General features: G+C 32.9%; 2 protein-coding genes across 4 annotated transcripts; both read right to left on the bottom strand.

Annotated features, from left to right (window-relative positions):
* Positions 1–31,155: 31,155 nt before the first annotated feature.
* Positions 31,156–133,639, bottom strand: LOC146536822 (neural cell adhesion molecule 1-like). Of its 3 annotated transcripts, none has more exons than XM_085189293.1 (18): positions 133,433–133,639; positions 121,538–121,720; positions 110,335–110,476; positions 98,890–99,098; positions 85,317–85,427; positions 77,878–78,084; positions 77,370–77,515; positions 75,747–75,897; positions 60,041–60,171; positions 56,032–56,191; positions 49,461–49,622; positions 47,999–48,133; positions 38,488–38,670; positions 36,106–36,264; positions 35,491–35,739; positions 34,612–34,683; positions 33,846–33,922; positions 31,156–33,662 (listed from the first exon to the last, which is right to left on the bottom strand). In XM_085189293.1, exons 2-18 carry the CDS (start codon positions 121,626–121,628, stop codon positions 33,354–33,356), a joined length of 2,694 nt encoding a protein of 897 aa, XP_085045419.1. In that variant the 5' UTR covers positions 121,629–121,720; positions 133,433–133,639; the 3' UTR covers positions 31,156–33,353. The 3 variants fall into 3 exon arrangements, with proteins under 3 accessions (XP_085045419.1, XP_085045421.1, XP_085045422.1); XM_085189295.1 differs by having other exon boundaries at positions 133,504–133,639; XM_085189296.1 differs by lacking the exons at positions 110,335–110,476; positions 121,538–121,720; positions 133,433–133,639 and adding an exon at positions 102,331–102,518.
* Positions 120,130–121,179, bottom strand: LOC146536823 (uncharacterized). Its single transcript, XM_085189423.1, has one exon. It carries the CDS (start codon positions 120,940–120,942, stop codon positions 120,130–120,132), a length of 813 nt encoding a protein of 270 aa, XP_085045549.1. The 5' UTR covers positions 120,943–121,179.
* Positions 133,640–144,179: the final 10,540 nt, after the last annotated feature.

The following is a 144,179-nucleotide window of genomic DNA, read 5'->3' as shown; positions in this document are numbered from 1 at the left end:
TCCATTTTACAAACAACAACAGTGGGTCTCAGTTATTTGGAGAATAAGGAAATCTTGGTGAAGGGCCATTGTACATGCACCGGACTTCGGTTTCGCAACCTTGTGGAATGTTCCCTCATCTGAATTTCTAGGGATGTCTATTTTTAAACTACTTTTAAAATATATAATACTAGTGGACCCGAACGCGGCTACGCTCGCTTGGACTATACGAATATTTATTAAATATATTTATGAAATTATTTTCAGTTTTCAATAGAGAGATGCGTTAAACAACCTCATTTTGGGTGACGTTCGCATAGCGACGGTTGTTATTAACATGGCGGAATAAAGTGCATGTCAAATTAATAAGCATTTTAATATATTGGTATATATCGAAAATATTACAAATATGAGAAAAAAAGTATCCTATGTTCATCCCGAGATCCTCAAGTATCTCTATATGAGTATTTTATCACAATTAAATTAGCGGTTTGGCCCTGATTGCGTAAAAGACAGACAGACAGACAGACAGAGTTACTTTCGAATTTATAATATAGGTATGGATAGACTGAGTGACGCCAGTCGTGGCCCAGGGGTATAAAGTGTGGCTGTAAACGCAATAGGTTCTGGGTTCCATTCCCACTCGAGGAAATGAAAAATTTAATATTTTTTTACATCTTTGCTCTGGTTTTGAGGCAAAATGTGGCGTTTATCTCTGCCACCTCTACACGCAATATCTCGAAAAATTCGACAGAAAGTGGGGAACGGAGTGTCTTAACAGCGGCGTTAAAAAAACGTTTTTACGTTTATTTTAGTATTAACCTAAAAATTCAATCTGTATTCAAATTTTAAGTTATATCTCAGTCGGATTACTTTGTATGCCAGGTAATTACTATGTAACTGGCACACTGTGATTACTTTGACGTGGGAATATACATACGAGTATTTTTTTTTATTAAAATAACAAGCAAAAAAACTAGACATAAAGAAATGTTAATTGCGATTTCTATAAATTATGGTGGAAATATTTTAAAGAAAATGTGAAATAAATAGAAATCATACAATAATATTAAAAATGTTGAAACAATGTCTCTTAGAGAGTGTGTTTTGAGAGTGGAACAAATAATATTTAAGGCTGTCGTAAACGCGATGGTTGTGGATTCGATTCCCACTAGGGGCAATGAAATATTTAATATTTTCATTTCTATACATCATCATTCAACACGTAATGCATGAATTTGGCGAGAAGTGGGGAACGGAAGTATCTTAATAATAGGTCCCTACGTTCCCTCTGCCTAAGTGCGGAGTGTGGGATACAGCCAATGAAAAAATATTTTGCTTCTAAAACCGTACCGAATTTGATGAAAAGTCAAGTATTCTACGTGCTCGTATAATCTGGCACTAATGAAAATAAAAAAACACTATGTTTATTTATTAAATTCTAGATAACAATATTGTTTGTAATCCACAAAAAGACTAAACATCAACCAGTCCCGACCTCATATTTTTCGTAAACGCAACGTAAGTCTCCCATATGCATATTTTTATCGAGAGTCACCTACTTCGAATATATTTTCGCAAATGAAATTCTGTTCCATTTTAACCAGTGTACGTCGTAATAAGGACACCTTGTACTATTTTTATTTGGGTACCGTATATTTGAATTCCTTTCTATAGAATATTCGTAATTACATATATAATTATAATAAAATCTTTGGTTTTGTACTATAGTTATATGATTTTAGTATTTCATTAGGACAAAAGATTTTTTACTCGTGCTATCTGTGTTTAAATAAAAAAAAAACTATTTGTTAAAGAATTAAACCTAATAACTAGAGTATTAGATCTAATTAAAATAAATATTACGTTAAAAAATCTATAAAATATAGTTTTTGCTGATCTACAGAATATACGGATGTTTTTATAACTTGCCGTGTTAGTACCTTAGTTAGTTACCTACATATAATAATAATTGTTATTAATTCAAAATGGCCGTCGTAACAAAATGGCGGATAACAATTTTTGCACAAACCACCCAATATGGGTGTCAAATGAAAGGGTTTGATTTGTAAAATAGAATACACAATGAAAAAAATGTAGAAGGCTAGTTTTAAAAAGGTCTTTTAATTAGTATTTTACTTACGTTATTAGAAACCATTTAGTATTTTTTAAATATAATATTATATTCTTTTATCTATACTTTAACTGTTTCCACCCTCAGACAGGACAACCCTCAACCCTCAACAGATAAGTGGACAGCGGTGGAGCTCACTTATATTAGCAAGTTCAAGACTTGCCAGAACTTGGTCCTGTCCAGGAAGCTTGTTAGCGCGACTTCTGCGGTGCGCCGGATAACATAGCAATAAATATTTAAACTATTTGCAACAAAAGGTTCTACGTCGCAATAAAGCGATACGACTTCTGAGTTTTACACTTTAGTTTGTAGTTGTGATAATAATGGGGTGTGACTTTATTTAGTGGAGTGGAGTCTTTTCATGAGGTGGTTTCCCAGGTGCAGAAGAGTGTGATTATAACGCGACGCTTGTGGTTTCGATTTCTACTCGGAGGAATTAATTAATATTTTTATTTCTTCGCCCTAGCATCTGGCACTAAAGCAAAGATCCTGCATCGAGTTTCGCTATTCACCATGGAATGCCTGGAAAAATCGGTGAAAAGTGGGAAATGAACTTTCTTAACACTCATGGTTCCCTCTGCCTATACTGTTATATGCAGGATACACTGTGAAGCTGATTTTTCTTTTCATTTTTATATTACGTAACGTAATACTAACAAAATACACGGTAAATTATAATTAATTTTAAGTTGGCAATAAATAAAATTTCATTTTAATTAACTTTTTAATTAATAATTTCTTGAAAACAATTGAGTCCTCCAGTAAGATCGGCGAGCGCAATCGCGGTGCCATTGTTCGTAATACTTCAATTACATCTTGATTTTAGCGATTGAGAAATAGCCCAGATTGTTACGTTCGTAAAATTATTTAGTTACAGAAATTGTATAAATGTTTACGAAATTATTTTACTTTAAGAATTTGCATACGATAAAAGGAAAATGATATTCGTCTATCCGTCTATTAAGAACATTTATCTCGAGATGACATGGAAATATCAAGCTGAAATTAATATAAAATATTTCTAAATACTGAGTCTATAGTCCTGGGAAGCAAAGAAAAATCAAGCTCCTAAGTCAAAGTAGTCCAAAAAAAAAATTACAAAAAAAACACCGAAAAATTGAAATTTATATCTTTATTAAACTAAAAAAAAAACGTATATTTGTAGTTCATTTCATACAAAACAAGTGCATGCACCCTTAAATTTATCAACTTTTATAAGTTGAACTACCAGTCGACCTATATTTCTAAAATCAGTACAGAATCCTCGGTGAACGAGTCCGACTCGCACTTCACAGATTTTTAAAATGATATTCCACAGTAAGAAAGAGAACATAGAAAAAAATATTTCTTAACATAAATATTGCGGGTTCGATTCTTTATTCGCTATCCAAGTCTAATTTTAATATGTTATTATTGTATTACAACCAATAATTCGTAACAGTTTTCCAAAGTGATAGTAAAAAGTAATGACCTAGTATTATTTTAATGCGTAACTATGAAAGTTTTCCCATGAACGTTTTTTCAATAACGACGTTTTTCGTCGTCAATTTTTATTTTCATCCTATTTAGTTAAAATTTAATTCGTTTTAACAACAAAAATATGTTATTCCATGCTATTGCTAAGAGAAATAATTATTGAATCAAAAAATATATATCTTTTAGTTTATATATCAAAAAAAGCCCGGCGTCGGCGGAAAGTGGGGTACGGAGTGTCTTATCACTATGTTCCCTCTGCCTCACCTGCTGTGTGCGGGATACAGATGGTTTAATATTGATTTTTAATTAATGAATTAGTTTAAAATTATAAAATCATATATTATTGGAAAACCAAAGAAAGTTCAAGAGATATCGATAATTGCCAAAATCTAAATTAAAAGTTGGTCGGACTAGTTTAATAGCCTTAGCGGTTGGACTTTGTGGGGGAGTCGAGTGCTATAGAGTATTATAGAGTACCACTGAAACCTTACTACTCGTGCTAGTTGCTGTTCAATTATTATTTATTGTACAAATGCAATTTAAATTGAAATTTATAATTTTTGAATGCAATTAATCTAGAAAGTTTATTTATATATAACTAACTACGAGGCTTAAATATTTTCATACAATAATCAATGGCGCATTGGAACTGCTTTTCTGATTGTGAAAGCTATGATTCTTGGTTCATTTTCCAATCAAGACAACGATTTTCTTTAATTTTCCGGTTTTTCGGGTAATGATATCAAAATCATTTGATTTCGGGGGAGAAGCGAAGAATAAATTGTTTCAAGACGAAACGAATAAGCTTATGTATACATCTCAATAACACATAGACTCCAATTTATGTAAAGATTTTCTATAATTGGCCTTTAATGTAATAATAAGTTTATGGGCAAAGCCGCGTGTGGGTCTCTTGTATATATTCTAGATTAAAAGTTCATTTATAACAAAAAATAATCTTAAAATAAGTTAATTAGTCAAAAATAGTGTGGCTTTATGGTCTAGTGGTTAGTATTTTAGTAATTAAGGTTATCCACCATAACCAATGCTGCGTGGATTATTCATTAACCTTAACTAGTCAAATAAAGGCAGTAAATATGGTGGATTTATAATAATATTCATTGAGTAATAATTTAATATTATCCTTTTATATTTTTTTCTCAAGACAAGATTTTGTATTTCCATTTGTTCGCTCTGGTGTCGAGGCAAAGCGCAGCGTTGAGTTCTGCCCCTCAACACGCAATGCCTCCAAAATTCGACAGAAAGTGGTAGCGGAGTGTCTTAACAATAGGTTCCCTCTGCTTACCCTGCTGTGTGCGGGATACAGCGTGAAGCTGAAAAAAAAAAACGATTTTGTTATTATTCACTGAAGAAACGTGACTTGAATTTAACAATATTTATTTCGATAGTATTTTACTATTTCGATACTGATAACAATACGGAGAGAAATAATATATATCACAATTGCATATTAATTTCATCAAAATTAATTATTACCATTATATAGTACCATTAACTAATTGAGACTTTATTACCCCAATTAATAATAAAAAAAATACAAAAAATAAAAAAAATAAGTGTAAATACGACCTTATCAACACAGGTGATCTCTTCCAACATTTCAAATGAAATTTTCATATCGATTTGCGATACAAAACCACAAGCCCATAGAGCGATCCGGTAGAACTGTTACCTAACTGGACTGGACTTCAAGTGTTGGACAAAGTCAATTAGTTTGCGATTAATCGTTAGGAAACGCTGGTGACATCAGGTCAGCGGGCAATTTGCAACCGGTCGGTCGTAGGTCCGTGAGGACCCGGAAGTCGGGTTGCGGTTTACGGTACCATCTCGTTAGGTTATATTAATATATCATTTTATATTGTATACGCTAAAACTGTATTTTATTATAGTGTTTTAAAATTATAAATTCTATATTTTTCATCCTGCATAGAAGGATAGTCAGAAGGAAGTAAGAGATAAATCGTTTCTTACTTTCTGCCTAATTGTCAAAACATTACACGATGAGAGTCGGAACTCTTCAGTCGGTCTACCAGAACGGAGATTTGAAAACTATTTTATTACCATCACTCGTTTTGTGTGCATCGAATCCATAACTTTCGTGCTTATAATAACCCAAACCCACTGCGCCAAGATGTTCATACTCTTTACAATTTGTAGAATACAGTATATATTATACTTATAGACAAGATTATATTTTTATTTAATTTTCCGGTGTAATTACGTTTATTTTCGTTGTTCTTTTTATTACAAAAACAAATTCAAAATCAGTTTCATGTATTCTGTATCCCGCATACAGCAGGGATCTAGTGGTCTTCAACCACTTCGCTCTCCACTTTCCACTGAATTCTGGAGGCATTGCGTCATGAGTGGCGGAACTTAACGTCGCGCTTTGCCTTGACAACAGAGCAAACAAAAAAATAAATAAAATATCTACAAAATCTTCTATAATAGATTAAGAGAAATTATAATCCCCTACACAATGAAAGTTTTCTAATGTAGGTCAACATAAGACGTCGCATACATTATTATATCTCCTCATATACCCGTCTACAGAACTGCCTGGCAACTTCCAGGTAAAATTGTGAAGATTTTGCTAGTTATATACTATACTGATATTGCCACAATTTTGTTCTATAATAACTAGAAGTTTGACAACCTGTGCCTTATTATTTTCATTGTAGTTGAGTACTAAAATTAAATTTCAAAAGAAATAGTGCTATCTAAATTTTATACATCTTCATATATAATGAGGCCTTCGTGCCGTAGGGGACAATGGTGTGACTATATAGCGACGGTTGTGAGTTCGATCCCCACTTGAGGTAATGAATTATTATTTCTTAATATTTTCCTTTCTTCGCTCTGCTAAGAATATAAAAAGGCAAAGAAAGTGGGCAAAGGATACTAACACTAGGTTCCCTTTGCCTACCCTGCTGTACTTGTGGTTTCACGCCGTGAATTATTATTATTATTTTATATAATCGATTATAATCTGATTATTATTTCATATAATATAATCGATTCCCACTGGGAAATCGATTTTATTCATTTCCTCGATCTTGGAACAAGACAAAGCATGGGGTTGAATTTCGCCAAACAAAACGCAGTTTCTCCAAAATTGGACAAAAGTCGAAACACGAGCAACTACTTGACACTTGGTTCTCATTGTCTACCCTACAATATGCGGGATACAGCGGGAAACAAAAAATATTAAATTTAATTTAAACCTAATTAATGTTTCTGAATAAAAAAGTGTATATCGATATGTCATTAAACGCTTAACTCATTTCCTTGAAAATGTTGTCCATTTTAATACTAAAAAAACAAAACATTATAATTGAAAATTGTTACGCGGAAAGAGATTTTTCATATTGAAATAAAACAATTACTTTATTGTAGAAATAAAATCCAATTACTTGTTACTGACATCAATTATATTTTTTTATTTAAATATGCTATTTTTTTAAGCGACACATATACATAAAATAAATAAAGATTTGAAAAGCTGCGACGGTTGTGCTATGCAATGCCTCAAGAACTCTGCTTACAAATGAATATCTTGACAGAGAACGGAATATTTTGACACTAGGTTCCCATTTTCCCACTTGTTACCCTGGCTATGTGCGGGATCCAACGAGAAACTAAAAAAAATAAGATGTATGTGAATTATGAACCAAACGAAAATTTTTATTACATATTATAAACGATTTTTATTATATATATTTACGAGAGTTTAACGGTTCCTTCAACGTCGTAATATAGTCAATTTTATTAACCAATAAAGCTTAACTTTCATTTTGACGAAATATATTGCGTTCTTTGCAATAATAATTGTTCCTATTTTCATATATAAAATCGACTATTATTATTTAGCGTCGTAAAGAGCCGAGAGAGAGAGAGAGAGAGAGAAAAAGAGGGTTAGATTCCCATATGAGAAAATGATTCTTTTGATGTTTTTTAACAGGTTGCACAGTAGTACTGGACTGTTCGAAGTAATTGTTAGTCTTTCAATAGGACATGAAATAAAAAAAAACAATATATATACAAAAAAACCTAAATTTATGAGTTGCTCCATTAACACATAATCATTAATTAACAGAATAGATTAATTGCGTAAGTTATCTATTTACATGCTAAAATAAAAAATTGTATATCTCTAAGGTTACAGCACTTTATGGAAATTGTGTTATAGTATTTAAATATGCATATCTGTAGTATCTAAATAGCGTTGTATGGAAATCCTGATGAAAATTGATCTCTAAATGCGCCTGACGACAGCTCTAGTGAAAATTGCAGGAGAAGCAAATTTTTTTGTAGTAAATGACAAGGCATACGAACGTAGAGGTCCCCTGATGGTAAGTTATTACCGCCACCCACGACCACAGGGTCGTGGTCGCACAGGGTCGTGGTCGCTCAGTAGCTTCCCTGGTGTTATACAGGGTCGTGGGTGGTCAGTACTTAGGGTCAGTACCTTTGCTGACCTATGAAGTATTTGTTTAAAAACACTATATACCTAATATACCTGTATTACGAGTATGTATACAGTGTGTTTTAAGCATTGCTTCTAAGTTATATAAGACCATCCTGGCGCAGTGGGATAGCGTCTAGCTGAAAACGACGGATGTAAGTCCAATTCCCGCTCGGAGGAACTATTTTCATTGTTTTGGTATTAAAGCGTGATATTAAGTTTCATAATTTAATACGCAATGTACTCCAAAATTGGACAGAAAGTGGAGAACTAAGTGTTTAACACTAGTTTCTCCCAGACCACTCTGTCAGGTTTGATACAGCATGAAGCAATTTAATTATTTATTTGAGTTTATAATATTAAATTTTAATTGAAAATTGACTCATTATATGTTTTTTGTATGTATTTTCAGATGAATAAGCCCAGTAGAGATATAACTTTACACCGTTCTGACGTTGGATAAAAATGTGGTGCCATAAATAACTCTTCCACAAAAATGACACTTACACGAAATGATGGTTAACTGCAAGTTATTGATGTTGTTTTATTTCGCATTTTATATATATTTAATTACTAGCGGCTCGCCCACGGCTTCGCCTGCGTGAACAATTTTATTATTAATTTCTCCATGAGTACCTACGTCCAATAAGTGACGTCCATGCTAAATTTGAGACTCCTTGCATTTGTAGTAACGAAGTTTCATATAAACTTTCAACCCCAAAAACAACCCCTTAGAAGTCGAATATTACAAATTCCCGTGTTAGCGAGCACCTACGTCCTATAAGTAACTCCTATGCAAAATTTCTGATATCCTATGCAAAAGATATTTAAATAAGAAACGTATTATATAAATTTGATGAAACAAACTTCAACAAATACTTCAAAATGGAAAAAAAACATTCCAGAAATATTCCAATAATTGACACAAATAATGTTTAATAATGAACGATAATATAATAGAGAAGCTCATTACTCTCGTCAGCCTGTGTCGTTGGGCTTATAACAATAATTAATTTATAACCCAATCCAATTCTGTTGCCTGGTTTCTGGATATATTTGAGCTTCATTGGTTTATTTACTTTGAATTTTTTAAATGATGAATGCATGATTGAATGCTGAGGCAAAGTGACTTTAATTGGGGATAATATGTTTAAAATATATTTTTGATATGGCCAGTACATTATTTTTAATCATCAGCCTGTTCTCGTCTACTGCTGGAGATATTCCTCTCCAATGGCACGCCACGGAACTCGATCTTCAGCTCTACGCATCCAGCCGTTGCCGTTTTAGTTAATATAAAGGATTAAATATAATAAACATACAGGCTATTAAGGCCATAGTTGCGCAGGTTACAAGGTTGTGACTGCTTCTTCGCTCTGGCAGTGAGGCAAAAGGCCGACGTCGAGTTTCGCCTCTCAATACGCAATGTCTCGATAGGTTACGATAGGTTCCTGCTTAGGTTCCATATGCAGGATACAGCAAAGTTAAAGCCTTGGAAGCCTAATACTATAATATTTTTTTATTTCAAATAAGCTAAAACTAATTTTAACACTATCATTTTAGCGAGTGTGGGTCGAACCCGTATCATTGTTTATGCATAGTTACGCCTGGTCAGTATCGTTCATTTACAGTTAAGCCTTTTTAAGTACTTTACAATTTGTAAAATATCAATTTAAATGTTAGATAAATTGTTTTCCGCTGTATTCATTAAAATTTATTTAAAATATATGAAAGTAATTTATTATTACATTTATGGTAAGCTCGTGGATAGGAATTAGATTAGGCATAATAGAAATACTAGAAAAATATGTTGTTATTATGTTTATAATTCAGAAGAAGAATGAGTAACATGAAATTAACATTCTTAGAAATTGATTTGAATATAAATTACGAAATTTCTGGGGTACCAAAATAAAAAAAAATGATTAATTAAGAAAAATACCCGTAAAGCGCGAGTCGGATTCGCTCACAGCATCCGTGCTAATTTCAAATATGTAGGTTAACTGAAAATATAAGTCAACTGAAAATATAAGGTGACAAACACAAACTTGAACTAATTTTATATAAAATGAGGTCGTCGTGGCGCAGCGGCACAAGGGTGTGACTGTAACGCGACGGTTGTGGGTTCGTTCCCCACTCGAGGAAGTGAAATATTTATTTACGTTTATATTTCTATTTCTTCGTTCTGCCATTCAACACGCAAAGCCTCCAGAATTCGGCAGAAAGTGGGGAATATATATATTGTGAACTTTCAATTTATGCCTAATTACAAAACTGCACAGCCAAACAACCGATGATCCTAAGCGGGTTCCGTTTTTAATCATTCAAAGTACGGAACGCTATTACACAATTACTAGAAATAAAAACTTTTTTACACCACTCTGCCAGAGGACGCGTTTTATCCTTCAAAAGCTCTACAAAAGTTGTACCTAGTCTTTGCAGATACGTAATGACTGTGGGAAAGTTTAAATGCGGGCCGAAGATATCTCCATCGCTCGAAGCCGCGTAGAGTTACACGAGGTGCTCACATTGCAGATATGGAAGACTACGCCAAAACTTCAAATACGAAAAATAGACAATTTTTCTGCGTTTTCTTTCATTTTCTAGTAAATTTTTAAGTAATATTATTTTATTTTACTTACGCCTTTTATTATTTTATTTTTCGATTTCGTTTCTCAAAGTAGTAAGTTATTCTGCCACTGGACGGAATGTTAACACTCATTTACACAAATTAACTCATTTAATGAGTCGATATCGAACTCATTATCACCGCAATTACAGTTAAAAGCTACGGTGCTACGACGACCTTATACGACCTCGACTTCGATTTTCTTAGAATAGTTAATAGGAATAAAGAATAATTATGAATTTGAATTTGAAATTAACTTTAATCTAAATTTATTTATAAACAATATATTAGATATAGAAATTGTTACTTTACAAATAAAGTGGTATACAATTATAATATCTTGTAAAAAGTTACATTTCCCCCAATTCTATCACAACCGTGAAATAAACAGATAACGATTAAGAATTCAAATGCTCCAAGTAGGGGAGCACTGAATGAAATGAAATTTCTTATTTCCAGACCCCAAATCACAATTCAGCGACCGAATGTAGGCCTGTATTTACCAACCCGCAGGTAAACTCGCTTGCAGTTAAAAAGGAATTTTGTGGAATTTTATTGCTCGTTAGAGACCTTAAACGGTGTTCGAACCCTGGTGAACGGAAGGTTACCCCTTCTGGAAAATCAATCGTTAATCATACGTCTGTATTTGTTATTATATATCTACATATTATATTTCTGGCTTTACTCTGTAATACAGCAGCGTAGGCAGAGGGAACCTAGTGTTAAGATACTCTGTTCCCCAATTCTTATATGACTGCTAACAATGACAAACTTGTTTTTATGTTTTGTATTATGCAGAGAAAACAAATGTAATGATTCTATAGATAATTATTGTGTAATTAAACATATTGCTTGTATATTGGAATGTTTTTTTTCAGCTTCAAGCTCCCTCTATCTCTCTCTGCTCAGAAACTTAATAAAGTACTAAGAACTGTATATAAAAAAAAAGCTTTAGTAAAACTGCAGGTGTCACTTGAGCTGATATCGAATAGATAATTACATCCTTGCTTCAGCTTCCAAAGCGTCACGGTAGTAACCACGTTATTCCGTTCTATAATTCTTGATGCAACCTACAATAACTAGATGCAATTTGTACATGAATAATGAAGACTCACAATATATATATACCTAAGTGAGCTAGGGTAATGCAATTTAGTATTAGATGCTGGTTCGCCTTGTTGCTTGTTAGCGACTTCTGTGGCGCTTCAGTTAACATTGTGTTAAAGATTTAAACTATTTGGAGCTGAACCCCCCTGGAACCCCCTACTGGAACGATGCAAGTTGACATTGAGTTATGTGCGCTAAGCTTACTTAGTGTTTTCTACTGTAAACGGTAATTAGTACTGTTTACTGACAGACAGTTCATAAATGGCCGCCGTTTGCTGTTTGCTGTTGAAATTAGTAACGTGCACCAGTCAATATCTGGAGCCAGTCAGATTCTAATGGTACGAGTAATTCCATTTCAAATGCTGCAAATCGATATGGTGGACGTCTTTTTGTGATATCCTGTGATATAGAGAAATAAGAAGATGAGAAAGTTGCTAAAATAACTAAAAATGAGTTCACAATCCCAATTTGATCGTAAAACATAATAATCGACAAGAATATTCTATAACTTTGTAATTGCTTTTTACCTCGATGGGCTCATGCTTTTAGTAAGATTGCTTATTTTGTTAATGAACCTCTGGTGAACCAAAGTTTTCGCATATTATAGGGATTTTATGATATTTTTTTTACACCTGTTCTTAGAAAAAATGTAAAAGAATTAGCGCATATAATTTTTCTCTACTCAATTACTTTTTGTTTTGCACTATTACTTTATTTACTATGTGAAAATATATAGAGGCCGTCGTGCAGCATTGGAGAATGGAGAGTTTTTAGAAATGGAGTTTTACTAGGTTCCCTCTGCCTACCCTGCTATTTATATATTATTGCAGTAAATTGTTTCTTTTTAAACTTCTCAAAGAAGGTGAACGTAAAATTTTAATTATATTGTACTCATTGGTCAAATATGACTATCATATTATAATAGACGAAGCGTACGAAGTAGATCTATTCTACTAGTTTATAAATACAAAAAATATATTTAAACAGCTTCTCGCTGTATCCTGCATATAGCAGGGTAAGCAGAAAGATCTAGTGATCAGACACTCCATTCTCCACTTTTCGCCAAATTTTGGACACATAAATATTTTATATATAGGATCATACCGCAGTTCCGTTTTCGTCGAAAAAAAATATCTAACTATACCAGACTCGTACGTGTTTTGTCTAGAATACACCCAAAATAGTAGTTTTATTATTTTTTTAAATATGAGGTACACGAGTGCAAAAATCCTTTTAAAAATGTTTTAAGGGATTATGAAAACAGCGAAGAGCGTAGGCTTTAAGTAAAAAGATATTTCATTACCTACTATAAACCTATTTTCTATAATAAATGGCTATATATAGTATATAGTTATAATATACAAAAAAGAATATGAAATCATTTTACTATTGTTTGGGTAAAGGACACGTATATGTTATCCATACAGGTTTAGATACATATTTTTATATACTATCCCGCACATAAGTAGAGGGAACCTGGGAACCTAGTGCTAAGGTTCCGTTTTCCGCTTACCGCCGAATTCTGGAGGCATTGCGTGTTGAGTGGCGGAACCAACCTTACGCTTTGCCTCGTTACCAGAGCAAAGAAATGTATATATCAATAAATAATAGTTATTCCCCCGAGTAGGAAATGAAACGACAACCGATGCATTTACAGACGATTGCGCCAATGCACCACAAAGACCTCAATATTTACATATATTATTTGAACAAGTGAATAAAATTTTAGCAACTTACCCAGTGCTGTACGTGTAGAAATACTCAAATGTTATAAATAAAGTATGATATAGTTTCTACCTGTTAGTTGTTCGACGCGAGCTTATTCTAAAGTTTCCCTGTAAAATGGTACTAGTACGCTACGATTCAGATGCAGGTACACTTCGGACATGTAAAGGCAACGTGGACCCCCCACAAAAGAATTTCAATTTGGTACTGTATCGCGCAACCCTTTACAACTTTACAAAGTAATTTCCCAACGGAAAATTGATTTGCTGGCTTCGCGGTATTTGTTTGTCGCGGTAACAGCGGTTTAATTAAAGTTAGGAAAAAATTCTACCTCGTTGTAGGTAGGTACTTTGGTCGGTTGACGACAACCACTTTTCACCAAGCAACGGTTTGTTAGCGCCCGTGGAACGCCAGACAGATGGACGATAAAACGAGATTAATAGACCAAACGCTACGGAGGCCCTAAAAACATCTATAAATTACTTTGTAATAGTGGAGCTTGAGGGTTTGAGGGCTGCGTCAAGATATTGGATGGAATTATCTATTGAATATATCTTCTAAGATGGCTATTCTTTTCGAGATAACTCAATTTTATGTGGAATACTTTTAAGTGGACGTCCAATATTTTTTTTTCAGTGAAACTTGATGGAAACGGTTTTTTTATAATGGAGATGGTGGATTTTGTTTGATTTATAATAAAATTTAAATCTCTAGTTAGTAGGGGTCGTCGTGGCGCAGCGGCACAAGGGTGTGACTGTAACGCGACGGTTGTGGGTTCGATCCCCACTCGAGCAAGTGAAATATTTTTTACGTTTATATTACCATTTCTTCGCTCTTTATAGTGTCGAAACGACGAACGAACGGCCATATCTTTTTTAAGTAATGTAGATATATATTTTTTTGTCAGAAAATCATCGAGCCGTATATCTGAGTACCTATATGGTTCAAATTTCAACCAAGCGTTCTTGAGATAAAGGCTTTTGTCAAACAGACGGATAACAAAGTGATACGGGTTCCTCTTTTCCTTAAAAGGTACGGAACCCTAAAAACAAAATATCAAAATTTCAATAGCAATTATATTTTAATTGTAACTACAAAACTTCAAACAATCACGAAAATATTGTATACAATAATTAATTTGACACACAGAACTGCAACCCCTTATTAATAACCCCCTCACAATAACCCCTTCCTTCTAATTTTCACAGCACAGCGGAAATACATAAAATATCCGTATCAAATTATTTTAGAACACGCCGGCAAGATTTAATATATTAACATTACAGCTCGAAAACTCGGCTCGAGTGACGTTAATATGACAAATAATTCCTCAGAAGCCTACATCCGCCTTCGGTGGCGTTGAAATACGTAGAATATGGTAATCGGTTCCCTGGTGCGTTGCTCGTTCAGCTCCATCACTTAAAGTTAGAAATACTTGGGAATTTCAATAATTTGCGTCTCGACATAATATGATCGAATCATTTTGTCGGTATGTCTGTGAACATTATGTAACGGCGTACTTGTATACTATTATCGATTATCTTGCTTGGCTTGGGTTTAAATTGATAATGTTGGTAATTATTGTATGGTGTTATTATTAAGGCTAGTCGTAGTGCAGTCGTAAGTGGACGTAAACGTGACAGATTCGATTCTCATTCGAGGAAATGTAATATTTAATATTTTCATTTCCTCGCTTGGTAATTACGCAAAGCACGGTGTTGAATTCCGCCACTCAACACGCAATGCCTCCAGAATTCAGTGGAAAGTGGGGAAATTTTCAGGCTACATCTGCCTATGTGCGTGAGGGTAAGAAAATATTATTATTACTCATATATGAATATTGATATCTTTTAGAGTATATCTATAGGTATTTACTCATTTTAAGATATTCTATTTTTTTTGTAGGATTCATAAAAAAATAAAATTTTTCGTCATGTTTTATGATATTACTGTAAATAATGTGAGGGAATTTAATTTATTAATATTTAAAACGTCTAATTTAATCTAGTTTTATCTCTAGCGAAGAAGAGAGAACGGAGCGCCAAACGCTACGGTCTCTGCATACCTCTTTCGCCTCGTCCACTGTCATCAACTTCTTCATACATGCCCTCCGGGGGGGTTCTTCATGTTTTTTTAGGTGATCTTCCTCCAGTATTTTTTATACTGTGTTTTCGAATCGTTCGTTCGTTTTCGTGCGCTACCTCTCTTACCGTTCACTTTTATTTTTCCTTTATAGTTATACTATTATTGAGATACAGAAATATACTGCAATAATAAGAAATAAGAATAAATCTAATGATGCAGGCATTACAAACACTATAGCACTATAAGATAACAAAAAATAATAAAATTTATATCGAGTCCAGTAAATAGCTTCGTGTTTGAAGTGTTACGAGCGGATTCCGTGTCGGTCTCAATAATACAACTTATTACGATGTTGATTTATGGAATCTAAGGAACCTCAGTACAAAATTACTTACACCTTTGCTGGTGGTTTCCTGGATTTAGAATTATTGTTAAATATTTTTTAAATATTATTAAATATTTATTACAGGCAAGTCGTGAGTTCGATTTCCACTCGAGAAAATTAAATATTAAATATTTCAATTCCTTTGCTGTGGTCGAGGCAAACCGCTGTGTTAAGTTTCAGAACTCAACATGAGCGTCTTAACACTAGGTTCCCTCTGTCTATCAAGGTGTACGGATATAGCGTAAAACTGATTTTAAGTTCGTTAGAAAATTAATTTAATTGAACATTAAATATGTTATGTCGAGGTGAATATTCCAGGACCAAAAGAAAAAGAGAAAACCTATTTCTTAATAAAAACTAAAAACATATTCATAGTTTAAATATTATTTTTAACAAAGCAGCTTAGAATTCTGTTCACAATACTCCCACTATTTTGAACTAAGGCCGTAGTGGAAATGACCGCAGCGATGCAATTTTCAGTTTCCAATGATTTTCCACCTCAATAACGTACTGTATTGTGGCTTAGTGTGAAAGGATATTGGAATATAAACTATATTGATAAAGGAATAAAGTTCAATTTAGATTTATAGTTTGTAACTTAAGACATAAGGGTAATGTCTGTTAAAACGGGACCATCTGCTAGCCGCTACAGACATTACGAGGCGTTCTTGGGGGTAAGTTGACGGTGCATAGAACTGCTTTTTTTTTTATAGATTATATAAATATAATCCAAGCAGCTAAGCATATATAATTTATTATATTATCTATTTTATTATATATTTTTAATAATTTATTATATATTTATTATTTATAATAATTTATTATATTTTTTTTTATTTATCTGCCTTTTTATTATTAAATGCTGTATAAGATTAGTAGATCTATGGTAATTATTAACGGTTCCTGGATTAAAAAAAAAATATTTTTTATTTATTTTTCTATACTTCAGGCAATTCTGCGACTGTACACGTGACAGGTTGTGGGTTTGATTCTCATTCGAGGAAATTAAGTTAAATTTTCTTTTTTTATTGCGCCGTTGAGTTTCGCCAGTCAACATGCAATACCTTAAGAATTCGGAGCAAAAGAAATTTCTTAAAGCTATATTCCCAGGTTCTCTCTGCCTTGCTATGTGCGGAATACAGTGTGATTCTAAAAAAATGTTTGTTTAATGTTTGTTTTAAAAAAAATAGTTCATGTAGAAGACCGCGAAAGTACATAAGTAAAAAAAAATATATGTATTGTACTACATAAAATTATAATAAATAATTTAAAAATGTAAGTTTATGAATTTCTTTGATATCTCCTAATGTTACATCAAAATGAGGTCAAAATGTAAAAAGAAATATTCAAGTTATTTACAAATATATTTATATGGCGCACGCGAAATTGGCTGTAACCTGGATAATAACGTTTTGGCTGTCTTAATAAAACAAGGAAGCGTTTTTATGACCGCACCTACCCGGGATAGAGCATTCCATCTACATTATGAGCCATATAATGACTACGGTCCCATTTCAATATGCTTTTATTCGCTTTCTAAGAGAAGTTTTTAACAACCTTCTACTATGTTTTACGGTTTTTTTTAGTTTTATATACTTTTTAATTTGTATTGTTAACATTATTATCAGTCGTGGCGCTGGCACAAGCATGCGACTGTGAAAGCGACAGGTTTTGGGGTCCATTCCCACTTGAAGAAATGAAATATTTATTATTTTCATTTCAGACAGCGGCGTTGAGTTTCGCCACTCTATACGTCATGCCTCCAGAATTGGAAAGTGGGAAATGGAGAGTATTAACATTAGGTTCCCAGATTCCCTCTGCCTAACCTGCTACGTGCGAAATACAGGGTGTGGCTAAAAGAATATCCAACTTTCACGATTTTCAGATATGTACGATTTAAATTATAAAGGAAGTAATATATATGTTACTGTGAGAAAAATCGTAGCATTCTATATATATACTGTGTGGGTGCAGGGCTCATTATGTTTCAGGTATCTCAGAAATGTGGTCATGTGACCCCTCCTTTCCTAAGCTCCTTTTATTCTCATTAATGCTCATTAATGCTCGCTTCCACTTTCCTCTTCTCCCTTAACTAAATTAGAAATAATATAACTATTCTATTCTCTGTGTTTCAGAAGGAAAACTAAGTTATTATTATATAATATTAATATTACATATTAATAGCATCTCATTTGAACCTGATTGGGTACTTGTATAAGTGATTAATTTTGATTAATATTGAAATTTCCTGTGAGATTGATAGTTGATTGATATTTGATACGAAACGAAAACTTGTTGTCTATTTGATATTAAATCAAATTAAATTAGGTTCACGCTTTATCTCATACACAGGAGGGTAGGCAGAGGGAACCTAATGTTAAGTCACTCCGTTTCCCATTTTCCTCCAAATTCTGAAGGCATTGCGTGTTGAGTGACAGAACTCGCCAGCAGAGTGAAGAAATGAAAATATACATATAAATAAATATTTTATTTCCACGAGTGGGGATCGAACCCACAACTCGCCTAAATAACCTTGACATGATGACAGCAATGATTGAGGTGCTTCATCACTAGGCGTGGTATTTTTATTCTACGTAATTCTTATTTCCACATATATGTATACTTCTTCTCATTATTAACTGTCATTTTGTTCAATTATTAATATGATATCGACATTTTTTAATACCGAACTAAGAAATAATTATAATTAGACTGAATAAACGTGAATTTCATTTCATAGCCCCACTTTTTAACAGAAAAGACTAACATATTTAACTAACATTACTTACTTTTATATTTATGAACGTTAATGAAATTAACCTTCTCTTATATTTATTAAGAATATTCTATTCTGTCTGAAATATTAATAAAATAGTAAAACCTTTATTCTGCATTCGATGCAACTATATCTTTCCTTTTACTTTGAATGATTGAATAATGTATTTGGTGGAGCATCCTTTGTGTGTTCATATTTTTCTCGCTATTACGTAAACATATATTTTCTATGTAAGTAGAGCATGTTTCTTTATATTCTCACTTTTCACGTATGAATCTAAATCTATATTTCAGTTATTCATATATGTGTCTGTATTTCACAGAGGAAGGAGGGTATGCACATGGAACCTAGTGCTGTAGTCAACACTGAGTGAGTGTCGTAACTCAACGCCGTCTACCAGAGCTGGGAAATGAAAATAAATATAATCTTTTCCTTGAATGGTAATCGAACACAACTTACTTACACAGTTAAGAACTGCGGATAAATATATTTTTTGTAATAATATTGTAATCGACTATCGTTTTCAATAAATCTGCTTTACTCATATATCTAGGATACATCTTACAACAACGACGGCTTTATAAGATTTTGGGTTCGATTCCAACCTGAGAAAATGAAATCTTCTATATATATAAAATCGAAAGGTCACTCACTCATCACGAAATCTCAGAAACTACATGTGCTACAAATCTCAAATTTTGCATAGGAGTTATTTATAGGACGTAGGTGCTCGCTAAGACGGGAATTTGCAATATTCGACTTCTAAGGGGTTGTTTTTGGGGTCGAAAGTTTGTATGAAACTTCGTTACTACAAATGCTAGGAGTCTCAAATTTTGCATAGACGTCACTAGGACGTAGCCATGGAGACAGAAATTAATAATAACATAGTTCACGCGGGTGAAACCGCGAGCGGGCCGCTTGTATCTAATATTTTCATTTTTTCGTTCTGTTTTCATAGCAAAAGCGCGGCTCCATCACTAAATACGCAACGCCTCCAGAATTTGGCGGAGAGTGGAGAATTGTGTGTGGAAATTAGATTTTTTTTACAGAACAATAAAGTACTCATACCATGTTGAAGCCGTTTTCCCGCGGAAACTGTATCAAGGCTCTACGTTCAGGATGTCATTTACCACTCCCTCCAAATGGGCCATCTGAACTGATATGACCCAAAATTGGTTTAATCTTTACTTATGGCCTCTTAAGGGTACTTGTCGACATGTAAGACGGAAGTGCACGATTTTTCCGTATTGTTTCTTTGGTTATATTCTGTTTTATTAATTCAAGTGCGACTTTAATATATTATTTGAGAGAGTGTCTAGTGATAAAACACTTTATAATGTTCATCGATGTTAGTTATAGTTAAATAATAATGATTTTTTTCAGTTTCACATTGTATTCCATACATAGACAGAGGGAACCTGGGAATCTTGTGTTAAGACATTCCGTTCCCATTACAACACTTCCGTTCCCCACTTTCCGCCGAATTCTAGAAGCATTGTTTGTATAGTGGCGGAAGTTAACGTCGCGTAACAACACCAGAAAAAATTAAAATATTAAATATTTCATTTTTTCGGGTGGGAATCGAACTCACAACCTGCTGCGCTTACAGTCATATTAAGCACCCCTGCGTCACTACGGCCTCAAACAAAAATGTAACTGTCGATTAATAATTTGCGTCTCGACATAATATGATCGAATCATTTTGTCGGTATGTCTGTGAACATTATGTAACGGCGTACTTGTATACTATTATCGATTATCTTGCTTGGCTTGGGTTTAAATTGATAATGTTGGTAATTATTGTATGGTGTTATTATTAAGGCTAGTCGTAGTGCAGTCGTAAGTGGACGTAAACGTGACAGATTCGATTCTCATTCGAGGAAATGTAATATTTAATATTTTCATTTCCTCGCTTGGTAATTACGCAAAGCACGGTGTTGAATTCCGCCACTCAACACGCAATGCCTCCAGAATTCAGTGGAAAGTGGGGAAATTTTCAGGCTACATCTGCCTATGTGCGTGAGGGTAAGAAAATATTATTATTACTCATATATGAATATTGATATCTTTTAGAGTATATCTATAGGTATTTACTAATTTTAAGATATTCTATTTTTTTTGTAGGATTCATAAAAAAATAAAATTTTTCGTCATGTTTTATGATATTACTGTAAATAATGTGAGGGAATTTAATTTATTAATATTTAAAACGTCTAATTTAATCTAGTTTTATCTCTAGCGAAGAAGAGAGAACGGAGCGCCAAACGCTACGGTCTCTGCATACCTCTTTCGCCTCGTCCACTGTCATCAACTTCTTCATACATGCCCTCCGGGGGGGTTCTTCATGTTTTTTTAGGTGATATTCCTCCAGTATTTTTTATACTGTGTTTTCGAATCGTTCGTTCGTTTTCGTGCGCTACCTCTCTTACCGTTCACTTTTATTTTTCCTTTATAGTTATACTATTATTGAGATAGAGAAATATACTGCAATAATAAGAAATAAGAATAAATCTAATGATGCAGGCATTACAAACACTATAGCACTATAAGATAACAAAAAATAATAAATTTTATATCGAGTCCAGTAAATAGCTTCGTGTTTGAAGTGTTACGAGCGGATTCCGTGTCGGTCTCAATAATACAACTTATTACGATGTTGATTTATGGAATCTAAGGAACCTCAGTACAAAATTACTTACACCTTTGCTGGTGGTTTCCTGGATTTAGAAACATTAGTACGTTCGTTATTTGTTAAATATTTATTACAGGCAAGTCGTGAGTTCGATTTCCATTCGAGAAAATTAAATATTAAATATTTCTACTCCTTTGCTGTGGTCGAGGCAAACCGCTGTGTTAAGTTTCAGAACTCAACATGTAATGCCTATATAATTCGGCGGAAAGTGGCGAACGGAGTGTCTTAACACTAGGTTCCCTCTGCCTATCTAGGTGTACGGATATAGCGTAAAACTGATTTTAAGTTAGTTAGAAAATTAATTTAATTTAACATTAAATATGTTATGTCGAGGTGAATATTCCAGGACAAAACAAAAGAAAAAGAGAAAAACCCATTTCTTAATCAAAAACTAACAAAATATTTATAGTTTAAATATTATTTTTAACAAAGCAGCTTAGAATTCTGTTCACAATACTCTCACTATTTTGAAACTATTTTTGAAGGCCTTAGTGGAAATGACCGCAGCGATGCAGTTTTCAGTTTCCAATGATTTTCCACCTCAATAACGTACTGTATTGTAGCTTAGTGTAAAAGGATATTGGAATATAAACTATATTAAAGGAATTAAAGGAATAAAGTTCATTTTAGATTTATAGTTTGTAACTTAAGACATAAGGGTAATGTCTGTTGGACGGGAGCATCTGCTAGCCGCTATAGATATTACGAGGCGTTCTTGTAGGGTAAGTTGACAGTGCATAGAATTGCTTTTTTTATAGATTATATAAATTATATTATCTATTTTATTATATATTTGTCGGAGTTGGGTGGATTTCCCTCGCACATAGTATTACAGTACCCGGTTTACTGTGGGCTTCAGTGGATAATGTTGGCACGAGTAAACATAATTTGTGATATTACGAATTAATTACAACACCGTAACTAATTCACAAGAAAGCAGCTATCGCTATCCCAGTAGGTAGATACACAGCACGGAACGCGGGACAGTTTCAGTGTCGTCTGCACCGGCCGACCGCCAAACACAAAGTGAGTCAATGTCCGTCGGCCACGCTTCGACTCGCCCCTTCCATAACGATGCAAAACACTAACTCTGTCGAGCGCCAACAGATGGCGCTGGCGTTCCGGAACCACCTCAGTACTACAAATTCCGACATATTTTTAATAATTTATTATATATTTTTTTATTTAATTGCCTTTTTATTATTAAATGCTGTATAAGATTAGTAGATTAATTATTAACGGTTCCTAGATTAAAAAAAATATATTTTTTATTTATTTTTCTATACTTCAGGCATAAATGTGCGATTGTATACGTGACAGGTTGTGGGTTTGATTCTCTTTCTCGAGGAAATTTAAAATGTAATATTTTCCTTTGTTGCACGCTGCTTAGTTTCGTCAGTCAACATGCAATACCTTAACAGTTCGGCGCAAAAGAAATTTCTTAAAGCTATTTTCCCAGGTTCTTTCTGCCTACCTTGCTATGAGGGGAGTACAGCGTAATTCTAAAAAAAATGTAATTAGTTTATGTAAAATACTCCCCGAAACTACCTACCACCACCACTACTACCAGTGTAAAATATATATGTATTGTACTATATAAAATTATAATAAAAAATTTAAAAATGTAACTATGAATTTCTTTGATATCTCCTAATGTTATATCAAAATGAGGTCAAAATGTAAAAAGAAATAGACCTTTGTAACAACCTATACATATTCAAGTTATTTACAAATATATTTATATGGCGCACGCGAAATTGGCTGTAACCTGGATAATAACGTTTTGGCTGTCTTAATAAAACAAGGAAGCGTTTTTATGACCGCACCTCCCCGGGATAGAGCATTCCATCTACATTATGAGCCATATAATGACTACGGTCCCATTTCAATATGCTTTTATTCGCTTTCTAAGAGAACTTTTTAACAACCTCCTACTATGTTTTACGGTTTTTTTTAGTTTTATGTACTTTTTAATTTGTATTGTAAACGTTATTGTCCACCAGTCGTGGCGCTGGCACAAGCATGCGACTGTGAAAGCGACAGGTTTTGGGGTCGATTCCCACTTGAAGAAATGAAATATTTATTATTTTTATTTCTTCGTTCTGACGGCGGCGTTGAGTTTCGCCACTCTATACGTCATGCCTCCAGAATTCGGTGGAAAGTGGGAAACGGAGTGTCTTAACATTAGGTTCCCAGATTCCCTCTGCCTAACCTGCTACGTGCGCAATACAGGCTGTGGCTAAAAGAATATCCAACTTTCACGATTTTCAGATATGTACGATTTACGTTATAAAGGAAGTAATATATATGTAACTATGAGAAAAATCGTTGCTTTCTGTATACGTACTGTGTGGGTGCAGGGCTCATTACGTTTCAGGTATCTCAGAAATGTGGTCATGTGACCCCTCCTTTCCTAAGCTCCTTTTATTCTCATTAATGCTCATTAATGCTCGCTTCCACTTTCCTCTTCTCCCTTAACTAAATTAGAAATAATATACCTATTCTATTCTCTGTGTTTCAGAAGAAAAACTAAGTTATTATTATATAATATTAATATTACATATTAATAGCATCTCATTTGAACCTGATTGGATACTTGTATAAGTGATTAATTTTGATTAATATTGAAATTTCCTGTGAGATTGATAGTTGATTGATATTTGATACGAAACGAAAATTTGTTGTCTATTTGATATTAAATGAAATTAAGTCAGGTTCACGCTTTATCCCGTACTCGGCAGGGTAGGCAGAGGGAACCTAATGTTAAGTCACTCCGTTCCCTATTTTCCGTCAAATTCTGGAGGCATTGCGTATTGTGTGACAGAACTTAAAGTGCTTTGCCTAGTCACCAGAGCGAAGAAATGAAAATATACATGTAAATAAATATTTCATTTCCACGAGTGGGTATCGAACCCACAACTCGCTTAAATAGCCTTGACATGATGACAGCCATGATTGAGGTGCCTCATCACGGCGTGGTATTTTTATTCTACATAATTCTTATTTCCACATATATACTTCTTCTTATTATTAATTTTCATTTTGTTCAATTATTAATATGATATTGACATTTTTTAATACCAAACTAAGAAATAATTAGTCTGAATAAACATGAATTTCATTTCATGGCCCCACTTTTTAACAGAAAAGACTAACATATTTAACTAACATTACTTACTTTTATATTTATGAACGTTAATTAAATTAACCTTCTCTTATATTTATTAAGAATATTCTATTCTATCTGAAATATTAATAAAATAGTAAAACCTTTATTCTGCATTCGATGCAACTATATCTTTCCTTTTACTTTGAATGATTGAATAATGTATTTGGTAGAGCATCCTTTGTGTGTTCATATTTTTCTCGCTATTACGTAAACATATATTTTCTATGTAAGTAGAGCATGTTTCTTTATCTTTTCACCTTTCGCGTATGAATCTTAATCTATATATCAGTTATTCATATATGTGTCTGTATTTCTCACTTTTCACAGAGGAAGGAGGGTATGCACATGGAACCTAGTGCTGTAGTCAACACTGAGTGAGTGGCGTAACTCAACGCCGTGCTTTGTCTACCAGAGCTCAGAAATGAAAATAAATATAATATTTTCCTTGAATGGTAATCGAGCTCACAATCATCGGGTTAGTTAATGTTAGTCTACGCCGCCATAGTCTCTCAGAATTGCGGCTAAATATATTTTTTGTAATGATATTGCAATCGACTATCGTTTTGGAAAAATCTGCTTTACTTATATATCTAGGATACATCTTACAACAACGACAGTTTTGTAAGATTTTGGGTTCGATTCCAACCTGAGAAAATGAAATATCTAATATTTTTATTTTTTCGCTCTGGTTTCGAAGCAAAAGCGCGGCTCCAGAATTTGGCGGAGAGTGGAGAATTGTGTGTGGAAATTTGAATTTTTTTTACAGAACAACAAAGTACTCGTACCATGTTAAAGCCGTTTTCCCGCGGAAACTGTATCAAGGCTCTACGTTCAGGATGTCATTTACCACTCCCTCCAAATGGGCCATCTGAACTGATATGACCCAAAATTGGTTTAATCTTTAGTTATGGCCACTTAAGGGTCGACATGTAAGACGGAAGTGCACGATTTTTCCGTATTGTTTCTTTGGTTATATTCTGTTTTATTATTTCAAGTGTGACGTAATAATATTTGAGAGAAAGTCTAGTGATAAAACACTTAATAATGTTCATTCATGTTAGTTATAGTTAAATAATATATTTTTTTCAATTTCACATTGTATTCCATACATAGACAGAGGGAACCTGGGGATCTAATTTGTTAAGTATGTTAAGACACCCCGTTCCCATTACGACACTTCCGTTCCCCACTTTCCACCGAATTCTAGAAGCATTGCTTGTCGAGTGGCTTGTCGAATTTAAAGTCGCGCTTTGTCACGACCCCAGGAAGAAGAACTGAAAATATTAAATATTTAATTTTCTGGGGTGGGAATCGAACTCAGAACCTGCTGCGCTTACAGTCATATTTAGCACCCCTGCGTCACGACGGCCTCAAACAAAAGTGTAATTGTCGATTACTTCACATTTAAAAGCTAACACGTAAAAGTTTTAATAGATTTTCAATTTGAAAATCAGTTATGTCATTATTAAAGTAATAAATTCAGCTAATCCTGGAGGAAAAGATAAGGAAAGGCCATTATGGAAGGTCCCTTGGAAGTAATTCTCATGCGTCCAGCGTACGCTATTAAACAACCCCAAAACGCTTCTTAAATATTCAGGGGGTTGTAAACAATTATAGTTTGGAAAGCTTGATAATGTTGATTTTATTTTGTTTCAATATAACGTGGTTTGTTTAGGTAATATTTTTTATTAAATTATTTTAAATTAATTTAGGAGGGTTAGAGTTTTATGTTATTTTAAATTCAAAATATGGTTAGGTTAAAATTGATATAGAAAAGTGCGATAAATATAAACTGAAATTGTTTATTTTGAATTTCTATTTTTTTGATCGTACAGCCCATATTTTGCTTAAAAATATATATTTAAAAGACTATTGCAACGACAGCTACATTAATAATGAAATTACCAAAGAGTGTATAAATTATAGAAAGAATTTTAGTTATTTTAAAATTTCGAAAGTGTTAAAAATACTTTCTTAGAAAGTAACATAAATAAGTTATAACAAGCGTATAAGAATGTCGACGTAGCTTGATGACAACTTATGGCTTAGCGATCTGACCATTTGCTCGGACAGTTTCCAAGAAGCGTAGTTTCAAATCCATTTATTTTACGTTTCCTAAAAAAAATATATTATTTTGTGAACCTCTTAACCTCTCAAACGGCCCATCTACATGCTAAATGTATATAGTACCTATAACGTTAGTATGACTTAATTCACCAGATGCTCACGGAACCTAAGTTCCCCCACACTCGAGCACTAATGCAGAGTGCGTCTACGAACAACGCCTTTGTGCCAAGCTCGGCTTGAGCAGCTTAGCAAACTTAAGCTTTCAAAGCTTGCCTTCTGAAAACAATCTTGACCTACGAGTGCTGGGACAAACCGACGTCGTGTAGTTAACGGGACTTCATAGTTTAAAGTAAACGTATAGGTAAAGCGATTGGACGTTCCATATGTTTTTCTATGAAAATTATTAGATTTATAATATATTGGGAAAGCGCCACAGGCCACAACTAGAGGCCAGTCGTGGCACAAATGTGTGCATGATTGGTCGTGAGCTCGATCCCCACTCGAGGAAATTAAATATTTATTTAGATTTATATTTTCCCTTTTTTCCAGATAAAGCAAGCCAATGAATGCCTCCTGCCGTCAGTCGGATCCTTCATTCAGAAAGAAACGAATAAAAAAATATGTTTTTTTTATAGAAAAGAAACCCTGAAGATAAACTATTGGTATTTTACAAATGATACACAGAAATTGATTTTAATTATTCATTTACTATGGCGGCGGTCACTAGTTCAATCTTATCACGCGATGTCTATACAAATTGTTTACTGTTTTAAAATAGGCGTTACAATGACGATCGACATATCACGCATTCTTGATAAGAGGCAGAGGTCAGTCATTGCGGAGGAGCACAAGCGTGCTAAACGCGACAGGTTATTGGTTCGATATCCACTTGAGGAAGTAAAATATTGATTTTTTATTTCCTCGTTTTCCTAACGAGAAACTCTAAACGAGTCTCCAGAATTTGGCAGAAAGTGATTCCCCACTCTCAGTGTCTTAATGAGAATGAAGTGTCTTATCACTAGGTTTCCAGGTTCCCTCTGCCTACCCTGCTATATGCATGATATAGCTTACAGCTAAAAAAATAATATAAAAGAAGGTTAAAATTTTGCAAATAAATTGGAAAATACTCGAGGAGTGGTAGAGCGTTCGATGTGAAGTTGTCAACAGGTGAGTAAAGTTTTGATTGAGTTGTTTAAAACCAACTTACTTAAAAGTGGAATTTGTATTCAGAATTTACTTTTACTTCATTGAGGTGTAAATTGTAGGTCGTCTTGAGAACTAATTCCTCTGAGAAAGTTGTAATGTTGAAAAAGAAGACTTGTTATTCAGAACTGATCGACATCATATTTGCATACTTTTGTAAGAAAAAATATTCTTATTTTTATTGATTATTTCAGCTTCACGCTGTGTTTTGAGGGTATGCAGAGAGAACCTAGTGTTAAGATACTCCGCTCTTCACTTTCCACTGAATTAAGAAGGTATTGCGTTTTGAGTAGCGGAACTTAACGCCGCACTTTACCTCGACACCAGAACGGAGGAATGAAAATATTAAATATTTCATTTCCTAGAGTGGGAATCGAACCGGAAACTGTATCGTTGACAGTCACACGACTGGCCTCAATATTCCACTAAGTACTTGATAAAGTGTTCTGTATGTTATATAGGCTCTTGTATCAAAACTTGGCAACGTAAACTTTTTGACATGACATGAAGTTAACCTTTGTGGAAACATTGCAAATACATGTACTTTTCATATATACGTAAATACTCATTAACCAAGAACCAAAACGCAATGGAGTGTTCTTAATTCCGTTTTTCTCTGTCTTTCTCGCTATACGCGGGATAGAGCGATAATTTGAAAATAATATATTTGGTTGTAATGTCATTGCCTATTGAATTACAGTTATGAAATTTGGCACAGAATGAGAAGTTACAATACAAATAAAGGAAAAAAAATCTAAGTATTAGAAAAAACATTACTTATTTATATTTGTAGTTCATTTAATACGAAATGAGTGCATGTAGATAGGTGCTTTCCGTTGACGTACAATCTGGAAATTGGTACATAAGTTTCAGTGGGCGAGTCCGACTCGCACTTTGCCGGTTTTTTATTTCTAGAACCATGAAGTCTACGCCAATATAAATCTACGTAAAAGAATCAGTAACATTCAAATTACATTAAATCCGTACATCTTCACTTTTTGCGAGATTTCGTTATTTAAAGGGAAGTATTTAATTTTATCCAATTCTCACACAAAACCACAACGCCTGTTTGTTAATTAAAATCAGATTTAATAAGCTTTGTTTATTTTATATTAATCAATTTCATACTGTCTTGTTTTCTCTCAGTTACTAATGTAATAATAAAATTCGAAATAATTAAAATTGAATAATATATAAATCTGTATAATTATTAAATAATGTGAAAGATAGTTTACGTGTAACTGTTACCACAATAATTATATGGTGGTAATTGTAGTGTAAATTAAAATACTGTATTTAGTTTGTTTTTAACATATATAAAAAGCGGAAAATAGAGTGAAGAAACTAGGAGAGAAAAACTATAAGCATTTGCAAGCTTGAAGCAGTGCCTAGCAAGGGTAAGTTTAAGAGATCCCTGTGAAATGGAGATTAATAATTTGCCTAAGCTTAAAAAAATATATAATGCTGCTTTTGAAATATGTTCTAGAAAAAATCTTATGATAATTCTAGACAGGCTGAAATCTTTAAGTATATTATAATATAGAGAGATTTCGTAGAAGTACGGTTCACGTAACTTATTGAGCTTTCTACCCTGAATATTATGTATAGTGCCAAACTTAGTAAGTCGCACTTTGTTAAATAAGATAATCAAAACATATTTGGAATAAAATTTCAATGGATAACAGAGTGTTTTAACACTAAGTTCCCTCTGCCTACTCTGCTGAATGCTAAAGCACTGCTAAATTTCAAAAATAATTAAAGTCTAAATTGAATATAACTTTAATATAAATGTAAAGTATAAAAGTATTATATTCCAATAATAATTTCCGATACAAATCTAGAATTAGCTATTACGAGACTGAATATAGCGATAATAATACTTAAATTCTTTACGCGTCTAGACGTCTCTAAGGTTCTTTGCAGTGACGTGTAAGCCTACTAATCCGATTAGGTTCACCATGTTATGTAAGGGTGTGGACATAAAGTGGAGAATTGGAGAATTTTCAGTTTTTGAATTGGTTGGAGAAAAATTCACTGTAAATTTTAGTAATATAAATAATATATATGAGAATGGTGTTACTATAACTCTCTAGAAAGGTTTACAATTAGGATACAAAAAGGTTTTTTCAGTTTCACTTTGTATCTCGCATATAGACTGCTATTGGCTGAGGGAATCCAGTGTTAAGACACTCCGTTCTCCACTTTCCATCGAATTTTCGAATTGTGTGTTGAAAGGCGGATCTAAACGTTGCGCTTTGCTTTGTTATCACAGCGAAGAAATAAAAATATTTTTAAATAATAATCTACTCCCAAGTGGGATCGAACCCACAACCGTAGAATTTATAGTTTAACTTTTGTACCAGTGGACCATGAAAGCCTCACATTATGATTTTAATCAAAATATTAAACAGAAAATGTGCTTAATGTAGCCTCAGCCTACGACAAGTAGGTGAGAATATAGCTAGAGGTTGTAAGGGACATTTTATTGGATTTGACAGGCAGCGCTTTAGGCAGTCAGGTAGATGTTTGTTTAAAACGAATTACAATGTCAATATGGATATTTAAAGCTGGGATTTAATATTATCATATAAGTAATTCATCTATTTTATCTGACTTAACGTTCATATTATTATCAATCATCAATCATCGTCATCCATTAACAATTACAGAATACTATAGTAAAGAAACATCAATCAAAACTGTTTTAATATTAATACTTTTACTTATTGTATATATATTTTTATTATAAAATAGTAATAATATATATAGTAAAAGTATATATATTATGATGATATTACTATTAGAAGCAGGCTTAACGTATTTTATATTGCCAGAGTTTACCCCAAAAATTATACACAATGATGTAATTACAGAATATTGTAATTATGCCGTGTTATGTAATGCTTAAAAAAATATATTATTTTCAAGGACTATGCGCCCGTTTTCTGCTTCGCTCGCCAAACCTTCTCTTTGTGCAGTTGTAATGATCCAAAAGAGAAAATAAACTATTAAAATATTTATACACATATTGAAGTTAAATTAAATCAGCTTCACGCTGTATCCTGCACAAAGCAGAGTAGGGAGAGGAAACCTAGTGTAATTTTGCCTCCACGCCAGAGCGAAGAAATGGAAATATAAACGTAAATAAATATTTCACTTCCTCGAGTGGGGATCGAACCCACAACCGTCGCGTTACAGTCACACCCTTGTGTTGATAGCAAGGGAAAAAAAGATACACATTATTATAATTTTTTAAATATTTTATTTAAATATAAAATCATCATATCAGATCGTTAGGACCGCAGAAAATTGATACTGACAGCTACAACAAGTATATACTACATTCTTTTAAAACCGAGGCCTTATAAACTCTATACAATAAAATTAATGTAAAAATGGGAACATTTAGGCAATTATTATCATTATAAAATGGCACTACCTAATATAGATAACAAATATGTACACTTTTAAAAAATAACCAAAGCTTTATTCTATCTATACAATTTATAGTACAGTGTAAGCCAGAAGTATTGAAATATAACTATTTATGTATGTACGAGTAAATATATCTTAGAAACAGCAATCTGTACAAGTTGTTTATATAATTAAAATAATTAACCTGTTAGACTTTTAGTCTGTTAGACTATTAGTCTGTTAGATTATTAGTCTGTAGACTAATACTATGTTAGACTATTAGTCTATTAGACTTTTTCTGTCATCTGTGACTATTTGTCTTTTTTTTTTGTTGAAAATAAGTAAAACACTAAGCTTTACCACCACCAGCTTTATCCATTGTTCAATACGAAAGTAGTTATATTCCAATCTTATAAAATTGCTGAGAATTATTTTTATATGTATAAGTATTTCTTAATTGTCATGTTATGTTAATTATAGTCACGTATTACAAAATGGTATCTTAATGACTATTTTACATATTTTTCTTGGACTTCATAAATTCTCCACAAATATACTTGAAAAAGTCATATAAAGCTGTCATAGAACACAAATGAAAAGAAGTATAATATTGTTTATTCCGCGATAGTTCTCAGTTATAATAACACGTTTTACCGTAACTAATTTTTAGAATAATATTAAAAATATTGAGCGAATAAGTCGTAATAACGAAAATAAAATTACGTTAATTTAACAAATATTTTAGAAAGCTAATTATGATTTTCGTACATATTATTTTCAATAAAGGCTAGTATACTGTAAACCATAATTATGCTTTACATTCAAACAGTTGAAGCTAAGAATTTCAATATTCTAAAAAAACATCAATTTAAAAAAACAATATTAATCTTATTTAAAAGCTAAACTCTTTTTTATTTTAAATATAATTGCCATTTCTTAATAATATGTTTCATCCATTAATATATACACAACCAATGTACCAAATAACCTACAAGCCAATTCTGGACTAAATAGGCGTTTCATAAAATTCACTAAAAGTATAATATTTACAATTTTTTACAGTCTTGGAAATAGAAAACATTAATTATCATTTCGTCTAAGTTTGAGCAAATAATATCATTAAAATGACATATGTACGTTATAGAAAATTAACACTTAAAGAGTAAATAATACAAGAATTTATTTTTCAGCTTCACGCTGTATCTTTCTTGTAGGATAAGTAGAAGGAACCTTGTGTTAGGCCACTACGTTCCCCACTTATCACCGAATTTGAAACAAACACTATGTTACCAGAATATAGAAATGAAAATATTAATAAATAATAATTCATTCTCCCAAGGGACAAGGGAATTGAACCGACAACCGTTGGCAACCGCCACTGCGCTTTCATTCACGCCTCACCATATACATCCATTTTACAATAAACAACTCGTATTAAGCTTTAACAAGAATAATTAAACAAGAAAGACAAGACAAGTGTTTACAGAATAATGCCAGGCTTGTCTCATCGATGACGGGTGAAGACGACGGGAATTTCCGTCGAGTGTGTGGAGAATTTCACTTTGCCTCCCCTAAATAAATTATATTTCAAAATCAGCTTATATTATAGACTTATTGGGCCCAACCCTTTAAGGTTTATATTATAATGTAGGCATGTTTTAGTCAAGTTTGGCAATACAGATATTTTAAATTATTGGAATTGATGTCACAAATATTTATAAGCCTCCAGATTTCGGTGGAGAATGGAGAGCGGAGTATCTTAATACTAGGCTCTCTACCTACTCAGTTACATGTGAGATACAGAGAGAAGAAAAAAAAAATACGTTTTCACGTGATGTAATATTTACATATTAAAAAAATCAATAATGTCAAAAAAATCATTAATTTTAGATATATAGTAACATATAGCGCAAGATACGCTACAAAAGTATATAAGAACAGCATAGCATTCACTAGGTTACATTCCTAATATTAATATAATTATAGATATAATAAAAGTTCGTATAAATACATTCATATACTTTATTTACACACAACTTTCCGGGCCCGGTAAGTTTTCCGCTAGGACATGTTCTCTTCTCCGAACATTTTTACCTTTCCTGTGTAACGTGGACGTGGCCAAGCTACTGGAGCTCAAAGTTGGACCAGTTAGGGCCAACGTTTGGCTACCGAAAGGTGACCCCAGGTTCCCATTAGGACAGACGAAGTTAGGGCTCCCTAAAGTTGGACTATTAGTCACCATAAAGTTTGGTCTGAAGTTAGTTAATATTGGTTGGGACAAGTTTTGGTTGATAACGTCGTCTTGTCTTGGCGTTATGTCGCTTCCAGGCGTGAGCTGATAAAAGAAGATTTATATGTTTTAATTTGCATGAATCTATATAATTATTTTATGATTTAAATAAATCAGATTCAGGTTGTATCCTGCACACAGCAGGGTAGACAGAGGGAACCTAGTGTTAAACACTCCGTTCCCCACTTTCCACCGAATAAATTTTATAATTTAAAATTTAAATATCACCTGTTGTGGTCTTCCGGTCGAATCTAGTAATGCTAGGTCCTCAGCTGAAAATACGGCCCCGGTTTTACTCCAATCACCTAAAAAAATTTAGGACATTACTTGAAACAGCAACCCCTGTATATCTTTAATCAAAATATTATTTAAGAATGTTGCTAAAAATTGTCATATTTTACGTAGTTTTACACATATCATTATATGCTCAGTTATATCACTGATTACACTGTCCTTCAAAAAAAGTATAAGTAATGTTTGTAGACTACTTTATAGCGAAAATTGCAAAAGAGAATCTCCACTACCTCGTTAACGTTAGTCTAATGTCTCAGCCATAATTAGTCTACATGAGAGTAAAACATGCAATTTTCTGGTAAATGTAGCATCATTAAAGACTTGTTGTGGTGCGAGGGCATAAGCGTATAACTGTAAATACGACAGGTTGTGGGTTCAATTCTTGCTCGAGGAAATTAAATATTTCATGTTTTATCTTCGCTCTGGTGTTAAGGTAAAGCGCGCCGTTGAGTTCTTCATTTAGAAATGGACGGAAAGTGGAGAGCGGAGTGTCTTAACGCTATTCTCCCTCTGTCAATCCCTGTTATGAGATGGATACGTGATGATAAAAATATGGTATCATAAAACATTATGAGAAATATAAAGCTTTAGGGCTTTAGGGCGGTGATAATAAAAATTTAAACATTCCACTCTCAAGTTAGAGTTGGCAACTTATCATTCTTAGTCGACGATTTTACGAACATTTTATATGAACGAGTACCTCTAACTTCCTTTACACTCGGCCATTCGTCCGCCTCGACGGCCGTGGGCGGTGCCTTTTGGATTTCACCATCTGTTTAAACAATAGCACACTTGTATATGAATTGAATTATGTTTAAACAAATGGACGTAAAGCTATTAAGTGTCTTAAATTTTATGTATATAGTAGATTTTTGATGGTTTTGTGTCAATACGATAAGATAATTTAAGGACCAGTCATGGCAATGTCTCCAGAATTCAGCAGAAAGTGGGGACGAAATGTCTTAACACTAAGTTCCCAGGTTCCCTTTGCCTACCCTGCTATGTGCAACATAGCGTGAAACTGAAAAAAATCTAACGAATATTACTAATCAATAAAATGACTACTATAAATAAACTTAATAGTAAATTTGATAAAGTAAATAAGTACAGTATTTAAAATAATTATTAAATATTAGCGTAAGAAACAATAAGCGACGATGTTTAAGAATAAAAGTTGCAGTTTTTGCTACAAGTTGGTTTTCAACGTTCACTCGTAATTTTCTTTAAGATAAAAACTCAATTTGACCGCAAAACACAAAAACTTGCATTTTGCACCGTAAATTGGCTAATATTATTTTCTTCTTTGCTTGTATTACATTATAATATTAAATTTTATTTAAAATGAAATTTTACTTTCATGTTGCAAAACTAATTTTAATAAAACTTTTAACCTTACTGTATAGAAAATGGTGAATAATATAATTTAGAAAATACACTTTTATCTCCATTTTTTATTAATTTATAATGATGATTTTTATAGTTTTAAATCTTAGATGACTAGGTTTCAGGTACCCTCTCCCTATACTGGTATGTACTTACTAAATATCTACAGGCTGAAACTAAAAAAAAATACCCTCACCAGGTGCATTCAAAATATCCGGTTGAGGCTCCGAAGTTTTGCTATCAGGAGAAGGTTTGATAGTATACGCAACAACATATCTCCTGCAGTCATCGCTCAGCTCCAGCATGTCTCCCGGGGGGTGCTTCTGCGGGTGGGATCGACGACGTCTGGCGCATACTGCGAGCGCCACGCCCGCGGCCAAGATCGTCGCCAGTGCCGCTGAGAGCACCACGCCCAAGGTTATGCTGCTCATTGATGATTTGCCTTCTGTTAAGAAATCATATTTTATATATTTTTTCCGAAGCCAGTGCTATGCTTCGAAAATTTGGCGAAAAATGAAAAACGAAATTTCTTAACACTATATCCCTCTGCCTCCCTATATGCCAGCTATATAGAAATAGAAACATCTAAAGATCGTAATCACAAATTGAAAGATAATAGGTTTTCTTTCATATATTTAATACAAAAAAAATGATTACCTAATATAAAACTAAAAATAAAAAAAAAAAAAACCTAAATAATCAAAACTAGAACAACCCGATTAAATTAATCAAATCTCACGAGACAACGCCTTTTCATTACAGCATTCTGTTTACGTAAAAGAAAATCTAGTTACATGGTTTAGCAGCATACCGGTTCTCTTAGCGGCGTCGTTGAAGGCAATATTTTCAAGTAAAGTCCTTTCAGATTCTCCCTTGAGGTTCTTTGCATAGATGAGTAGATTAAACGTCGCCCCTTCCACGTCCCCCGCCGATAGCTGGTTCAGATCCAATTTGAAGACTGCTAAGCCGTCTGAAAGGGGAACGCTTATGTATATACGTGTTATGTAATACTATAAATTATAAGACCAGTCGTGGTGCTGGGACACAAAGTGCGCCTGTAAACGTAACTGGTTTTTGGTTCCATCCCCACTCGAGAAAATGAAATATTTACTTTAATTTATATTTTCATTTCTTCGCTCTTGTTGAAGCGTCTTAACACTATGTCTTCGCCTACTCTGGACAGCATGATACAGTTGAAACTAAGATAAATATTTTTGGCCTTTAAGATGTATTCCACATACAGCTAGGTAGACAGAGGAAATATACTCGTAATGTCAAGATACCCCGATTTTCGCTTTCCGCCCTTTGAAACATTGTATGTTAAGCAGTGGAACTCAACTCTACCAAGGCGGAGAAATGGAAGAAATCATTCCCTCGAGGATCCCCAACTATAGCATTGACAACAAATTAAAAATTTAAATCCTCATTTCAATCAAATCCAAATAATTTCAGAAAATATTATATAGAATACTTTTGATTTCGGTAAGCGACACGACTTAAAGATTGATATATGTATATGATCAATTTATTTAAAAAACATATATTTGTTTTTTTGAAAAGATACTTTACTCTATGAAGACATAATCTTAATTATAATAAGAGGTAAAAGAAAATCTATTTACTATTTTTTATATTATTGTTTCTAATATAAAAAAATATTAAAGAAACAAATAAAGAAAATAATAAATACAAATGGTAAAACCATCCATAATATTATGTTAAAGTAACAGCTTTGTTAAGATATTGAATTCAAGTAACATATTTGTTCAGAATAAAGCTAAAACACTAGCATCCAGTCTTCATTAATTTAAACGTTTCACGATGCGAACTCCGGAGGGTATCCATTCGTTTTCATCGTGAGATGCATTTTAATGTACAAGCTGACTTTTAGATCTAAATGAATATTCCTTAACCGTCTACCGTTTTTTTTTATATATAAGTAAGCGAGCTGACGCCGTTGTGAGTCATGGAACAGTTAAGAAATCAGCTTTTATACGCCGTGGTTAAGGGTTCTAATATCTTCAGGAGAAAACCTTTAATTTAAATTAGATTACTCTGAAAGAAGAGAGGGAGCTCTTATACGGCAGCGAAACGTAGGGTGAAAAGAAAAATGAAAGAAAGATTAATGGTGTGGAGATGAGATTTTTTCGAAGAATAGGTGGAGTCTACTTAGCTGATCGAATCCGCAATGAAGAGATACACAGAACGGCAAGTACTAGCGAGGATGTCACGGTGAGAACGAAGAAGAACGTGTTTTTGGTGATGCATGTCTAACGAATGAATCATGAAAGAATGGCAAAAAAGGTTTATGAAGGAAAATACAAATGGAAGAAGAGAAGTATGGGAAGATCTCGGTTGAGAACACAGTATTAAAGATACTGGAGGACGACCACGTAAAAGCTAGAGGACCCCCCCGAAGGCATATATGAAGAAGTTGATGACAGTGGACGAGGCGAAAGAGGCGTTAATCTGCAAATGAGAATTACTTTATCGTTGTCACAATAAATGTAAAAAGTATTTTTTTATGAAAAATAGTAAACACGAAGTAAAATATTTCCATATTATTATGGTATTTGAATTAACGTTTCACTTAAAAACTTTATATATATATATAACAGAAGCGATATTTTGAGCGGTGTGGGCGAAATAACTCGTTACAAAATTGCATGCTGCATGTAAATGATCGAAGTTGTACTGAAATATTATTTTTCGTCAGTCAGGTTTTAATTTATACAATTTGTTGTAAAAAATGTAAATAGTGGTGTTTGTACTGAATTTTGTTTTATTTATTTAACATCTGGATGAATATCGCTTTGAAGACAAAGTTGTATATTTTTTTGAAGTTCTTTTGTTTTGTTTATTTATCCTGTGAGCAAGTCGTTTGGAAAATATTATAAATATAATTTCTTTATATTTCTTTATTTCTGTTTTGCAAAGTAAAACTAAAAGTGAAGAAGTTTATTTTGAAATTTCAAATCTTTTTCCTTAACAATTCTGTTCTAATGTATGTTTGGATTTTATTGCAAAATCAAAATCATGGTGTTAACTATGTATATTATAATTATAATTTTATTTATACTGAATAATTTTAGAAAATACAAAAAAGACATAAGCTGTTTACATTAAATGTTAATCCATGAAATAAATATTAAGAGAAAACTAGAAATGATAAACAAATAAAATATTAACTTACCAGATTCATTAACACTAGTATTAAACTTGGTTTTGCTCGTCACTGGATCGAGAGCTTCCAAGACGAATGACTGGGGAAGGCCACCGTCGTATCCGGAGACACATCTAATGATAAGCCAGCTGACACCCTCGGAGCTGTTAGTTCCGGCTTGGAGCGAACAATTGCGAGGTGGAGCTGGACGAGCTGAGGAAAAGAATATTTGATCAAGCTGTTCTTATTTGTAGAGTTGAATGTAGAGAGAGAGAGAGAGAGAGAGAGAGAGAGAGAGAGAGAGAGAGAGAGAGAGAGAGATATAGAGATACTTGTATATATTTTTATTTTTTTGAATAGCCAATCTCGAAAACGGGAAAATTCAGATCATACTCTATCACTTATATACTTTTTATTGCTAATAATATAATGATGTTATTTCAACCGCCTTTTTCTTAATATGTGTTTTATTTTATTATTACAATAAAAGGCTAAAATAACAAACATTTATATTAATTATATAACGTAAAAGTCTACACTATTATATATATATAAAAAAATACATTTTTTTCGCTTTTGCGCAACTACCAACAAGAGTTGCTGGATTGAAGTAATTAATGAAAATGCTGACATTTTGCAGTTTCGCTTCTGACTGGTAAGCTCCTATTAGTAAATTGTTATACAGATTATAAAAAAGCTATAAATTTATCCGCTTTTACCGGCTAGTGGATTTATATAAACAAACTTTTAGACTTTAATACATACTTAGTTAATTATTATTCTAGTTTTCTAATTTTATTTCTTCTCGATTTTTTAAATGTTTTGCTATTTATACCCAAGAACTTATAATAAACTAAAAACTTATATAAAACTTAAAACTTATCGATATTTTTTATTGAACTATAAAAAAATTGAAACGAAATATTTTTAGTTTCTTAACTTTAAAAACACTTTGATCTGTTGCCAGAAAATAAAAATATAGACTATAGCAATTTATTGAAGAAAATAATTATATCATGCATTTTATTTTAACAGCATATTGTATGAAATAATAAAACTTCTGCCTAAATTTGCTATTTTTATCTATTTCTTCTTTTAGCATTAATCAGAATAATAGCAAAAAAATATTTAGCCGCCTACTAATATTTGTTTTTTTTTAGCTTCCCCCTGTTTCTTTCCATTCCGTATGTAGCAGTGTAAGTAGAAGGAGCCTGGGGTTAAGACACTCTGCTCCTCACTAGTAAACTGGAGGCATGGCGTGCTGAGTGGAGAAACTCAGCGCCATGCTTTGCCTCGACACCAGAAAGAAGAAATGAAAGTGGGGAACGGAGTATCTTAACACGAGGTTCCTTTTGCCTACCCTGCTGTGTGCGGGATACAGCATGGATCTTATTTTTTTTTTAAACGAAAGTCAGAAATAATACTAGTGTAGATTTTCCAATAGTAAGTTTCATCATGGCTGCAATTTAGTTTCGTTCAATCCAATTTTACGGTGCTCACCTTTAAATAAACGTTTCGTTTGACCTTAATTACTGACATTTAGTTTATGGTTTAAACTATGAAATTTGTAATCAATATTCCATAGAGTTTATCAGAATCGTTCAAAAGAGGTGTTAAAATTATATTGTTTAATAAAAATATGCAAAATTTGTATTTTTTCACGCTGTATCCCGTTCTCAGCAGGATAGGCAAAGGGAAACTAGTGTTGAGACACTCCACTCTAATAAAAAATACAATCAGGTAGGCATTTTTTATTCATTGTAACTAATTATTTTAAATAAAAACTTACTAAATTATGAGCGAAATCTAATCCGACATTTTTACTAAGAAATGTATATAAAAATTAATAAAAAAGTGGCAATATTTACAAAAAAAACTAAATATAAATTTTACAATCCCAATTTGCCTCATGTCGTAATAAATAATTTCATATCCCAAGCAAATGAAGTATGTCCTAAGGCTTCCCTCTCACAGAGCAGAGGGTGCTTTGCAAGATGCCTTACAATTTAATCATTTTAATCTCCTACCCTCAAGGGGATAAATTAGTTCACACATAACACACGTCTAAATGAAAATTAAATGCACAACTACGTCAAGACTTGAATTATATATAGCTTGATGACAATTTATAGCGGGGTTTGACTAATAAGATAACATTGTAGATAATATATACAATATGGTAGTATTTTAGCTTAAGCTGGGAACCTAAACTGGGAACCTAATTCTGGAGACATTGCGTGTTGAGTGGCGGAACTCAACGACGCGGTTTGAATCGTTACCAGAGCGAGCATAAGAAAAAAAAAACATTTCTTCTAGTGGAAACCAAATCCATATTCTGTCGCGTTTGCATTTACACGCTTGCAACACGACTGGCCTGATATGTTTGTTAATCTATAGATATAAAATCGAAAGGTCACTCACTCATCACGAAATCTCAGAAACTACATGTGCTAGGAATCTGAAATTTTGCATAGGAGTTACTTATAGGACGTAGGTGCTCGCTAAGACGGGAATTTGTAATATTCGACTCCTAAGGGGTTGTTTTTGGGGTTGAAAATTTGTTACTACAAAAAATGAAATTTCGTTACTACAAATGCTAGAAGTCTCAAATTTTGCATGGACGTCACTTATAGGACGTAGGTACTTGTGGAGACAGAAATTAATAATAACGTAGTTCACGCAGGCGAAGCCGCGGGCGTGCAGCTAGTTCCAGATATACCTAAGTAAAATCTAGTTTAAAACTATTTTTTATATCCTATCCTATCCTATATCTTATAAAACAAAGTCGCTTTTCGTGTCTGTCTGTTGTTTCTAACTCTTCTTCTTCTAAGCCACCCAACGGATTTTGATGCGGTGTTTACCATTAGGTTGAGTATTTTTCGTAGAAGGTTTATATATAGTTTATTATTTGTACATTCTTATGTAAATTAACATAAATACGATAAATATGTATAAAGTCCTACCCGTTGAGACACTTCCGCGCATGCGCTGCTTTAATGGTAAGTACTACATGAAAATAATGTACTGGAGTATTGTACCTCTTAATAAGATCTACAAAAAAGTCCGCGAGAGCATATTCATATCTTCTAAGAATAACGTGTAGTGATCATATTTCTGTCTAAAAATTGTAATTTCAATATATTTTTTATTGTGAGGGATATTTTTCCATAATGGTATTAGTCGTAGTTAGTAGACAAAAGTAGTAGTTGTAGACAAAATTTTGACAAAAGTAGTAGTTGTAGACAAAATTTTGTGTTTAAGAATGTGTCACCAGAAGAAATTGTCAAAACTTTTAAAAGCCTTAATTTAAAGAGAACTGGTGACTTATGGGGCATGTCTGTTAAAGTTTTTAATTGAATTATACCTAATATTGCTCCTTACCTTGCTTTAATTTTTAACAATTGTGTAGAATCCGGTACTTTTCCTGATTTAATGAAATATAGCAAAATAGTGCCGCTTTACAAAAGTGGAGATAGATCTGAGCCTGGAAATTACAGACCGATTTCTGTTTTGCCATCCTTAAGTAAAGTATTTGAAAAAATAATGTTCAACCAGCTCACAATTTTCTTAAATATTAACAATTGTTTCCATAGTGAGCAATATGGTTTCACCAAAGGCAAGTCCACTACAGACGCGGGTGCTGCACTCCTAAAGCACATTTATGACGCATGGGAGAGGTCACAAAATGCAATTGGAGTGTTTTGTGACTTATCCAAAGTCTTTGATTGCGTAGACCATGTAACTCTGTTATTAAAATTAAAACATTATGGTATACAGGATACTGCCCTTGACCTTATTGCCTCATATTTAAACCAAAGAATCCAGAAGGTTAGTATAAATAATGTAAAATCATCTGGATCTCCTCTGAAGATGGGCGTTCCACAAGGATCCATTCTTGGTCCCCTTTTATTTCTTCTTTACATTAACGATCTACCTTTTTATGTGAAGAACCTATGTGATATTGTACTTTTCGCGGATGATACCTCTTTAATATTTAAGGTTGACAGAAATAAAATAAACTATGACGATGTGAATAGCGCATTATCGCATATTCTTCGTTGGTTTGATGTTAATAATCTAATGTTAAATGCTAAAAAAACTAAATGTATTGAGTTTGCTTTACAAAATGTTAAAAAAAATAATTTCAGTCTACTAATTAAAGGAGAAACTCTCAATTTGTCGGAATCAGCTATTTTCTTAGGTGTAACTATAGATTCCAAACTCCAGTGGAACACTCATCTGGAAGCACTTGCGGATAAACTCAGCTCTGCCGCGTTTGCAATTAAAAAAGTAAGACAAATGACGGACGTTGACACTGCCCGACTATATACAATGACAATAGTCTACTATAGCTATTTCCATAGTATTTTATCTTATGGAATGCTGCTATGGGGCAGTGCTTCAGACATAAATTCAATATTTATCCTCCAAAAAAGAGCCGTGAGATATATTTATAAACTAAGAGCGCGAGATTCTCTGCGAGATGTTTTCAAAGATGCAGGTATTCTTACAGTTGCTTCCCAATTTATATACTATAATATTCTCTTTGTCCGACAAAATATACATTGTCATAGTAAACATAGTGACAATCATACGATAGAAACGAGAAATAAAGATAAGATTGTTACTCCAAGTTTTCGCCTCCAAAAAGTTAATAAATCTTTTATGGGTCTGAGCATACGTGTATATAATAAAATTCCACAGTGTATTCTAGATTTGCCACTTCCAAAATTTAAAATATCAGTAAAAAATATTCTAACAAGTAAAGCTTATTACACTGTTCAAGAATACTTAGAGGACAAACATGTATGGAATTAATGTCTATTGAATGTAATGCAGGATAGCTGCCAACTAATGTAATAGATTGTACCATTGATTTTGAAAAGAGCAACTGTTGAGTTTCTTGCCGGCTCTTCTCAGCAGAACTGCCTTCCGAACCGGTGGTAGCTTTTTGTTCATATGTTCATTCGACGATTCAAAAGTGCTTATTATAAGTTTATTTGAATAAAGAATATTTTGAATTTGAATTTGAATCCTTATCCTTTAAAATACTTTATTAATTTTCTACGTTAAACGAAGATAAAATTTGCTTTTTACAATATTTCGAAATTGCGAATAGTTTTAAAGAAAAACGCATTTAATTGTTGACACATCCCGCCGTTCACACATCAGCTGTATGTTACTCAAGTTTCACTTATCCCTTACTCAGTATTTAAATAATTTAGTATATAATTTTTATTAGTTACGTTGGCCATTTAATGTAGACCAAAACTGTCTTTTACTGTTTTTCATTTTAATAAGTACTTTAGTATATTAATAATCTAATATCAAAAAATCCTTGCTGCGAAACGGCTCGCCACTCGCCATGCGTCCGCCGCGCCCGCCTGCCTTACACGCATCGGTGGTTCAGTGGTAGAATGCTCGCCTGCCACGCCGGCGGCCCGGGTTCGATTCCCGGCCGATGCATTCTATTTAATTTTCCTCACAGGCAGCCACGTAGTGCTTGCTGTTCATCAGGGACAGAGTACCCTCTTCAGCATTAACCACAAGCTCGAGAAAAAAAACCCGCCTGCCTCTATAGCAACGAAGATTTGGATCCGTTTGCACGTATTGGACAATCGGAGTTGAATGTATTATTTCAGCGCGATATATTTGGTTTCATATTTTTTGTAGTGGTTATTAGTAGGTAGGTTTTTGTTTATAATTTCTTCCGTTTAAAAATAGTCATTTAACTGTCTAAAAATATTCATTTAAATATATTTTAATAAGTAGTTGAAAAGATTAGTAGCACAGATTTAAAATTACGGTACCTACTAAAAAATCCTTGCTGTGTAAAACAATTGTAAAATCCTTATTGAAACTACGAAAATGCGGGTTGCATTAGGGTTTAATTAATTTTCACATTATCTTAAGTGCTTTGCAAACATACATTATATGAATAATCCAGTAGTTAAAGCGGGCGAAGCCGCAAGAGGGTCGCTAGTATTGTATAAATCTTGCTTTAGCAATAACAAACAAACACGAGTAAACTAACATATTTATATAAGTATAATATATTTCTTGGTTATTAAATGTTGCGGTTCCAATGCATCGTAGCACCTCGTGGCTAACTCATATTTCTTAGTGCAGCTGCGTTATGGCGATATTTTCAATGGTATGGCAGTTATATGTGTGCGCTTTGCTTAGGAATTAATTATTTATTTTTACCATATTCACGCTGTATCCCGCATATAGCAAGGTAAGGCGGAGGGTTAAGACACTCCCCACTTTCCGCTGAAACCTGGAGGTATTGCGTGTTGAGTGGCGGAACCCAACGCCGCGTTTTGCCTCAATACTGGAGCGAAGAAATGAAACTATTTCATATTAATTACTTTATTAAGTATTGTAGTACGTTTTTTTAAATAATAATTCAAAAGAGATATTTAAAAATTTCTCTTTTAAGTCATATATTTCTCTGATGAATCAAACGTCTTATTTTCTACCATACTTTTTCTCATTTTCCAATTTCACAATTCTAAAGGCACTGGGTTTTGAGCGATGAAACAAAACACCACAGCGAATTTCATTTCTTGAAAATATTAATTTAAATAAATATTTCATTTTCTTGATTCGGGATCGAACCCACAACCAGTTGTGTTTACAGTCACACACTTTGCCCTTTGCGACTGGCCTAACACACAAAATAAAATATATTATAAAATAAAATCGAAAGGTCACTCACTCATCACGAAATCTCAGAAGCTACATGTGCGTGGAATCTCAAATTTTGCATAGGAGTTACATATAGGACGTAGGTGCTCGCTAAGACGGGAATTTGCAATATTCGACTTCTAAGGGGTTGTTTTTGGGGTCGAAAGTTTGTATGAAGCTTCGTTTTTACAAATGCTAGAAGTTTCAAATTTTGCATAACGTCACTAGGACGTAGTCATGGAGACAGAAATTAATTATAACATGGTTGACGCGGGTGAAACCGCGAGCGGGCCGCTAGTATATTATAAAATTGTAAAAAATATATAAATATAAAAAAATAATATTCCATTAATTATTTTCATGAAGACATAAATAACTCAGGGGAGGGCCCTCACCCTGTCAATAATAGGTAGCTAGCAACTGTCAAAGGTCAAAAGGCAGTGACATCTTCGTAATGCGTACGTACCTAAGACAAGTCTATTAGAGGCTTACAGTCGATGAAAGTACGATGAATTAAAAAAAACATTAAAAATATTCATTTTTCATTTCTTGTACTATGAAAATTATAATTTATTTTTTTATAAAATATTATGATAGAAATTTTTATGAATTGTAAAAGTAGTGCTTTTTGGGGGTTTAGCTATTGAGGAATAGGTCAAAAACAGAGTAACGTGTAAGAAAGACTGCTTGCTGCATGTAGAATGGCGGAACCCAATGCCGCGGTTTGTCTATTATAGTGGAAATTAAATAAAACACTGTTTCAGTACAACAATGTAGCACCTAAAATTTTATACTGTAATAGCACAAAATTGTTAGCAATCATAAAAACATAGGTAGGGTTTATAACGTCGGTTTCGTAATAATTTTATTAGCGTCCATACAACCGGTGTTTACCGCCGCGCCCTAATACTTCGATAGAACGATAAGAAACTAGCTAATCGATACTGAAATATACCACGTGGCGAGCACCTGGAAGTTTTCACTGTGACCTATAATAATATAATGGAGAATCACGCTCTAGTTAGTGGATTCATTTAATAGTAATGTATTATAATTTTAGTTGTAAGAAATTAAGGAAATGTAAAAGGTAGTTTTGGATTCAATTAATTGAGGATTTAATTTTTTTATAATCCAGTTTTTAGGGTTTTTTAACTCAAAAGTTAATAATCAAACTGTTATAGAATCTTTTTCTTGTTCGTCTGTTAAGACCATTTATCTCGAGATCGCGTGGGAAGCTGAAATGAATGAAAATGACGGACGTTGACACTGCCCGACTAGTCTACTATAGCTATTTCCATAGTATTTTATCTTATGGAATGCTGCTATGGGGCAGTGCTTCAGACATGAATTCAATATTTATCCTCCAAAAAAGAGCCGTGAGATATATTTATAAACTAAGAGCGCGAGATTCTCTGCGAGATGTTTTCAAAGATGCAGGTATTCTTACAGTTGCTTCCCAATTTTTATACTATAATATTCTCTTTGTCCGACAAAATATACATTGTCATAGTAAACATAGTGACAATCATACGATAGAAACGAGAAATAAAGATAAGATTGTTACTCCAAGTTTTCGCCTCCAAAAAGTTAATAAATCTTTTATGGGTCTGAGCATACGTGTATATAATAAAATTCCACAGTGTATTCTAGATTTGCCACTTCCAAAATTTAAAATATCAGTAAAAAAAATTCTGACAAGTAAAGCTTATTACACTGTTCAAGAATACTTAGAGGACAAACATGTATGGAATTAATGTCTATTGAATGTAATGCAGGATAGCTGCCAACTAATGTAATAGATTGTACCATTGATTTTGAAAAGAGCAACTGTTGAGTTTCTTGCCGGCTCTTCTCAGCAGAACTGCCTTCCGAACCGGTGGTAGCTTTTTGTTCATAAGTTCATTCGACGATTCAAAAGTGCTTATTATAAGTTTATTTGAATAAAGAATATTTTGAATTTGAATATCAAATATTATATTCAAATCTATATATATTGAATAATAAATACTTTATTATATCTATGAATTTTAATATTGATATTGATATTTATATCTGAATTTGTATCGGTCCCTTGAAGAACAGAAAAAAACCAAGCTCTTAAGTGAACACAATCAAAAGAGACGAGCATTTATGCATATTTTTCCTGCAATTTGTATGAATATTTGCCGTAGACCTACATTTATGAAATTTGGGACAAATGAAACCTATTATACAGATAGGATAATTTGAAAAAAGAAAATTTATAGGATTACACAGAAAATGATCATTACAAATTTATATTTGTAGTTAATCTATATATATAAAATCGAAAGGTCACTCACTCATCACGAAATCTCAGAAACTACATGTGCTAGGAATCTCAAATTTTGCATAGGAGTTATTTATAGGACGTAGGTACTCATGGAGACAGAAATTAATAATAACATAGTTCACGCAGGCGAAGCCGCGGGCAGGCCGCTAGTTTCTTATAAAATAAATGCAAACGCCCGCAAACTTAAGTTTTTCAACTTTTATAAGTTCTCCTCCTGTTGACCTAGAATTTTGAAATTGGAAGCCTAAGTAGGCGATTTTGATTCGTACTTAATCGGTATTTTTCTTCATTCATTTAAAGAATTTCTTATTATATATGTAAACCTACATTTTATTACCTTATTTCACGTAATAAAGGATTTTATTGCTCTATTTGCCTGGGGATCCATAATGTATTCACAGTTTTTACGGCCTCTATAGAAGTTTTCGATACTTACTATCGAACTAACATCTCAATCATAGTTTCGTACTTTTATTAGATAGTAAAGTTTTTTTTATTTTCTCTCTCTCTTGAATAAAAATAATATAAAAAGATACTTACATGCTGGAACTATTTGAAATACACAAGGTTCGAGCTGTCTGCCAACAGAATTAGTTCCTCTGCAGCTTAGTGCTCCATAGTCGCGTTCACTCGCCGGCTTGTAGCTCAGCTCGCTGGTACTGCCGTTTGCGGTACCTATTATTGAAATTAACATTAACATTATTTAGGATAGTGCTTAGACACTCCTTTCCCCACTTTCCGTCGAATTTTCAAAGCATCGACTTTTTGCCTTGGTGTCCGAGAATGAAAATGAAAATATTAATAAATAATAAGTCATTCCTTCGAGTGGGGTTCGAACCCAAAACCAGTCGGGTTTACAATCACTGGCTGGCCTCATATTATGTATATTAGTAAATATTTGTAAAAGATAAGCATTAAATCATTATGAAGATAAAGTTGTTTTCTCATTTACATAAATCTTTGTAAAAGTTTTAAATAAGCTGTTACTTGAATTTTAATATTAGAATTAGTTAGACTGCATAGTTATATAGCCACAATATAGAACGGTATATACAGCGTCGTAGTTAAGCTTAGAGAAAGAATTTGAAATAAAAATTACATACGTTACTTAATGTTTTTATTGTTTTCTGTGGTTGAGTTTATATTAAACAAAAAATAAATAAAAAGGAAGTCCAAACAACACGTTTCTATTACATTCCTATTAATTAAATTTCTCATATTGATTTTTTTTAGCTCCACGCTATATCCCGCACATAGCATAGCAGGGTTGGCAGAGGGAACCTGGGAACCTAACTAACCTCATATCCACATTCAATTTGACTAATAACTAACTAGAAAATATAAAAAAAATATAGCTTTATTATAGCTCTTACAGGTACAACATATAAAACATTAAATATGAAAACTCCCGTACATTAACAATACACTAACACGAATGCAGCTTAGACCACAATGGAAAAGCAATTAAAAGATCCAAGATCTGGTCTTAGTTTTCATAAATTATGAGAACTGACCCCATTTATCCTGCTGTTTCCTTTCCACGGCAAACATGTATTGTACTAAAGAGCACGTATGCATTTTGTTAGAAATAATTTATCATTATCTCTAAACCTGAGTTGGCAGCCATTCAAAAAACCTTACAGCCAGTTCTCTTTGGACTTATTAATTCGGAATTCCCTATTTAATTTCAGGTCACGTGTCACGTGTCCCGCCTACGTCTAGATCTAGTCTTTAGAATTATTCGATTTACTTACAGTTCTGTCACTTTTGATTTTGTTGTTCTTACGTGCTTGTTTGTATAGGGTTACTGTCTTGTCACGTGACGTCCGTCACAGTATTGACATTTCAAACGACTTGTATTTACAATGAAAATAGGGATGTCACGTCAAAATAATACGTATTAAAATATATACAAAAAATATTAAAATTATTATTTTCTATATTCTCTCTATTGTATTTGCTTAAACTTATAATGTTAAATTCATATAAATATATTACTTACCAAATTTAGTAGGTGAGACATCGAGACTTTCACCGCTATTGTTGAACTGCCAAAAGAAAGTGACATCGGGTGGATTTGCCGTAACCGAGCATCGAACCCGTAACGCTTCTTCTAATTGCGCACCCAAAACTTGCGGTGATGTATGCATACACACCGGCGCATCTATTGAAAATAAGATACTTATAATAAAAGTATAATAAAAGAAGAAATAAGACCCCTATTAAACTCTCCAGTCTGAGATCGGTCTTGAGATGCCGCATTCACATATCTCAAGATCGAACTCAGACCTGAGAGCGGATATAAATACGGACCTAAATATACCTAGGAAGAACAAATTAAACTCGTTAGAATCGAGCCATAAACCGTTTCAAGGTAGAAAATTAACCAGATAGCAAATTCTGAGTTCAAAATAGAACCTGCAGATGATTTAAGAGTTCATTTTAACATGAAGCTACTCCGTCGGCAAACTAAAACTTATGTAACAACCTGCTTTAAAGTACTTACTATATTATATATGATATATTATGAATCAGGCAGGTGAAAATAATTGGCTTTAAATCAACCTCCGGCTCTCAAACTTTTAGCATAACAGAGTGTACTTAAGGTTAATCATAAAATATAACTTGAAAGTGGAAATATGAGGCCGTAGAGGCGTAGAGGCACAAACACATAATTGTAACGCGACGGTTGTTAGTTCGATTACCGTTTAGGGGAATTAATTATTCCCGTCTCAAGCAATGCCTCAACAATTCGACCTACCCAGCTATATAAAGGATATAGCGTTAAGCTGAAAAAAAAATTAAAAATGTGCCAACATATTTACTGGCATCCTGTATAAATTATAAATAACGTTAGTAGCTAAAAGACTTCGAACAGAGTTCGTGAAATCATAACAGAAGTTGACGATAATATATAAATTTTATCACCAACTCCTCAACCAACCTGGGGAAGATCGCCTTATATTGTAATACATGAGAATTCTAAGTAGCTTTTGTTCTTTTAATTTATATTCTCGTTTATAGTGCGCCATTAGGCTTTAGAACAACTGATGTTTAATTTTTTTTTAACTTCATGTTGTATCCCTCAAATAGCAGGGTAGACAGACGGAACCTGGGAACCTAATGTTCACTTCATCCTCGATAAGACACTTCCGTTCCCCATTTTCCCTCAAATTCATTTTTTTTTTATATTTTAAGAATTATTTATTGAATATTTAATATTTGTAAAGATATCGAAAGTAATACGAATGTAGCCAGTAGAATAATTTTAAGCTTAATTCTAATAATATTAAAGCTATAAATTGCAATAATATATTGTAATCACATAAGTTCAATAATTTATGTCCTATAATTTTCTAGGTCTTAGCTTATCTATTGTTAAGATAGCACTAGAAATGTCAATACAATGAGCTCCATACTAAATGTAGGAGAAATGCTTACAAATAAAAGGAGGACAAGGCCACATTTGTCGTTGATCGGCCGATAGCCATGACAGGGGTAACGTAAATCTTAAGGGTCCCTTACCTTAACTTCAGAGAATACACAATTACAGTATGGGAAGGCGGAATTATATATTCTATTTATTTGTTTTCTCACATGCAGGAGAGAGGAGAGAGGAAATTAAATTTTTAATATTTTCATTTCTTCGCTCTTTTGTCTACAGTGAGTTTTGCCAGTAGAAAATGAGAAACGGAGGGCCTTAACACTAGGTTTCCTGACATTAAAGGAAAGGTCCGTTAAAAAAATAGTTTTATCTGATAAGATAGATAACTTCGCTCCCGCAAAACATCATAGATTTCCTATTAGCGGTGGCCTGTCATTCACTTTGCACGCCGAGATTTGATTAATGGTCCTAATGACGATTTACGTCAAAATTCTCGCCAAAAACAGTTTCCTAACATAATTTGCCTCCTGGCCTCATCGGGTATTATAGTTGGAAAATGAAACTGGTGGAGAATATTTATTCTTCATTATACTGTTGATCGATGCGATTTTGATGACTCATTATATTACTGAAGCTTCCAAGTTAATTGATATATAATGAAGTAGGAGAGAAATTAAGCAGCTTCACGGCGTATCCTGCACATGGCAGGTTAGGTAAAGGGAACCTAATGTTAAAATACTTCGTACACATTCCCTGCTGAATTCTGGAGCAGAGAGGAGCACACCAGAGCAAAGAAATGGTAATATACATCTAAATAAATATTTCATTTCCTCAAGTGGGAATCGAACCCACAAAATGTGCTCCTGCGCCACGACTGGCCTTATTAATAGGAGAGAAAATAATACGGTTTTTTTATTAAATACATCGTGTCTTATAGTAAAAGCTTTGGGTATTAGAAATCCGTAACGCCTACAGAAAGGTAATATTATTGAAAGTGTACGAGATACTAATATTATATTACGTAATACTTAGTAAAAATAGATAAGAAATACAATAGATAATCCCTAAATATATAAAGATATTACTTTAAGATTAATCATACACTGCTTATTCCATTTCTTCATAAATTTTCTTTTATATCCACTCCCACTCGATATATCTATAGTATTATATATGTAGATATATATAATATCATATTATGCCAGTCGTAGAGTAGGAGCACAAGCGTGCGACTGTAAACGCGAAAGGTTGTGGGTTCGAGTCCCACTCGAACAAATTAAATATTAAATATTTTAATTTCCTCGCCACTCAACACTCAATGTGTGCTCACTCACACTCAGTGCTGAACGGTAGTGTTTTAATGGGAACGAACTGTCTTGACACTAGATTCCCAGGTTCCCTCTGCCTACCCTGCTATATTCGGGATACGGCGTGAAGCTATAATATATTTTACCCTGTCTACAACATAAATCTTCGTTACGATACCTGAAATGATTGATATTTGTAAATCAATTAGACTATAACTAGAATCGATATAAATTTATATTATTTTTTTTTCATAAAAGAGACTGCCTTCAATTTAGTAGGATAAGCAATTTTCAGAACAATTTACTTATTGAGGTGTTTTATTTTTATCAAGGAACTTTTATCCGATCGAAAGTCGATTTGGCCATTAGGATTTTATGTTATCCGTTGCCTAGGGTTTTGCTAATGCACGAGAGTAAAAGCTTAAACCTATTTTCTAGATTACCCTATTAACTTTATATAGGGATTAGTTTTGAACTACGTAATTACCTTCCATACATATTGCTTAACTTGTATTTTATTATAGTGAGAAGTTTATATATTACAAGAAAGGAAAGATGGAAAAATATACTTTTTCGTTATTCGAGTACGAGTAATTAGAATGTTCAAGTGAAATAATGATATTGGACTGAGATCCCAGGGCCCCCAGACTTACATCATTTTAGCAAAGCTAAGGATAGGATTAGCAGGGTAGGCAGAGGGGAACTTAGTGTTGAGACACTCCGTTCTCCATTTACTACCGAATTCTGGAGGCATTGCTTGTTGGGTGGTAGAACTCAACGCTATCCTTTCACTTGACACCAGCGCGAAGAAATGGATATATTTCATTTCCTGACCATACTATGCAGGCGTTTTGTATTTCTTCTTTTCTTTCTAAAGTCAGATGACACCTTTGTTAATTCACCCCTAGTAGGAGACATCAGCCGTAGAGCCAAAGGCTTAACGTGTTTCTCGAAACAAGGGCGTGTAGTGCCGTCAATTTTTTAACACCGTTAAGATCCTCCTTCATGTTAGAAAATCCAATAGTACCATACTGACCTAAATTTTGAATTTATGAGTTTATAATCTATACATACAATTATTATATAACTTTTTTGTTAAGATTTTATCAGAAGTTTAACAGTCAAGTTCAAAGGAAGCGCCGAGCAAAGAAGTGAAAATATTAAATATTTCATTTCCTCGAGTGGGAATCGAGCCCACTACCTATCGCATTATGTAAATGCGATTGTGCTCTTGCACCACGTGGCCTCTACGACTAAGTGCCAGAGATTATAAAAATTCCACATTTGAAGCTTACGAGTATATCTATAAGAGCTAAGGACCCATTTCGTGCGCAATCGTGAACTGCATAGAAGAACAGCTATTAGGCATACAGTGAATGGGTATTGTAGTATCAATTTATGCAAATTTATTATACTTGGCGAAATTATTAAAGTCTCTTCGTGAAGCACTTAGAATAAGAATAGCTTTCATTTCCTATTGTACTGATATTATTATAAATATTTATTCATTTGGCATTGTTATATTTATTTATATTTTAAACTAGCGACCCCCTTGCGGCTTCGCCCGCTTTTACTACTGGATTATTCATATAATGTATGTTTGCAAAGCACTTAAGATAATGTGAAAATTAATTAAACCCTATTGCAACCCGCATTTTCGTAGTTTCAATAAGGACTTTCCAATTGTTTTACACAGCAAGGATTTTTAGTAGGTACCGTAATTTTAAATCTGTGCTACTAATCTTTTCAAGTACTTATTAAAATATATTTAAATGACTATTTTTAAACGGAAGAAATTATAAACAAAAGCCTACCTACTAATAACTACTACAAAAAATTTGAAACCAAATATATCGCGCTGAAATAATACATTCAACTCCAATTATCCAATACGTGCAAACGCATCTAATTCTTCGTTGCTATGCCTCTATAGCGGGCGGGTTTTTTTTTCGAGCTTGTGGTTAATGCTGAAGAGGGTATTCTGTCCCTGATGAAAAGCAAGCACTACGTGGCTGCCTGTGAGGAAAATTAAATAGAATGCATTGGCCGGGAATTGAACCCGGGCCCGCGTGGCAGGTGAGCATTCTACCACTGAACCACCGATGACTGCTCATGACGCGCTTGTATAAGAAAAACGTCGCGGGGTGCGTTTCGCAGCAAGGATGTTTTGATATTGTAACAACTTCTAAAGTACTTATTAAAATGAAAAACAGTAAAAGACAGTTTTGGTCTACATTAAATGGCCAACGTAACTTATATACTAATTTATATGCTGAGAGTAAGGGATAAGTGAAACTTGAGTAACATACAGCTGATGTGTCAACGGCGGGATGTGTCAACAATTAAATGCGTTTTTCTGTAAAACTATTCGCAATTTCGAAATAGTGTAAAAAGCAAATTTTATCTTCGTTTAACGTAGAAAATTAATAAAGTATTTTAAAGGATAAGGATTAATACCATTATGGAAAAATATCCCTCACAATAAAAAATATGTTGAAATTACTATTTTTAGACAGAAATATGATCACTACCCGTTATTCTTAAAAGATAAAAATATGCTCTCGCGGACTTTTTTGTAGATCTTATTAAGAGGAACAATACTCCAGTACATTATTTTCATGTAGTACTTACCATTAAAGCAGCGCATGCGCGAAAGTGTCTCAACGGGTAGGACTTTAGACACATTTATCGTATTTATGTTAATTTACATAAGAATGTACAAATAATAAATTATATATAAACCTTCCCTGCGAAATACTCGACCTAATGGTGAAAACCGCATAAAAATCCGTTGGGTGGTTTAGAAGAAGAAGAGTTAGAAAGTTCAGACAGACACGAAAAGCGACTTTGTTTTATAAGATATAGGATAGGATGAAACTTAAGAACAGAAATTATATTTAGCGAGTTTCGTCTGCTTTGCCTTATAAGATAACTTTGTTGTTCCGCCGTCCGTCTGTCTGTGTGTCAAGAACCTTAATCTCAGGAATGCTTGGAGATATCGAGTTGAAATTCTAACTATATACACGTACTTATGTCTACAGTTTCTTGAATTGCTCTAAAATTGTATTTCTATATTTATTTAACAAAAAAATATGGCCGTTTATACCGCAAACACGCGTATTTTGGGACTATTAAGGGAATCAAAATTAATAGGGTACATCTGGTTAACTTAGAATTATGAAATTTGACAGCTAGCATCTCCACATAGGACTAGTTTAGGAAAAAAATTAAAACTATATATCTGTAGTTAAATCTTTAAAAAATTATAATTTTAACTTCTTTACTAGAAAAAACACGGTTATTTTGTAAATCTCAAACACACATTTGAATTTTATTTATATATATATATATATATATATATATATATATATATATAATTTATGACAATTTTGTCGTATTGTCTGTAGATCCACTTGTGTCTTGTACGTTGAGAGCGCAACGCCCATGCCCATTTGATACGCACCCATGTCTTGCATACAAGATCAGTCATTAGGGAGAATTTGCTTACATTTATAGGACACATTTACTATGTATACAGAAAATAATAATATAAATAAATAATATAAGTATATAGAAAATAAAATATTTATTAATAAAATTTACTTCATATTTTAAAGTGCTATAAATATTTTAAAACAGAATAAAACTTTAAAAAAAGCCAGGTCGTTACTTTCACCATGGCCTTTTTAGTAATTTATTTTATCAGAATCCAATTCAACTTATATTGTAAATAGTTTGTAAAAATATGATAATAAAACAGATTAAAACAATAATAATAATATAGTTCAAGCAAGCGAAACCGCGAGCAGATCGCTAGTTTAAAATAATATTAACCAAATAATGACCAAAATACATACATTTAATATTAAACATATACGTACACTGTATACTCAAATGCGTAGCCTGACTTGCGGTCTCGCCGAGCGCGTTGGTGGCGCGACACGAGTAGTCCCCAGTGTGTTCCCTCGTCACCTTTTGTAACACCAGCGACTTGGTGCTGACGATGATGCCGGAAACCACATTGTGGAGCACTGGCTTGTCCTGAATACATCATTTATTTAATATTTGAGCTTAAAATATTATAAAGACATGTAATATTATAAGACAAGTCTATAGGCTATATATCGCCCAAGGTACGTACGAGAAAACCTGGGTAGTGTTTAGACACTTCCGTTCCCCACTTTCAACTGAATTCCGGAGGAACTCAACGTCGCGCTTTGCCTCGACATCAAAGCGAAGAAATGTAATTAAATATTTCATTATAGATAGCAGCATCAGAAATTTAATCGAACTCAAAATTTTTTTTTTCTTCTTTTCTTTCTGGCTCTATTTTTTTAATAGCTTTAATTCTCGCGAACTGTAGGTACACTATATCAAATAAATAAGAAATTGTAGTCTAGCTAATATTTTTAAGTCTTTTAAAAATATTAATATTAGTTTTATACTACTGTAATGTTTAAGAAGTTTATTTTGCATAAACGTACAAACAGGGTAAATAAATACGGGCGTTTGAACTTCGCGTGCAAGATTAATATTAAAAGGTGATTTACAAAAGGTATAGTGTGCTACTCCGTATATGCAATTTGATATGTCTTAAATTTAAATATACGTTATGCTAAACGTATTGTAAAGCTTTCCTGTAACTTATTTAAATTTGTACTAAAGTTTTATAGGTGAAGCTTTTAAAAATGAAGGTTTATGTTTTATATTATGCACTATTTAAAACTTGTTTCTGTAAACTTTATTATGAAGCGGTTTACACATATATCGGGTAGAGGGAATCTAGTATTAATTGACCTTTTCTTAAAATAATGAAATTTCTAGAAAAATAAAAAAAACATATGAGAAAAAAGTAGCCTATATTCATTTCAAGACCGTCAAGTATTTCTATATGAAAATTTATAACAATTGAATTAGTGGTTTGGCCGTGATTACGTCACAGATAGACAAACAGAGTTACTTTCAAATTTGTAATGTAAGTATGGGTATAATTTAGTAATTATAAAATCAATACTTGCAATTAAAAAAAACTTATAACTTATTAACTTTATCTGTTAAACACTAAGCAATACACACACATACATATATATATATATATCTATATATATATATATATATATATATATATATGTTTAAATCGACTAACTTAGCTTTCCCGTGTGATAAAGGTCACAAAACCGTGCTCCGATTACGATAAGCCTACTAGACTGTGAATATAATCAGTGGAATGTACTAAAATCGTAATGGATTTTGTACATATATATATTTTAATAACATTAGGGAAATATTAATAATATTATTGGAAATATTTTCGTATATCACACGTTTCGAGAAGAGAGCGCAATTAATTAACGTGTTATGTGCGCTTATTGTAACAAGTATAGTAGATATCGAATCTCACTTAGAAATAATATGATATAACAAACAAGACCCAAAAATCACCTTGAAATATAATAATTTTCTCCTAATTTAATTTAAGTGAAAGTCGAATAACGTGAAATTGATGTTTTTACGGGCTACTAGTTCATGTAGGTACCCTATATAAATAAGTCATGAAAATTAAATATAGTAAAATTTTGAAATATCGTTTATTTTGATCAAAATATTATTTACATTGATAATGTTATATTTACACATTCTATATGAAAATTATAATAAAAATGTATATACATAGCAACGACTGTCGTAATAAGTTTGTACGTAGGTATATATTCAAAACGAAATAAAAAAAACATTTTCCTCCCGTGATACCTCGATGGTAAAAACTGGCATATTTTTAACGAAATTTCTAAGCTTTTAGCTTAAAAGTAATATAACTACAGCTTAACCTAGTTAAGTGCTTGTGCACTTTTGTATGGCGACCTACATATTCAAGCCTTGAGATATTTAGTGGTATAACATAAAATAACGCCATTTCCTGAATACCACCAAAAACGTACCACTTAAAAGGCAAGTAGAAAATTAAGTTAAGTATACATTATACATACTATGAAGTATATTTTCGTCGCTCGTTGGTTGTTGTGACGCAAATTAGAGGTGTTTGTTGGTACTCAATAGATTTTTAGGTTTAAATTTCAAAAATATCTTTTACCGAACTTCTATCGATATATATAAAAGGACTTGTCCTCACTGACTGAGGTAAGACGCGCGCACAGCCTTAACCGCTGACGGTAGAAACGTTAAATTTAGATAGATGTTTACTTTCGTAATGTGGACATCCACTAAGAAGGGATTTTATAAAATTTTAACCCTAAAGGGGTGAAATGGGGGTTGTGAGTTTGTATGGAAAAATTATTAAATCGGCACCGATTTTTATAAAATTTGAAATTTAGATTTTTAAAAGTATTTCATTGAACACGTGTTTCATCGTTTTCTAGAATTCTCCCCCTAAGGGTGCAAATAAGGGGTTGAAAGATTGTATGGAAGGTAAGGGTAAAAATATTTAATTGAATATGTGTTTCATGGTTTTCTAGAATTCACCCCCTAAGGGTGCAAATAAGGGGTTGAAAGATTGTATGGAAAAATCTTTAAATCGCCACCGATTTTTATAAAATTTGAAATTTAGACTCTTAAAAATATTTCATTGAACACATGTTTCATGGGTTATTAGAATTCACCCTTAAATACGCAAGCGAAGCTGCGCGCGTCCGCTAGTTATATTATATTTACATTTTTTTTTCATATCCAAATATGTGATGTGAAATGCGGCTGTCGTGGTGCGTGGGCATTAAGATGTGACTGTAACGCTATGGTTGTGGGTTCGATCCCCACTCAACGGAATGAATTATTATTTATTAATATTTTCATTTCTACGATCTGGCGCCAAGACAAACGACGGCCGTTAAGTTCCTACACTTAACGCGAAATACCTAGAAATACTGGGAATGGAATGTCTTAACACTAGGTTTCCATCGCCTACCCTGCTGTGTGCGGAATACAGCGTGAACCCGATTTTTATTTATATACAAAAATATGTTATATTATTTGAATGAAAATGAACATAAAATGATCAAATCGTACGTATTACATTTTAAGTACAGCTTAAATATATTTTATTTTTTTAATTTAAGAATTCAGTCAATACTATAGCATTATGTCTTACGGCCTATTACTTTGGGGCAGTGCCGCTGACATAGATACCATTTTTGTGCTCCAAAAACGGGCTGTCCGAGCAGTCTATAAAATGGGTCCACGGGAGTCACTAAGGAATAAATTCAAAGACTTTAACATCCTCACACTACACTCCCAATATATTTACGACAACTTAGTATATGTGCATAAGAATATTAATAAATTTAATAAAAACAGTGACCTCCATCAATATAATTTAAGAAATAAAAATAAGCTTGCTGTGCCCTTCTCTAGGCTCCATAAAGTGTCTCACTCATTCGTAGGTCAAAGTATACACTTTTATAACAAACTTCCAAACGACGTGGTTAATTTATCACTGAACAAATTTAAAAAAGTGGTAAAGCACAGGCTCTGCCAAAAATCATATTACTCTGTTAAAGATTATGTTCGCGATAAAGATGTTTGGAAATGAGTTGCTCTATTTCTAAGTTAAAATTGTTAATTGTAATTGTAATTTATAACAAATGTTGGCATTTAAAGAGTGGCCATGAGTTTCTTTGCCTGTATCTTCTCATGAGCTCAACCATTTGAACGGGCTTTTTTCAAGTCAAAATTGCACATTTTTTTTTTTGTTTGGCATTTTTTTTCTACTTTTATGACATGTCCAAGTAAATGTTAAGCATTTTTATGGAATAAAGATATTTTGACTTTGAATTTGACTTTACTACTGTTCTACGTGTATGCTTACTCCTATTACATAGAATAACATAACAATATAACAATTTACTACATTTAAATACATTCGTTCTAAGCACTTACATTGTGATACCAAGAAATACGATGCTCCTTTGGGTTGGCACGTACGGAACATTCGAAGTAAACGTCATCGCCTTCTTTAATGTCGTGGGGGTTGAGGGTGCTGCCCAGAGATAGAGACACTACTGGGGGATCTGGAACAATTTAAACATATTTATAACAAAAACATATTTAACTTATCGTATCTATTTAATATATTTGCTATAACAAGTACACGTTTTAAGGCTTACTTATAAAAGTGAAATCAAACATTTGTAAAAATTAGTCTTAAATAGAAAGAAAATTAAATATTAAAATAAATCCTGAATTAGTCAATATTGAAATTATGAATTATTACCCAAAATGTCAAAAAGTTAATTCACTTCAAGATTCTGTTAAGCCATTAAAACTCGGAGGGACGTCTCCCCTTTCAAGAGAACTCCAGTTTGGAGCAAAATTCCATTATATGAAATTACTTAAGAGAAATTACGCCTTGGGTTTCGACGAATCAGTCCTAATAAAGGCCAATGGATGAACGCCACTAGAAATTATATTTGGTGAACATGTGCTTCACTGAGTTTTATTAAAAAAAAATATGAAAGGAATCATTTTTATATTTTATCTGTGTAGATTATGGAAGAGTTTTACAATTATCGTGAAAAATGTTTTTTTCAGCTTCACGCTGTATCCCGCACATAGAAGGGTAGAAATTGAGAACCTAGTAGTGGGCCTCCCCACTTTCCTCTAAATTTTCGAAGCATTGTGTGTTTAGTTGCGGGATTGACGCCGTAATTATTGCCTGAAGAAATAAAAATATAAATAATAAGATGAGAAAAGAATGAGGATCGAATCCACAACCGTTGCGTTACAGTCTCTGTACCACGATAGGCTAATGCTATTAGTAAAAACTGTTACCTACAAAGATTTTTACAATACTCTGTTACCATCTGGCCCATTCAGGTGAAGGGTACCCAATACGTTGACAGTTTATTGGCTATTAAAGACCCATAACGATGTCGACCCGCGAGAACAGCCCCAAAATAAACATTTACGATTTCACCATTAAATTGTTGGCAAAACGATTCAAGACGGGAGCGTCGCAATTACGTTACAGTCCGCCAAGCAGAAGTAAATAGAATTTATTTATATTTGTAAATTAATTTCCGCACTCGTAATACAGTCTCTTCCTTGCTCATTTTGATAACTCTCCTTTTATAGAGTTAAGTCATTTTGTAAGCAATGGTAGTTTTCGTGGTCGCCAATTGTTGTTAATTGGTGGATTTGTAATTAAATTTCAAAAAATTAAGTAAAGATTTTTTTTTGCACAAAACATTATTGTTATATGTATTAGTTAATATTTTCTTCATTAAGGCGTTTAGTGGTAAGCCAAAGATTATTCTTAAAGCATGAAGTATTCCACAAATAGCAAAGTAAGTAAAGGGAACCTAGTGGGAACCAAAACCACAACCGTTACGATTTAAAATCACACACCTGTGCTACTGTGCAATTTCCGTTTTTTTTTAATTAGATCCAAAATTGTCAACGTTCTCAATAATAGACATAAAGCAGTACAAAATCAGTCAAATGTCATATAAGAGCATGACGTTTCCCATTTCTATGTACACTTTCAAAGCCCTTTCACAAAACAACCCTGTAAAGTCCAATTTTAACCCCGTGAAAGTGTTACTCGAAGCCTGAAAAGGGAAGCATTCGGTGGTCAGGATTCGTTTTTACCAGACCACGTCTCGACGCTGAACGCCCGACATCACTAACAAGATTTTAATTATGTTTTACTGAGCTCCTTACTCAACCCCAACCCTTATTATACGGTGAACCTGTATTTGTGGAATATTTTCTCACTTTTAACCGTCTTACTTCGTTACGAAATAAATAGCTTCTATTGCAAAATTAACTTGTTGCAGTTGGAAATAAAATAAGCTGTTGAAAAGCTTTAGTGGTATAATTAAAGTTTATCTTAATATTTAAGAAATGGTGAATGCAATTCTTAAGGAAAGGAACAAAGGTTTTACTCAATTAATTGGATGAGTAAGGCAGAATTCTAGGCAATATATCCCTTTAATCGAATATTGAATATATTCTATTACTAGCAATATATAATTATTAATTTACTAAACTACATTATTTTCGTTTTTAGCAATAATATAATTTTAAAAATATCATCTACAAGTATACAATTTTTTTTCGATAAATGGACATTTATTTGCACATGTACTATTATTACTTGTTAAATTAAATATTTTGAAATTAAATTATATAGCTTACTAGTGGACCCGGACGCGGCTACGCCTGCTTCAACTATAAGAATATTTATTAAATATATTCATGAAATTATTTTCAATTCTCAATAGAATTAGTAAGAAAATATAAGCTCAAATAATCAAAAAGAATAATAAGTAGATACACATTATTAGAAAAAATTATCTGAGTTATTGAAATGAACTAACAACAGGATTAAAAGTAACTAAAGGATAGGTATTCTTAATATTAGAAAAAGTACCTAAAGTTTTCCGTACGTGCGTGCATAGATATCGACTCTACGAAATAACTAAACATTTCTCTCTATTAAGTAGGATAATTTTAGCGGGCAATATCAAATAAAATAAGAAGAGAACCAAAGTGTATTTTAAATTAATTATAAACAACAAATAAAGTTCGAAAATGTATGAAAATTTATAAAACCGTCAACGTCATCTGCCCGTTCGCGTCGGTCATACTCATACTATGCCGCCCGCTAGGTGGCTAGGTCATTTCAGTGACATCTCCTTAATTATTTATTAGTATGTTATACAGTAAACTATAATTTCAATCTAGTGTTAGAAACTATTGGAAATATTAAATAAAGTGGGAAAGGTAATGAATTAAAACAAGGCTTCAAATAATTATTAAACAACCAAAGGGAATTATCTAGCAGTCTAATAACAATATCTGGTTCTAAAGAATCCATCGGGCAGAGTGACGTTGGCGATCCCTTTCTTTTTGGTCGCCGTTGACAGCCCATAAAAGTGCCAGCCAGTAATTAGAGTCGTCCTTATATAACCTCTATGGTCATTATTTCTAATTATTTCTAACACGGCCTCTCCTGACATGGCAGCGTCCCGATGCCTTCCTTTGTTTCATAAGAAGGTCCAGCATCATCAGTATTAGTAGAGCTCACATTACCAGTTTCGTTATGATCTGTCATATAAAATGGAATTAGTTATCGTAATAAGTAACGTTAGTAGTAATTAGTTTCAAATATAATTGTCAGTTTGTATCTGAAATCTGTCCTTGAACATGTATCTTTGAACTTTCGTATTAAACAATGACACAAGAATGAAAATCAAATACGCGTGGTAGGATTTTACTTCAGATCTCTTCTCACGCAACCGGATACTAGATGCATTAGAATTACATCAGTCTCTTGCGAGTCAATCCGACACCTACAAATTAAACATTAACTCAGAAACCAAATAGAAATAGTAGGATTTTGCATCGGATCTCTTCCCACTCACCCGAATACTAAATGCATCAGGATTTACACCAGTCTCTTGTGAGTCAATCTGACACCTACAGAGGTTTACAGTAACTAAAAAAATGCAAAACAAATATAAACTGTAGACTTTGGCATCAGATCTCTTCTCACCCTTGTGAGTCACTCTGACACTACAGAAGTAAGACCGGACTTACTGGGTCTCTAGTCAGCCTGGGCCCCACCGACGCAACCACATGCCTCCTTACTAACCTTTAGTTACCGTACACACAGCACTGCGCAAAACACACTAACTAAAAATTACATAAGCACCATGTACAACAAAAACATGGTGAGTACACAAATAGTTTGATACATAGTCAAGAACAAATAGATACTAAATGGGAAAATTATCAATCAAAGAAAGCAGCACATGTATCTGGTGTCCATTCTCCTCGCCATAATACCAGCCATGCATATCATACCATGTACCTAGCAGCTATTATTTTATTTTGTCTCGGCCTAACCTGACCACAAGGAAGAGGATGTCTAATCTTTACAGTTATTTGGTAAAGTATGCAAACTTTATCGATTTCGTCACACCACGTGTGGACGTCATAAATATTGAGGCAAAAATGGAAACATAATATTGGTTTGATCTCACCGTGAAGCTCAGCTGTATTGCTCTACTGGTGTTTGTCGTCCCACAGATAACGGCAACTCTGGTAACAGCGTTGGTGTTGTTTAGGTTGATGTCGATAGTGCAGGAGCACATTGTGCCGCACCCAGCACCAACACGAAGTCAGACTCCGCGGCTTTATCTCACGAAGTGATTAGTAGGGAGGGAGTTCGCGTATAGCGCCTCCCCCTAGTTTTGCAACGTTAGCTATCAGAAGACATTGCTATGTAACTCTACCCGATTACACAAAAATATTAGAAAGATCAGGAATGGGATGGCTTAGTAACTAAGGCTTCTATCCCACTTCTGATGTTAGAAACTATTGGAAATATTAAATAAAGTGGGAAAGGTAATGAATTAAAACAAGGCTTCAAATAATTATTAAACAACCAAAGGGAATTATCTAGCAGTCTAATAACAATATCTGGTTCTAAAGAATCCATCGGGCAGAGTGACGTTGGCGATCCCTTTCTTTTTGGTCGCCGTTGACAGCCCATAAAAGTGCCAGCCAGTAATTAGAGTCGTCCTTATATAACCTCTATGGTCATTATTTCTAATTATTTCTAACACTAGATAAAATGCTAAAAGTGACTATTATATTTATTTTCTTAAGGATGAATATCAAAACGTCGCGGTAGCGGTCGCGTAGCAACGACGGTTGTTATTAACATGGCAGAATAAATTGCATGTCAAATTAGAATGTACTTTAAAATATATTAGTATATATGTGTAATGTAATGTTATATAGCCTATAGCACTTCTGAAGAATGCAGCTTTCATACAAAACAAAAACAATGAAAATCGGACCAGTAGATCCAGAGATCTTAGCGTTCAAACAAACAAACAAACAAACAAACAAACAAACAAACTCTTCCGCTTTATTATATTAGTATAGATATATTAACATTTACAAGACGACCACGCCCGCCGTGTCAAGAGCGAAACGACAAAGAAGAAGAAGAATATTAACATTTAAAATATTAATTTAAAATATTTTTTTCTATTAAAAGATTTTTAGATCTATTAATAAATATTATTTAGCTTCCAATGTTAATACAAAAGTAAATTTCATAATATATGTATAAGAAATACATAATTAATATTACAAAGCTAAATAGACGATATTACAGTAAGGTTCATATTCGGGATAATATAAGAGAATATTACCCCGAAATTCAACCTTAGTGTAATATCAGCTTACGTTGGAACCTTTTGGGAATCAACCTGTGAAGTCTAATTTAATCCTCGGAAAGTGTTATTTGATGCATGAAACTGACGAGTATTTCGTGGTGGGGTATTAGTTTTTGGTTGGACCTCGCTCGATGTTAAGGACCCGACAACAAGTTCCTAATTACATTTCGCATCGACTTACTCGGCGCTGTAGATAAAAGGATGTTTTTAACGTTATTTTTAAGGTATCTAATTTAACCTATTTAGCTGGCCTAAATAGTGTATTTTACACAAAAAGAACTTGTCATATCTTTTCGTATAAATAAATATGTATATTTTAATTTTAGGCTGTATCCCTTACACATTCCATCCATTCTCCATGCGGCTCCAGAAATCGGCGGAGTGTCTTAACTCTAGGTTTCCTCTGCCTACCTTACTTTGTGCGGAATATAGCTTGAAGATAAAACAGAGAAAAAAAAGTATTTTACGTCATAATTAAAACAATTTATGAAAAACCACCGTACTTAGAAAATTTTTATGTAGAATTTTCTTTTCACAAATTTTATTCGTTAGCGTTTAGACTTACAAAGACGTTTACTTTTCCACTAACTAATTATCTCCTTTATTTGCTTATTCGGCTGAATTTTACGGTTAAATAGTCTTTCTCGAGCTTTATACAGTCATTATAGTAATAAGGCTGTTTTAGTCAATATTTTTTTACGTTTTTCCGTTATTTATTTGTAGACTTAATTACTTTTTGAGATCAATTGGTTTATATTTTCCTGTATTATATAAGGAAGACGAATGTTAATTAAAATATTACTGTTATGTTAATTAAATATACTAGTTAAATTTACTAGTTTTACACGCGGAGAATGGCTTGAAGGCCGAGACACTTCGTTCTCATTAAGTCATATCCGCTCTCCACTCTCCACCGAATTCTCTAGTGGAAATAAACGTCGGGCTTTGCCTAGTTAAAATATTTAAAATTTCATTCCCCCGAGCAGGAATCGAACCCACAACCGTCGAAATCCCCTGCGCTAATAATTCTAATAAAGATATATAAAGTAATTTACTGAAAAATATATAATTTTTAATCCTTTCCTAAATAAAATAACATAAAAATAAAAAAACGAATCCCGTTAACAAAGCCATGCATCTTAACGTTTGCTCTGTTCAAGAGGACAGCTTAAGCTGGATTTAGGGAGTACAAAAGACAAATTAATCCTGTACAGGGTGTCCTTGTAAATAGCACATCGGGCTAGACGCGACTAAATTAGATGAAACTAGTTCCAAACAACCCCGATGCACTGGATAAACTGTTTGGGAAGTTCCAGCACATACGCTCTACGAAGACTACGACGATTTGTAGCTTCTTTATGGAATGTGGAATTGGGCTTGTGAAATATATATATTTTTTAGTTTCTCGCTATGTTTCGTATGTGGCAGGATAGGCCTAGTATTAAGATATGCTCCTCATTTTCGCTTTGTGTTGAGTGGCGCTCAATGCCGCGCTTTGCCTCCACACCAAAATGAAGAAATGAGAATATCAAATATTTAATTTCCTCGAGTAGGAATTGAACTCACAACCTGTTGCCTTTAGAGTCACATGCAAAAAGCAAAATTAACACCTTGCATATTTTACTACTCGAATTCTTTTTAATACTCGAAGACAGAGACAAGGTTTTAAAATGATACCTCTTTCTCCGTTTTGGATTCTTTATAAGAAAATTTAAAAGAAATTTCTGGTGCTAGGAACCAAAGTCACAATTCTGTCTAATTAATTATACAGTGAAATCTGAAACATAATTTTATTTGAAAAATAAGTCCTAATAATAGATAAATGAATTAGTAATCATTGCAGCTAGTTGCAGTTAAAAATTCGTACCGGAGGTACAATGTTTCAGAAGCTCGATTTTTCTTTGTTTTACTGACAATAGTCCTGAATCCTGAGTCGATAGTTCTGCCTTGGACTAGGCACTCTAGAGAAAATATAAATATTTATAGGTAAAAAAATCTATATTAGAAATCATAAATACTATAGGTACAATGTTTGATTTCATTATACACAAACATTTTTTTCTTTAATTTTTTTTCTGCTTAAATCAGGGTACGCAGAGGGTACCTGGGAACCTAGTTTTATGGCACTTTGTGTTATCCATTTATTGCCGAATTTTTAGACATTATGTGTGGAGTGGAACTGAACACCGCGCTTTGCCTCGTTACTGAAGCAAGGAGATGAAAATATTAAATCGAAATTACAAGCGTCTCGCTACTTGTGCCCTTGCGCCAACGATAAATCAATTTAAAACTATTTAAGTTATTAAATTTTAATAGCAATTTATTGGTTCCCTGAAAAAGCTTTTAGTTTGTAGAAAGTTAACTAATATAAAACAAAGGATGAAATGCAAAATAAAAAGGAATAAAATGTACTCTTTTGCTTCATCTAAAGCTTTCTCTATTTATATAACACTAGCGGACGCGCGCAGCTTCGCTTGCTTATTAAAGAGTGAATTCTTATAAACCACGAAACATGTGCTCAATGAAAGATTTTTAAGAGACTAAATTTCAAATTTTATAATAATCAGTGGCTTTTTAAAGATTTTTCCATACAAACTTTCAACCCCTTATTTGCACCCTTAGGGGAAGAATTCTAGAAAACCATGAAACATGTGTTCAATTAAATACTTTTAAGAGTCTGAATTTCAAATATTATAAAAATTGGTGCCGATTTAAAAAAAGTCTATACAAAGTTTCAACCCCTTATTTGCACCCTTAGGGGGAGAATTCTAGAAAACGATGAAATATGTGTTCAATTAAAAAATTGGTGCTGATTTAATTTTTTTTCCATACAAACTTTATACCCCTTTTTCACCCCTTTAGGGTTAAAATTTTTCAAAATCCCTTCTTAGTGGATGTCCAGATAACGAAAGTAAACTTTTGTCCAAATTTTACGTTTCTACCATCAGCGGTTAAGGCTGTGCGTGCGTCTTACCTCAGTCAGTGAGGACAAGTCCTTTTATATATATAGATTATAAATAGTATATTAACAGCTGTACAGAGGGAACCTAGAGACATTATCTACCTTAAGACATTATCATAATTTCGTTATTGGGAATCGAACCCACAACCTGTCACGTTTAGAGTGACACTTTGTGGCCCTGTGCCATGACTGGTATAAAAGTTCTACATTACATAAAGGTTCATTTTGATGTTTTAATTAAAAAAAAAGGAAATATTTTGCTCATATAAAACATTAGAACAAATATAATAAGATCAAGAGCACTCATATGGAAGACAAATTTAATTAAGGTACAGACAGTATGTTTCAGTTTATTGTTACGGCCATAATTGTACACGTTTACTTTGAGTTTAACAAGTCCCAAGAATCTTAGCGTGAGCATTCTCTCACAATTCCTCTGCAAAAGAGAGAGTTATCGGTGCTGACGTCAAATGTATTACACTGTTGTTATTTTAATAGGAATAACTTTTTCGTTTGACGTAAATAAAGTCTCTACGGTACAATTGTTTTATTGTTTTTGTATTTAAGTGCTTTGAATTTCGCTAAAATGAATTTTGCTTGCTTGCTTGCTCGCTTATATTTCCATTTCTTCGCTCTGGTGTTGAGGTAAAGCGTGACGTTGAGTTCTGCCACTCAACACGCAATGCCTCTAGAATTTGGCAGAAAGTTGGGAACGGAGTGTCTTAACACTAAGTTATAAAAGATAGTTAAGAATATATTTGTATTGGTAACTGTTATGGAATATATACACAGGCGTTATTTTTACACACAGATGTCACAGTTGTAGCACAAAAGCAATGAAGGTAAAATATTGATTTAGTTATAAGTAGTTTTATTATCTGTTGTAGTATGTTTTATCTATATTACGAGTAGTAACGTTTCAAATAATGCCATTCCATCCATCCCATCCATCAGCCTTTCAACGTCCACTGTTGGACATAGGCCTCCCCTTATTCTCGCCACTCCGTCCGGTCCTGCGCCCTTTGAATCTAGCGGATTCCCGCTGTCTTTTTAAGGTCGTCGGTTCACCTGGTTGGAGGGCGGCCTGTGCTCCTTTTGCCGAGACGTGGTCGCCATTCGAGGACCTTTCTTCCCCATCGGTTGTCGGCCCTCCTGACAATATGGCCTGCCCATTGCCACTTCAGCTTTTTCAGCTTCAAATTTTGAGAGCTATGTCGGTAACCCGCGTTCGTCTACGGATTTCATCATTACGAATTTTGTCGCGTAGAGAAATATCAAGCATAGCCCTCTCCATCGCTCGCTGAGCCACTTTGAGCCTGTGGATAAGGCTTGCAGTGAAGGACCACGTCTCAGCGCCATATGTTAACACTGGCAACATACACTGGTTGAAAGTTTTTGTTTTCAGGCACTGAGGGATACTAGACGAGAAGATATTTTGTAGTTTCCCAAACGCTGCCCAGCCGAGTTGGATTCTACGAGTAACCTCTCTCTGAAAGTTGGACTTACCCATTCGGATCACTTGTCCCAGGTAAATGTACTCGTCAACAACTTCCAGAGGTACGCCTTCAACAACGACCGGCATGGGTGTAACATGGACATTAGACATAATTTTTGTCTTGTCCATGTTCATCTTAAGACCCACCCGTTGTGAGGCGCTATGGAGGTCCCCTAGCATAGTACTGAGTTCCTCCAGCGACTCTGCCAAGATTACTATATCATCGGCAAATCGAAGGTGTGTTAAGTGCTCGCCGTTGATGTTAATACCATGCCTCTTCCACTCAATCAGCTTAAACACGTCTTCCAATGCAGCATTGAACAGTTTCGGGGATATTACATCCCCCTGTCGCACTCTGCGCTGCAGTGGAATAGGCGGTGTTTTTCCATCGTGGACATGGACTGACATGGTCGCGGCTTTGTATACACACTTCAATACCTCGATGTATCGATAGTCAATCTGGCATCGTTGGAGAGACTCTAGCACCGCCCAGGTCTCGATAGAATCGAAGGCTTTCTCATAGTCCACATACGCAATACATAGCGGCAGATTGTACTCCTCGGTCTTCTGTATGACCTGTCGCAGTGTATGTATGTGGTCCATGGTACTGTAGCCTTTTCGGAAACCGGCTTGTTCGGGAGGCTGGAAGTCGTCTAGTCTGCGCGCGATACGATTAGTGAGAACCTTTGAAAAAAGCTTATAGATGTGACTCAAAAGCGAGATCGGTCTGTAGTTCTTCAAAAGGGCGATAGAGCTCTTTTCTCTTATCGCCCTTTTTGAAGAACAGCACAACCACGCTCCTGCTCCAATCTTTCGGAACAGTTCCGCTACTGATGACGGTATCAAATAATTTTTGTAGCGTTACTTGGAGGGGTTTCCCTGCAGCTTTTAGTAGCTCTGCTGTGATACCGTCATCACCTGGTGCTTTGTTGTTCTTAAGCTGATTAAGGGCTTCTCTAATTTCGTACAGGCTGACGTCCGGAAAATCTTCGGTATAGCGTCGGGTCAATTTGTTTTTTTTTTATTTACCAAATTGGGAACGAGAGGTTTCAAAGATGTATATAAATGTCCGTAGTACCTCTCAATTTCTCTCAGAACTTCAGGCTTAGACGAAACTATAGCACCAGACTCCGCCTTCAACCTCGTTAACTGGCTTTGCCCAACACTCTGATTCCTTGTGAACACCTTGGAGCCTTGGTTCCGCTCGATTATGTTCTTGACGCGCCTTGCATTCTGAGCACGCAGATCACGTCGTCTGCTACAAGAGATCTGTTTATTGAGCTGCCTGTATTTAAACATTGAAGACGGGGACCGTATACACAGTTCACGCCTTTCTTTCATAAGACCAAGTGTATGATCAGAGAGCTCTTGAGGTTTACTACTGGAGGGGGTCTTAAAAAACTTGGATCCCAACTCATGGACGATTCGTACCACCCTCGTGTTGAAATCATCCACAGACTTGCATAATTCTAGGTCCGCGAAACGATTTTCCAACTCCAGCTGAAAGTTCTCGGAGCCACGGATTTGCACAGGTGTCGGTCGGAGTGTAGACTTCATCAAGCGTGACCGTTCCAGCTTAATATTGATATTCAACGTGCCTCTTACCATCCGGTGATCGCTACCGGCTTTAACCCTATTGATCACTGAGACATCGTTAAATATGTGCCTCTTGTCTGTCAGGATGAAGTCTATCTCGCTTTTAGAGGAGCCACTAGGGCTTATCCAAGTCCACTTGCGCTGTGGTTTCTTTTTGAAGAAAGAGTTCATCATAAAGAGGTTCTCCCTCTCCAAAAAGTCAGCAAGCAAGTGACCTCGGTGGTTCCGTTGCCCAAATCCAAAGGGCCCTACTTTCTGCTCGTCACCGTCTCGCTCGCCCAGTCTTGCATTAAAATCCCCCATCACTACCGTGAAATGAGTCTTTGAGGCATGTATGGCTCTACTGACGTCCTCATACATAGCCTCAACTTCATTGTCTGGGTGTGTCGAAGTCGGAGCATTTACCTGTATGACCTTCAGCGAATACCGTTTCGATATTCTGAGTATAAGGTACGCTACCCTTGCTGACACACTTTCGACTTGTGTCACGTTGTTGACGAGGGACCTGTGAACGAGAAACCCGACACCACCTTGGGACAGATTTTCGCCCTCCCGGTGATAGAGCTAGTTACCAGACTTAAGAATTACCGTGTCCTCCCCCTGTCTTCGGACTTCGGAAAGTCCTATGATGTTCCACTTTAACTTGCCTATCTCTTCCTCCAGCTCTTTTATCTTCTCGTCGGTTCTCAGGGTCCTGGTGTTATATGTTGCCAGGTGCAGAGATCGTTTTGATTTATGACAGCCGAATCTCTGCCGGAGATTCTTAGCACCCCCTGCCCCGCCGTGACCAAGGCCGCTGTCGTAGCCAGGAATAGCGGGGCCGCCGGGGACTGGGGGCCGGGGTGTATTTGTGCCTTTCATAGGGGGTTATTGCCATAGTCACCACGCTTGGCACTGCGTGCAGTAGTTATTTTTGTTGCACAGGAAGACGCTGCTGCCCATCTTCTGGTAATTATCCCTCGATCGCGTTCTACGATCTACGAGTCATTAAGAGGAATAAATATTTTTACTTACTATCCTTATTTTTTACTTCCATATCATTTTTTTTTTATTAATTAAGGTAAAATAGATAAATATTTTACCTATCAAAGGTAAAAAATATAATGGTATAAAAGGTAAATGAATCTAGTGACATTTTAGTATTTTCTTTCTTGTGTCTTTTTTAGAAACATTTTGCTCTTATTATTTGTAGCTCACCGCTACTCTCACATTTCCTATTAGATATTTTCTATTTCTATTTTAATTGTATAAGTATACAGACTAAAAAAGATTCCAATTCAATACACGTTGAAATTTTGAGTTTAGATGACTTAAGTTCTACAACAAAAAACTTTAAAATTAAAATATTGAATAAATCTTTATTGTAAAAGAAACGAAAAGGAAATGATTATTTTAAGTTGGAAATTTTATTAAATCAAATATTAGCAGTAACGTCTTTATTCTAACTTCATTATGAAAGATTTGTTTTCCTCATCAGGCCCAAACGGCAAGTCTTTTTAAATTAATCAAAACGGGACAAATATTTGCATTCGTATCTCAGTACTCTGTTATCATAGCAAATTGACTTAATTAATCCTATAAAATACTTATAGGTTCCCTTTTTTAAAAAGGTGATTTATAAATATAAAAATACTAGTGGACCCGAACGCGGCTACGCCCGCTTGAACTATACGAATATTTATTAAATATATTTATGAAAATATTTTCAGTTTTCAATAGAGAGATGCGTTAAACAAGCTCATTTTGGGTGACGTTTTCTAACAACAAACTTTGCAATTCGTTGCTTAGCAACGGTCGCCTAGCGACGGTTGTTATTAACATGGTGGAAAAAATTGCATGTCAAATTAATAAATATTTTAATATATTGGTATATGTCGAAAATATTACAAATATGAGAAAGAAAAGTATTCATCCCGAGACCCTCAAGTATCTCTATATGCGTATTTTATCACAGACAGACAGACCACAGACAGACAGAGTTACTTTCGAATTTATAATATAGGTATGGATGGATTTTTCTTTAGCTTAACGGTTTTTCATATTATCTTTGAATGATAAATATTAAACAAAATTCACTCATTTAAGACATAACAAGCACTATAATAAGACATTCACAAAGTTTGTAGTGTAGTTACTACTACAGATACTTTTAAGAAAAGAAAAGATATCGCTAAGGCCAGTTACGTAAAAGTTACGTTACGTAAGAGGCAATCTAACTGATATTGAATATTGATGCAGTTTTACTCTTTCGATAGATTTATTTCTTTTCTACCTTCATGCTGTATAGGTACTGCAAGGAAGACAGAGGGAATCTAGTGTTAAAACATTATTTTTCTTTTCCACCTTATTTTTTAGATATTGCATATTGAAAGTCGGAAGTCTAAGTCGCGCTTTGTCGTCGTGCCAGTATTTATTTTACTTTGAGTGAGAATCGAACCCACAACCGTTACGTTTACAGTCATAAGTACAATTAAAATTCAGTAATCAATTTTTTTGCACTTAAAATTAATAACCAATTTGATTACATTTTGTGCTGATTTTAAAATGTAGATGAAAATTTTAAAGCGATGCTTTTAACACTTACTAAGTAAAACGAGATCCATATATATCATGTTTTGTTGATACAAAGTAGAAATTCCTTTATTTGGTTTATTTCCTTGTTACTTATAACAATTATATATATAATTGTACTTAATAATAATGCTGATAAACATTTATTTTGCAAGTCACCACAAAGCGAAGCTTGAGAAAATTAAATTATCTCAAGTCGGTTATTATGTTCATTTTAAAATACGGACACACAGACGAATAAATAAATGTAGGTATTATTTATTATAGATACATATAGATATATTTATTTATGATAGATTTAAAATCTAATCTTCTTCTTCCTGGCATTAATCCCGGCTATTGCCAGGGTTTGCCTTCCTACTCAACCACTCATGTCCTGCATCACGACATCCAACCAGCGCTTCCTTGGATTTTAAATCAAATATATATTTGTATAATTGTAATAAATACTTTAGGAGATATCACAGATTCAAATTAATTTAGCCTACGAGCCGAACGGTGAGAGGACTCGGTTACGGAATGACCGACCCGAACGGGCAGACGTCGTTGACTATAGACGTTGATATATTAAATAAATTTTCCTATAGTACAAGCAGGCGAAGCCGCGTGGGCCCATTGGTATATTTATATAAATCAGTTTAATTTGCACCTAAGATAAAATAACTCCAACATAATTTAAACATATAAGTTAAACAATAATTCTGCAATTTAATTTGATTACCAAACGAATAAACACTTGTTATCTGCCTTAACTGTTCCCTCCATTGCTCCAAGTTAGCTTATAAACAACACAACCGTGTGTCGTATCACTGCTGACTACTAAGAGGCTATAATAATTAAACTTAACGACGTCAGAGATGTGAAAACTGTTTCAGCTTAGTCTCGTTATAGCTTATTTCATAGTAATATTCATTTAAGGGATGTCGTTGGAAATTAAGAAGTCTAACTCTAAGCATCTCGACAAACAGGGGGGGCGAACAAATTGGGTCGCGTAAATATTTCGTATTTTGGGAGGGGAACGTTCATGAGTTTTCATATTTTGTATGATGTGGAAGAAATGCTTGGCAACTGATGTTGGGTTATTGCGAAATTGATGTAAATGTCGTTAGGCGGGGTTTTTTATGTCGTTTCACGTCGCTTTGTGAGTTTTACGTGAATATAAGTTACGGGTTTGACAATTGAAAAGTTTCGTTGTTATTTCACATATGCCTTCCGAACCGGTGGTAGCTTTTTGTTCATATGTTCATTCGACGATTCAAAAGTGCTTATTATAAGTTTATTTGAATAAAGAATATTTTGAATTTTGAATTTGAATTTGAATTAATTACGAGTATATAGGAATAGGAATGCACATAGATATGGAATTTATTTGACATAGTTTATAATTATAAAAGATTACTAATAGTATTTTTTCCTAAATAGCCTATTTCTAGCCTATTATTTTAAATTCACATTGTATCTTGCATATAAGTAGGGTAGGCAGAGGGAACCTAGTATTAAAACACTCCGTTCTCATTAACACACTTCCGTTCATCACATGACCGCTAAATTCAGAGGCATTGTGCGTCGAGTGGCACATGTAAACGCCGTCGTTGCCTCTTTACCAGAGGCAAAAATCTTATTCCACCGAGTGGAAATGGAATCCATAACCTATCACGTTTAAAATCACACACTTGTATTAGCGTATAAACGAAATTCTATTATCTAAGCATCTCTAGCAATCTATAATCTACAACTACAAAAGATAAGTAGAGTATAAACACTCACAAACAACATCCAATTTAAAGGAATCCTCTATGCTTTGCCCGGGCAAGGCGGTGTTGTCGGCTTGGCATTTAATTTGCACTCCGTCGTCTTCAGGCAACGGCGTGAACTGCAACGAGCTGCTGACCCATGTGTCGTTCGTAGCGTCCGTTATCTGTTGATAAGCTTTGAGATCCTTTATCAACATTCAATAGAATTAGGTAGGGCTTGGATTGGCAATTGTTTGTTGCCAATTCAAGCTTAATCTTAGACTATAGGTAGGTTTTTGTATTTTGTTACTAAAAGGATTTTAAATTATATTGTTGGCGGCTTAAGGAATATGTAGATTAGATAAATTAATTATAATTAACTTAAAAGAACAACTTGGCGCAGTGGGACTGTAAAAGCTACAGGTTGTAGATTCGATTCCTACTCGCGATAATGACACATATAATATTTCTACCCTGGTATCGAAGTAAAATGCGGCGTTGAGTTACGCTACTTAACACGCAATGCGTTCAGAATCCGGACGAAAGTGAGGAACGGAAGTGTCTTAATGGGATCGGAGTAAATTAACACTAAGTTATAAGGTAATTTTGCTACGTGCGGTATATAAACTAAAACTGATATAAAACGGGTAAAATTCCTCTCAAATAAAAATATTTATTGAAATATACTTTTTATCTCTTATCATGCTCTTGCATTCAATTGAATTAGAGAAGCAAAAAAGTAAACAACGTTCAACAAGACGTAATGAATCTTTTATATCACTAAACTGTAGTTTTTATTATTATTTCTTATTAAATGAAAAATCTATTCAAATATGAAAATAACCTTCGTCAAATTGTGAAAAGGTCAGGCATTATTACAACAAATAAAAAACCTAATAAATATATAAGCATGTGATTTAAAAGAAAAATAATATTGAATACATTCTAATTTGAAATTTCAATATAAAATTTACTTAATGATTTCTTTTCAACAAAATAAATATTACATTTAATCGGTTTTATTCTCGACTAAAGATTTGAAAAGATGTTTCTTAGAAAGCAATTTCAAGGTTCAGTTACAGTTGCTAAAGCTGCCTGTATGAATCTCCCTTCCTTTGGCGATTTACTAAATGAATCTTCTATACAAGCGACTTAACAGATAAAGAAGTTATTTGGAATTAAGCTAACTACCTACTTACTTTAGATAAAACTTTTTTGTATATTGTAAGAAACTAAGTTACTTTTAAATTAAATATTCATAAACGCCTTTAGATTTTTTGCATTAAGAGACATTTAAAGAGCGAAACAGCATAGTAGATAGAGGTAACCTACTCTGAAGATATTCCGTTCCCATTAATACATTTCAGTTCCACTTTTCCGACAATTCTAAAATCATTGTGTGTTGAGTGGCGGAATCTAACGCCACGCTTTGCCTCGTTACTAGAGCGAAGAATTGAAAATATTAAACATTCCTCGAGTGAGAATCGAATCCACAACCTGTCGCACGTTTATACCTTTGCGGCATAACTGGCCTCTGTATAAACGCAGCATTAAATGACAACACAAAAATATCAGTTTACACAACACACAAGCTAAAAAAATATAAATTAAAATGACGTGAAAACTCTGCGACGTGAAGATAAAGTGCAAAACTCACTTTTCCCCTCTTAAATTTCCTATTGTCCTTGAACCAAGTGAGCTGAGCCGGGGGGCGGCTGCCCTCAGACACACACGATAAGCTGACGTGCCGCTCTGAAGATAACGTCACTGGCTTGTTTTCTATCTGGACTAGCGTGGGCTTCACTGTAACAAATGGGTTTTGGGTTTTACTTGTTTCTTATATTTCTTTTTATTATAGGCTAGGATTTATTTTTTTAAAAAATAGTAAAGTTCTAAGAAAAATACTAATAATGTCCAAGAATTTTTTTTTGTCATATTTGTGTGTAATAGATATTTTTAAGTATTTTTATATAGTCATATTTTCCGGCGGAAAGTGGAGAACAGAGTGTATTAACACTAGGTTCCCTCTGCCTACCTTGCTGCGTGAACAGCGTGAAGCTGATTTAAATTTTTCATGTTTTTCAACATCGCGTTATAATATCATTATAAAAAAATAATTTATACAGTTATATATAAATTCTATATATTATTAAACAAGTACTTACAGTTCATTTCTAACCTAACAGTCTTTTCTTGTGGGCTGACGAGGTTGGTATTTGATGCTCGACACTTAAAAGTCGTATTTAAATGACTTCTTTTAATATGAGGTAGTTCTAGTTTGTTTACGACAACATGTGTGTCTGTTTTCTCTCCTATATACTGTGGGGCTGGTGTGCCATCTATCAACCATATCACTGTTGGGGCTGGACGACCTGGAAAGGAAATTATTTTTAGTACATAATTATGCTAACAAATACATAAAAGTTGAGGGTAGCAGGCCACGCGGTAGATCCGCCATGCGATGGACAGACCAAGTGAAGGCTGCCCTCAATTACCCTCTCTACGAGTGCACCAGGCAGACAGTCAACGACGCGTAGAATGGCGTCGGACTATGTGGCGCACCAACAACCTCTAAAAAGGAGGATCACGACCGCTCTGTCAAGAGTAAAACGACAAAAAAGAATGCTAACATATACCTAGCAAGCTGAAGAGATGAACTGCAAGAACACATTATTGTAATACTCTTATCATATTTTTAGTATTTCTATGCTAAAATGATGCCAAAACGATATATAAATGGTCGATTCTTCTGATTGCGTTCACTTAGCTTGACTTTTTTTGGTGCTCTGAGGAACCGTAGACGTGAATATTTAATATTGATTCCAGCTAGCTTCACGCGATCTCAAGATAAATGGTTTTGATAGAAGGAGAGATGGATAACAAAGTGATCCAATACCAGGGTTCCTTTAGCTGCAAAGGCAGCATGGGAACCTAGTGTTAAAACATTCATTCCGCCTTAAATTCAGTTCAAATAAGGAGGTCCCGTTTTTTTCTTTTGAAGTACGGAACCCTAAAATTATATACCTAAAATATATCTTGAATATTTTCACTATTGAAAATAACTTAGCTATGTAATCAGTAACATAAGAGTTCAATTGTCACAGATTCAATTCTTGTAAATCTTACTGGTTCTCTTTCTTTAACGTGTTCAAGTTAAATCTTTTACCTAACAATAAGGATATTGTACCTAGAATGGAGGACACTCTAAGGATCGAATATTCTCCGTTCAGTATTGGCGAAGTGATTTGTGTCCAGCTGACAGGCTCCGAAGAATATAACAAAAGGACTGAACCGAATTGAATTCTCATACGAAGAACTGTGCACATTATGTGTAGAATTTTAAACGGCCAGTCTGTGGTACAGGGGTACAAGCGTTCGATTGTAAATGGCACAGGTTCCGCGATGATAGCCATTTGAAAATATTAAATTGTTAATTTAATATTTTCATTTCCTTGCTCTGGTAATAAGGCAAAGCGCTGAATTGAATACCGCCACTCAACAGGCAATGCGTACAGAATTTGGGGGAAAGTAGGAAACGAAAGTGTCTTAATGGGACCGAAGTGTCTTAACACTATACCTATATTATAAATTCGAAAGAAACTCTGTCTGTCTGTCTGTCTTTTACGCAATCAGGGCCAAATCGCTAATTTAATTGTGATAAAATACTCATATAGAGATAATTGAGGGTCTCGGGATGAACATAGGATACTTTTTTTTCTCATATTTGTAATATTTTCGATATATACCAATATATTACAATACTTATTTAATTTGACATGCAATTTATTCCGCCATGTTAATAACAACCGTCGATTTGCAAAGTTTGTTGTTAGAAAACGTCACCCAAAATCATGCTTAACGCATCTCTCTATTGGAAACTGAAAATAATTTCATAAATATATATAATAAATAATCTTATAGTTCGAGCGGGCGTAGCCGCGTTCGGGTCCACTAATTATTATATAACTACTAGCGGACGCGCGCAGCTTCGCATGCTTATTTGCACCTTTAGGGGTGAATTCTAATAAACCACGAAATACGTGTTCAATGAAATATTTTTAAGACTATCAATTTCAACTTTTATAAAAATCGGTGGCGATTTAAAGATTTTTCCATACAAACTTTCAACCCCCTATTGGCACCCTTGGGGAGTAAATTCTAAAAAACCGTGAAACACGTGTTCAATTAAATATTTTTAAAAGTCCGAATTTACAATTTTATAAATATCGGTGCCGATTTATTTTTTTTTCCATACAAACTTTCAACCCCTATTTCTCCCCTTTAGAGTTAAAATTTTTCAAAATCCCTTCTTAGTGGATGTCCAGATTACGAAAGTAAACATCTGTCCAAATATCACGTTTCTACGCACAGCGGTTACGGCTGTGCGTGCGTCTTACCTCAGTCAGTGAGGACAAGTTCTTTTATATATATATACATATTGGAATGGTCGGAAAGCATAGGAGCAACGTGATCGCTACTGACCGGAATCATAGCGCACCTTTATGTAAGTCAACGCGGCTAAAATAAGTACTTTAGCTGTTAATTTTAGTTCATATTTCCTTATAATGCATTAAAGTATCTAGTCTAGTTCTTCAAAGTTTTTATGATGTAGGGAGAGATGGCACATTATAGAGGCATTGTGTGTTGAGTGGCGGAATTCAACGCCGCACTCTGCCTCGATAGAAGAAATTAATATATTAAATATTTTTTCTTCCAGGGGAAATCGAACCCACAACCTGTCGTAAGCTTCTGCCTCTACGTCACAATTGGTCTCATAGTACTTGTACAATTAATAGTGTTATAATTATTAATCCAAAATTATATAATTAAATGTAAAAACAAATAATTTATATAAGTTGTCTTATTATTAAGCAATTTTTTCCTATAAACCTTTATCCACCCAATATGTTTTCTATTGTCGTCGTTTGGCAAGATCCACTAATAATATACTTTGGAGTAGACTAGATTTGGCCAAGTGCTTGGCTATAAGCCAACTTTAGGTGGATAATGAAAGCCATGTGGACAGATAAACAATAGTCATCTGAGCCATACTGCCACCTCAAATGAGATTAAATAAAGTAAAATGGACGATACACATCTGTTTTTTCTTGTAAGGTAGTTGGTTATGGTAAGAAAATATATTTTATGATAAGAATATATTTAGATTTGAGGCAAGTCTTAACCCAGGGGCACGAGCGTGAGGCCGGCAACGTGACTGGTCGTGGGTTTGATCTTCACTGGGAAAAAATGGAAAATTTACTTAAATTTTTACTTTCATTCCTACGCCCTGGCGTCGAAGCAAAGCGCGGCGTTAAGTTCCGCCACTCAACATGCAATTCCTAGAAGAATTTTGAAGCATATTGAGTGGCGGAATTCAACGCTGCGTTTTACCTTGTTACTAGAGCGAAGAAATGAAAATACAATAAACATTGATTCATTCTCCCAAGTGAGAATTATAATTATAACCGTCGCGTACACATTCAAACACTTCTGCCACTGCGCTACGACTTCCTCAGTAATTTATGTACGTAAAACAAAATACACACAGATATAATGTTCCCACAAGGTTCCCAATGAATTGCCCAGAGGGGGAGGGGGGGGGGGGGGGTGTTTAGTATGACGTGAACATAATATTCCTCTCTCCATAATAGTAACGTAAGCTATTGTTGTCATGTAGGATTTGACGGTTTAGGTAAACGAAGACGTATCGACATTCGCTGTTATCTAAATTTGAGTGTTAGGCATACGTTTTGAATATCAATAAGTATTTGTGCTATAGCTTAGTGGTTTAGATGTTAAGTAGTTGTGAGTTCGAGTTCATTCATTAAAAAAGTTAAGGGGTAAAATTATATTGGTAATTAAAATGTTTTCTATGTTTGGATAGAGAGATCAAAAAAGCTGGGTGGAGTGGAGATTAAAAACACTTTATGTCTAAACTTCGTTCCCGTTCCGTTCTCTATACTGACAATTTTTTATGGTGTATTTTCATAAAAAATATATAAAATGGTATTAAATTATCTTAATATAAGTAATTATTAGTAAACCAATATAAATTGTAACACTATCCGCCGTATTGTAAATAGCTGTTTGTTTGTTGAAAGTCAACCACGTGTTCAGTCAAGTGTAGGACTTTAGCAAAGTCCAAATCTTGATAGCTTTAATATATTAAGGAAAATTAATTAATATTATATTTTAGGCATAAAATATCTTGTCTATGATAGCGTTAAACGCTGTGAGTATGTGCAAGACTTTATAAAATGGTTGTAGGTTCTCTTCCTGATCAAAATATATATTTCTAACTTACATATAATTATATAGTGTGGTTAAATACAGAAAGATTAAATTTTATTAAATATAATTTCTTTATGTTTTACGAAAGAAATGGAAATCAATATAATTTCTAATCATTTACTTAACCAAATATATTTTTTTATATTTTAAACAAATAGATATTAATATTCGAGTAACTTTTTCTTGAATTTCGATTTAAAAAAACGCAACGAATAGGTTAACCAAATGGAACCAATTGGAACCGTAATTAGATCTCGTACCTTATCCATCTTACGTCAATATCTCTATCATATTTCGAATTAATCATATTGATAATGCCACGTCACTTCTAACAAAGTTACTTGTGTCTTTTCACCCAGTCTGTACTTCGCCTATTTATGAATATGTTATTACTTTAAACTTTGTTTTCTTAATTCCTTTAGTTACATACAAACTTCATCTCTTGAGGTAAATATCACTAACATCAATATTGTGTTAATCTATTATTAATTTCAAGTTTGAAAACTTCGTGTAGATCTAAATAAGTTTTTGCATTAATTTACTTCTTGCTGAGGGCCTTCGTGGCGCAGTGGTAAATCTGGTGGTATATGAATTATTATTATTTCTTCAGTTAGCAAAACCTCCTAATCCTATTTTTATTTTTCTGATTAACAGGGTAGGCAGAGGTAGTGTTAAGGCACTCCCACTTTCCACCGAGTTTTGGAACCATTGCATGTTGTGTAGCGGGACTCGACGTCGCGATTTCGCTTTGGTACCAGAGCGAACAAACGAAAATATTCATAAAATAAACAACAATTCTTTCCCTCGAGTGGGAATCGAACCCTAAACCAAACCAAACCCCACGAGGACCTCATAACTTATAATTTATATATTAAATATTATCTCGATCATCCCAAATTCAACCGCAAAGCGTAATAACGACCTCATAATCCCAATGGCTATGCATAATTCCGAGGAAACCTTAATCGCTGCTTAGGCTTAGCAACTGTTTATACAAGAAGACTTTTAACTCAATACTATATACAACTTTAAAGATATCGCTTTAATAAGAGATTTAATTTTATTCGTGTTTAGGAGTTTTGGTGGAACAGAGTTATTGTCATTAATTGGTATAATTAACATTTATGGTTGAAAGTTTGTTATTGTTAGGTTTAATTATGTTTTTTTTAGATATGGTTTGATTGTGATTTTATTCGATTAAATAATTAGACTCTTTTATACAACTAATAATTAACAAGTAACAAAAATATTAAATTGATTTTTTATTTAACTTTGGAGTTGTTTAATAAACGTATTAGAAAAGAAAATATGAGAGTACGTAAAAACATCCAAACATAAATATTTACATATATTTATATTACTTTTAACTAATAGTTAATTTTAAAAAAAATCATAAAAACTTATAAAAGAATTATTGAATTACGCGATTTACGAAACGTCGCGTGCTGTGTGGCGCGACCCAACGCCTTCATTACTATAAATAAGTCACGAGAACATTAGAACTTCACTATAAATACATAAAAACTGATATTTTCAAATGGTATTGTTTTTAATTTCTCAGCTTCATTCCCTGGAAACCAAATGAAGACCGTTCCTATTAAAACACTTTCGTTCACCATACTGTATCCTGGAAACCTAGCATTAAGACCGTTTCTATTAAAACACTTCCGGTCACCACTTCTCGGTGAATTCTGGAAGCGTTTAGAGTTACGGAATTCAACGCCGCACTTTGCCTCAACACTAGCATCATCTTCATTGATTAATGATTTTCGATGAAATATTATAATCGGCAACCAAATCAACAACCAAAAACAATTTTATATAGGACGAAGAGTCTATGTTAGTTTGCATTAAAACGCGATCCCTCTTCCCGGCGGCGATGGGTAAGTTTACGCGGGTGCCATTTGGAGCCGATCTCTCTGGGTGACTTATCGGCAACTTTAAGCACTATATATCAAAGTAATCGGCCTAATTTCTCATCTCCCACTAGGGAGGAATTTATGCTTATTTCTTGAAGGATTTCCTACTGATTAGTAATAATGGTCTGTTTATTTGCTTTTGAGATTAATGTTCTATTTATGGGATTAACTTTGTGTGAAATATCTTTTGTTTATTATTATTTCTTTTTTTTAGTACCCTGCATGTATCAAGGTAGGTAGTTAGATTTCCACAGAAATCTAACTGTGCTGAGGCACAGCGAAATAATGAAAATAATAAATATTTCAGTTCATTTCCTGGAGTGGAAATCGAACTTTCTGTTCTTTTATTTATAAACAAGAACAAAATAACTGTAAATATTGTTTGTTTCTATAAATATGTTTCATTGGATATTTTTACTGATAAAAAAATTACTACAAAAATTTTGCATTAATATCCTTTCTAAATTAGAAGAGACTAGTACATCACCAACAATAGATTAGCATAATACACGAAATAATTATTGGTTCGATTCCCACTCGGGTTAATGAAATTATTTGTATTCCGTGGAATTCTATTTTGAAATTATGACTTCTTCATGGCGTAATAGTTAAGTATGACTTTCAACAACACTTGAAACGACTACACAGGCGAAACCGCAAGCTAGTAGTAGTATAATTATTTGAGGATCCTAACAATCTATTTGTATTTTATATAAATTAAACGTAAAATATGGCAAAAGCTTGTTAGATAAAATATCGACCTTGTGAATGTCCATTATGTTTAAAATGTGCCGCATGTGCTACTAACCGCTCCCAAACCACTTAGTCTTTTAGCGTCAAAAGATTATCTAGGATTTATTTTATCGTCGTCATTTTTTTATGACTTCACCTAAAACACTTACGAATATTTTTCTTTGAAAATTTGATTACATTTCATAATTTAATTTTGTTTTTGACTGAATATTTGCTTGTCAATCTTTTGTAAATATATCTATCTATCTATATTGTAGATTACAGTTAATTAAACATAATTAAGAATTCTTTTATTGATATATTAATACACACACTAATATCATTAAAAGCAGCAGCTTGTGATAATTTAATTATCTACATTGAATCGTTAAAAAACATGACATTCGTCTTTATAATATATGAAAATTAAGAATAAACTATTTATCTTAAAAAGTAAATTCACACCGCCCTCCATTTTTTAAAAGATTTTTTGCAAATGTAGTAGGTAGCAGTGTTTTTCATAAGACATCTCTAATGGCAGCCGTTACTGATATAATAATTGTTGCTTGGCACGTAGGCCGTGGGCTAACTTATTTTTAAATATTTTTTTAAAATATGGATCTGATAATAAAATTATTTATTTAAGTAAGCTTTAGCCTTACCTCCTCTGACCTCACAAACAAGGACGAGCTCGTTGCCTTCCTCCAGCGGGCCTACCACTCCGGAAACGTCTCGGCCCGACTTATCGTACAATATTAGTTGATGTGGTGGCACTAAAACAATAATAACATATTATAAATATTATATTTGAAAAATATTGAAAGAAGTTGTAGTTTGTACTTAAGTTTGAACATTTCTTTAAATTTGCAAGATAAAAGTGAAATCCCAAAAATTCATTTGCTTTGCACTTAGAACAAATAAGAATGTTTCAAGATATTTATCAACTAACATGTAAAAATGTATGAACGCCTGTAATTATAAAAAAAAGAAAATTAATAATCAAAGCCAATGTCAATAGATAGACTCTATGAATCTGTTTTCATCACACATCCGTCTAATTAGACCATATCAGGCGTTGAGATCGGTTCAGGGTTTCTTTTTATACATTTAGAAATGCAACACTCTATAGTGCTTACTCAAAAGCTTATAAACTGTACTAAGTTAGGCCTATATACCAATATATTTCTAAAAGTATAATATTTTTTACATAACATTAAAATATAGCAACATTAACAAGATTTTTCCATTTATAGGTTTAAAAATAAAAAGCAAAATAAAGAACATCTAATGAGAGTTGGAAAAAAAATAATCTCCTTAGAACTCTTTCTTTTTTAAGTGGCTTAAAAATGATGTCGACAGAGGTTAAGATGGTAAATACTATGAGTATTAATGGCCAGAGTGACAGAAAGGTACCAATTTGTGCGAAGGTACTTTTTTAAAAAAATATATTTAAGTCATAGTGCTTAATGTAGACTCTAATGGGACTTTAATTTATTTTGTGTATCCATAATTTGTAATTGGATATTAGAAAAAAAATATGAACATGAACTGCTAACAAACAAGTAAAAAATAATGAGAAAGTGAGTAAGCAGTAAGCTGCATTTGTCTACGTTGTAAAAAATCGGTGAGCATCGGCCTCACTTGTCAGCTTGGTGACAAACGGACGGACAGACAGACAGGCAGAATCTTAGTAATAGGATATTTGTTAACCCTTTTGGCAAAATAAAAAAAAATCATTTACAATTATTTTATTTTGTTAATAAATTGAACGTCGTCACTGGCAACCTAAAGCGTAGACCCTCTACGAATATCGTAGCACAATAAAAATACACAAATTCAAAATGAAAACAAATAAAATTCATATAAAACAAAGTTTAAACTTTAACTTTTGGATTCAATAAAATAATATAACATTCCCATATCGTAGTTACAGGCAATATAACCGGAACGAACGTTTATAGCGTGCATGCTAACATTCTTCTGAAACGGAAATCGGACCGGGCAACCTGGCGGAAGGCACTGTATATGTATGTATATATGTAAGTTGACTCCATAAATACGATTTTTTTTTATTTATTTAGCCGTGTTTTATATTATTTTTGTAAACGTGACAGTGACGACCACATATTTTTGGGAGAAAATATATTTTTTGCTGTTGTATGCCGCACACAGTAAAGTAGATAGAGATTTAAGACACTCTATTCCTCCTATAGGTAGGCCGGTGAAGAGATGGGAAGACAACCTACCTAAACACTGGAGAAAGCTCGCCAAAAGAAACCATTGGAGAAAGTTGAAGGAGGTCTATGTCTCAGGACAACCTGACCATATCAAAATATTAGTTAGTACTATACTAATAGTAGTATACTTAAATGTCATTTAGTATGTAAGTAAGGTCAGCGAATAAAGGCTGCTTTTATTTATTTTTATTTTATTCCTCATTAAGACACTTCCATTCTTCACTTTCCGCTGAGTGTTTGAGCCATTGCTAGTTGAGTGAGGAACTTAACACCGAATGAAAATATTCTAAATATAGCCTCAGGTACTTCTTAGTTGCTATTTTCATTGTTTAGATATATAATATCCTTTTGTATGATAATTTCCTACTAAAATACAGTTTACACGAGCTACAAACATTACACGAACTCGCTATATTTAACCTATCGAATTAAAATTTCTTTTTACATTACCAAATTGCGCGCCTAATAAGCCCCAATAAACAATTACAGCTTACAAGTGTGCGGAGGAAAATGTTTACGACATTTCACGAATGCTGTCTTAAATTGTTATGGGTGATAAAATTAAATCATTGTAGGAATGGCCGTTTGCTTCATATAGCAGAGGCCATAATTTTTATCTTTCACATGATTTGGACATTGATTACGGATTTTTTTGCCTTTTCTTATTATTTTTTTTCTATGAAATATCAATAAATTTTCACTTTTTGGATTCGCCACGACCTCTATCGGATTTAATGATTAGGATTTAAACTTATGAAAATTTCGTGTTGCAACCGTATTGCTATACACAAATCAAATCAGCTTCACGCTGTATCCCGCACACAACAGGGTAGGCAGAGGACCTAGTGTTAAGACACTCCGTTCCCCACTTTCCACCGAATTCTAGAGTAAAAATTTATAAGGTTCAGGTTCAGGAGGTTTTATTCTGTGTAAAACACACAACTAAAATACGTACATATTACGTATAAGTATAAATGTTATGCAAGCTTCTAATAATTGTCTTTTAATATAATTTATAAGCTAGCTAATATAACTTCACAACATAAATAAAATTTAAATTCATCATTTTGTATCTACATCCGCTTTACTTGTCTCGCAGAGAGCACAGAAATTATATCCATTGAATTATTCATTAACTGTATTAGAAGTAGTAAAACTGGCTTCCTTGAGAGTCACTCGAACGAAAACTATTCAGAAATTGTACTAGTTTATTGCAGATTCGTGTTTATGCATCCGATTATATAGAAAATACACTTTTGTATGACTTTCAAGCTTAAGACTAAATATGGTATTTTACGAGATTCTCACATCATAAGATATCTTCTAAGAACTATGATATTATTCCTACATAAATGAAAAGCACAATCAATTACTTAGAGAAGCTGGTAAAAAGAATGGTTTATTATAGACAGGAGAAGAAACTCCTTAGCAATCCATGGACTCCCCGTGCGGGTGCCGAGGATTTACGACCCAAGTATAGGTTTAAACCCTTTAAAATGCTCATTTACGTTCACCTCCACTGTCTGCGCTCCTCTCTACCTAACCAAAATTGAAAAAATCCTACTAATGCCGCCTTCGAAATATGTGCTAAAAATAAACTGATGATCGTTCTAGAAAGGCCAAGATCTATAAATATATAATTTAAGAAGACAAGAGAAAAAAATATTCATATAGGTAATTCTGAAATACCAAATCATAATTATTTTTTATAGGTATCGGCTTGGCGTTGGTATGATGTATTAATAGCGAGTTCTTTCCACTGAATATTGAATTGGAACAGGGCTGGATAAATGTGGAGCAATCTTGAATTTCCATTATCGCCTTCCACAGCTTATTCATGAGTACAATCGACGTTTTAAATCCGTCTGTTCATTTCTTATAAGGCGAGATCGATACCAGCTCAGCTGCTCCGCCAAGTTGTTTCATTAAATTCAAATTTCGTGTTGTACTTATTAATTCAGGCGCGCGTTTTACCCACGTCGTGAGTCGACTCGGCGGATGCTTTTTATATTCTTGTCGTTTTCGCATTCACTGGGGGGAAGTTTTGGAGTTTTCAAAGCACTCAAATATCGCTATTTGGTATTACCATAATTAATAAGTTGTTCTACGTTTTTATTTTTATTCGTATAGAAATGGTCGATTATGCTACAATGGCACATCTGGTACGTATCTCACTGGATTTGTGGTATATGAGGTCGAATTTCTTTACTTATTAATTTTTTTTTCTAATGCATCACATACATACATTAGATGTATATATGTATGTCTGGCTGTACCCCACATAAAGGCAAGGACAGATCTACATTGTGTGTCGAGTAGCGGAACTAAACGCCGCGCTTTGCATTGACAACAGAGAGACGAAATGAAAATATAAAATATTTTATCGAACCCCACAACCTTTTTCGTTTACAGCCACCCTGTACCCCTGTGTCACAAGCCTCTTTAAGTTACATAAACATCTAAAATAACAAATGTATTTGACGCACGAACCACACTATTAAGTTACTATTCAAAAGCAAACTTCAACTAAATATTCATTAAAGTCAAATATAAATTAAACAAAACATTGTTAAACGCGTCAACGGCATATAAATTACATATAACTCAGGAACAGTCCCAAAATAATATAACATATACTTATATAAATATAGCATCATTGTTTTAGAGTTATTATTAACAGACACACATACATACATTAAGAGATAACGTTACTCGCCCGGAGAACAATAGTCACGTTCAATGAAAACAAAGTTCACTAAGCCGTTTATTGTAAAACAAGTTTGTTAGTTCGTAAGCAAATTCACTTAGTTTCGAATATAATTACTAAATAATCTTAGCAACAACCCGGTTAAATTTTCTTGTATATGTTATAAGAAATTAAGCCTAAACTAGTTTATACTAAATTTTGTTATTTTAAGATGTCCTAGATTCTATTCTCGCAGAATCAAGAAAGCAGAATCTCTGCTACGAATTTCTGCTACGAATTCTGCTACGAAATTCTGCTACGGATACGTTTTTCACTTTAATTCTGTATCCTGCATAAAGCAGAGTAGACAGAGAGAACATTGTGTTAAGACACTCTCTTCCCCACTTTCTTTCTTTCATCGTGAGTTGAGTGGCAGAACTTAACGCTGCGCTTTTGTCTTGGTACCAGAGCGAAGAAATGAAAATATTAATAAACAATAATAAATTCATCCGAATTGTAATAGTGAAGAAAACAAATCAATTTTCGAAATTGTATTAAACCTTTTGATAATACATATTACTCATAGATTTTTAAAGACATTTTTTGTCTTTGGCTGTTAAGGTTTACACTGTAAACCGACGGTACACTCTAAGCTGACGATATTATTATTTATTAAATAATATTATCTATATATATAAAATCGAAAGGTCACTCACTCATCACGAAATCTCAGAAACTACATGTGCTAGGAATCTCAAATTTTGCATAGGAGTTACTTATAGGACGTAGGTGCTCGCTAAGACGGGAATTTACAATATTCGACTTCTAAGGGGTTGTTTTTGGGGTCGAAAGTTTGTATGAAACTTCGTTACTACAAATGCTAGAAGTCTCAAATTTTGCATAGACGTCACTAGGACGTAGTCATGGAGACAGAAATTAATAATAACATAGTTCACGCGGGTGAAACCGCGAGCAGGCCGCTAGTTAGGTATATAAATATATATATTTTTCTTTTTTCCAATTGAAACATGAGTGGGAAGGTGACACATTGACGACTACTTTGAAGCGTATTTCAGACAGATCCCGACAGATGGACGGATATGACGTAATAAGAGTTCCATTTTTTACAGGGTCCAATTGAATTACTTTCCCATGTCAATTGGAATATATATAAAATAAACATATTTGATATTTCAAAAAGAAATGTACGGGTAAGTATTTTATATCGAAAAAACTATATATTTCTTAGAAGATCTAAATAGATACTTTCTTTGATAAGGCTTAAAGGCTTACGTACGTTGTAGAAAGTTCCCTTGTAGGCGTTTTTTTTTTGTATTATTTTGCGAGATCCTTACAATTTGTTTTAGAAGCGAAATTATAATATAATTATAGTATATATATATTGAGTATAAGTATATTTATAAAGATGGCTGTTGATGATGATGATGATGATGATATATATATTAGTTATTTTTGTGACGTTCTTACGAATATAACGTTAAAATGTGATCGATTATTTTTAAACACTCTAAGATTTCCAAATATAAACTATACTTTAAAAATATAAATATTAAGCAAGTTAATTCTTATACCTAAAAATATAATTATATAAAGAAAACTTAATATACAAAATAAACTTTTTTTCTCTATATGCACAAATATATAAGATTTGCCATAATTACTAAGTAAATAAATATATGTACATATAATTTAAAACTGATCAATATTTCTAAAGTATACGAGTATATTGACATCAATTTGGCCTCTTCTAATTAGAAAAGTTAAAACAAAGTTTTAAGCTCTTTAAACTAATTTTCCGAGCCCATTTTAATAAAGGGATATAAAATTTTAAATAAGCCTTCTTACTGAAATATGTATCTTAATTTACGGCTTAACGTAAAATCCATTAAGAATTAAGAAATTGTTTGAAAGGTTTCCTGAATTTACTAAAATATATGTGTCTTGTCTTCTTATATGGACTCACCTTCAGTTGCTTACAGAATACTTGTCATGACACAGCTTCACGCTATATTTGCTCACAGCAGGGTAGGTAGAAGGAACCTGGGAACCTAGTGTTAAGACAATCCATTCCACATTCAGCCACTTCTGTTCCTCAATTTCCGCTGATTATTTTGAGGCATTGCGTATTTAGAGGCCAAACTCAACATCGCTCTTTGCTTGGTACCAGAGCGAAGAAATAAAAATATTTAATATTTCATTTCCTCGAGCGAGAATTGAACCCACATCCTGTCACTTTCACAGTCGCACGCTGCCATGTGCCCATGTGCCAATACAGCCTCTTCTTCATGATAATAAATAAATAAATATTATTTATTTTATTTATTTATTTTAAGTTGGGAAACAAACAGCATTTTACAGTACTTTTTAGTATAATACATATCCATATTCCAACTGCCAATAAAGTTTCCACTTATACATAAAACATGGAGTGAATATGTTGCTAATTAACAATTAAAAATTAAATTTACTGTCTAAAGAGAAAAAAAAAAAAAAAACAAAGATTTTTACGAATGAAAGGTTAAGGTTTACATTAGGTTAGGATTTACAGAATTTTGAATTTTGTCAATGATCTTACATGAAAACTGCATCAAACTACTATGAAAAATGTCAATATCACTAAAGCAATTATTGTATGCCCTACAAGATCTTAGTATAAAACAATTTTGGGCATAATTGGTTTTTCGAGCAGAAATGTAAAAGGTGTCCCTAGATCTGGCACTAAAAGTTGGACATTTTATGTGAATATTACTTAGCAGATAATTGGAATCTATAAGATTGTGTAACAATTTATACAAAAAAATTTGATCTCTATATCCTCTTCGTTTTTTTAATGATAGTATATTTAGGTTATGAGAGTTATCTAATTTAAATTTGTAAAGTAATCGCCGTATAAATTTATTTTGGACACTTTCAATTGCAAATACATATTTATCATACTGTGGGTTCCAGACTGGCGAGGCATACTCTAAGTAAGGTCTAACATATGAATTATACAAAAGCTTAAATGTATGTATGTTCTTAAAATCACTCCCCTGTCTAAATATAAAACCGAGCATTTTATATGCTTTTCCTATAATATTCGCAATATGTTTGTCGAATAAAAGACCGGCGTCCAATAATACACCAAGGTCCTTAACAATGGAGACTCTTTTTATTTTCCTGTTGCGAATCAGATAATCAAATAGAATGGGAGATTTCTTTCTACAAAAACTAATTACACAACATTTGTCAAGATTTAGAGATAATTGATTAGACGCGCAGTATTTATCAAAATTGACTAGATCCTCCTGCAGTTTAGTGCAATCCTCTTGATCTCTTATAATTTTGAAAATTTTTGCATCATCGGCATAAAGAAGTATCTTAGAATGTTCAAAAGATTGTATAATATCATTGATAAAAATGTTAAAAAGAAGAGGTCCAAGATGGGAACCCTGTGGTACACCAGAAGTAATAGGCACAAAACTAGAAGTAAAGCCCCTCACAGCAACAGCTTGAGTTCTATCTCGGAGATAAGACTCAAGCCATCTTAGAAGATCACCATGTATACCAGCTTGTTTAATTTTGTCAATTAACAAAGAATGTGAAATTTTGTCGAATGCTTTCGAAAAGTCAGTATAGATAACATCGACTTGATACCCACTATTCATAGCGTAGAGGACTTCAACTAGAAACTCACAGAGGTTAGTTTCTGTGGAGCGTTTGTTTATAAAACCATGTTGTTGCGGGATTAGTTGAGGACGTATAAGAGGAAATAGATTATCGTAAATAATTTTTTCTAATAATTTGGGAATAACAGAAAGTTTTGATATTCCACGATAATTTTTAACATTTTGCTTATCACCACTTTTATAGACTGGGACAATAATAGACCTCTTCCAAATATGAGGCAAAGACCCCGATTGTAAAGATTTTGAAAACAATATGTGTAATGGAACAGAGATTTCAGAACTGCAACATTTTAAAAATATAGGATGTAATTTATCAGGCCCAGAACCTTTAGAAAGGTCAAGTTTCAAAAGATACTTTTTTATGATCTCACGAGTAATACTGACATTATTTATAGAAAGATTATTCTCCGAAGCACAATTAGTTTCCCCAACTACAATTCTTGTATTAACTTCAAACACAGATTGGAAGTAAGAGTTGAAAGTGTTGGCAATAGCCTGGCCATCAGAGGAGATTTGATCGTTAAAAACTATGCTGTCAGGAATACAATCATTCACTCGTTTTGACTTGACAAAGGACCAAAATTGTTTTGAACTGTAACGAATATTGCTTTCAGCTTTATCAATAAACCGAACATAGCATTCCAACTCCATATGTTTTGTCTCATGCCGTAGATCAGAAAATATTTTATAGTCACTACTTCTGCCGTAAATCTTCCATTTCCTATGCAATTTAAGTTTTTTATTTACTAGTTTTATTAAACGTCTAGAGTACCAAGCTGGAAATTTGTTATTGCTGTATACAGTTTTAGTTGGAACTAATTTGTCAACAACATTATTTATTAAAAGGTAAAATCTATCAACTGCGTCCGAGACATTGTGAGAAGAGAGTTGTTGGACCCAATTAATTTTATTTAATTCAGAGTTAATGGCCTCATAGTCGGCATCATGGAAACGATGTACAATGCGTGGAGGCTCTCTCAATAATTTGTGAGGGACACCTTCCTCCACACTTATTAAAAGAGTTGGATGATGGCCATCTTCAGGTAGTGATAATGGGTCAGTCCTCGCAACAACACAAGCGGAATTGGATAAAATGAGATCCAATAGCCTATTATACTTATTAAAAATGGAATTGTATTGTCTCCATCCGGTGATTGACATGAATGCGAACAATTGTAAGATTAGGTTATTGTCAGAGGGATTCTGAATAGCGAGGTGCTCATCAGACTGTAACAACCACCTTGCTTCGCTAATATTGAAGTCACCTAATATAATAAAGTTATCGCTGCGGTTATTAAAATAAAGGTCCGACATGTGTTCAAAGAAAATCGCTTCAGAGTCGCGTTGTTTCGGATTTTGGGGGAAATAACAGCAAAATAGGTGGAACTTTTTACGATATGAGCCTTGCCCAAGAATCAAACTAAGGCTCGTTATATCAGCATCAGGTAATTGAGGGGGCGCGCTGGGGTGTTGAATATCAATAAATGCGGCTCCTTGCCGGATAGCAATGAGAGTACCACCTCCTCTCTTTACTCCTAAGCGTGTGTAGTCCCGATCATTTCGGTATACAATATAACGGGGGTCAAAGAGTTCCTTATCACAAATTCCGTCTAACAGCCACGACTCCGTTAAACAGACTACGTCATAATTATTGTTTAGCAAGCTATGATAAAATTGTTCAGTTTTAGTACGAAGTCCCCTGACATTTTGATAGAATATATTAAGAGCCATAATAATGTGAAAAATAATTATATAAAAACAAAGGTATAATAATTATGTTTAAATTTGAATATAGCAATAAAAATAATAAAGGACATATCACATTAATTGACTGAGTATAATTGCAGTAAACCAACGAAACGCAAGAATAAAGATGAAAATAATTATAATAGCCCAAATAGAGACACCTTAACACTTCCATAAAGCAACAATTGTAAATAAAATAAAAACTAATTAACAAAATAACACAAACACAATAATCGTATATCAATATCACTATAGTTCTTACGAGATTTTTTTTAAACAGTCATTAGAAGAGATATGGATAACCGGAGAATTATGTGTTTTACGGACCATAACAGTACAATTTCGGACCCAGCAATACATGTACCCTTTCTCCTTACTTCTGCGCCTAGCATTATTCAGTAAAGCCTTATTATATGTAGATAGGTGGTCATTGACATATATGGGATTATTTATGCCGGTGAAGCCCACGTCAGACGCAAGTAGTCCCTTCAGCTTGCGTATTGATGAGAGAAAGTCGTCTTTTTTATAACGCGACTGCATTTTCAAAATAATTGGACGGGGTTTACCGTCAGTAGTATCATTCTTTACTGCTACTCTTGTTACAAAGTCCACATCCGTATCAACATTAATAGGAAAGCCGCTTTTAGATGCTAATGTTTTAACAATCTGGATTAAGTTTTCGCCTTTCTTATACGGCACTCCGTTAATTTGAATGTTAGAACGACGAACCCATTGGTCACTTCTAATGGAGTTTTCCGACAATTCTTTAATCTTTAGCTTCAAATCATCGACTTCGGTACAATAGTTATTTAATTTAGACAGTTGTAGGTCAAAATCGTTCATCTGCTCCATTAGACAATTGACAGAGGACTCAATATGAGCAATTTTTGAAGACCAGGTATTAACAGCCTCAGAGAGATTTCGAAGTTCCTCAGTGACGGAACATTTAAATGATTCCACAATGGCATGAAGGTTATTGAAACGGTCATCAAAATAAGTGATAATTGATTTCAAACCACTATCTTGCAGTAACTGTAATTGAGGTTGAGTGGACTCCAAGGCGATACAGCTTGAACCTGCAGCGGACAATCCAGGACTAATATTAGTGCTGCCTTTCTTAGTAGGCTTACAGGCAGGACATTTCCATTTGGCCTTGTTCATAGGCAGCATTTTTTTAAAATCAATGTCTTTTAAACTGGCACAGGAGTAATGAAAAAATCCCAAACAGGCCGTGCATTTGATTGAGTCCTCAATCTTTAAAAAATCAGAACACAATTTACATTCCATAATGCAACGAATAGCACGTTTATTTGCTTTATAACTACGCGTACGCGTTTGTAGTAAACACCTTTCACTTGACCTTGAACTCGTTAACGAACGAACGTTAAAAATAGAATCTTCGATATGATAGTTTAATATATTCACATTTCTTCTATATATAATGAATATTACAGGCTACGCACTATAAATTGGATATAGTAAACAAATTCACTCCCGATAAATAACTTTTTCCACCGTTTAATAAATATAAGCGGCACGACTGTAGATAACGCGTGAGCTCAGCGGACGCCGCGGCGGAAGGAATGGAAGGAAGGAATATTATCACTATAATAATAATAATATTACAGTAAATAATATTAGAATAACATTTTCACTCTTCGCACTTCTAAGCAGTAGAGCGTTTAGAACTCTTGACGTGAATTCCAACAATGTTGGTAATTCTGCTAGTCGAAGCGAATTTCTAAATTAGTTCCCATCCCTGCTGGATCTCTCCAAACGTGATATCGCTGTACATTATTGTAATAAGAGTATTCTGAGGCTTCTTTGACGAAGCTTCGTCGTGTGTAACCTCTCATTTTCCTTGCCGAAATTCAAAGGAGGTCTTTCAAAGCTTTGTTTTGCATCGCTCGCTCGGAGAAAACCTGAAAGGCTGCCTTTTTAGATAAGGCTCCCCTATAAATTCTCAGCATAGGGCGAAACGTTCGGTTAAAGTTTTTCTGTGGGAATGTGAGCATCTGGTACCATTTCCATTCTAGTTTTAGAGGGTCGTTTCAGGGTAAGTTATATGAGAATCCTTTATATAAAAATGCAATTATGAGATGTTAAATTATAACGATTTTGTACGTTTAGTGACCCTTTTTTATCGGCGGGCGACCCTTCACGGTACATTTAATATGTATTCGTGTTATCTGGGCAAGGGTTGGCTAATGTGGTGAGGTACACCAAAATGCCGAATATCTAAATGTGTGTTTAGTCGAGTTGATATTGTTCACGGATTACAGAATTATTAGGTGAAAACTATCTAGTACTAGCTACTAGTTTAAAATGAAAAGGTATTTTTCGAATTTAGTTGAGGACTAAAGAAAAATGTTTGATACCTAATATATTGTAGCAATTTTACGTTATAAAACTTAACGTAAACTTAACTTTACGTTATTAAACTTTTTATTAATTATTAACAATAGCATATTTTAGTAACTAGTTCAAATTGTTTCTATCCTTTTATTTCTTTTCCATCTCATACCGTATCCTGCACATGGCAGGAGGCATGGAGTAAAAAGGGAGTAACACTCCCTCTTTCCAGAAAGTAAATAAAAATAATTAATTCCCTTAAGTAAAAATTGATCCCCCAACCACACATCTACAGTCATAACTCACCTTGTCTGTACTTAAAAAGAATTTATGAAACACATTCAAATAACAATAATTTAAATAACAATAATTTAAATAACACTTTTACCATTTTCATGTAGCGTTGCCTTATGTTAGAGTACACCAGATCGAACCACATAGCTATGCTCACGTCCGGTCGGTTTGGTAAGAGCTTTAACTTTGTTACCAGTATATCGTCGATTTAGAGTGTAAACCTGCCAACAACCTGTTAAGCAAATTACCAGGAGACGAAAAGTGGCTTTTAAAAAAACTATGAGTAAATCCTACTAAAATTACTAGTATTATAAATGTGAAAGTTTATGAGATGAGTGTTTGTTCTACTTTCACGCAAAAACTGCTGAACGGATTTGGATGAAACTTTGCAGCTACAGCTTACATATAAGAATAACACATAGGCATTTATGTAATGATTATATATAATTTGGACATAATTAAACAATACTTTTAATTGGACAAAGCCGCGTTTATACTCAAAGTCGACGATATTTTTCCTTTATTTTTTTCTGTATATTTAAAATATATGTATTATATATAAATACAAGTAAAATCATAAACTAAATTCTGTCAAATTAACATTAAAATGTAACATAAAATTAATATATTCGACAGTTTCACGAGTAATTTTATATTTTTGCCCTAAAGACCCCAGTCTAATCATAGAAAAGGAAATAAAATTGTAAGTGTATAAAAGTCTTGCGTGAGCCATTAAGTAGTAAAATTCACCGATAGTAACAATAAACCTAATATAATAGTTACGTTACTATTTCCAAATTGACTTTAACGTTTTATTTTCATTTTGAACCGACTTCGAAAATAGATGTTTCCAATTAGACTTTGTCGTAGCATTGTTGAGATACATACCTTACTGAACATGCAATGGGTATTGGGTTCGATTTTCGATCGGGCTATAGGCAACATCCCTAATAAAATGGAATTTGAAAATATAAGTGATATTTTCTTCTGGCCTACTTATGTAAACCATATGATGTGAAGGATAGGCGAAGATAGAATTGGATTATTACCTAGCAGTTAGGGTAAGCAGAAGAGTTGAGACACTACATCCTCCAATTTTCTCCCTATTTTCGCTATGTTGTGAGTTAAGTGGTACCTTAGCTTAGCGTTTACTTCTCTTATCAGAAGGTGAAAGTGAAAATTAGTCTCTAAAAATCTCAAAAAAATCTTGATATGTAATTTAAATACTCACCAATAACAGACAAACGTATTTGAAAATTGCGTGTAGGCGAGTTCTTGAAATCCACCCTACACCTGTACACGCCCTCGTCATCCAGCTGAACGGTGTCAAGTGTCAGGGAAGCGGGCCGTGCCACGGTGGCGAAGTACGCGCGCGGGCCGAACACATTCGGGTCAGACCACTGCAAGGCCTTGTTGAAAGATCGCCCGCGGACGTCGAAACTGGAACAATTGTATATATATTTATATTGTTATTTTATTAGTTTGTTTTTGGGATGTTTTTTCGTTTTGAGATAGCGTTGTTCCAATTTTTTTTATGTTACCTAGATTTTTTTATTGTGTTTGAAAAAAAGTACGACAGTAAAACAATTGAGTAGGCTCACGTAATAAGCTATTTCAAAAATGTTAAGCCAATAAGGCGAACTGCGTCAATTAGATTTTTACCAGGTGGATTATTGATATTCTTTCTTTTCTTCCTTATCTTTTTATCAACTCTTTATTTTCTATATTATAAGACAAAAGAAGAAATATATGACGTATTTTCAAAGAATCCTCGACAAATTCTTAAAGCTTTTTTCAAACGATTACTAGGCATAATAAACTCAAAATCACAATAAAATTAACTGAAATGACCTCAGAACTAATTGCAGTATAACTCATAATATTAATGTGAAATAAAACGATTGGTGTTGTATTTATTCACCCATAACGATTACTATAGCAATTACTGAAAAAAACACTCATGTATTAGCAAGCAAATGGAATTTAACGAACAAATATTTGCAGTAGTTTGGTTTTATTTTTATTTTATAAGTGCAATTAAAGCATATAAAAAGTTATTATGCACTATTTAACCGACAACGCAGCTAATAGATGCATTTTCTTTTATATGACTTTTTAAACGATGCATTTTTTTATAGCTAGCAACTACCTGTTGTGTTGCCGTGTTGAATGAAGGCACAAGCAAAAAGCGTTCCTATTGCGATGTCTATATTCCTACAACACATTTTTCACCTACTTCTGTAAAAGGAGGTTCTTAATTACACAGTATTTTTTTAAATGTTTATTAACTCAATTTTCAATTGAGTGGACCGAATACTGTAGATATGGTTGGCTACTTACCAGAACCACGAAATGAAAATATTGAATATTTCTTTTCCCCGAGTGGGAATTGAACAAACAAGCTGTGCGTACAGTCGCACGTGTTAGAATCATGATAGTAGATAATATAAATAAAGATAAATTAGAATAATTGTCTAAATGATTAAGAGGATTGTCGTATCGATCAAACATCAGAATATTACTAGACATGGAGAGGTTAACTGAAACAGCATCATTTAAATAGGTAAACCTAACACATGTCAAATGAAATATTATTGAAAAAACATTACTTAAGATTCATGATAAATTAATTGTAACTAAAGGCCGAAATTGTTCACTTTATTTAAATGTCTATTAGATATCTCACAAACAATTTGTTTAATAAAATTACCAGAAGTAGATATTTAATAAAATAAAACATTTTCTATTGTTTGATAAGAAAACTTTAAAATTACTCAATTTGTAAATTAATCTTCAATAAGAAGAGCTTGGATTTCTGATCTAATATACTTACTATACTATTATCTTTCCATAATAAATAAACAAAATATTTTATTTGTCCAATAATATATTCAAATACAAGAAATAGAGATAAGTAAGTAACTCCAATAAATTGCCTCCAAAAAGTTAACAAATCATTGATGGATCTGAGGCATATGTGACATGTCTTTTAATTAAATTCCGCAATTAGTATTGAAACTTTTATTATTCCTTGTGGAATTATATATATGAATAAATAAAGTACTGTAAGTTTGTCACTATAGAAATTCAAAATAACTGAAAAACATCCTAACAAGTCATAATTTAAAAAGTTGATTTAAAATAATTTTTATTAAATACATTCTGTGTTGATAGAAAGTATCTGAAAAATTGATAACAGTTAGGAATTATTTATATACTTTTAATTAGTATTCTTGAATAAAAAGACTGGTGAGATACTACATACAAACTGATTAAACTGTTTTGTAAGACATAGCATAATTTACTTTGTCATAATGTTTTATTGTAATAATAAATAATAACTAAGTCACCTAATAGTACAGTGGACCTTTTATATAATTTGGTAATATTTTCGATAAAAAATTTATAAAATCAATATTAATTAAACTTTATGGAAATTAACTGTCACCAATCAAATAATTCAAATATAATATTAATAATATTCACTTATTAATTCACCATACTTAATGTTTTTGATTTTAAAATACATAATGAATATAATGCTATGTTGTAACAATTTTTCTAAATGGAAGTAATATTGATCAAAATTCTGAACGGTTTCCAATAAATATAAATATATATATTTTTAAATCTTTCACTATTTCAATATTAGAATTTCAACATTTCTATGCATTGAAATATCATGTAAATCTAGTGTAAAAAATGTGTTAACATATAGATACTTTAGTTCCGACTTCCTATAATAAATAACCTTTTGAGGGTTTTATTTTAAAAGATAAATATAATAGTTATTTCTTTGATTTACTTTAAAACTTTAATGTGATTTAGAACAACTAGAATTAAAATTCTTATAATGTCTTTCTTCATAATGAGTTATAATAGAACTACATAATACTTATAATACTTCAGATATAGTTTTAACATTGCTTTTGTAAGATGCCATTTTAAACAATAAAAATAATATAATATTATTATAATTGTTAACATGTATACTTCAAACTGTAACTAATAATCTTTTCCCGTACCACTTTATGCAGAATCTATCACACATTACTTACCTTTTTTTATTATTGAATTAACAATTAACTTTAGTAAATTAATGTTGTATGATTGATTCCATCACCTCGAATATGATTTGAATTTGGTTTAACTTTAAACATAGAGCCAGACTCGAATATGGTTTAACTTTAAACATAGAGCCAGACAATTTAGCCACAAACAAAGTCAATCCAACTCCTTTTTTATTATCTTCCTTTTATTACGATTTCATAGTAATTTACATATTACTCAATTACAAAACATTAAAACTTTGAAGTGTCAGGATATCATTTCACTTGAAAGTGGGAGTGAGAGTGAGCTGATCCCACTTCTGATGTTAGAATCATGATAGTAGATAATATAAATAAAGATAAATTAGAATAATTGTCTAAATGATTAAGAGGATTGTCGTATAGATCAAACATCAGAAGCGGTTGGTAGCTGTATGTAATGTTATCCACCTTTTAAATGATCTGAACCTTGGAGCAGTGCCGTGGACTTGTAACCACAATTGTAGGCTTTAGGGTACCCTTAACGTTATAACAACACTCGCCTTTCACTGCTCCAGCTACTGGGCTGATTCATAAACTATTTATACTGATAAATACATATAACTTACCTGTACTATACTTACCACATTTGCAATTACAACAATAATTGATTATATTAATGATAAATCTCTTAACATTTATAATGAAAATAGCCGAGGATATATAATACATTTTCAATAATGCTATAAGTCAAATATTATCGTAATTCCATTGTTTTCTATCACCAGCCAGCAAATCATAGGCAGATGTATCAAACTACAAATCCTAGACAAGTGTCAATTATCAATTATAAAATATTATTTATTGTAATTATCATATATGTATTATTTATTATTTAATTACTATTAACTTTATAAATCTATTAAATATAATCATAATTATGTAGTAATCCATTACTTAACTACCAAATCATAGACGGATATTTTAAAAGCCAAATCAATGACAAGTGTCAAATGTCAATTACAAACATTATTTATGATAACAATCATATATGTATTATTTATTATTTCTATAAAGCTATTACGCGCATGTGTACCTGCGGTTCGACCATAAAAACTTTACTGTCGAAGTAAACGAAACAAAATCTAAAAAATATTTTTTGTCTTAAACGTCAATTGGAAAAGATAACTTTGTAACATATACTTATATATATGTATATATATATATATAAGTCGAAAAATAAATATCACGTGAAGCCATAATTAAAATTACATAATGAAACTTGTATTCAACATGAATATATTCACAAATTTTAATTGACGTTTCATTGAAGTTCACGAGTGGTAAAGAAGTACTCATTATTTTAATTTTTGTATTTCATTTTTAACTTTGAGAGGTGGAAAGATTACATTTGTATATTACATATATAATTTTAACAATATAATATTTTGTAACGTTATTCATTTTGGAATTGATAAGAAAAAAATCTTTAAAGGTTGTTCTTCAAGTTTTCTTTTCTTAACTTAGTTAAAAACGACAGTCGTAGCGCAGTGGAAGTAAGCTAACAGTAAACACGATGATTGCAGGTTTGATTCATATACTTAGGAATGATTGTATTTAAATTATTTTTCAGTTTTAGTAGAAAAAGTTCGGGGTTCCGTCACTTACGTACCTGTTAAATATATAATGACTATAATGAGTCATACTTAGGCGAAGCCATATATATATATACGAGTATAGCTCATAAGAATAATAAGTACTAAATTGAAATTATAATAAAACTAATATATTAGAGGCCGTCGTGGTACAGTGGAACAAGGGTGTGACTGTAACGCGACGGTTGTAGGTTCGATTCTCACTTGAGGAAGTGAAATATTTCTTAACGTTTATATTTCCATTTTTTCGCTGTGATGTCGGGGCAAGGCGCGAGTTTTGCCACTCAACACGAAACGCCTCCAAAATTCGGCAGAAAGTGGGAAACGAAGTGTCTTACACAACACATGTTTCCCTCTGCCTATCCTGATATGTGCGGGATACAGCGTGAAGCTGATTTAATTTAATTTAACGAATTTAGAGAATATTACTCATTTAACCAGTATATTAGACAGTAAATCATAAAAACAAATAGATAACAAGTTTTTGTTCATATTTACAGTAAACAAAATATATTAAATTTTTAGAATTTAACCATATTATTGCTATTGAGGAGGGAAGTTTAACGGCTGTGCTGTATTAAATCTAACACCACATTACGTTCTGGTTAACGGTATAGCCCACTGGGGATAGATTAACTTAGCGAGTGTAATACCTATTCCGAGCTTAAATAATGATTTACTTTTAGTTATTTAACTATATGTAATTTTAAAAGATTTTCTTTCTAAATCTTAGATAATCTAAAATATAAAGATTTACTTAAAAATATAATAAGATTTTATTAAGTACGAAAAATATATTAATTTATAATTACTTAAAATGAATCTATGAATGAAAACGGCAAGTTACACATATAGATCGCTTCTCTAAACTTCAAAACTATCAATAAAAGTGCTCATATCAAAAATACATTATTTTTTAGCGTGATCCTGTATCCCGCCCATAGTAGGGTAGTCAGAGGGAACCTAATGTTAAGAATCTCTGTTCCAAATTTTCCAATGAATTCTGGATTCATTGCTTGTTGATTGGAGGAACTGAACTCCTTTGCTTCGACACCAGAGCGAAGTAATAAAAATATTAAATATTTAATTTCCTCGAGTGGGGATCGAACTAGCAACCTGTCGCGCTTAAAATCACACTTTGAGCTTCTACGCCACGACTGGTCTCAAATTAAATAAATTTAATGGTATTTATATACAATAAATAATGAGTATATCGTTTATTTTAAAATCTATGTACTGAAACAAATTATAAACGAAAAATCATTGTTACATTTAATAAGTTAACTCAATTTGGATTGAAAACAAAGTTAAATTTAATCGACATCATGATTTCATAGTAATGAAATGAAAGTAATTAATTATATAATTAACAATTATATATATTGTTTTCTATTTTAATATCAATTATGTTATTATTGTTTTAAATAGCTTACCGCATTGTTGTACGGATTATATTAATAACTCATATGAAAGTATGGGTTAGGTGCTTTAAAATAATTGTTATTAATTATAGTTTATCTTTTAATATATTTTCTATAACTTATTTTAATCTTCTATTATTATTTTATTAAGTAACTTTTACTAATTTGAATTACTCTCGTATTTTAAAAACATTTTTAAAGCTTTACGTTATGTGTATCCCGCATATACCGTAGTAGGCAGAGGGAACGTAGTGTTAAAACTCTTCGTTCTTCATCTTTTAATAACATTATTATTTTAAAGATAATATCCACATTTAGTAAAGTTTCAGCCTATTCAATAAAATAATTATTTCTTAACAATTTTGTAGAACAAAATACTCCATATTATGTCCGGTTGAAAAAATAATACAAATTATTCAGGTAGATTAGAGAAATATTATTTTTTATCCATCAATTGGTTACTTTTGGTTCCTTATATACTACCCCAAAAATTCCCTCGACCTCTAGTAAAGTAAGGTGTTTTTACACCCATTATAGTCTTAGTGAATTATATAATTCATTATAGGTCTTAAGGGTTAAAGCTCACAAATTATTCATATCATAATAAACTATAATTTCCATCTATATTTATTTACGTTTATATTTGCAATTCCTCGCTCTGGTGTCGAGGTAAAGCGCGGCGTTGAGTTCTGCCACTCAACACGTAATGCCTCCACAATTCGGTAGTAAGTGGGCAACGGAGTGTCTTAACACTAGGTTCCCTTTGCCTATCCGGCTGTGTGCGGGATACAGCGTGAAGCTGACATATTACGGAAAAACCTTAAAAAAACAATACCTCTCTATGGTCGTATAAAAATAATGAAAGATATCTATAAAAGGCAGAAATTGATTCCATCACATGAAAATCTCGTTCATCTTAACAAGCCATACAAATATGAGCACTGATTTATGGTACTCGTAGTATAACAATTTCATCAGGTACCTACTATCTCCTATCTGATCTTCTTTTATGGTGGATATTATAATAATACCGATAAGGGTTATCGATATACTGGAGTTACCAATTAATTTATTAATTAATATTGAAAGTTATGGTGTGGGTTTAAATTGACATCGTAAAATTTGTTCCTGTTTTCTTATTTTATTAAATATTAATTATTATATCATGAATACGGAGTTTAGTTGCACCAATCAATACGCAAAATCAATTCGAGCGGAGAGTGGAGAAGAGAGTGCTGTACCATAACATTTTTAATTACAGGCAACTACTATATTAGCAAATGTGTTTCTTTTCGATTATTGATTGCTTATATATGAATAAATAGAAAGGTACTATACAAAATGGCATACAATATGGATGCATTAGGTATATACTATAGCAATAAGAACTGCCATTCTGATATATATCATCATTCCCTTCCATAAAAATGGATACTCCTGTATTTTAATACACTACTTTGATAGAATACGATTTGAACTCAAAACGTTAAAATTTTTTCGCTGTATCCCGCACGAAGTAGCGTAGGTAGAGGAAGCCTAGAGTTAAGACACTCCGCTCGTCGCTAAAGGCATTGTGTGTTGAGTAGCAGAACACGCGGCTTGCCACACCAGAGCCAAGAAAAAAAACTATCTAATTACTTCGAATAGGAATCGAATCCACACTTTGTCGCGTTTATAGACAAGCTTGTGCCCCTGTACACTAACTGCCTCTAAATTATATTTATATTTTTTCAAAATTAAAATATAATATACATTTCAATTATGTTCCAATCTCATTGAACACAATAGTTATCAGCAATATATATAAATAGGTACTTACGAATTCAAATATTCTCTTTAGCTAGGTCCAATGTCTATGTGAACATTACATAGCACATCTAAAGGAGACGGGCTAAGGAGAATTCATTATACTGAACTATTATTTATTACACAAAGGAAAACGACGTAAATTTTAAATAAATATTTATAATTGTTGCAGTACAAATTGATTAAATGATAATTTACCTACTGGTCACAAATTATTGGTTTGTTTTAATTAAAATAGGTTCTTTTATAAAATATAGAGTGAGTTTCAAGTTTTTTAAGTATAATATAATCAGGTATATTTATAGTTTTAAATATAAATTCCATCAAAAACATAAATGTGAAAAGAGAGAAATCTTAAAAATAATAATGTATAAATAATTAAAACTCATAATTACTTTACAAAAAGTAATAATATTCCATTAAAAATAATGTGAAATGAGAGCCAAGTTAAATGTTAAGTATTGCGCCGTCCTCGACTTCACCGACAAAAGAATGGGAGATGTATATGGGGTACGAGTGTTGTGTTCATTCGGGATGAAATTCAAGTTCTAAATTTTACTTGACTTTTAAAGTATAGACAATCGTACTAAAATAGCAAACTAATTTTCCCTAATATTTTATTAAATAAAAAAAGCGGGCGATGCCTCGCGGTGGCCTAGTATTAAATACAACTATTTTCAGAAGTCTGCGGTCACGAGCAGACAACATTCTACACTTAACGTAAATTATTATAAGGTATTCGAAATATTAAATACTAAGATATTCTCGTGTTACCAAAATGTATTAAATATTCATTTCAAATTTCGTTAAGAAAATTGTAGTCCTAATTATAATCAGTATCATACTTATTTCCGCGAATGGGAATCGAACCCATAACCTGATGCATGTACAGTCACACATTTGTGCCACTGCACTACGACTAGCCTCTCAGTTACTCTAATATTAATAATTGAAATGAAATATTATAATAATTTTTGCTATAATTTTATAAGTGGTTATAATTTTTTAAAAGTTCTAAAGTTTTAAAGTTTTAAAGCCGATCACCGACCAATTTACTTATTTTTATTGAAATTAAAAAACGCCATTATTTTGGTGTTTGAAATTTCGAATTTCTGCACAAATCAACACGAACCAACTCATGCGTACCAGAACCAAAACACGACCTCGATAATAGTGCTTCGTGTTTTTACGATATGATGACTCCAGATCCAATATTAAAAGTGGTAGTATAGTGAGATATCCAACTTAATGGTATAGGACATAGGTTCGATTTTCGAGTGGTTTTCAGCTGGTAGTATATCTAGTACACGGAAGCCTCTATCTCCGGAGATACATCGCGGCCACCGGTCCGCGATTACATATCTCCGAATGATATTCTGTGGTTTGCAATGAATTTTGCTGAAAGTTTTCTAACAATTCTAGAATTGGTATAGTTAGTTTAGTCCATATTTTATTTTAGTGGGTTTTAATGAGTTCATCTCATATATTTTTTTATAGTAATAATAAAAATAATACTTTAAAACTATTATATATTTAAGGCGGTCGTAAAGCAGGGGCAGTAGCGTTAGTTTTTTATATTTACTTAAATTTTACAGATTAATTACAAGTATCAATGTTTAAATATATATATGCAAGCTGAACGCTTAGACCGATCGTGCCTCTCGCTTGCACGTTCGGTTCAGGCGAAACGTGACAATAAGTCATGCTTTTTTATGCAGCAGGCTTTAATCGATTTAAAAGACGTTGTCACGTCTAAAATATAATTTTTAATTATAAAATAAATGATTTGAAATATATAACTTTTTAAAAAATTTAATTATTATTTAACACTTTAATAATAAATCATGATTTATTTTAAAACTCTCATATTAATCTTTGAATTCTCACTGCAACGAAATTTTGAAATTGAAATAGTTATTGCATTCTGTGTTTCCTATATATTTGCTTATAGTAATAGATATTTGATATCTTCATATTTTGTTTATGCACAACACACATTTGAGATATTGTACTTGCCCATGTACAAGTATGCAAGTGAATGCGTAAATGTTGTTTATACTTTAGGTAATTATATTTATTTATTTTAGCTTTACGCTATATCCCTCAGGATAGGCAAAGGGATCTGGGAACTTAGTGTTGAGACGCTTTGTTCTCATTAAGACACTTCCGTTTCTCACTTTCCGCCGAATTCTTCAACGCATTGCTTGTTGAGTGGCGGCTTGTTACATGAAATCCATTATTATAATTAATATGTGGAAAACACTTAAAACTTTATTCAATTTTAAAACAACATCCGTCGTTATATTTTATACGTTTAGTAAAATCAACACAAAGTAAGGCGCGTACGACGCGTGAATATCTATGCGAGTATAAATCAACGAAACAGTCGCCGAGTCAAAAACATTCGAAATTTAAAATACCAGGGCGCGTGGACCGTGTATTTTTATACAAATAGCAAATACAGGGTTGATTGATATCACTTTTGATTTGATTAAGTCGGTTGCCTCCCTCAGGATTTTTCCCGCTTGCATTGATTAGGGGCAAATTTGCACGCTTTTTTTATTCAACTATAAAATCTAAATGTGATTTAGAATTAGAAAATATGAAAAAGCAATGAAGTAAGAAGAAAATTTAAACTTTCGTTGTGTATTGGAAAATTGGTCCATTAATAATAAATTAGATCTTCGTAGAAATGTTAAGGGAGTAGACAATAATTATTTAGTAGTAATAACTAGATTTACTATTGTGATTTGGTAGTATAGAGAAGAAGAAGAAAACTAAACTAGCTTCACTTTCCAAACCCTTATACGAAAGAGTATGACGAAATAAAAATGAAATAATAAGTTTTTATTCATCATATTTTTTATACAACATATTGTTAAAATACAAACAGTTTAAAACTGGAGTTACAGTTTAAATCTGAGATTTGCTCTGGTACTTTTTCCAACGTAAAAAACGTCAGAACATGTTATAAATCACTGTACGATTAAAATACAGTGCAGTATTGCGTGAAATGTCACACTGGATATTTAAAATAACGTCAAAATACAAAATACAGGCTGTACGGGTGTAAAAGATAATGATAAGTTGCGGTCTACACGGTCTACGGCCGTAGATAAAATGTTAGTGCTACGTGAAAGCCTACGGCTACGTGTGCTACGAGCTGCCCGTTATAAGAAATAGGTGGATTCGAGCGAAATCTATATTTGGCTATTACATAAAATGGATAAGTTTATATTCTTTTATTATGTTTTTAGTCTATTATTTTGGTTAAAAATATATGAGGTATAAAAATATGTATAAATAAGATTATTAATATGCTTTGACTTTCATCAAGCTATAGAAGCTATTTAAAGTATAAGATTAGTAACATTGAAGTAGAAAATAACAACTGTATAACTTCTTGCCGATTTTTCTTCTCGCAAACAATTCATAATTCAAAAGTGCTATCAAAAATCTATTTAAAACAATATAATTATATTTTAGCATAAAATTACCTGACTGAATATTATGTTATAGTAAAATTTATTTATTATAAAATGTAACTGTAAACGCAACTGGTTATGAGTTCGATTCCCACTTGAGGAAATTAAATATTTAATATTGTCATCTCTTCGATTTCGAGGCAAAGCGCGGCGTTAAATTCTCCAACAACACACAATAACTCCAGAATTGGGAGCGGAGTGTCTTAACACTACATTCTTTCTCCCTACCTGCTGTGTGGGATTCAGTGTAACGCTAAAAAAATATTGACATTTGACATTACCTGTAAATAGGTTTCCCGCCCGTATTCTTCCCAGCTCTGAACCACAACACCATGTAGACGCGGTCCTCGTTCGTGTCTGGTGTGACGTCACACGGCAGCGATGCCGTCCTGCCGAGCACTGCGTCCACTTCCACCGTGGATACTAAAAAATAAACATTTTGGCTAAATTTTATCTTTCCTTTTTTCCCCATCTAATCCCCATGATCTATTCTAATGTTATAAAGCTGAATAGTTTATTTGGTTGAACACGTTTATCTCGTGAACTACTGATACAAATTGAAAAAAAAAACATTTTTGTGTTGGATAGTTCACGTATCGCAAAAGTTAATTTGTACCTGCGGTAGCTTCCATTTGAATACCAGGGAAGCTAGTATTTTATATAGCGGTAGCGACGTTTTATTTAAAACTTTTTGAGGTATTGACTCATAATTTTGTTAGTGTCGTAGCCTTTGGTTAGATAGAAAGCGATAAATGTTTTTAAAATTTAAATAAATGCTTTGCTAAGCTCAACAGACACAAAATAAAAATATTTCAAAAGCCAATATTTAGTATATAATTTTGTGTTTAGTGTCACTTCGTATCCTGCATACAGCAGCGTAGGCAGAGGAAACCTAGAGCTATGATGAACCGTTCCCCATTTTCCGTCTGATTCTGGAGATATTGTGTGTTGAGTGGCGGAACTCAACATTGCGCTTGCCTTGACACTAGAGCGAAAAACATGAAAATATTAAATGTTTAATTTCATCAAGTTCGAATCGAACCCGCAACCAGTCTACGCCATGACTGGCCTCGATCAGTATATAAATAAGAAATATAAATAATAGATAATAACAGTAACGCGAAACGAAAAATTTGTAAATAATCGTAGAAACTTGTAACGTTCCCCAGCATATAAAATTGGGGGCGAAAAGTATGACTAAGTGAATATCACTGTATTCCAACACAGCAATGATTCTCAGCTTCACCCCCCGGCGATAAAGAGACATGAATATAAATAGACGTAATATTAAAACGTCCCGTTTCTCGCACGAAATAATCCTCTTTTCTTTACTGAAAATGTCACCATGTTGGGGCCAAGTAATATGCACCATCAGTCATGCTTAGTGGAACTTTTCAATTTACTTCCCTGAAGATTGAGAAAATAGAGATAGATTATTCGGTTGAGATCCAGGTTGTCAATTAGTTTTTTGTTTTTTTCTCGGAGACGGTCAATTAGGCCTTTAGTTTCGTAAATATTTTAAGATAGCAAAATATTTTTATTATGCTAAAATATTTTTTTAAGGATTCATTATTAATTAACGAAATATATGTAAAAAGTCAATATTTTGTTATTCGAATCCGGATAAGAATTTTTAACGGACTACACTAATTAATTAACTTAGACTATCGTTGATTGTATTTTCTGGTTATAAATAATTAAAAACAACTTGAGACGTTATATACGTAATACCTTTTTAAATTGATTTTGTTAAATACTATATTATATTTTATTAGTTTGACACTTTATCTTGCTAAAACGCCTGTGTCACATAAATCTCATTGCACTGCGAAGGTCTCAAATCTATTCATATAATAAATTTGTTATTGATGTCTGTCTGTACATGGAAAATCTATTAGTAGAGGAATTTATCATTGTAATAGAACCCAGAAGATAAAAAATTTGGTTCGAAAAAAACAATATTACTGAATTAATTGAATTAGTAATGTATAGATGTTGCCTTTAAAATGATAATGGAGCTATAATCCAAAAGTAATTAGAAAAAAAATACTTGTGTAATTCTAGCGAGTGAAACCGCGAGCGGATCGCTAGTGCAATATATATTACATAATATAAAAGAAGAAAAATCCTAAATAAACTATGTAATGTGAATTCTAAAGCCGAATACCAAACACTATATTTTCATCTCAACCAGAGCGAGACAAACGTGGCTAGAGTAAACCTGTGACCCCGATTTAGAGCTGACTACGAATAAAACAAATGTGGAAGCTATTTTTGGCTGAGCTGTGCTGAGTATGAATAAAAAGTAATTCAAAAATCGGCAATTTATCAAATGGAAATTGAACCTAGGACCGTTGTGTTAAATTCGCACTTCCCGATTTCGTTTGAGGGTATTTTTAAATTAAAATATTTAATGTTTTCATTTCTTTTTTTTTCATTTATTTATGTACCGCACAAGAAAGAAAATGCAGAAAATTTATGACAACAGGAAGAATGTGTACAATGGATAACTTATCTCTATAGAGAAATTTCTTCGCTTTAGTAACGAGATATGGCGCGGTGTTGGGTTCCGCTGGCCCAATTTCCTCTGCCTCTAACTCTGCCAACCCTGTTATGTGTGGGATACAGCGTGACGCTTCAAAAATATAAAATATTTTTACGATAGAGCTGTTCAACCCAAAGTTTCAACGTTGAATGTCACGCATAATGTATCGGAAATATAAATTGTATTAGATTGGGGGGTAGTTCGTGTAACAGCCATAAAATCCCGAAGATGGTTTCGTGTTGAAAGGCACTAAAGAACTGCTCCCCTTATAATTGTGGTAAACGTGACGAAAGACAGTGTTCTGGCACATGCGATTTCTTAGTATGTAATTTTTAATAAAAGATAGAATTAGTATTCCATGTTTGATAGAATACAATTATTAATATAATTTACATAGACTAGGTCCTGGTCGGTTTCCAGGAGGCGCGGGTTTGAGTCCCGCTACGGTCAAATTTTTATATATTTTCTAAATACAGTTTTCGGCTTACAGTTGGATTATGGTAAACGAGTATAAAAAATATTTTAGCATATTATATTTAGGTTTTATTTTTAAAAACTTCTAGTTCTAATTTTCTCCAATTCCTATAAAGGTTAGGTTATTAAATTTATTCAAAGACGTTTTAACGAATTATATTACACTTACATTTGTTTTTGTAAATAATAATTAAAATTCTTCTAGAAGCCACTAATTGAAAATACCAATTAATTATAGTACCTACCTACTATCTTGAAAAATGAAACAATTATTTCATTAATTATTTACGGTCTACTTGGTTACAATTAAAATAATTTTGTAATAAATGTTTTGTACAAATAACGTACAATAACGTTTATTGGTAAAAATATAAAAAATCATTTTCTAAGTACAAAAAAAATAATTCGAAAGACTGGGCCTTCAAATCCAGCACTTTTTGTTCGATTTAATCTTAACCATCAGAATATATTTGATATCAAAAAGCTATCTGAGCTCATGAAGAACCAAGTTCTTAACTCTAAATGTCCTAATGTTAGATATAAGCACTAACTTAACAAACTGTACATCTTAGTCAAAATGTGTAGCTAAGCAGTTTTATTACTACAAAAACTATAATAATGTACACAATAAAGACACAGACATGAGAAAAGAACAAACACATCGTAAAAAGGCGATCTTGCCGTTTAACGAGGTTTCTGCTAGGCAATGGAAAAGGAATGAATGCAATGTATGAAAAAACAAAAATAAAAGTAAAAAAATATCGATATCAATTTTCAGACCTCTAGCAATCACCATAATTGCTTTACCCAGAACAGGGTATAGGGTATTATATATAGTTCATAGATCTATTATTGAAATTATATCTACAAAATTTTTAATGAAATCCTAAAAATATTCTTCAGAGATTGACTCGTAGCTAAAATCAATGTGCTTTTAGAGAAATTCCAAATGCACAGATATAGCATTAACAAAGAATAGTTAATTAAAACAAAAGATAACTAAAAATCTTATATATAACGAATTAAAACACTCGCGTTCCAAATAATTCACAAGAACGTCCCAATTGTGCAATAAAACGTGAGTTTAAACACTAAAACGACGCTAAACTCAACAAAGAACTGCTAAGAAAAGCTCTTACGTCTCTCGTTCTCTCAATATATCATATTTTTTCCAACTCCAAAGATATACGAGCGTGGCTGCGAGCGTGACAGGCTTCCGGAAGTAATATTAATAAAATTATTGTGGGGACACGTAGCAGGCGAGCCTGACCTACTCGTCTGACACGTTCCCAATTCTACAGTTAGTGAGTACGGAACAGATGGCAACATCATTGTTCAAACGCCTCAAGCATGACGTGAGCAAATACTCTCTGGAACTCCTTAGCTAGACGTTTTCTAAGCGTGTTTTTACGTAGACCGAGAACAAAATTAATTATCTTAAGGTTTTTTTTCTGTAAATATGAAGAATATATTTGTTAATTTAATATTTTTTTCACTATTATTTCTTTATTAACCGACTTCTTTAAAAGGAAGAAATTTTTAATTCGATTGCATTTTTTTAATCCTTTTTTTCGCTACCTTAGAATTTTTGACTGAGTGAATCGATTTGATGTTTCTATTTTTATATGAAAGCTAGTGTTTCCTGTGTGGTCCTATTTTAATTTAGTTCAATTCTAACAATGCCATCCATGAACAAAACATTAGAAGTCTTAAATTTGCATAATATACTGCATGAAGTCGGTTTTTTTTTGTAAAAAAAAATGTTACCTACTTAATTTTCTTGTTCTTATCAATTCTGTACGTTGCATATTGGAAACAATTAATTAAAAACTGTATTAAAAAAAAATCTACTCAACAAATTTGAACCCATGATCATAGCTTTCAGGCAAGCATTACACCAACATAACGTCAGAATCAACAACGTTATTAAAAACTAAAATAAGGCAAACGTCACAATATTTCATCCAAAACCGTTTATCTTGTTATATTTTTACTGTTCTATATTATCAACGATATACGACCTACATATAGCAAACCCTATGATAACATCGACGATTTCCAATTAAATTAAAATTGTGTAATCATTTATCACAGTGAGAATTTTTTGACCCTTCGCTCTCTGATTAGATTCGGTACAGAACAAACTCATCCATTTCGACACCACAAAGGGTCGGCAACCACGTCGACCGACTCAGTTTTCCATTCGTTCCGCTGTCCAGAAATTTTCGCAATAAAATTAATCTTTCCAATAAAATAGCAGCCGAATAGAGCCGCCCGTGCATGAACATTTTTTAATTGAGTCGATCTTTTTGCTCTTTTCGCGAGCATTCAAACGAGAAATCAAACTTGAACCACCTTAAAGGACAAGTCCGAATTATACTAAATGGGGGTAGATCTTCGTCAAGGATAGCCTATTCAAAGTTTTCTTTTATATTCTTATAATTAATATATGTATAAAGAGGATAAGCGTTTATATATTTTTATATAATTGGAAATTAGCTAAGGGACTGGAACTTCGGAGTATAGTCGTGGCGCAGAAGCACACACTGATTAACTGACTGACTCTAAACGCTACAGGTTGTAGGTTCTACTGCCTCCAAAATTCGGCGAGAAATGGAACGAAGTGTCTTAACACCAGATTCCCTCTAATTATCCTGCAAAAACTGAAGTGAAGCTGGAAAATATATGCTGGAAAACTAACTAAAGACCTGGAATTTACATATTAACATCCGGTTATATATTCCCACCAGTTGTGAATACATTGAGTGGGTAGCGGTGAAAAGTTGTATTCACGAGCGTGTATATTTATTACCTACAATCAATACCCTAAATCAAAGTCGGCAATTCGTTGCGTGTAAACGCAGTTCCCGATGGATTGCATCATAAAAATTGGACAAAAACATGGTTAACGCTTCGAACAATCGAAAATATACTCTCTTTTTTAATTTCCGACAAGTAGAGTTTAATGGGTTGTGCTGGAATCCCTCTTGAGTTCGATTTGTTTTAATTTAAATTGTTTTTTACATTTTGTGCCTATTGTTTTTTGGACAATAAATGAATTATTTTGTTATATGAAAGTGTGATTTAAATTTAGCTAATACGAATTGTTCTTAAATTTAATAATAAATGACTTTGAAAAAATACAGTTTTTTAAGTTTTTAAGTAACAAATTTTCACCTTGTTTTCCTTTAGTTTTTGATGAATTTTATACAAAATGCATCAAAAACGTTGCATAAACGCTCGTATTTTTTTATTGTGTTGACAGACGAAGAGACGGACAACAAACTAATGGAAACCCTTATCGTTCCGTTTTTTCTTTTTGAGGTACGGAACCCTAATGAAAGCTTAAACCAGACGCTCGTAGTTACAAACACAATTAAAGCGTTACTAATTCGCTTTTCTAAATTATTATAAAGATGACATTCAACGCTTCCTATAAGACATGTCTAGTAAATTGAATTATGTTACTCTAAAAGTAGACAAACAAGTAAGCCTGATTCAAACAGCATCAATGCCGGCTTTTCAATAGAGCCTTCGTTGCAGGGCAAAGACAACCTACAAAAATACATTTTCAGAATTTCTACGAAGTTCCCGAGGGGATGCAATTTGACGATTGTCTTTTTTTATTTCTACATTTTTTTAGGCCGTTTTTAGCGGCACAAGGGTGTGACTGTAACGCGAGGTTAGTGGGTTCGATCCCCACTTGAGGAAGTGAAATATTTGTTTACGTTTATATTTCCATTTCTAGAGCGTGAAGCTGATTTAATTTTTTTTTTATTCAACTAAATACTGTAGTAGTGGGTTCAAAATGAATTCGAAGGCAAATTAATAAATAATAAATAAATAATAAAAAGCCTTTATTGTTTCTTGCATACATAATAAGTACATTAATGTGCAGGTGTTATATTTCTATTCTATGATATTTAATATTTATTTTTAATTATTATGACATAGTGTTAATGGGTCTAGTGTTACATTTAATATTAATTAATATGAGATAAATATCTACACGCATATATGTGTTTATTTGTAAATTAAGATACTATTAATCTGCAAGAACCCCTCTTTGGGTGAAGGCCTCCTCCAGAAGAGACCATGACTGTCTGTCCTGAGCAACTTGAATCCAGTTTGAGCCAGCTATTCCAATTATATCGTCCTGCCATTTCGCGTGAGGTCTCCCTATCCGTCTTTTACCTCTTGGACCTCTCCATGTGGTTATTCTTTTAGTCCATCTATCGTCTTGTACTCGTGCTACATGCCCCGCCCACCTCCACTTTAGAGTTCGTGCGTGGACTAGTGCATCTGTGGACTTTAGGATGTTTTTGATTTTTGTGTGCCGAACTTTTTGACGTCTGCGGATATTTAACATACTGCGCTCAAGACCACGCTAGCAGGTAATGATTTTGTTTTTGATTTTATTGGTATACTTCCAAGTCTGACATGCGTATGTAAGGCACGGTAGAAGACTAGAAGACATCGTTTTCGTTTTTATCATAACTGGCAGCTTGCTTTTAAAAATTTCTTTCATACTCCAGTATTTGTTCCAGGTGCTTTGTGTGCGTCTTTCTATTTCCCACTCCTTGTTCCTTCTGTCAAAACCAATTTGTTTGCCTAGATAAATGTACTTATCTGTGTATTGGAGTTCCTCGTTGTCCACATGTATGGTTACCTCTGTACTATTGGTCATGAGCATTGTTTTGGATAAGTTAATTTCCAGTCCAACTTCTTTACTTGCTGTGTTTAATAATAGTATCATTTGGCGTAGTTGTGTGCCCGATTCCGACAGGAGTACCAAATCATCTGCAAAACGAAGATGGCTTAAGTAATTACCGTTAATGTTTAGTCCTTTTGTTTGCCAATTTAATTTTCTCATTATTGACTCCAAAACAGCAATAAATATTGTCGGTGATAGAGGGTCTCCCTGTCTGACGCCTCTTTTTATAGGGAAAGATGGTCCAGTTGTTTCTAGTTTCACTCTGCCTGTATTGATGTTGTATATATTTTTGATTATTTGAATGTATTGATTTTCTACTCCTTGTTCTTCTAGTGCTTTCCATATGCTTGAATGTGAAACGGTGTCGAATGCTTTCTTGTAATCTATGTAAGCAATGTAAAGAGGTCTTTGTCGTTCGTAATATTTTTCGATCACTATTTCTAATGTATGAATGTGGTCTATCGTCGAGAAACCTTTTCTAAATCCTGCTTGTTCTATAGGTTGTTGGGCATTTAATGTGTGGCTTAGTCTAATGTTAATCAAAGAAGAAAATATTTTGTATATACTAGGTAATAGGCTAATTGGTCTGTAGTTCGTTATATCGTGTGGATCACCTTTTTTATATATAAGTATTACGTTTGATTCCGACCATTGTATCGGTGTTTCGGTGGTTTCCAAAATAAGGTTAAACAAATGAGTCAGGGGCAGTGCTAGCTGCTCCTGAGCTATTTTTATAACCTCGTTGGTTATATTATCAGATCCTGGACTTTTATCTGTTTTCAGCCTTTTTATTGTATCGATTATTTCTTTTTCATAGAAAGGTTTAATAGTGTTTTCTGGCACTTTTTTAGGGACAATAATTTTGTTACAACAGTTAATGTTTTTATCTACTTTGGCACTATACAAGTTTTTGTAGAATTCAGTTGCTATAGTTATAATTTCATTTCTATTGTTTACTATTAATTCTCCTTTTTTTAGTCCTTCTATCCATATTTTTCTTGTACGTAGCTGCTTTAAAGCTTTTTTGGAACTGCCTGCTTGTAGTAGATATTTTTCAACTGTCCTGTATCTATATTGTGTGTAGTCATTTTTTATACACTTACTTACAAGTTTAAATAGCGCTGACAGTTTGTTTTTCATAGGTCTACTTTTATTTTTAACTTTCTGAAGTTCCCATCTATTAGACATTAATGTTAAAGTACGTTCTGACAATATTTTGTGTGGTTTCTCTTTATTTTTTGACTTCGACCGATCAAATTGTAGACCTTGAGTGATAAGTGATATAATTTTATCATAATAAATTTGTACTGTAGAGTTTTTTTGGCAGTCTAGGAGGCATGATAGATTAGACATAATGCGGGTTTTGTAGGTCGTAATTTCATCTTCGTTTTTCAATGTCAAGTTTTGGAAATTTTTAAAATTTGCCCTATTCTTCTTTAATTTTTCTAGACATAGAGTTGCTCGTAGTGGTCGGTGGTCAGAAGAAAAATTTACATTTAGTACTTCGATGTTTTGAACCATGGAAGGGCGATTTGAGAGAACAAAATCTATCTCATTTTTATGTTCCCCATTTGGCGATCGCCAGGTCCATTTTTGATTTTGTTTTTTCTTAAAAAAGGTGTTTAAAATTGGAGTTTTATTTTCTAAAGCGAAATCAATTAACATCTGTCCTCTCAAATTTCTCTTTCCATATCCGTTTAATTTCATTACTAAATATTCATTTTGTTTAGGTTGTCCGATTTTTGCGTTGAAATCGCCCATTATTATGTAGACCTTGTGTGCTAGATCAATGGCCTTATTGACATTGTTATAAAAAGCGTCTATTTCTTCATCTGTTGCTGCTTCCGTGGGGGCATATACTTGAATGAATGATATTTTATTACCTTGTATATTTAAATTTAAAAGAGCCACTCTGTCTGTAATGCCGGTGTAACTTTCTATATTTTCTTTTTGATTTTTCTTTAATAAAAAACCAACTCCATATTTCCCAGGATGAAGGCCTGTATGGCACAATATGTAATCGTCATATTCCTCTATCTTTGTCCCTAGTCTTCTTGTTTCAGATAGACCGATTATATCAAATTTGACATTTTTCAAAGCTTCGCTTAACTCGATTAAGCGTTCGTAAGAAGCTAAGGACCTCACATTATAGCACATGACATAAATTTTATTTGTTGCAGGTAAAATTTTTGTTTCTATATTTTTAGTGTTTGTGTATTTTTTTCCTTTTGGAGGGTAGTGGTCGGTACCTTCCACGGTGACCGGCCGGGTTGGAAGGTGTAAATTTTTGTTTGATTGCATTGTTTTGTCGATGATATTCTTTTGAGGAGGGCGTGCTAATTGCTATGTACTTGAACTTGTATTAAACTGATTGTTAACATTTTTATTTAGAAAAAAGTTCAGCATGTTGGGTGTTTTAGTACCTTCAGAAACACTATTTGATCTGCGGCCCAAAGGATATTGTTTAAGTGTTTTATTCTTTTTAACAGTTTGTATATTTTTGTGGCTTTCGGCTTGACTGCAATTTTCAGGTGAGTTGGAAAGTGTTCTCTTATAGTTATTTTTTTTTAATATAATCAGTTTGTCATATTTTATTATGGCTTTATTTCCTTTCTCCGCCTCGAGTTTTACTTGTTCTTGGAGCTCTTTTCTTTTTTCCAAAACATAGAGTGGGTAATCTTCTTTCATGTAGAAGGGGGTATCTTTCAACATTCTTTTTTGTTTAAAAATATTAATCTTTAAGCCAAGGGTTGAGAATGTTGCTATAATAGGTCGAGGTATTCCACCTTTTTTACCAACTCTTTTTACTTCTTGGATATCTCTCTGTTCAAGTTTGATAGACAAGTACATATCGAGCCATTGAAGGATACTCTTTTCTAAGTTTTCATATGAAGTCTCATTTTCTTCGATCCCAAAAAATACGATATTTCGTTTTCTTGCCTGTTTTTCCAAGAAGTAAATTCGCTTTTCTTGATTTTCTACTTTTTCTCTAAGAATATTCTGTTTTTCTTCCCATATACTAAATTTATCTTCCAAAATTTTATTTATATTAAGAGTTACTTGATCTGTTATACTATGTCCACTTTGACGAATCGTTGTTTTTTGCTCTTCTAAATCTTTTTGTATGTTACGAAGTACATTCATAATGTCTTCCATAATTTTAAATTCTTTGATTTACTTTTGCTAGTAACGATCTCCCGTGACCAGACAATTTTTAATAATACTGGTGCCCTCTTTTGGAGTATCTCGCAAATCTCGTAGTGGCGTGGTTGTAGAAATATTTCTTTGATCGATTGAAAGCTAAACTAATTTGTTTATCCTTCGATAGATGGCGTTAGTTTAACAAATTTTGTGTCGAGGGAGCTTTAATTTTATAATAAATATGAAGTTCTGGAATTTCTATCAAATTAATATAAAAGTGTTAAACAAACTGTTAAAATTAAATTCCAGGTTCGATGACAGCGTTTGATTGTAAACGTGATGGGTTTGATTTTCGTTCAGGAAATGAAATATTTTCATTTTTCCGCTCTAGCCAGACAAAGGTTCCCTTGCCTACGGTGCTGCGTGAGACATACAGAGTGAAGCTGATTTCTTTTTATTAAATACTGTAGATATGGGATCAAATTTCACTTGTATATCATATTCGTAAGTATAAGTATTAAACAAAATGTTTTATTTTCTTACGGAAAGCAAAAAAACTAGTAATAACCTAATTATAACTATTTTAACTTAAATTTAGCATTATATTTACCCAGGTCTTCAGCGTCCTCACTCCACTCCCCCTCCTGTGCCCAGCAAGCCGCCAGCATCACGAACAACCGGAACCATTTGACGGAATTCATGACTCACATTATGAACTTAACACGTTCTGTCATCACTTGTGTTTTTGTTTTATCGGATTTTTTGTCTCTGATAACATTTCTGCTATCTACACCTAGGAATATAAGTGTATTTTAATTATTTGAATATTTTTTCTTTATATTATTTAATATAGAAAATATATATAGTAAGTATTTATTCATTATATTTCAGAATATATATCAATCTCTACATTTTTAACAACAATACAGTTATTAATATTTAATTTACTTTTAGTTTTAGTTATTAAATTAAAAAAAACCGACTTTAAAGACTAAACTATACAAATTTAAGATTTCTATGATTTCTCGTGGATTCTATTGTTAGAACTGGGCCAAATTAAAATAGCAGCGGTCTACACAGTCGAAAGTTCCAAGGTAGCAAACAAAAAAAATCAGAATTAAGAACTCCTCTTTTTACAGAAGTCGGTTGTTTTTTTTTTCATATTATTACATTATAGGGAAACTTCAAAGTAAGCAATTCAACATTTTCTTTAAAGAATACCTTCGCTCGCCAATTTAGTTAAAATGCCTGGCAACAGGAGGTTAAATTTGTCCAATTGGATTGTATTTTTACGTGTACTAGTTCTCGGGACAGGATGTCTGACATAATGTTGTCGTTTTCCTGCTGCAGGTTTTCACAAGGAAATTGACTATTATTGAATCATTGCTTTTGTTGTCGTGGAAATTTTTATTTATTTTTCTTGTACTATTTAGAGCATTAATAAATATTTCAAAGTATAGGTACTAACGTTTAGTTATGGATAATGACATTTATGTGTGTTGGACATATTTTAGATTATAATCATAAGTAAAAAAAATAAGCAAGTAGCTCCTATACGCAGTCTATGAAAATTCAGAAAAATAAGCACGATACAAAAGAATTCTCTTTATTTTATTTTAGACCACATTTTTTTTTAAATATTTTTCGTTTATACTTACTGAATTTCAAATGATACCACTTTTGCAAAACAAACTAGTCACTGCCGAGCTATGATTTTCACGTATATCAGAGTTTTCTAGATTAATCTGTAATAACGATAAAAAAAAATCCACTTAACCCACCGCCTTACAAGCATTCCATTTAAGTGTAAATAAACATAATTTATTATTCATTCGCTTCTTCCATTCACATAATTAAATATTTACATCAACCTCGTACCTATATATTATGTATGGCAGTTTAATTAATCATTGGAAGGTTCTAAGTAAATCGTTTATGTTAACACATCAAAACGTCAACCAGAAAGTCAAACGCGCCAACGGGTCAACCTTTCAGCCCCTGTCAGATATATAAAACAAGCGGTCTGTACCGTTTAGAATACACGAGTAAATAATATCTTTTAATCTACAGACCCTGGAAAGTTACCATAAAGGTTAGGTAGAGTAAAGAAAAATTTATTTTTCGATTATGTTGTACAACATTCGGTCAAACGGAAAGGATAGGGCTGCTTCAGCGGACCCTCGGCCTCGGCCTCGCTACGTTTGTGCGGTAGATTTAAGTTGGACGTGACTGCATTACTTGAACATTTATTAGATTAACTGATTTATGGGAAAAGGTAAAATATTATTGTAATTCTTTATTATTGAAATGTAAATATAAAGAAATATAGAAACTATCTTATATAATATATGAACTTATTTATAGTTATAATTCTTCTTTTATTCTAGGATTTCTTAAAAAGTACAATTTTATTTTAAGCTACTCAAAGTGCTCTTCAAGTTGTTGTAAAAATATATTTTTTTATATTAAACGTTAGTCAGAAGTAAGGTCGTAAAAAAATTAAAATATTTTCTTATTGTATCTTAAAAGGGTTAAACTTAAAGTTTAAGCTGAAGTTAGTTAAGAACTGTTACAACTTGAACTACATAGAACTATATTTCCAAAAGTATAATACATAAATCACTTAAAAACATGAGAGCACGTCAAAATGACGTGCAATAAAAGTACATTTGACTGAAATCATAAAGAAAATGGCACGACATTTGAATAATACGATTTCTTTTACGATATATTCATATGTTTTGTTTACGTTCGTGCAAAAATCAAAAGAGCTATTTGTTTTCAATAAATCTGGAATATTGTAAGGCAATTTAGTTGATCTTATTTTTTTATTGAATATAAAATTGGTGTGTTCCTTTCTTATCCGATACAGTTATTTATTGCACAAGTTTGTTTTTGACCGCCTCACGTACTTTATAGGATGAACCGTTCCGATACGAAATTGCCAATTTCTATTTTATATTTATTTATATTTTCTATATTTTATGTGATTTTTCCTATTATTATATGTAAAGTAGTTTCTGCATCGTTACGTAACTGAATCTTTACTTACTTACATTTAAAAGAACTTGCGACCATTCTAACGTGCGAGCTCTTTCTATCGAGATCTTTAAACACTAGGTTCGTAGGTTTCATCTGCCTATCCTGCAATTGGCGGGAAACAGCGTGAAGCGAAATAAAAATAAAATAATTATTTATTTACTGTTTATTTCTACCAAAAATAATTTAAGCCATAATCGGCTTTATTAACATTTGGCTGAGCTATTCTGTAAACTTTACTCTGTAAGTGCTAACTTAGAACCAACCAAGTAGAGACATGCCCTATTTTTTGAGAATTTTAATGGGGTGGGATACCTATATTAAAATTCTCAAAAAAATAATTTTAGTATTCATTTATAATTGTTTTATTATACAAAATAGTAATTTAACATTTTTAAATATGAATTTGAAAAATATAAAAAAATGTTACAGATTTTTATATTACAATAAACACTTTATATTTAGGGATCATTGTTAATTACAGATAAATTTGTATGGAGTTTTAAACGTGTGGGTATTGCCGGTCGACAGTTTATCTTAATTCTCGTATGAACGATATTCTGGACTAAAATAGTATAAAATAGGCCTCAAAGTGCTTAAAGTGACCATCTGGTGACGTCTATATAGCAGTGTAATGTATGTAATTCTTTTTATATTTTTACATATATCATTATTACTCTTATAATAAATTTCAGTTCTGTTGCGGGTTCGATTTTTACGCAAAGAAATTTTAAATATTTTCATTTTTTGGCCCTGGTAATGAAGCGAAGCGCGGTGTTGAGTTCCGCCACTCAACACGCAATGTCACCAGAATTCGGCGGAAAATGGGTCACAGAGTGTCTTAACACTAGATAGGATGACAAATGACAATCCAATAAATTAATTTATATAGTTCAACACTACGTAATGATTTGAAATCTTACAAATATTTTTAGCTAGAAGCAACGTTACACCCTCTTTGGGGCGAACGACGATTCTGAATCTTTTATTAGTTTCGTGAATGTACGGTCAGTTGACATAACCGTCGTCGACATCTGTTGTGATATTACGCCATCTTTTCCAGAGCTCATTCCATCGATTTGGGGCCGGTACCACTATTTTTGTACACGTGGAATATGTAAGGATCGGAATCGACTTAATACGTGTTGGGGGGGAAGGCGAGTGCTGCGCCAGCGAATATGAATGTTTTGTGCGTCATCAGAAAATTTGCGGAACTCCTTTTTTCGGAAATTGAATAACACAGCTGACGTAAGTTTTTTTTTTATAGATAGCCGTGTATCGTAAATTGTATGGGGGTTGAGAGGGATTCTCGTTTAATATAATTTGAGCGTTCAGTTTATTAGCTCATACAAAGCTAAATAATATACATTTTTTTTTCAGCTTCACGCTTTATCCTGCACACATCAGGCAAAGGGAACCTAGTGTTAAGATACTCCGTTCCACATTTTCCGTCTCCGGTCCCGTTTCATTCCGTTCAGCCAAGTTCTGGCCGGAATCGGAGTGACGCAACTAAACGCCACGCTTTGCCTCGACACCAGAACAAAAAAATATATATTTAATATTTAAGTTCCTCGAGTGTGGATCGAACCCCGACTGGCCTCAATAGATTTCTTTTCTTAAAATTTCCGAATACTCAATTACGACAAAGATCATGAATTGAAGTGTCATTATAATATAATTCCACATAAACTCGTTTAGCTCGTGGAGGTTATTCTAAAACATCTTTTGGCGGACATTTTCAACTTTCGCTAGCTTTGTCGTAGCGCTCGGAAAACGGCGAACGTCTGGAAAATATACCATGATTATCAACAGCGGTATTTACAAAGATTCTTTTATTTGAAAATCCTCAAATGGTTTAAAAGCAAGAAATGAGCTCATAAAAATAATAAACATCAACGAGATTTAAAGTACCCGTATAATACAATCGCTTTTTATTTTATTTTATTTTATTTTCGTTTGCCCTTATGTTTGTAAAGCTTCCAAGTTTCCTAGGTAATTTGTTGTACGGTCGTTTGATTTGAGTTTATTTTTTTGTATCACAACGTTATAAATGAATTGTTTGAAGTATTTTTTCTGTATATTGAATATATGTTTTGGTTATTTTTGAGTGTATAAACACTTATTATGAGGACGTAGTGGTACAGTGACATAACGTCTGCTTGTAATGATGCATGATGGTTGTGGATTCGATAATCATTGGGGGGGAATATGTTTATCTTGCTCGTATTGGTAGGAGAAAGCGTAACGTTCAGTTCTAACACTTTTTATGGATTTTTTTGAATTTGAGCTGAAATTGGAGAAGGGAGTTGCTTAACCCTAGGTTATTCTTCCATCCTACTTCACTGTGTATTTAGCACAGGGTACGTACAGTAGAGAATACCTGGGAACCTAGTGTTACTTTCCGCCGAACTCTGGCGGCGTTGCGGGTGACAAAACTCAACGCCGCGGGCCCTCGTTATTTGAAAATAGACAACAAGAAGAGAAAGAAATAAGAAGTAAAATCTTTTTTTCACTTAATCACCCCCTACTTCCTCCACATCGGTCATAATTTAACATAATTCCTAAAAACAAAACAAATCTAACAACAACAAAAACAAATATACAAATTTAAAATTATTTTACATACGAAATCGAAAATTGATTGAGGTCCGTACCCCAAATTAAGAGAATGTCCCACAATTGAGAACTAGTACACCCCCTGAGGAATAATCAGAATAAAAGAGTCCTAAACTTACTTCGCGTTTGAATCCTTAGAGGGTACCTTTTTGGTAACGGCATGAATATTTAATTCCCACTGATATTATGATAAGAGTTCTCTAATAACGTGAATTAGTTAATTTAATTGAATTGGTTTGTATATTGCTTTTTAATTGATTTTTTTTATTTTTGTAGCTTTAGAGGTTGATTGGGTGACATTAATATTATTGGTATATATCGAAAACTCTCGTTTGTTATAATGTTTTTAATATAATTGTCATTGATTTACAAGTATTTTAATTTACAATTATTATAAATCGAACTAATATCATAAGTAATTTATGATTTTGTTTTGAGTTCGATTTCCCTTCCATGAAATTAAACGACGCAAAGTGAAGCAACATACAATGCTTTTACAATACGGAGTAAAATGGGAAGCGGAAATATCTTAATGTGAACGGAGTGTCTTAACACTACGTTCCTATATCCCCTCTGCCTATTCTGCTACATATGTGCAGGATATAACGAAGCTAAAAATATGAAGAAAGTGACACCTTTGTTAAATGTTTTGTTTTTTATCATGGCTAAATCTAATTCAATAAAATAAAAAACAAAAAATTCAAAATTATTGAATATGAAAATCTGTGAACATACAAAGAAATAACATTTAAACCTGTTAAAAAAATTCGAATTCCTCTAATACTGGCCGAGCGGATTCTATAATACATAAAGAGATAATTCTCTACATGAACTCAGCTGAAGGAAAAACTTAATGACAGAGAGATCTGTCACAGCATCATTGGACCGATTATTTTTATTTCCCAACCAAGATTTATTCTCCTAAGATTAGCATCCCTCTTATTTATGCTAATGTAATTTTAATGGCACCGCCTTTTTCAGCTAATTTCATTTCGCGAAAAACTCGTCGGATTTTGTTTTAAATCTGGGCTTATTAAGATAACTTTGGTGACAATTGCGCCTAAATAAAATGTGAGTTATCAGTTCTCAGTTGAATTAATTACTTTTTTAATTACACTTTAAAGTTTAATTAATTTGGATAATTGTGTGGAATAAAATTATTGCAATTAACAAATGTACTGTGAGTTCAGTTATGTAGCTTCATCAGTTGATAAATATTTCGTTTTAGCTGCACGTTGTATTCCGCATATAGCAGGATAGGCAGGAACCTAAGGCACTATACAAGATATTAATAAATAATAATTCATTCCCCCGAATGGGAATCGAATCTACTACATAAATAAATATATAGTGGCCTACTTTAGTATTACCTAGTATTAAGACACTGCTTTCCCCATTTTTCGCCAAATTCTGAAAGCATTGTGTGTTGAGTGGCGGAACCCAACGCCGCACTTTACCTAGGTAACAGGTGGAAGATTTGAAAATATGAATTGTTTGATTTCCTGGGTGGGAATCGACCACATAACCTTTCGCACACGGTTGTGCTCCTGCACCACGACAGATATTACTCTATAGAATAACAATAAAGACTTATACGAAAATCTTTACATTTGTTAGATATTGCTAATGGTCGGGAATTTAATGAAATTTTATCAGCTATGGGATGTCTGTTAATGATCTATGGATGACCATATACTATCAAGGAGAATTCCCTAAAGGTAACACCATAAAAAAAACCAAAATTGTGAATGTAATATATATAAGCACTAAGAAAATACAAAATTCCATTCCATTTCTATACATAAACCATTGAATCCCTGTCAACTAAACAGCGTTGTTAGGTCAACACGCCTTGTTGTGTTGTCGGAGTCACGAGGATATCGGGAAATTCGAATTGAAAGAAATTCTCTTTACAAGCGCTCAAACCGGAGTAAACAGTGCAACGTTTGGACGTCGGCATTCCGTAATTGTCTTTGAAACCACTGCTATTGATTCGTGTTTCATATGAGTTAGAATTGTCTGGAAACTTACCTATGCTGTACTACCATGGAGCTAAAAATTTTAGATGTTGCTGTAAAAGAGAGTTGCAGAGTGGAGATTGAGGTCAAAATGTCGTCTGAAACAGTGACGAGTTAATTTGTCACTTTAAATTACAAAAATGGTTGATTTAATAATATAATTTAATTAGAAAATTGTATGAAACTGTTAAAAGCTGTGCATTTTACATCGTCAACTATCATGAAATAAATTAATCCCTATTTTCTTCATTACAATAAACGTAATGCCTTCAGAACGATATTGTCTTAATGAGAACGGAGTGTTTTAACACTAGGTTTCCAGGTTCCCTCCACTTACCCTACTATGTATGGGATATAGCGTGAAGCTAAAAAAATAAACAAAATCTTAATAATATAGTAGGACTACTTGATTTTATCGATTTAATTGCAAAACAAACCTCACGTGTATTTCTCGTGTGTCGACTATTAATATTACGATGGCATGTATTCGTTACGTATTCACCTTCAAGGACGGAGTTATAAATAGGAAAAATGTATTATTATGGCCGTCGATACCTTTAATAATCTCGTTAAATATAACATAACGGAACCGTGGGGAACGAAATATCTTAACATAGGGTTCCCTCTTTCTATCCTGCTGAATGTGGTGTACAGGGTGGGCGGGTTAAATGTTTTTTATAGCTTCACTCTGTATCGTGTAGCAGTGTAGGCAAAGGTTATAGTGCTAATACACTCCATTCTCATTAAGACACTAGCGTTCCCCACGTGGCCTCACTATTTAACTTTATAAATTATAATATAAAAGAAATAAATTAAATTATCTTCTATGAAAATATATTTGCAGTATTTAACCTAGACTAGGAAGCTTCCCAAACGTAGTAAAACGTATTTCCGGTCCTCATTATGGAAGGCTAAATTTGATTACCTGCAAAGTTCCTAAAATTGTAGGGTTAGTTTATTACGGCGCTGTAGGAGCCAACTGCGCTAATTAAATTGCAATGAAAAATAATTAATTTTATCAACTAAGGTTCATGTTTTTAATTAATAATATATAATAATAAATTTAGTTTCATATCTAAAGTTGTATATGGCCTGTAGTGGGGTAGGGGTACAAGCGTGTGACTGTAAGCGTGTTAGGTTGTAGGATCGATTCCCAATTGAGAAAACGTAATATTTAGTATTTGCATTTCCTTGGTCTGGTGTCGAGGTAAAGCACGGCGTTGAGTTACGCCACTTAACCTGCAATGCCTCAAAAAATTCGACGGGAACGGTGTGTCTTAACATTAGGTTCCCCCTGCTTACCCTGCTATGTGTTAGATACAGATAGTCATATATATGCTAGCTGATTACTTTAATGTCGAATTCTATTAGGAACGATAAAAAAAAATTGTAAATACTTCCCTATATCCTACGTTAGGGGTAATCCAATGAAATCAGTACGATTCCATCGGATTTGGCATATCTAAAATCTTTAAGCAATATAGTATTTGGGGTCTCTCGGCAAAGGGAAAACGGGACCAGATATGATCAACCGTTTATCTGTCCTTCCATTCGTGAAAATGTGCTTACACGTTGTCAGTGGAATTATTTATATTTTCATTATTTTTTTTAGCTTTACGCTGTATGTAACAGAGTAGGCAGAGGTGGCCTAGAGTTAAGTTGTTGCTTCCCAGTTTCTACCTAATTCTGGAGGCATTCCTCGACTTATTAAATATTTAATTTTCACGATTTAGATTCGAATCCACAACCTATCAGTTTACAGTAATACGCTTGTACTACGACTGGCCTCTTTATTAACTATTTAAACAACTGCTATATTTTTTCTGTATACTCGTACATATCTAATTAGGTGCAAAAATGACACAATTGCACTTTGTTTAAAAAAGTTAGTTATCTATATATGTATGTAGAAAGGCAATTTACAAACTTAAAATATATCTCCAGCTATATTTCAAAGAGTAAATACGCCATAGTTGCATGAAATGAGTGATTATTTAATTTAAACTTACTTTATGGTTTAAAATTTAGATATTTCGAGAATAATAGTTTTTTTTTAATTAAATTATCTGTGCATTTCTTTAATTATTATTATTGGCAATATTTGATATCCATTCAAGTGAATGAATATCGAACCTACTTTGATCATATAATTAACTAGACACAGCTAGGCTAAAAGTGGGCAGTGCATTAACAATTTATTCTATAAAAAAAAAACAAATAATTATATAATAATCTGTTATTGTGAAACTATTAAAAAAACATAATAAATAAATAATAAATAAATCATATATATATATATGTGATTTATATATATATATATATATATATATAATTTATTATATAATTTATTATATATATATATATTGCATAGAAATTTTAGACTAAAATTGTATAATCAGTATTAAAGAACTATTTTTCAAACTTCAATAAAAAGAAAAGCAATTTTCACAAAAATTCAATAAACAATTCAATATATATATAATGTAAAATACAGTATGTCTGTCAGTATAGTACTAGATGTCATATATCAATCCTGTTTGACGTCCTACAGTGGTGCAGTTGGCGGACGTTCGTTTCAATAACCTATTTGATGGACACTTGATATGAAGGCTTTTGTTCTACACCGCCCATAGAAATAGAAATATTACTGACAGCTAATATTGCCAGAGAGCTATTACAAATAATTTCTAACAATATTGATTATGGCGAAGCTTGTGTAATATGTAGTGTTTCTGTTATAAAAAAGAGAATAGATTTTATTTTATCAGCTTCACGCTTTATCCCGCACCAGCAGGGTAGCCAGAGAGAACCTACTTCTCCAATTTCCGTATAATTCTTGAGGCATTCCGTGTTGAGTGGCGGAACACAAAGTCGCGCTTTACCTCGATACCAAAGCGAAGAGTGGGAAGATCGAACACACTACCAGTTAAGTCACACTTTGTGCCCCTACGCCACGACTGGCCTAAGAAAATACTTGATGATAAATTACATTTTTTAGTTTGAGATGACGTAAATATAACTTGTAATTAAGACACTAAAAAAAAATGCTTAATAGCTTGCCTATCAACAATAAAAAAAAAGAAAACTCTGTTTCCCATTTCTTAGCCGAATTTACGGGACATTGCGTGTTGACTGGCGGAACTTAACGCCGCGCTTTGCCTTGTTACCAGATCGAGGAAAAGAAAAAATAATTAATTTCTATATATTTTTTTTCTAAACACTGGTCGCTTCTAACTTGGTATCTTCGATAATAATATACTGCTGTACTTTGATGTATTCTGATATAAAAGTTTCCGAATTATACACTATAAGAATATTAGTCTTGTCCATTTCATTGTTTAAATGGATTTGTTTCCATTTCTTACGAAAGTGGTTCTTTATCAATAATAACATGTTAAAATAATATGAATTGAAGTTTATATATTCTATAAGGTAAAAGCTTTTAAAAGTGTTATATTTCTTTATATAGTTAAAATAGAAGTTGCTTAAAGTTTTCGTTTGCTTTGTCTGGACTCTTTGAAATGCGTATTAAGTTTAATTCTAAATGTCCACTGATTTGATTTTGAGGCCAAATAAATATTTAATTTCTTCGAGTGGAAATCGAACCCAGAACTCGTCGCGTTTATACAATTGTGGCCTCCCCTATCTCAGCTCTGATAAATATAATAAAATAAATAAATCAGCATTACAGCTGTATTCCGCACACAGCTGGGTAGGAACCTAGTGTTATGACACTCCGTCCCCCACTAGGTTCCTCATAACACTAGGTTCCCTCTACCTACTGCGCTATATACGGGATACGGCGTGAAGCTAAAAAAATTTGTTCTCAAATATGAACCTTGCAATTTAATAAAAAATTTAAAACAACCCGCGTGTTTCTTATATTATTAATCACTTAACCTTGACCCGTTCACAAATTGTTTTAAACTTAGAAAGTGCATATTTTCAAAGCATTTAATAATGTTAGTATTGAAATATGTAAAATACGGAAAATTACTAGCATTTTCTCAAGCTATTCGTAAATAGCTTTAGTACAGTATAAGTCGTGTTTTAATATAGACAAGCTTTAAAAAGTCGATTATTTTAAAATCAACTTCACTTCACAGACTTAGCAGGGTAAGCAAGGGAACTTAATATTAAGATACTCCGTTCCCCACTTTCGAATTTTATGAAATATAGCGTGTTGAGTGGCGGAACTTAACGCCGGGTTTGTTCGTTGCTTCCAGAGCTTTAAAAGAAATATTCTTAATATTTCTTTTTTTATAATTATATTTATATAGCGTAAATAAATTTTACGAGATCGCAGAAATATAGTAACATATTTAAAAACAAGTAAAAGAAAACCTGAAGCGCTACAGTGACAGCAGGATTATAAAGAAAAGAAAGAACTCATATCACTAAAAGGATTAAAAGTACTCGTAGACAAACATAGATGTTAGACAGGTAAAGTAAGAAAAGGCTAAATATATATACTAGAAAAATATTTAGTAAAGATGTTTGAAGGCGTGATGTTATTTAATTTGTATGTAACTTATGTTTATTAATACTTTTTAATACTGTCTTAATTTAATCACTTTTAATAAAGATTTTGATTTCAAAAATTAGAAACTTACTGTACATGATAAATACGCAAAATCTGAATATATTGCTCCAATAATATTAAAAAAAAAAAATTATATATTTAAGATTTGTGTAATTTGTATACGTAATATGTACGTAGCTCTTCACTTTAGAAGGCCTAATATTAGCTAACTGATACTAATTACGTCGTCTTAATTAAATACTTACTATATATAAAATAAATATAAATTCACTTATTATGTAACAATCACCTAAAAAACTAATCCAAGCAACACGAACATTGGCTCTATAATTTTAGAATTTATTTGTACTAAAAAACAACCTTCAATATAAGTTTTCGTGTAATTCAAACACAATTTTAACTAAAAGTTCACTTCAATTTCAAAATCATATTATTTTTATACACAAACACGAAACTCGTGGTTTTTTCACGAGGCAACACAACCACCCGCCTTGATTTTCCGCCGAGCACTGATTCGGGTACGTTGTTTTCTAAAGGTGATTCCAACCCCTCCTCCCCTTCCAACTTCGTTCATCTCGATTCGACTGAAAAGAAAGAATTTTTATATTTTACAAATGAGCACATTCCTTATTGAAGAATATTTTTATATAAAAAACTGAAATTACGCAACCATTTAGATCTCTCCAATAAGTATTAATACGGAATGGGGATCATTTTGAAGGCATCCCTTATTCGTATGAAATATTTTTTTCGGGTTTTTCAACGAAATATAAATTACTATACAATAATCGCGAGTAATTGAAATCTGTACCGTCTTTTAAGCTTTTAAGCCTCTTGATGAAGTAGATTGGCATTACCATCAAATTAATTAGAACAAATTCTTTAGGGATCGTAATGTGCTTTAGAAAATTTTGTGAAAGAATCCAGTTCGAATATGATCTTCTTTAAAACTCGGAGCTTTTTTTTTACTTCTAAACTTGTTGGCTGTTGTGTGGATACTTGTAAATAAGGACTATATTACTTGGTATAGGGAAAGTCTAGTATTTTTAGGTTTTTCATCCCGCAGGGTTGGCAAAGAGAACCTGGAAGCCTAAACGTTAAGATTCTGTTACCATTAAGACACATCCGTTACCCAAAACCAGTCGCTTACAGTCACACGCTTCTACCTCTGAGCTACGACCACAACTCATTAAGTCTAGAGTTACTAATTATATAAGAGAGGTTTCTAGAGTGATTATCGCTGTACAAGTTAGAGAGAAAATATATATATAATTTGTAATTGTACAATAATCTATATATATATATATATATATATATATATAAAAGGACTTGTCCTCACTGACTGAGGTAAAACGCAGGCACAGCCGTAACCGCTAATGGTAGAAACGTGAAATTTGGACAGATGTTTACTTTCGTAATCTGAACATCCACTAAGAAGGGATTTTGGAAAATTTTAACCCTAAAGGGGTGAAATAGGGGTTGAAAGTTAGTATGGAAAAAAAATTAAATCGGCACCGATTCTTATAAAATTTAAAATTCAGACTCTTAAAAGTATTTAATTGAACACGTGTTTCATGGCTTTCTAGAATTCTTTCCATAAGGGTGCAATTAAGGGGTTGAAAGTTTGTATGGAAAAATTCTTAAATCACCACCGATTTTTATAAAATTTGAAATTTCGACTCTTAAAAATATTTCATTGAACACATGTTTCATGGTTTATTAGAATTCACTCCTAAATACGTAAGCGAAGCTGCGCGCGTCCGCTAGTAATATATATTTTAAGAGTTATATAAATACAACTTTACATTGTATCCCGCACACTGCAGGGGGAACATACAGAGGCAACCTAGTGTTAAGGCACTCTGTTCCCCATTTTCCGCTCGTCTTTGATACGATAAAGAACGACTGGCCTCATGTTAATGTTAATTAACTTTAAGTTAATTATTATATTATAATTATAAGCCTAATTTATATAAGACAAATAATAACTATTATTTAATTCTTTCATTTCATAAGCTGAAGAGATTCTCCGGACAGCTCATTAGCGAGCTAAAATCAAATTATTTACAAGGTCCCTTTGCTTGTTTATTTATTATAAGTAAATATTTTATTTCAAATATGTATATTGTACATAGTATATGTGTTACTTCAATATGGATATTAAGAAAGAACTTCTAACATTTTATTGAGATAAAAGAGAAGTGGGGAGAGGTCTTTATCAATTTTGGGATATTTTTATAGTTTCAAGCAGCAGGGTGTAGCTAGTGGGAATCGAACCCAATATTCTGTTTAGAGAGACTTACCTGACCTGATATTTTATTTAATTTTCTAATTTCATATAGATATAGAAATAGAAATTAAACTTAATTAAAAAAAATAATTCTAAGGTATATTTAACGAAATTTGTTTAGTTAAGTACCTGGGAATGTAGTGTTAAGATACCTCGTTACCATCTTTCCCTCTAACTCTTGAGGCATTGCGTGTTGATTAGCGGAACTAAGCTCTGCGATTTGCCTCTTTACCGACCGAAAAAGGACGCCCATAACGCCACCCACATTCTATACAGCAAATGATGTGTATATGGGTGGTTAATTTTTGAGAAATTTTGGCCATACGCTACTCTCGATTTATAGAAACGTTTTTGATAAGAATATGACATCAATCAATCTATCAGTAGATTTGATAAAACTTGATTCCAGCTTTTCAGCCATGGAGCTCTCGAGACTAAAATTGTGTTGCAAAAACAAATACTATATTATATAAAAAAAAAAGAAAAATTCCATGTATGAATTCGCAGGTACACCAAAAATTCAATTAAATTCAACATTACGACAGGATATGGTTCAAAACAGTCAAAACTTTAACAAAAAATGACAGCCACAAGTTTCATCGGTATAAAATAAATAAAACAAAAAAAAGTATTTTACTCTATTCCATTAATTAAAATCTTTTATTATCCACGTTCTTTGTAGTGCCTCTGCCCTAACTTTAATTTCTTCTTATTTGACGTAATTACTGACCGAGTTGCCTAATTACCTACTACTAGGTACTAAGACGGGGGCTGGATTCGTTTGTGATTCAAGCACTTTGTGGGAAATCGTTAATATCTGCCGCCGGGGCGTGCCTTATCTCGTCAGGCCGGGCAAAGACGGAACTGTTATATGACGTTTCATAATTTATAATCATCAACTATTTAGAGGCCAGACGTGGTATGGCACATTGTTGGGACTGTAAATGCCTAAGGTTATTGGTTCCATTCTCATACGACGTTCTTCGTCTGGTGACAAGGAGTGAGTCAAAGTCAAAATCAAAATATCTTTATTCCATAAAAATGCTTAACATTTACTTGGACATGTCATAAAAGTAGAAAAAAAATGCAAAACAAAATAACCAAAAAAAAAATGTGCAATTTTGACTTGAAAAAAGCCCGTTCAAATGGTTGAGCTCATGAGAAGATACAGGCAAAGAAAGAGTGTCTTAAGAATAGGTTCCCTCTGCCTAGCCTGTTGTGTGCGGGATAGAGCGTGAAGCTGAAAACAACTATAGATAATTTACTTACTCTACATTTTGACTTAAATTATTATGCTTGATAATACCAAAGTCAATGAATTTCAAAGTCTATAACTTAAAAAGATATAAATAGATGTTATTTAATTTGATTTTGTAACTTAAATGATTTATTCAAATGAACCGATATCTTAGGCCTAATTATTTATAGAAATTTTGCCAATATATTAATGTTTTCATATTAATTAAGAAAATACAAGCCTAAAATATATATTTAGGAACAGTCTAATTCAGTTAATTATTGATTAGGGTAATCTTTTTATGTCTCTCTCTATCCAACAGTGATATTTCTTAAATAGAAAGTGAAGACGGTGTTCTAATAAAATTAAAAATCTATTAAATATAGTACAAAGATCGGTCGTGGTACAGCGCGGCGTTGAGTCCCGCCACTCAAGACGGAATCCTTCAGATTTCGGCGGAAAGTAGGGGACGGAAAAATTTTAATGGAAACCGCGTAACTTAACACTAGGTTCCTAACTCCACTCTGCATACCCTGTTTTGTGCGGGATACAGCAGAAAGTTAAAAAAAAAGGACTTCCCAATTTTAAACAATTTTTCATTAATTGAACTTTACTATAAAGCTCTTATCGCGTGAATAAGCTTTTCACGCACATAATTATCACTTTGTCCTATGAAAAACACGTACAAAATTAAATTTTAACCCCCGGCCGTCATTTGTTGAACAGTAAATCCTACCCCTTCGACAAACAAATTTAATTACCCGCTGACCTGTGTAGATATGTATCGCCCTGCATAACTTACAACGGGGGTTTAAAAACTATTTTTAAATGAACTTTTTATAAAGCTTAATGTTTGTAAACGTTTATAAAAAACAGCTTTTATTTCCTGTCAGCAACATAAATTATGAAGCAAAAATATTTTAAACCATAATTAGTTTCTCAAAGCGAGTAGATGCAACTTACTGTGATGTTTTTTTTTATGGATCTTGTGAGAAGAAAAGGTCAAAGACGTAAGCTACGCTTTGAATAGGAATGGAAAAATAATTATTTTTGCTATGAAAATATCATGGGCTCAGTCGTAGCGCAGGTGCATAAGGGTGCCAAGTAAACGCGATGGGTCGTGGGTTCAATTATCACTCGAGGAAATGAAATATTTAATATTTTAATTTTTTCGCTCTGGTAATAAGGCTAAATGTGGAATTGTATTCCGTTATGTCTTAATAGGAACGAATGAATAAAATACCTAAAAAATATCAGTGACCATTTTTAGTACCTAATAAACATCAATATTTTTAAATTACGGGATAATTTGCATTTTATTTAAACAACATACATAATATATTTTTGACGCAGTTCAATCAATTTTTAAGTTTTTTTTATGTTAACACGATTTTATCGAAATTCGGATAAAAAGTTATAGTTAAATAGTTAAGTTAAGTTAAAGTTAAATAGTTAAGTTATAGTTAAATAGTTAAGTTAAGTTATAGTTAAATAGTTAAGTTAAGTTATAGTTAAATAATTTAATTTGACAAAATTGTGGGCCTATATTTGGAAGAGCTCGTATTGAAAATACGAGGTTTTCTTTTATAGAAAGTGATTTTTTAATTACCCATGTTTATCGCGATGGAAGCCATAGGTGCTTGCTATGCTATTGCTTGATGCTTGGTATGAATTGCTCAATTGTTATATTTGTATTACACTTATATGATTTTTTTTTTCTAGAGCAAATTTGATTATTAAATATTTTTAGGGTTCCGTTCCTCAAAAGCAAAGAACATAACTCTTATAGGATCACTTCGTTGTCCGTCTGTCAAGTCCATTGATCTCGAGATTGCGTGGACGTATCACCCAATACTTCAAAAATTGGACGGAAAGTGGGGAACAGAGTGTCTTAACTCCAAGTTCTCTCTGCTTACCCTACTGTATGCGAAAACAGCGTGAAGCTGAAAAAAAATTTACCTCTGTGTCGCTAATTTGAATTTTATTAATATTTAAAACAAAACCGTGTACGTATAATATTTATCAACGTACTAGGTGACCTACTTTTAATCCTATTATTGGTATATTGGTTTTGGTGTCGTTAAGCTATAAAGCTTAATTTTATAAATACAGCCATTGTTTTTAAAATATAAATCAATTAAAAGTTAATTGGTTTTGTAGTTTTAACTATTCAACAAAAGCTATATACCCTATATAGAGGGAATCTAATGGTATAACATTTTGAGTATTATTCATATTTTTTACTTATCAACCAATATTTGCTTTGGCAGGGGCACACGTGTCATACGTCCAGAAGGGTTTGGATTCGATTCTTACTCGGGATATTGAAATATTTAACAATTTTATTTCCTCGCTCAGGCAACGCGAGGCAAAGCGCGGCGTTGAAATTCGCTTACAACACATAATGCCTAAAGAATTCGGCAGCATATTGGGGACAATAGTGTCTAAATTAGTTTCCCAGGTTCCCAGCTACCATGCTATGTGAGGGATATCGAATCTAAGTTAAATAAAAAAATATTTCTAATGATCAAAGTGAAAATCTTTGCAATATACCATTTTTAGCGACTTTCAAACGATTTTGTCTCTCAGTTGTCCATTTTATTTTTAGATTAACTCATTGCTTCCAATCAGGCCGAATTTTCTAGATTTCTTTGGAAAAAATAGTTAATTCGTTAGCCTCTTTTCGATTTACTAGTTTTTACTAACAATTCTAAATCGGCAAAGCGAACTGAGTACTCAAATTGTAGAGAGACAAATACGTTCTAGTATTCGAAATACAGGCCAATTAGTACAAAACTTACTTTTGTTAACTTTGATATATTGTTACTGTATTAACTTATATTAATAGAATTACTATTTATTAATATTTTTATTGCTTCGCGCTCGAAAATTCGGCGGAAATTAAAGAACGGAGTGTCTTACCACTAGCTTCTCTATACCATTCTCTAATACTCATAAAAAATATTATCATTTTTTATAGCTTCAGTTATAAAAGAAAATTTTTAGTAGCACGTGATTCTCTATAAATAGATGAAAATGAAGTGAAATGAATGAAGAAATACTACGAAAAGTCATAAATAAATAAATGTAATTCATATTAATAAAGATATAACTATATCAGTTTTAAATTTATTTAATTATTAAAAAAAACACGTATATTTTTTATATAGCAACACTTAATTCTAGCTTTTCAAAGAGATTCAGTGTCCCAGGAAGCTTTTATGTGGCCGCGCATGTGTTTTTCATACACAGGTTTACTTTGTGCCGGTACTATTTAAATGATGAAATCTTGAAATTGAAAAGGTTGTTTTCACATAATATGAAAATATTATTCTGCGAAATAATCAACAGTTGTATTTCGAATATATGTAAGTTTTTAAAAAAAATAAATAGTTCATTTTGTATATTACTTTATTTTATAAGCATATTTTTTTAAGCTTCACAAGACAGGGATCCTAGAGTTAGGACACTCCGTTCGCTGTTTCCGCCGAATTCTGGAGGCATTGTGCTGAGCGGCGGAACCCAACTCCGCGCTTTGCCTCTAAACCAGAGCGAAGAAATGAAAATATTAAATATTCCATTGTCTCGGCTGGGAATCGAACCCAAAACCTATCGTGTTGCCTGGCGACGACTACGACTGTTTATTTAAATAAGAATTTAATATCTCACTTATTAAGCCAAACATTTAATGAAAATATAATATAATAAAGTATGCTTGATAAAATATTTAATATACTTCAAAGTAACAAAATATAGAAGGGGCTTGAAGTTGAGAATTTCTAGTCTAGAATTAAACACTTATGAGAAAAATATATGAGATAACTTAAAGTGTGCTGAGTTTGAAGTATTTTAAAAATATTAATAATTTATTTTTTAGGTGTATGAAGCGTGTGTTTAATTTTATAACAAGATTTTAGTAAATCTAGGCCAGTCGTTGGGTAAAGGTACAAGTGTGTGACCATAAGCGCAACTGTTTGTAGGTTAGTTCTCTACTCGAGAAAATTAAATATTAATTTAATTTTATATTATGATTTCTTTGCTTTGGTATCGTGGCAAAATGCGGCGGTAAATTCCGCCACTTTCCGTCCGAAACCGCCGACGAAATTCGACGGAAAATGGAGTTTTTTTTAATAAATGTACGAGTATGCTTATCTATATATATAAAATCGAAAGGTCACTCACTCATCACGAAATCTCAGAAACTACATGTGTTAGGAATCTCAATTTTTGCATAGGAGTTACTTATAGGACGTAGGTGCTCGCTAAGACGGGAATTTGCAATATTCGACTTCTAAGTGGTTGTTTTTGGGGTCGAAAGTTTGTATGAAACTTCGTTACTGCAAATGTTAGGAGTCTCAAATTTTGCATAGACGTCACTAGGACGTAGTCATGGAGACAGAAATTAATAATAACATAGTTCACGCGGGTGTAACCGCGAGCGGGCCGCTAGTATATTATAATTGTATGTTATTTTCATCTAACGGTCACATTTAGTACTTAACTATTTTGTTAAGCACTTTATTATAGTAGCTTATAATATGAAAAACAAAGACTATTTACTTTTTAGTTTATATTTTTAATCATTGAAAACTAGTTTAAGATACGTGGAGAGATATGCAAGAGATTCGGAAATTCCTCATTTTAAAACACAATAACAGTAATAGAGATCGGACTTTGGATACCATTTGAAACTGATAATATTAATATTAAAGAAGAGAAGTAGACATTCCTTTGCAATGAAAGGAGACCGAAGCAGTGTTGAGATTTTCTACGTATAGGTTTCAGGGTTTCTTAGCAAAAAAAGATCAGGTAGAAAATGAGGAGCTGAGTGTTTTAACACTAGGCTCCTTTTACCTACTCTGGTACATACGGGATGCAGTAATACTGGACTCTTACCAAAACCACTAAATTTTTGGTTTTAATGCTGACATGATCTTCCTTCCTAACCAAATTTAATTTAAAACAGATAAATATTAACATACAAACAAACTTAATAACAAGTAAAGTTAGTTATTAGAACACTAATTTCCATCTAAGTTGCACGTCACATAAGATCGTGCTGTATCTCGCTGTCATCTGACCTGAGGGCGTCCGGACAAGTCGAGAGCCTCTGCTAAGTAACCGAGTATCATTAGCCTATCCTATAAACTTTAGAGATGCTAAAAAACACTAAAATGAAAATATTTAGGACGTTTAAAAATAATTATATATTTTTTTAGCTTCATGCTGTTTTCTAGCTATAGCAGGATAGGCAGAGGGAACCTGGTGTTATGACACTCCGTTCTTCATTTTCAGACGAATTTTCAAGTTTTATCAAAAAGTGAAAATATTACTAAATAATAATTCTTTGCTCCAAGTGAGAATCGAACTCACAACCGCCAGGTTTACAACCACTGTGGTTCATTTATTATGTTTGGCGTGAACGTTGTGGATTTAATTTCATTATAATGTAATTTCAATTATAATTGACAATTAAAAGAAATAAGAAAAACAAATATATACAAATAAAACCTAGTACGAATTTGATTAGTGACGATTTTATGAAATTTTTCTTTAATATCTTTAATAATTCATATTAATAAGAAATATTTAATACTTAATAGTGTCTTAATGGGAACGTCTTAACACTAAGTTCCCAGGTTCCCTCTGCTTAATTTAATACCTATATAAAGATAACACACCTACATTCGTATTATATACATTCACATTTTAATGAACTTTACAATATTCTTTGAAATGTTAATAAGTTAGTTTAAACTGTATCGTATGTGATCGGAATTTAATTGGAATTTCACAGAGAAATTTTAGAAATGATTTTAAGTCTTGTATTTATAGAGGACAATGTGAATGTTCTCACAGCTCATATTGGTACTAAAATTTAATTTTGTACTTTCCACAGATAAATACGAAGAAATAATAATGTAAATTATTTATTTGTATATTTCTTTAAACAAATAGTAATTCACACTTGAAAAAGAAAAATATTTATTACGAAAACGTATAAAATTTTAAACGTAGCGTTAGAGTCTACTAGCTTGATGAAAACGAGAGGAGGAGGCCAAGGACCAAGAGGCGCAGGTTCAAATCCCGCTACGTACAATTTTTAAAGCGTTTTCTTAATAAATATGTTCTTTTGTTTTTTCTTAAAAAAATACGATGTCAAAGCGAGTATCGTACATACAAAGTTATGGATGGAAACATAATATTCCTTTAAAAACATAAATTTAGTACAAGCGACTGCAATAAACCAGAACAATTTCACACACACACTGAGTAACAGAAGGTGCAACGAAAATTGAAGTCATAAAAATTTCTCCATAGTGCACCTCACTCTCATACTTTACGTGATTCCTGTAAAATACAAGATATAAAATAAAACTGTAAAATTAATATCCTTTTACTATAAACAATATAATAGGTTTTACGATATTTTCACTTTACGTAGTTAGTTATAAAGTTTCAGTAAATATAATAGTTTAGTATATTCTCTCTGTTCTCTTTCTCTCAGTCGAAAACATTGATTTGGTGAACCAACAAAATTTTTATTTTAACAAAACTGAATAATTAGTTGTATCAATTGAATAATTTTTAAAATATTAGTTAAATAAATCATAAATCAGCTTCACGCTGTATCCCGCAGCAGGGTAGGCAGAGGGAACCTAATGCTAAGATAATCCGTTCCCCACCTTTTGCTAAATTCTGGAAGCATTGCGTGTTGAATGGCAGAACTCAGCGCCACGCTTTGCCTCGCCACCAGAGCGAAGAAATGAAAAAATAAAGGTAAATAAATATTTCATTTCCTCGAATGGGAATCAAACCGCCACGTTACAGTCACGCCCGTTTTAGATAATTATTTTATTGTATTAGAAAAAAAATACTAAAAACAATATATAAATGTAACAACTAAAAAAGATATAATATAGTAACAATGTCGACATCTAGTTGTAATATAAGCTGGCACAGATGAATAAAGTCGACCGCCACTCAGCGCACTTCCACCATAAGAAATCCAATTTAACTTTGTCGCCGTACAAAATGTTCCAATAGAAATAATTTCGTCAAGGACCTCAACAGCTGTACGATTCAATCAGGGACTTCTGTTTTTCAACCCCCACCTGCTTTACTTTATGTTTCAATTTTGTTAAATTCTCTTATTAAGAATTTGAGGAATTTTTCTATTATTAATGTTGTAAAAGTAAATTTTAATTGACTATTGTTAATTAATTATATTATTTACGTTTTTAACAAATAATAGATTACCCGTGAGGCATGGACACCTATTCCTCTTTTAGAGTCGGGAGTTTTGGTTATTACACGTAAAAAATAAATGAGGAATGAGGAATGAAGTGGAGTTACGATTATAAAATTTGAGAAGAAATGAGACATAACAGTTTTTTCATACAAAAAATCATTAAAAATTGGCACGGGCCCTCGGAATGCGAGTCCAACTTGTATTTAACCGATTTTTTAGACCTGTACGAAAATATTTGGTAAGTTAAATAGTATTTT

Source organism: Heliconius melpomene, chromosome 8 (genome assembly GCF_056956725.1).
Source record: "Heliconius melpomene rosina isolate 202511_hmr_F chromosome 8, ASM5695672v1, whole genome shotgun sequence".
Taxonomy (NCBI): Eukaryota; Metazoa; Arthropoda; class Insecta; order Lepidoptera; family Nymphalidae; genus Heliconius; species Heliconius melpomene.
This window is presented reverse-complemented; position numbering and strand designations above follow the sequence as displayed.

What these genes read in the sequence shown, in the direction of transcription:
- LOC146536822 (XM_085189293.1), bottom strand. Translation starts at nt 121,628, where the DNA reads ATGAATTCCGTCAAATGGTTCCGGTTGTTCGTGATGCTGGCGGCTTGC. An exon ending in AATACGTTTGTCTGTTATTG is followed by an intron (nt 85,428 to 98,889) that starts GTGAGTATTTAA and finishes TTATTGTTTTAG; the next exon opens with TGCCACCACATCAACTAATA. An exon ending in CGACGCCGCTAAGAGAACCG is followed by an intron (nt 35,740 to 36,105) that starts GTATGCTGCTAA and finishes ATTTCTTAACAG; the next exon opens with AAGGCAAATCATCAATGAGC.
- LOC146536823 (XM_085189423.1), bottom strand. Translation starts at nt 120,942, where the DNA reads ATGGAAGACATTATGAATGTACTTCGTAACATACAAAAAGATTTAGAA.